This window comes from Narcine bancroftii, chromosome 1 (assembly GCF_036971445.1).
Source record: "Narcine bancroftii isolate sNarBan1 chromosome 1, sNarBan1.hap1, whole genome shotgun sequence".
Taxonomy (NCBI): Eukaryota; Metazoa; Chordata; class Chondrichthyes; order Torpediniformes; family Narcinidae; genus Narcine; species Narcine bancroftii.
Window position 1 is genome coordinate 316,582,441 of NC_091469.1, and position 144,179 is coordinate 316,726,619.

At 42.5% G+C, this 144,179-nt stretch overlaps 3 protein-coding genes across 6 annotated transcripts in view; 1 reads left to right on the forward strand and 2 right to left on the reverse strand.

Annotated features, from left to right (window-relative positions):
- Positions 1–5,342: 5,342 nt before the first annotated feature.
- pigm (phosphatidylinositol glycan anchor biosynthesis, class M) lies at positions 5,343–21,576 on the forward strand. The gene is made up of 4 exons (XM_069906440.1): positions 5,343–5,948; positions 13,329–13,587; positions 15,894–15,995; positions 19,216–21,576. The coding sequence occupies exons 1-4, from the start codon at positions 5,416–5,418 to the stop codon at positions 19,381–19,383; spliced, it is 1,062 nt and encodes a 353-aa protein (XP_069762541.1). The 5' UTR covers positions 5,343–5,415; the 3' UTR covers positions 19,384–21,576.
- On the reverse strand, positions 20,506–65,651 carry exoc3 (exocyst complex component 3). Of its 4 annotated transcripts, none has more exons than XM_069906410.1 (14): positions 65,543–65,651; positions 62,496–62,541; positions 52,656–52,813; positions 47,536–47,755; positions 43,842–44,523; positions 41,756–41,873; positions 39,366–39,491; positions 37,372–37,472; positions 35,586–35,696; positions 34,990–35,146; positions 32,403–32,525; positions 31,762–31,923; positions 28,293–28,420; positions 20,506–23,056 (listed from the first exon to the last, which is right to left on the reverse strand). In XM_069906410.1, the coding sequence occupies exons 3-14, from the start codon at positions 52,797–52,799 to the stop codon at positions 22,921–22,923; spliced, it is 2,208 nt and encodes a 735-aa protein (XP_069762511.1). In that variant the 5' UTR covers positions 52,800–52,813; positions 62,496–62,541; positions 65,543–65,651; the 3' UTR covers positions 20,506–22,920. The 4 variants fall into 4 exon arrangements, with proteins under 4 accessions (XP_069762511.1, XP_069762516.1, XP_069762524.1 ...); XM_069906415.1 differs by having other exon boundaries at positions 52,656–52,833; XM_069906423.1 differs by lacking the exon at positions 62,496–62,541.
- Positions 65,652–112,894: 47,243 nt separating this feature from the next.
- The window catches only part of LOC138747333 (aryl hydrocarbon receptor repressor-like), a 314,193-nt gene continuing 282,908 nt past the window's right edge, over positions 112,895–144,179 (reverse strand). The window contains exons 8-11 of the mRNA XM_069906446.1: positions 136,635–136,837; positions 131,178–131,284; positions 130,286–130,427; positions 112,895–114,569 (exon numbers count right to left, since the gene is read on the reverse strand). Coding sequence (XP_069762547.1) covers positions 113,360–114,569; positions 130,286–130,427; positions 131,178–131,284; positions 136,635–136,837 — 1,662 coding nt within the window. The 3' untranslated portion in view covers positions 112,895–113,359. The remainder of the gene's footprint in view (positions 114,570–130,285; positions 130,428–131,177; positions 131,285–136,634; positions 136,838–144,179) is intronic.

Below are 144,179 nucleotides of genomic sequence, written 5' to 3' on the forward strand. Positions count from 1 at the left end.
CTTGTCTTACTCCGATCAAAGCTGGGTCCCCGAGCCTTCCAGGCACTCCTAGACTGCACCGAGTAATTGGAAGCGATGAACACCCTCGAGACAATGTATAAACCTCCCATGAATGTGGTCTTTGCAAGGTACCTCCTGAGTATCCATGTCCAATTACCCAGCTAGATGGCCGAGTCTTACATCCGAGCCCTGCGTGAGTTGGCCCGATCTCATCTTGCTGAACCCAGGGTAAATGAAAGGGAGGTCAAGAGGCTAATCAGAGATGCCTACGTCCAAGGGCCATCAGGCAGAAGCTGCTGGAGTACAATATCTACTCCCTGGCCAAAACAGTGGAGGTAGTCCGAACCCTTGAGGCAGCAGCCCTGCACATCGAAGCCTTCGATTCTAGGCTTCCTCAGGCCTCCGCATGGTCAGCACATTCGGCTGGTGTGGCCCTAGATCAAGCTGGGGAAGAAAACATCGCTGCTGCGGTGCCCAGCTCTCAGGTAAGTATTGTGGGTCCTGGTGTGGGTCTGATCGTCAATCGCGCCAAACTGCCCGGCCAAAAACCAGTATTGTTCGAGATGTGGTAAGAAAGGCCACTTTGCCAAAGTATGCCTCTCAAACCCAGCCGGCAGCTCAGCTGCCCTCTACGATCTCGTCCTCTATGATCTCGCCCCCTCCCTCACAGTCCCCGTCATGTGCAATTGCCAGGCAATGCCATTGCCTCTGCAGCCAATTCCAGCCTCCCCAACCCCAGCGGCCCAACTTTCGGCCTCACCGGCAATGATTGCCACGTGCGTGCCATGTGCCTGGACCAGCCCTCACCAGCGCTGCCTCTTGAAGACTACGACGACATCACTTCTGCCGGCTGTGATGACGCCACCCTCACCAACTGCCAGCGGCATAACGTCACTTCCCCCGGTGCAATGAGCGCAGCCGGGGAAAAAGGCCAGCCAAGCCTCACCCTCCCACTCAGTGCCGCCATCTTGGGCCAGACAGGCGTGGACACCGCCGTCACCGAGGCCTGCCCAGGCTCCAATGATGACAATGTGGTCAACACAGGCACTGACCAGGCCGCCCTACCAATGCATTCCACGCCTCCAGATGCCGCTAACTGCCGCATACCTCACCCCACGACTTTGGAGAGCACCACTAGTCAACACTCACCTCTCTCAATGCCTGCAGAGGATACTGACAACCATAACTCACCTCCACCATTGGGGAATGACGACTTGGACCCTGAGATGATCCTAGCAATCACCACCCTGACCAGGAACCTTTCCCACTACCTCAGGCACTCCATGATGGACATAAAAATCAACAGGCAGGAGATTGGCGACGGAAACTTCTCTCCCAGCATGGATCACGTCCCCGGCACCGATGCTCCTGCGTAGATACGAGCGGGCACACCAGGCCTAACCCCTGGTTGAGCAGGTGTTCCTCCTCCATGCAGCGGCAGGGAGGACACCATCTCAACCAGGGACTTGGCACCAGCAGGAGCGCCCAGCACAAGTCAGCATCTTCCAGCCCAGGACCACGCCAGCCTGTCACACACCCCCGCCCATCCGATGCGATGGCGGGCCCCCCTGGCCACTCTTCCATGCTGTACTATGCCAGCTGCTCTGGCTCCCGCCCCCAGTTCCCGCACACCCTCACCAACCAGTGACCAGGAGCCAGACCTGTGACGGTCGCAGAGACTTCGACGGTCGCAGGATTGTCTCAATCTGTAAATACTGTGTCTGTATATTTTGGGGCTCTTTACTGCAACTTCCCCCTGCCGGGACAATTTTAAAGAATAGGTGAATGTGGTGGTACACCACTGGTCTACTGCAGGGGGAAACCTCTGTACCTGCAGAAGAGCATGGGGACAAGACAACACCTGGCCGGCTGTCAATCAGCCGACCTGAATAGACCAAGCACCACCCGGTCGGGTGTCAATTACCCTCTGGGATATAAGCCTGAGCTGGCCTTTTGAAGACACTCTGAAGAGTTTACAGCAGCTCTCCTCACAGCTGACTCTGTGGAAGTTTATGTCGAATAAAGCCTGTTGTACAGTCTTATGGTTTTGTGTGTTTGCTTCTGACTGACAGCGCACCACACCAGGCCAGGTCATTCCTGAGATAGGAGTTGATTTGCTCCATAATCAACCTGTAACAGATCTGTGTTAATATGATTCCTTAGTTTAATGTTAAAGCTATATTTTTTTCTAGATATGGCTTAATAAGTTAGTTTGGGTGGTTACAGGCGCACAAAGACAACACATTAGCATTTTAAACACACATGGTTCTTTGAGCTAGAAGACAGAAGCCAGTTTGAGGTGAAAGTGGATGCTGATTGAAGTTAGAGTCAAGAAGGTGAAAAGGCTTTATGATGGTTCTTGAGCTATTGGAAACAATAGGTGTTCGTTTAGAAGCACCTGTGTAAACGCACAGCCATTTTAGTTCTGAGGAAAGCAGACTTCTTGGAGACATAAGTGGGCTTAAATGCTTTTAGCGCAAATGTGCCAAAAAGCTTGTGAGCTTCACAGACAGAAATGATGTCACATACCACGTGGTGTGAGAAATGGGCTTGAAATATATAATCGAAATGAGAGACAAAGTGTTCAGTTTGGAGAGTACAGAAGTCGAAACCCTGTGACATGCAAGGCTCAGAACCTTGTGAAATATAGGGTTGAATTACAGTAACCAGAATAGGTGCTGTTGTGTGTAACATCTGGGAAAAGGGGAACACAGAAGAATCACTGGCTATTGAAATAAGGAAGACCATTATTTGGGCCTTGATGGAACTTTGGAGTACGATGTACAATTTTGGTTCCAAATACAGTATTTATATGCCAGACAGAGACTGTCGCAAAGATTCTGTATTGATTTTCTGTTCAAAGAAATGAATGTTTATTCAAAATCAATAGAGCGATTGATGGTAAATGTTGAAAGGAATTTCCGCTTAGCTGGGAAATGTGAGGCATGGAATGTGGTCTAAAGAAAGTTGTTAGTTTATCAGGAATGAAATTGAGAGCAATTCCATTATTCTGTTATAAATCTTTGGAATATTCTTTCCTACAGTAGGGTAGATATTTTTGGACCCAGGTTAAAACAAAATATGGCAACATGGTTGGAAAGTAGATGTAATTGAAGTAGATTTCCAGCAATGTTGTTTTAACCACAGAACCGACTTGAGACTGAATGCCCTGTTCCTCCAACAAAGTTGTGATTTTTAATAGAAAAGTTTGAAATAATTAAAAATCACATCTAATAAGAATTAATTTCATGTCCAGATATATTTGCTGGATGACAACATGGTTCATTGACCATGTCTAAATAGTATAAGTCAGAAACATGAGTCACATTTACTGAATGCAGCCACACCCTGAAATGGTGCTTGATTCCTGTTATGATTTCTTCCTTTAAAGATCTGGAAATTTACTAGAAATGGATTAAACAAGTTTTTCTGCCTGAGTTTCCAGAGGTGACAAATTTGTATTTAGAGGTCAGAGGGCGCTTATGTAAGATGAGACAGCAGCTGTAATTCCAGAACAATCTGGGAGACAGTGAAGCAGTGGGATCAGTGTGGGGAGAGCGGGGGGCTGTGGGGAGAGCGGGGGGCTGTGGGGAGAGCGGGGGGCTGTGGGGAGAGCGGGGGGCTGTGGGGAGAGCGGGGGGCTGTGGGGAGAGCGGGGGGCTGTGGGGAGAGCGGGGGGCTGTGGGGAGAGCGGGGGGCTGTGGGGAGAGCGGGGGGCTGTGGGGAGAGCGGGGGGCTGTGGGGAGAGCGGGGGGCTGTGGGGAGAGCGGGGGGCTGTGGGGAGAGCGGGGGGCTGTGGGGAGAGCGGGGGGCTGTGGGGAGAGCGGGGGGCTGTGGGGAGAGCGGGGGGCTGTGGGGAGAGCGGGGGGCTGTGGGGAGAGCGGGGGGCTGTGGGGAGAGCGGGGGGCTGTGGGGAGAGCGGGGGGCTGTGGGGAGAGCGGGGGGCTGTGGGGAGAGCGGGGGGCTGTGGGGAGAGCGGGGGGCTGTGGGGAGAGCGGGGGGCTGTGGGGAGAGCGGGGGGCTGTGGGGAGAGCGGGGGGCTGTGGGAGAGCGGGGGGCTGTGGGGAGAGCGGGGGGCTGTGGGGAGAGCGGGGGGCTGTGGGGAGAGCGGGGGGCTGTGGGATTAGTTGCGACTGATACAGGGCTGTGGGGAGATCGTGGGGCAGTGGGATCAGTTTTGGACCATGGTTGACCCCAGATAACTGAAACCGCTGAATGCGAAACAGCCTCAGGACACACGACTGGAAATGGAGCCAACCATCATACCACAGGCGGAACTGCACTGGTCACGGAGGCAAAGGAGACTATCCGAATGGCTGAGCCTCTAGGACTTTTAAGAATATGTGACTGCCGATGGATAGCTGGCCCGTCCTCCACTGATGATTCGCTCTTTGGTAACACCTCCCCTTATAACCCTGGAATAAAGGTCGACCTCCCTCTCCTTGTCCTCAGTTGAGAACTTGGAATCTACAAGTCTAAAGTATAATAAAGCTTATCGTTCCTCACTCTATGGCTTTGGAGTCATTGATAGAGCCTATCAGTGAGTCAAGAGGGAGCATGGGAATTAGGACCCCAGTGTGTTTTAAGTGAGAATGGAAATTGGGTCCCATTCTGTTTAAAGGAACGTGAGCTGCTGAACCAGGGTTAGCAGATTATTGGAGTGTTACTGTTTCCTAATTAAAGAACATGGGTGCTTTTTAAATATTGTGTATGAAGGAGGAAAAACTCAACATCCAACCCCAACCAACTAATTTTCCCTTGCAACCGTGCCTGCCTGTCCCGCATCGGACTTGTCAGTCACCAACGAGCCTGCAGCAGACGTGGACATACCCCTCCATAAATCTTCGTCCGCGAAGCCAAGTCAAAGAAAGAAGAAGTATGAAGAAAACTTGTGCACCTTGCTTGGTCTGAATTATTTTTAACTACCAGTCATCTTGTGACTAAAGTTGATGTTGTAATAATCTTGATGGAAAAATGTGCAAGCAGTGGAGCTTTAGTTTGATTTGAATATTTTGGTGAACACAAACATAAGGGCCTGTTCCTGTGTTGTTCAATTCTATGTTCAATACTATGAATGTCATTGCTGGCTTCTCAACAAAACATTTAGTAAAGAAATATAAATTGGCTTAACTTTTGCCATTAGGAAGGTCATTTTAAGTTGCATTTATAAATGTGAAATATTATTGGCCATGAACCTTTTGCTGGTTGCGGGTGAAATAGAAAGTTTTATTCGAGCAAAGTATAAGATAATGATGGTACGTTTATATAAAAAAAAAAAAAAAAAAATTATACAATTAGGCTAAATACACCTGACAACAGTGAACTTAAGTAATTGGTTTTCCTATTGTGATTTGCATTTAGGGGGCATCTCCGTACAGAAGAACGACCTATCGTTACACACCATTGATTGCATGGATGCTGATACCCAACATTTATCTTACAGAACTGTTTGGGAAATTTATTTTCGTTGTTTGTGATGTCCTTGCAGCTCATCTCATACACAAGATTCTATGCCTCCAAGGACTGGATAGTCAGCGTGCATGCTGGTACTGTAGCTTTTGGCTCTTCAACCCCCTGCCAATGGCTGTTTCAAGTAGAGGGAACGCAGAAGCTGTTCTTGCGATGTTGGTCCTGAGTACTTTGCTCCACCTAAAGCGCAAGCAGATTGTGAAGGCTGCACTGTTTTATGGGCTTTCTGTACATTTGAAGATTTACCCAGTGACCTATGCATTGCCCATGATCCTATCACTTCAGACTGATCAGCAAGCAACAGGGAATGATACCCAAACTAGAACCAACAAAGACCATCGTAAAAAAGGCATCGGTCTTCTCAGTCATATGAAGCACTGGGTGGTTTTTATTGTTAGACTGCTTAATAAGGAGGTGCAAATGTTCATCTTTGTTGCTGGCCTCGAATTTCTTACCCTTGGAGTACTCTTCTATTACAGGTGAAGTAATTGAAGCCACGTCTCCTGATAGCTTAGTGAGCAAAGGAAGATCCCAGATTTGACTACCTCCGGTTGAATTAATTAATTTCTGTGAAGAAGCAAGAAAGGTATTAAAATTATTAGGAAATTGGTGGGCTTTCTAATCTTGTTCAATAATGACAGCTGCAAGAATACCTCTGATGGACTGACAAAGGGAAGTTTGGGCTATTGTGCAGACATGCCTGATCATGGAACCTCCCAAGTGCCACTGAAAATGTCCATGAAGAACTGCCTTTTCAGTTGGCTCATGATTTAAAAAAAAAAATTAAATGTAGACAGACAGCAGAGTAATACGCCATTTTGGCCCACAAGCCTGTGTGGCCAAATTACACCCAATTGGCGTACAGCCCTGGTACGTTTCGAACAGTGGGAGGAAGCCAGAGCCCCTGGGGAAAACCCACTCAGACACGGGGAGAACGTACAAACTCTTTACCTCTCGAATCTTGCTCCCGATCTCTGGTGGCGTAACAGCGTTGCGCTAACAGCTGTAAAAGATTTTGCACTAGTGCTGTTATCTTGAGATTGCGCCACAGGCAAATGTCATTCCCAGTTCAAATGAGGTCCATGAATGCAAGAATTTAGGTGAATTCTCCAGAACTGTAGGAGGTTCTGTGTGTTGTACTAAGTTGAGGCCCTTTCTGCACTCACGCAAGGATAATCATAGAACAATACAGCATAGTACAGCCCCTTTAACCGTCAATGTTGTGCCGACCCATATGTTCATTCATTAAAAAAAACCTCTATTTTCCTTTCATCCATGTGTCTGTCCAAGAGCCTCTTTAATGATCCCAATGTTTCAGCCTCCACCACCATCCCTAGCAAGGCATTCCAGGCACCCACAACTCAATCTGTATTTAAAAAAACGTACCCCTGATGTCTCTCCTAAACATCCCTCCTTTCACTTTGCACATATGTCCTCTGGTGTTTGCTAATCCTGCCCTGGGAAACAGGTGCTGGCTGTCCACACTATCTATACCTCTCAATATCTTGTAGACCTCTATCAAGTCTCCTCTCATCCAAAGCAAAAAGTCCCAGCTCTACTAACCTTGCCTCATAAGACGTTTCCCAATCCAGGCAACATCCTGATAAATCTCTGCACCCTCTCCATAGCTTCCACATCCTTCCTATAATGAGGTGACCAGAACTAAACAGAACACTCTAAGTGTGGTCTTACCAGAGATTTGTAGAGTTGCAACATGACCTCTCTACTCATGAATTCAATCCCCCTATTAATGAAGCCCAACATCAAATAGGCCTTCTTAACTGTCCTATCAACTTGTGCAGCGACCATGAGACATCTGGATTGAAATCCATCTGCCACTTTTCTGTCCAACTCTGTATCCTGTCTATAACCTCATGTAACCAACGACAACCTTCAGCTCCATCCACAACTCCTCCAACCTTCGTGCCACTGACCCATCCTTCTGCCTCTTCATCCAGGTCATTTATAAAATCACAAAGAGCAGGGTCCCAGATCGTATCCCTTTAGCACTTCAGTAGTCACTGACCTTCATGTAGAATACTTTCCTTCCACGACTACTCTGCTTTCTTCCTACAAGCCAATTTTTTAATCCAGATAGCCAAAGTTCCAGTGATCCTATGCATCATGACTTACTGGATGAGTCCCTTATGGGGGACCTTGTCAAATGCCTTTCTAAAATCCATGTGGACCACATCTATCACCCTACTCATCAATTTCTTTTTGTTAAAAGATCTCAATTAGACTCGTGAGGCATGACCTTCCCTTCACAAAGCCATGCTGACTATCCTTGAGTAGACTGTATTTCTCCAAATGCTCATAGATCCTATCGTTAAGAATCCTCTCCATTAGTTTACACACCACTGATGCAAGACTCACCGGTTTATAATTCTCAGGATTGTCCCTATTACCTTTTTTAAACAAGAGGACTACATTTGCCATTCTCCAATCCTCCGGCACCTCCCCTGCGGTCAAAGAGGACTCATAGATCATAGTTACTGCCCCACTCTTCTCTCACTTCCCACAACAGCTTGGGGTATATTGCGTCCATCGCCGTGGACATCAATCTTTGTTTTTAAGAAGATCCAACACTTCCACTTCCTTAATCTCCACATAGTCACATTCAGTTTCAACCTCACTATGATCAAGGTCCTTTTGTGAAAACTGATGCAAAGTATTCATTTAGGACCTCCCCAACCTCCTCTGCTTCCAAGCACATGTTGCCTCCTTTATCCTTTAGTGGCCCCATCTTCATTCTCATCATCCTTCTGTTCTTCATAAAGGCATAGAATGCCTTGGGGTTCTCCTTAATCCTACAAGCCAAGGCCTTCTCATACCCCCTTCGAGTTCTCCTGTCCTTTTTTAACCTCCTTCCTGGCTACCATCTACTTCTCATGAGCTCTTGCTGTTTCCTGTATCCTCTTGACTAGTTGCCTGACCGGTTTCATTAGCCCCAGTATCTTTTCCTACCAACTTTTCTTTGTCCCAGTGGGACAAACCTATCCTGAACCCTGCTCAAATGGTCCCTAAACTTCTTCCACATTACTTCTGTGCTTTCTCCCTTAAACATGTTTCCAATTTATTCTCACTAGTTCTTGCCTCATCCCTTCATAGTTAACTTTTCCTCAGTTAAACACTTTCCAGTTTGACTATTTTTATCCTTATCCATAGCTATGTTGAAGCTCAGGGAGTTGTGGTCACTCTCACCAAAATGCTCCCCCACCGAGAGGTCCGCCACCTGACCAGGTTCATTCACCAGAACCAGATCCAGTGTTGCATCTCCCCTAGTCTGCAGGTCCACATTCTGTGCCAGGAATCCTTCTTGTACACCTGACAAATTCAGCCCCTCTATCCCTCTTGCCTGTCAGTATTAGGGAAGTTGAAATCACCCAGAACCACAACCCTGTATTTCCTGCACCATTCCAAAATCTGCCTGCTCATCTGCTCCTTGGTATCCCGAGGGCTATTTGGGGGCCAAAAGACTACTCCCAGCACAGTGACAGCTCCCTTCCTTTTTCTGACTTCCACCCACACCAACTTAGTGGATACTCCTCAACAGCATCCTCCATTTCTACAGCCATGATACTATCCCTGATCAATAATGATACTCCCCACCCACTTTTCTACTTCCCATCCTATTTTTAAAACACCTAAACCCCGTTGCCGTGTTGGAGAAAGAGGATGTCTTGAAATGATAAGGACAAGCTCCAACTTAGAATTTAAAAAAACTGTAGATATGCTATTACTCTGTTATTTGACACCATGAGATTCCATGGAGTTTGGAGTCAGTGTTGAAATTCCCAGTGCTCTCCCTCCACTGATATGCCACTGTACCACCTACTTCTTGTGGGTCTATTGTGCAAATAGCACAGAGTGTAACCAGGGACTATGATAGAAAAATCTGTCACAATGTCTAGAAGAAATGATTCTGTGAATACAATTGCATCAACTTATTGCTTGACTAGTTTGTGGGGCAATTTTACCAAGTTAGACACCAAAGGAGTCGAAGGCACGTAGAGACAGATAAGAATATAAATACGTATCCTTTTTGGCTACAAACTCACACATACTGTGCAAGCAGTTTCTAGATTCGTGGATACAATGAGAGAGTATCTGACAGGACAGGTTGATGAAGCTTTCAGGAAAGCAGATGATATCTGTAATTTCATAGGCTATAAAAGCCTAACTGGAAGCTGTGGGACCTGTTTCTCCAGCACTTTTGTGTATTGTATATACTTGTATAATAGTCGATCCTGGGTAAAAGTCAATCCCCATCCCCTTTTATGGCCCAAAAATTATGCATTTTCCGAAGATCCGTGTGTTTCCTTATTTTTGGCCCCTCCCGTCCATCCGAGGTCTCGATGCCCTGACCACCCGCCCATCTAAGCTACCAACATCTTGACCGCCCACCCATACCAATGCCCTGACAGCAAACTCTTTCCTCAGCCACCCATCTATCTAAGCTCATGATGCCCAGACCATTTGCCTAGCTGAGCTCCTGATACCCCGAATGCAGATCCTTGCCCCAGCTGCCTGCCCATATGAGCTTCGACCTCCCATCCATCCTTGCTCCCGAAGCCCTGAATGTGGACATCGCCTGGTCCTGGACATCTGAGCTCCAGATGCTCCAAACGTAGACTTACTACTCAATCCTATTCATTGGAGCTCCTGACACTCCAATCGTGGACTTAAAACCCACCCTAACAACCATCCGAGCTTCCAACTCCTTGAACAACGCAGTACTTACTGTGGTCAAAATAGCATCTAAGAGTTTATTCTCCAGAATTTAACCTGAAAAATCGGTCCCCAAAACTCGACTATTACTCAAGTATATCCAGTACTTACTACAATCACAGGGTCTGCAGGCTTTCTTGTTTCACAAAATCATGTTAACTGTTTGTTAAATCATAGATCAGGTTTCAGTTGTAGCCAATTTGGGACATCTTACTTTTGAAAAGATATAGTCTTTGGATGATGCAGGTAAAAAAAATCACTGGAATGGCATCAGTGTTACAGAACGAGTAGAGAAGCTGATATTGTTCTCCTTAGTGCAAAGAAATTTAAAGGGCAATTTAGAAGGTTTAAGATTATATGGTTTTGATAGACTGAAAGGGAAACTGTTTCTACTGGCAGGAGGGCCATGAACTTGGGACATAGATCCAGGATAACTGGTAAAAGGAACAGTCGATTTATAAAAATCACTTTAAATTATAAAAATCAGGAATGGGTAATGGAAACAGACCCGGTTATAAATTTCAAAAGGCCACTGAATATATACAGTGCCCTCCATTATGTTGAAGACAAAGACACTTTTTTTCCTTCATTTGCCCTCCTATTCCACAGTTTTAAATTTGTAATCAAACAATTTGCATGTGATTAAAGTGCACATTCCAGATTTTATTCAAGGTTTGACCCTGTATTGAATGTGCCCAGAAGTATTGAACTACACGTTTCACAAACATTTCTACGACTGATTCCACCTGCATTGAATTCGCCCATCGTTATTGAATGAAGATCTACCGGGACCAATGCCTGAAGAGGGCGCACAAAATCAGTGCGGACTCGAAAGGCCAACATCGCTCCGTAAATGGTTATATGGTTATTTGTACACATTTTGGTTTGACCATGTAAAAATTGCAGCACTTTTTACCCACAGCCCCTTCATTTCAGGGCACATAGCAATGACATGCATTTTAAAGAGACATAGCACTGTTAAAGTAGTCATGTTTAGTACTTTGTTGCATATCCCTTGCATGCAATGACTACTTGAAATTTAATTCATAGGCATTGCCAGGTGCTGAGTATCATCATCTTTGGTGATGCTCTGCCAGGCCTCTACTGCAGCTATCTTCAGCTCCTGCTGGTTTTGGGGACTTGTCCCCTTACGTTTCCACTTCAGCAGATGGGTGACTGACTTGGCCATTCAGTTTTTATCTTTCAATAACACCTTTGTTGCTTTAGCAGTATGCTTTGCAGTAGGATGAAGCACCGTCCAATGAGTTTGGAGGCATTTGCTCGAACTTGAGCAGATGCTTCTATACATTTGGTACTGCCATCAGCAGTTACATTATCATTGAGGATAAGTGCACCAGTACCTGTGGCAGCCATACATGCCCAGGCCATAACACCCCTACCGCCATGTTTCTCAGATGAGATGGTATGTTTTGGATCTACGCCTCCATACTTGTCATCACTCTAATACAAGTTAATCTTGGTCTCATCTATCCACAAAACCTTTTTCTATAATTCTGCAGGCTCTTTTAAATACTTATTGGCAAATTATAATTTGGCCACCCTGTTTTTCTGGCTAACTAATGGTTTGCATCTTGCAGTGTAGCCTCTGTATTTCTGTCCATGACGTCTTATGCAGACAGTGGTCATTGACATCTTCCTCCTGAGGAGTGTTTCTGATCTGTCATCAGTCGTTTGGGGATTTTTCTTCGTTATGATGAGAAATATTCGGTCATCATCAGTAGAGGTCTTCCTTGGAATACCAGTCCCTTCGTGATTATTGAGCTCACCAATACGCTCTTTCTTCTTAATAAAGTTCCAAACTGTTGGTTTTCCTAATCCTAAGGGTTGGGTGGTGTCTCTTCCTGGTTTATTCTTATTTTTCAGCCTCATAACGACTTCTTTGACTTTCATTGGCACAACTCTGGTCCTCATGTTGAAAAAAGGTAACTACAGGCTCCGAAGGTAATCAAAAGCTTAGAAGCAAGCCTAGCTCTCTTATACCTGCACCAATGAAGCAATTTAACCTACCTGAGTACTCACCTGTGAAACCAAATGTCCCAAACATTATGGTGCTCTGAAATGGGGGAACTATGTACAGTATATAAAAAGTGCTGTAATTTCTACATGGTCAAACCAAAATGTGTGGCAATAACCTTGAATAAAATCTGGAATGTGCACTTCAATCACATTGTTTGATTATAAAGTTAAAACTGTGGAGCACAGGGACAAATAAAGGAAAAAAAGTGTCTTTGTCCCAAACACAATGGAGGGCTTGAAGGAAAAATCAATAGCTGCATGGAAAAAGCAGGGGAACTAATAAAAATGGTTTTACAAAGATGGCATAGACCCCATAGACTAATTGACCATTCTCTGTAGGATTGTACCAAGAAATTGCACCTGTATTACTTGCATGGAGTCAGCTGTTTTGTATAGAATTGCAAGTTTGCATGGACTTTTCTGACAAGACATACTGTTGGTTCTGAGGGAGGAAATTGTGAATTCACTTTTTAATGGCATAGATTCAGGAGGTGAAGAAAAACAATGGAATGGAAAGTAGTTTGGTGGTTAAGAATGAGGAATAAAAGTATAGAATAATATTGGAAATAATTCTGTGAAAATTGGAAAAACAGACTAAGTGGAATAGGAAAGAAAATGTTCGTTAAAGTGGTTGGGGGCATCATAGCATTTTGCACTATTCATAAGCATTGCATGTGCTGTAGAAAATATACAAAACCACAGTTTGCAACAAGAGTTCTATTGTGAAAAAAATTATAAAAGAGGGAAATGTTTCTTTCTCACCCTATGTGCTGCTCGACCTTTCTCAATCAATGTGAAGCTGGCGCTGTGATTTCAGTGATCAGTTAGAGCTTCAATATTTTTATCTCCATTTGAACATGTACTGTGTAGCCATTTCTTGACTATTAAGCTAATTGCCTATCATAGTTGTGAATCAAAAATGTTACAGTCCTCAGCAAACAATTTCACATACCAAATCACATCAGTCCAATACTTGCTTTTGTTTTAAAATATTTATTGGTATCTAAATTACTATCCATGAAAGATGTTATTTTCTTACAAATTATGATGTTTACAGACTTTGTTTAGACGTACTTATTTTTGTTTTCCAGCTATGGTTGGGAATTTCTGGAGCGGACGTATCTCTACCATCTAACAAGAAGAGATATTCGTCACAATTTCTCCCCATACTTTTACATGTTGTATTTGACTGCAGAGAGCAAGTGGAGCTCAGTTCTGGGACTGGTTGCTTTCCTCCCACAACTCCTGCTGCTCGTCATCACATCCCTTTCTTATTACAAGGACCTTGCATTTTGCTGCTTCCTTCACACTGCCATTTTCGTCACTTTCAATAAAGTGTGCACTTCACAGGTGAGTCTCATGAAATTCTCCTTTATGATCCCACTGACAGAAAGGTCATATATAGTATTACAGTACTGGAACACTTATACAGTACAGGACTAGCTAAGATCACCCATCATCCTCCTGTGCTCCAAAGAATAAACTCTAGCTTGCTTAATCACAGATCCATGAATCGTGGCAGCATCCTTGTAAATCTCTGCATCTAGTCTCGCTAGGCAACATCTTTCCAGTGATCAAAGCTGAATGCAATACTCCAAATAGAGTCTCACCGTCATGCACACATTTTCAGAAAATCATTAATATAGTGCCATAAAACTTTAATGCATTGTAAGTCTCCAACAATAGAAAGTCTCATTACCTTGTCATGACTTTCAATAGGATTACACAGCTGAGTCCTCCACTATCAATATCTTTAGGATCACCAGACTAGAAACTCCACATAAATGCAGTGGCTTCAATAGCAGGCCAGAAATGTGGTAGCCAATAGCAAATGACACACCTCCTGGCACCCTAAGTTATTGCAGTGCCTTCACAGTGCCAGTGATCGGGAGTGGGATTCAAAACCCCTGCTGTCTGTAAGGAGTTTATATGTTCTCCCTGTGTCTGCATGGTGTTTCCCCAGGGGCTCTGGCTTTCTTTGGTACAGGGTTAATGGTTGGTTACTTGTGTGGATGAACAGAGGGATCTTGGGGTGCAAATCCATACATCCCTCGAGGTCGCTGCACAGGTTGATTAAGGAGGCCTATGGGTTGCTGGGATTCCTTAATGGGGAAATTGAATTCAGGAGTTGAGGGGGCATGTCACAACTGTACAAATCTTTGGTAAATCTTTGTTCAGTTCTAGTCATCTCATTATAGGAAGAATGTGGACGCTATGGAGAGGATGCAGAGGAAATTTACTCGGATGTTGCCTGGATTGAGAAACCAGTCTTATGAGGCAAGGTTAGCAGAGCTGGGACTTTTCTCTATGGAGAGTAGAAGGATGAGAGGAGATTTCAGAGGTCTGCAAGATTATGAGAGGCATAGATAGGGTGGACAGCCAGCACCTGCTTCCCAGGGCAGGATCAGCAAACACCAGTGGATGTGTACAAAGTTAAGGGAGGAATGTTTAAGGGAAACATTGGGGGATAGGGTTTTTTTTTAAACACAGAGAGTAGTTGTAGGTGCCTGGAATGCATTGCCGAGGATGGTGATGGAGGCTGAAACATTTGGGCCATTAAGAGACACTTAGACACATGGATGAAGGAAAGATAGAGGGTTACAGGGTAGGAAGGGTTTAGTACTTTTTTTTAAGAAGGAATATATGTGTCAGCACAACATCAAGGGCCTGTACAGTTCTATGTTCCTCCCACCATTCGAAATGTACCGGGGATGTAGGTTAATGGGGTGTAAATTGGGTGACATGGACTTGTGGGCAGAGATGTCCTGTTTCCGTGCTGTATATTTAAATTTTTAAAAATTGATGTCGCCTCCACTGACAAGAAGGTCAAATGTAGTGGATGCCTGGCAATACCATCACATCCAGGTTTTCCCTCCAAGTTGTGGAAATACATTGTTGAATTAGATCCTGTTAGAGATTCTTCCTCACTGTCCACTGCGCCACCAATTTTGGTGTCATCTGCAAATTTACTAATCATGTTAACTACATTGCCATCCAAATCGTTTATATAAGTAACAAAAAGTCACTGGTCACAGTTTTCTAATCAGAATCTACCCTTTACTTTCAAAAAGTCTTTACTTTCAAAAAGTCACTGGTCACAGTTTTCTAATCAGAATCTACCCTTTACTTTCAACAAGCTAGTTCTGAATCAAATTGGCCAGCTCATCTTGGCTCTTATGTGATCTAACCTTGCTTAGGTCTATATATACAATATCTACTGTCCTGTCCTCATCAGTCATCTTGAGTCACCTCTTGAAAATCTCTAACATATTTGTGAGACACAATCTCCCATGCACAACACCATTTTGCATACCTCTACTCAGTCCCTGCTTATCCGAATGCTGGTACATCTTTTCGAATGCCCAAAATTGAATTCCAGTGCAATAAAATAATCTGCTACAGTTTTAAGGAAGGGTTCTGACCTGACATGTTGACAGGCAAGGATATTTGAATTTAACAACAATAGAATCAAATCAAGGAAAGATGTGGGAAGGTCATAATCATAGGGCATAACTTTCATGCCCACACATCCCACCAACTTCAATGGTATGCAAATTCCACATTTAACTGAATTGTGTAAACTTATTTGAATGTGAGGGAAAAGAATCAATTCCAATATTGTGAATGTTAACTTGTGTACACCTTTATAATTTTAGTACTTCCTGTGGTACTTGTGCCTTTTACCCATGGTTCTTCCACATCTGACACTTTCCTGGAGAAGAGGCATTATGCTCATGGCTTTGTGGTTCACTGGACAGGTTGGTACTTTTGCTGGACTGTAAAATTCCATTAATGTTCCAGTTCTTTGCTGCTCCTAGTGAACCTCTTGTTGGTTGTCCATGGTGGAACTGGAAGAGGTTTCAGTGTGAATCCACTGTTATTTGCATTACACCAAATAGTTCATCTCCCCTTCCGTCGCCAAAATTATACTTGGAAATCTTTTCATTTTCCTTAATGCACATGTAATTGTTTAATCCACTCATCCACTCCAGCACTGAAAACCACCTCAATAATATATACATTTTCCAGGTCAGTTCCCTGGATTATGGCATCTCTCTTCCTGCTGCTTTCACAATCTTACTCTTTGATTGTATCGTTAAACATTAAAACATTACAGCACTGTACAGGGCCTGCGGCCCTCCACGTTGTGCCAAACTGTATAAAAGTGCTAAACCCTCCCTACCCTATAACCCTCTAATTTCCTTTCGTCCATGTGCCGATCATTTATTTGTCTTTGTTCAGACGTTTGCTGAAGCCTAATAGCCGGAATATGCCTGAGATTGTCTGAGAGGGGAGACTACCTCGGGACACCAGGGGCTGTAGGTTTCTGGCGACTCTCTGTCTTACAATATACAAAGTTAAGGAATTTCATGTATGTTACATTCTAAATGTAGTGTCACTGGCAATAATGGAGCCTTTACCTTTATTACTCAGGATCTAAGGCAGGGGTGGCCAAACTTGCTTAATGTAAGAGCCACAAACGATAAAGCTCAGATGCTTAAGAGCCGCAGGACAAGAACAAAATTTACACATTCGTTTTTATTGTTACATACACATTTTGTAACAAAAAATTTATATAACTTTTAAGAAATGCATATTAAATGCAATATTTATTCATGCATGCAGTTTTTAAAACTGTTAATTTGTATTAGTTTCAGTAATCACAAAGTCACAAATATGTAAAAAAAGTAAACCAAAAAATTAGATATTTTAATTAGATTTCCACCTTACAAAATTAGTCTTATAATCATTTTTTATGACTAAAATACAATGCTACAAATATCAGGCTATTAAAGATGCGAGTCGGGCAGGCGAGGGGGAGAGACCGGCAGCGCGAGTCGGGAGAGGGGGAGAGACCGGCAGTGCGAGTCGGGCGGGCGAGGAACTGGCAATGCAAGTCGGGTGGGCAAGGGGGAGAGTCTGGCAGCGCGAGTCGGACGGGCAAGAGACCGGCAGCGTGAGTCGGGTGGGCGAGGGGGGAGACTGGCAACGCATCAGATGGGCGAGTGGGGGTGAGACCGGCAGTGAGCCGCATATTAAAGGTCAAAGAGTCGCATGTGGCTCGCAAGCCGTGGGGTTTGGCCACCCCTGATATATGGTCTATCTTTGCACCTAATCTACGTAAGTTAGGCCATAAAACATAGGAGCGGGATAAGGCCATACAGCACATCAAGTTTGCCTGCCATTTCATCATGGCCAGTTTACAATCCTTTTCAACCCCATTTTCTTGCCTTCTCTCAGTAACCTTTGATTCCCTTCCTGATCAAGGAGATTTCTACCTCCACCTAAAATATCTCCAATATTTTGGCCTGCGACAACAAATTCCTCAAATTCACCTCCCTCTGGGTAAAGAAATACCCATTCATCTCTGTTCTAAATAATTTTTTTTGTATTCTGATGCTATGCCCTCTAGTCCCAGACTCCCCTGCCATAAGAAACATTCTCTCCACATCCACTTTCAGTATTTGATAGGTTTCAATGGAACCCTCCTCCCCCATTCTTCTAAACTCCAGCAAGTACAATCCTAGAGCCTTCAAATGATCCTCATTTGAAAATCTTTTCATTTTCAGGTGGATCATCCTTGTACATCTCCTCTGTTCCCTCTCCAGTGCCACAATGTCCTTCCTTAAATATGGAGAGCAAAACTGCTTACCATATTCCCAGCATGGTCTGATCCATGCTTTTATAAAGGCTCACTATAATTGTCTGCATAAACTGCTTTATGGATAAGTGAAGGAACATGTAAGAGTGAATCAATGATTAATCCTCATAAGGATGATGTGAAAGGACTGAAAAGTAGTTATTTTGAGACTGATTGGCAGTGTTTTGATTTCACAGTTTATTCTTTTTAGAAAAGTGTTACTGTAAGGAAGGACTCACTAAAGGCCAACCACTTCCTGCATAATAAATAGTGTCTGGTAGAAGATTAAATCTTTGGACTGTTTGTATTCAGAATAGACAAGGCTTTGAGTAATTAGAGTGCTGGACCTCTTGAACGTTAGCAATGTATGAAGACAATTTAGGATGGAGATGGTAGGGGTTTAGTGAAAACAGTCCTTAAAAGGTAGTAACTTTATTCGATGCTAAATGTTCATTGTTTGTATTGTTATTAGTCCAAAGGACCCCAAAACCCACCAGCAATAGATATGCACCGTGACAAAGGGTTACTTAATCAAAGATTGCTTTTAATTATCTTTGAACATGAAAATGGAATCAAACTTTAATTTACCTCTATTGACTCACTTAACCTTCTTAACCCCCTTCTAATTCTAAGCACATGTGTGTGTAAGTTCAGCAGTTCTTTGGTTCACTGTCCAATCTCACTGGTTGCAGGCAATTCTTATACTGTGCACAGAGGTTAATATTAATAAAGTTCACCAGGCTTTGGTGCTTAACAGGTAAATGGTTACCACTTAGAAAGGTTCTTGTTGGTTTTCAGAGAGAGAGTTTTTCTTGTTCCAGGTCACCCACAACTTGTCCCCCTTCAGGGTTCTCCAGATAACAACCTCTTTCTTTCAGGTCACCAGAGTTCCTTTCTGTTTCTCTATTCCAAGGGAAACACCAGGCAGCCAGTCCTCTCTGCTGTCTTCCAAAACTTGCCAGCTTGTCCCTCTGGAACCGATGTCTGTGTCTCTCCTCTCTCACACCCCCTCCTCTCTGAGAGCAAAGCCTTTTTTCTGCTCTCTGCCTGCGAAGATGACATGACCTTCCAGACAGTAAATGCTCATTTCCAGATAAAGCTGCCACTGCCTGTTGTTCCATTTGTTGCCTTTTGCAAATGACTGTCCATGAGTCTGAGCACTCTCACAAAAGCTCCTGCAAAAATTTGGTGTTTTAAAGTGTTCGTATGTGACCTGCTCTAACAAACCTTTCCCAATCTATCTCCCAAACACCTCTACATACTCTGTCACAGTGTAAAGTTATATTTATTTGAATCAGAAGACTGGTTACCCTACATATTGTTTTGCTTCATTCTAGGGATTATGGCTCGCTCCTGCATACTACCTGGAATTTGAAGGACAGAACACATTTCTACTTATCTGGGTTGCTGGGATACTATTCCTTTCCATAAACTGCTTCATTCTCTGGGTACTAATCTCAAACTATAAGAAAAGGGAATTGCCATCCAAGACCAGAGTAGATTAACACAAGGAAGCAGTCTGTGCTCAGGATGTTGCTGTTCATTTCATGAATTCTACATAAAATATGTTCTGAGCCTAAATAGCATGAATTGCCATTAAAAAAAAATTCTGTGAAGACGGTTTCAAAATAGGTCAGTTGTAATGTGCAAAGTGTATTGGTGCTACTTCTGCTCACTGGATAACTATCCTTGGCTACAAAGGTTATCTTTGCCCAAGATAGGCTTGTCACTAAAACCCACAATCTTGCTTGGCTCCCTGCACCAGAGTGGGAATTGCCTCTTGCTGATGAGACCCAGCCTCCAATGCATTTCCTGGATTTCAGTGGCAAAGGTGACATTTATTGTTCTACCCCTTTGCCCTCAAGACTGCTGAAAGTTGACTACGTTGGTAGGTCTGGCAATACACGCAAGCCAGTCTGGTGAAGAAGGGTACCTTTTCAATAACTTACCATTATTTGAGCTTAATGTCTTGATTTTAAAGACCCCATTTGTCATTGTAGAATTCTCTGACCTGCTGGTCCAAGTCTGGAAAATGGCAGCTCAGTTAGTGCAATGCTGTTAGCGTCAGAAACCAGGGTTCGAATCCACCTTCGTTTGTATGTTCCTCCAGTGTATGGGTTTCCTCCTGCTGTTCAAAACATACTGGGGTTGTAGGTTAATTGGGAGGCACAGACTCATGGGTGAAAGAGCCTGTTACCGTGCTGTTCATCTACTTGCCTGACTATATTTTAAATTTATTGTGAAAGTTGAATTATTTAAGAGGCAATATTTTCATTTTAGTGCATACTTGAAGTCCAGGAAACATCTGTAAGCTCACTTCCACTGTCTGTGGTACTGAATAATCAGTATGGCAAGCCAATAAAGTCATCAATTTTTGAGGGACCGTTGACTGATTTTTGGATAGAGAAATATGGTTGTAATTCAATCTCTGTTTAATAAAGTGCATTTGAATTGCTCTTGGGACTGGATTGCCTAGGCTGATAATGCTGCAACTTCCTTTCAGACCCCAAAGATAATAGAAAGGTGATCTATCATTCCAAGCTCGTGTGTGGTCTTGTAACGGTTAGGAAATTCAAGATTGTTAGCAGATAGTTTTTTTCTGGAACAAATAAATCTTACCTTCAAAGTGTTATATTTCAATCTTATATTGTAAATTTGAGACAGACCATATATGATTATTATCCTGTTAAAATTTGCTTTGCTTTTACCCCACCACCCCCAAGGATTGCCACAGTGAAATATAATTTAGTCCTTCCATGGATTTTTTAAGGATTAAAGTTAACCCTAATTTAAACTCCATAGATCTTCGTCCGCGAAGCCAAGCTAAAGAAAGAAAAATAAATTTAAACTGTGGAAATATCTCAAAGCATTACTAAATTTTGTTACAGTAATTTACATATTTTAAACAGGAAAAAAAAACACAAATGTTGAATGCAGAGCTGAGAATTATATGATTGGCTTCAAACAGTGAAGCAAACATTAGCAAATGGCAACTTTTTTTGTATAGGAGGATGAAAATATTACAGGGCCTCAACTCAAATCTGAAATGTCTTCATTGCCTGGTATTACACACACAAAAAAAACGATTCCCCACAATATTAGTATTTTGGTTGAAACTCCTGCTGTCTTAGACATAGCCAGACCTGAAATATTCTCCCTTCTGTTCCTACAATTGTGGAATTCCTATCATGCCATTGATTGCTGCACTGTAGTATCAAGATTGTTTAAACATTGCAATAGCTTCAGTACACGTGGAATTTTCTGAATATACTGGCTTCATGAAAATCAAACATTTTATTTATAAATTATTTGAATTACGGTGGTTTAGGCATTTCTGTTCATCTTGAATTGAAATCCAGATTTCCATAATTTGTATTTGGGGCAGCATGGTTAGCTCAGCACTATTACAGCGCTGGTGAGCCTGCTTCAAATCCCACACTGTCTGTCAAGCGCTTGTACATGGTCACCTGTTGCTCTGGTTTCCCCCTCATCTTTCAAAACGTTCGAGGGTTGGAGATTAATTGGGGTATTTGGGCAGCTCAGGCTGAAAGGGACTGTACATCTAATTTTTTAAAAATCACGTATTTATAAAACATGCAAATTACTTACAGGAGTTGCTAATGCTTGCAAAGGCAACACTTGGTCATGATTAATCATATTTGATTGAAAATAAAGGATATGGTTCTGCTTCATTGTGACACATGGCAAGAAGGTGAAAGATTTATTGTATGGATTACCAGTAAACACAGGATTGAGCTTCGTAATCTGTTCTCATGGTTATATACTCACAACAAAGTGGAAAAAGCATTCATAACCTACTTGGAGAGATGATTTGTCGGTTGAGAACCAAGCACAAGGTATATTAATTTTATCACTTGGCGAATAAGCTGAATCGTTCTGTCACATTAGACAGGAAGAGAAATGGCTGGCTGAGAGGTGTTAAAGGGCAGGACATTTTCAGAGTGTCCTGCATTAGAAGGACACACGCAAATAAGGATCTTTAAATATCTCATGATTTTTCTGTCAAAAACTGTTTTAGGCAAAGAACTAATGATTTCCCCCATTGAGAGGCAAGCACAAACCTAACATTTAATTCTAGATTTCGTACTGGAATAATACAAATACTGAAATTTTTAAAAACAAATTTTGCTTTTCAACTAGTTCCAAATAGGAAATGATACAATCCACTTTTGACAGTTCAGAACAAAAAAAAAAGCCTTATCCTCCCAAATCTATAAAGGGTCACCACTTGATATTTTTTTTAAACAGAATAAGACACGTCCAGTATCTACCCATATATTTTAACATCCATCGCTGAAACACACTTGTTAAAAATGTTAACTGTCTAAAATTTGAGATGCACCAAGACAAAAAAAAAGCTTATTGCACATTAAGGCAAGAGTAGCAGTATCCTTGACTCGTGCTCTTTTTTCGGACATTGAATCTGATTTTGCAAAGAGCTGGCATCTTCGAAATGTCCACCAAACTAGTGCTGAGTTTTGCTATGAAATGTAGATTTGCAAAGTCATTTTACAGAAGACCATTTCAATCAGAATAAAAACCCGCTGCAAAATTATCCAATGGATGTGCACTTTAAACCTTGTACAAACATGCACACAGTAAAAATACAATCCTTATTCTGTCTTTCAAAATGTGGCATTAATTATGTTCTCAAAATGCTGACAAAAGGCAAAAATACAAAGTTGTTAGTTTTTAGGAGCTTTTTTTGACTGCGTCATTAACACTCTCACTTAAAGTAGTGTCGCCTGCTTGTGGACCTCAATGTCCAGGTACCTCCAGTTGCTAAAATAGTGAAGTCATACAATCCAGGGGTCTACATTTCAGGGTCAAGAGACGCTTAGCTTTCATAATACAGTCAAAAAAAACTTGCAATAATTGTTTTAAATAAAAACTTTTCCAAGTATGCCTCAAGCTTACAACTTTCCATAATACTTTCTAGATGCTCCGCAAATACTGCTATAGTAAGGTCAACATCCAAAATGAGCTTTTCTCTTTAGCAATTTTGACATTAAATTCTGTACTCAAATATCTTTGAAGATTGGCTTAAAATTAGGACCAGGAAGAGCTTGGTTTTGGCACAAAGTTTCGATGACTGTTTGTTTCATTTCCTTGCTGGCATCTCCCCTCATTGCCAGGAGGGCCGTAATGTGTTCCTCGCTGTAGAATAACAGTAAAGATTCTAAATTACAAATGGTTCCATAGGAAATATGGTTATTTTCTTTACATTATTAAAGCGTATACTGCTTAAAATGAGCAAGAAGAGAACTTCCAGTCAGCCAAGAGCCTAAGCAGGAGATAGTTGTACTTCACCTGAGTATGAGAGGCTGGGAACAAACAAACCAGGGTTCACAGCCATGGTCCAGACTCCCATTTTATACGTCACATCCTCATTAGCCAATCAGCAATCTGATAAAGATTTAAAACTCCTAGAATTCTTATAACATGACCTCTAAATTAAGTTGGGAATTCAAACCCCTCGAGTCAGAAATCTGATACTCTAAGCAGTTCTGCACTGATAGCTTTTCCAGTGATTTAAGTGAAAGCCAAACATTAAATAGTCCTTCACGCTTAGATTTTAAGAAAAAAAATGGATAGAAATGGCTAAGAGTGAGCCCACATTTACCACATCGTTCCACACTCCCACCACTCTCTGAGTGAAGAAGTTCCCCCTAAAGCCACGTCCTCTCTTATTTATCGTTCCTAATCTAAGTGAAAAGAGCCTACTCACATTTACTCTGTCTATACCCTCCATAATCTTATAAACCTCTATCAAACCCCTCATTCTATGCTCCAAGGAATAAAGTTCTAACCTGTTTAATCTTTCCCTGTAACTCAACCCATGAAGACCCAGCAACATCCTAGTAAATCTCACCTGTACTCTTTCAATCTTGATATTTAAATTTAATCTTTTATTTTTGATTACAATCAGACTGGAAATTTATCCAAGTTGCTAACTCAGTTTAGAAGATGAAACATGATATCAAGAATTTCTTGAGCATCAGTATTAAGCAGATATCTGTAGCAGCACAGGTAGACAGGGCATGCTTGCCTTCATCGATCAGGGCATTGAGAACAGGAATAGCGACATCAAGCTAAAACTGTATTAACATATTTGCAAGATCAAACTTGGAGTATTGCTCTGGTTACCCATTTATAGGAGCATTGCTCTGGTCACCTATTTACAGGAAATGTATCATTAAGCTTGAAGACTGCAGGGCAAAAAAAAAAAAATCACAAAAATGTTACCTTGACTGGTAGCCTTGAATGATAAGGAGATTGGACAGGCTCCGACTTTTCTCCCGGGTGCATAGTAGGCCAAGGTTGGGGGTGAGGCAGGTTTATAATTTCATGAACACGATAGAGTCAAGAAGCAGTCTTGATCAAGGGTCCAGACTTAAAACACTGACTGGCCACCCTATCCATGTCTATAATGCTGAGTTCCTCCAGCAATTCCTTGTCTACTCAAGATTATCATTCCGTCGTTTCCCCAGGGTAGGGGAATCTAAAAATAAAGGGCATACATCATTGAGAGAGGAACAATTTAAAAAGGGGCCCCAAGAGGCACCTTCTTCCACACAGAGGACAGTGGGTATCAGGAAGCCGCTTGAGGCGGGCGCAATTGTAAAATATGAAAAAACATTTAGACAGTGACGTGGATAAAAAAGGTTTTGGGGGATATGACCGAATGTAGGCAAATGAGAGCAGCCTGGGCAGACATCTGGGTTAGGATGTGCACACTGGCCTTAAAGGACCTGTTTCCATTCTGTAAACCTGCGACTGACAATTCTCACTACCAACGTGAATGGGAATGGAAGAGTACAGATTGCTTGAACACAATTCTTTGAATATATTTTCCCTTTACATTTAAAGTATTCTCAGATTTTACTGAATGCAGTGGTCCAGTTCTTGGGAGTCACTATTTCGGAGGATCTTTCCTGGATCCAACACACTAATGGCATAGTGAAGAAAGCACGTCAGCACCTCTACTTCCTCAGGAGTTTGAGGAGGTTTAGTACGACACCAGAAATCCTGGCAAATTTCTACAGAGGTGTGGGGGAAAGTGTGCTGACCGGCTGCATCAAAGTTTGGTGTGGGGGACAGTAATACCCTGTGTGTAAAGCCCTCCAAAAGGTAGTGGACACAGCCAGGACATCACAGGCAAAACTCCACACCATTAAGAACATCTGGAGGGAACGTTGCCAGTGGAGAGCAATACATTCATACCACCCAGTACGTGCTCTGTTTTCGCTGCTACTATCATCAGGAAAGAGGTAGAGATGCCACAAGACTCGCACTCACCAGGTTCAGGAACAGCTGCTCCCCCTCCACCACCAGGTTCCGAAGCAGTTGCTCCCGCTCCACCACCAGGTTCAGGAACAGCTGCTTCCCCCTCCACCATCAGACTCCTCAATGACAAACTCAATCAGACACTTACTTTATTGATCTCCTCCCCAGTGTTGCAGTTTGTTTACAGTTCTTCATTTGTTCACATGTACATTGTGTACAGTTTATTTTTGCACTATCAATAAGTGGTAATTCTGCCTCACCCGCATGAAAAAGGAATGTCGGGATTGTACGAGATGACAAGTATGGATTCTGAATCTGCATAACTACAGCGCAAAAGCAAAATTTTTGACCCTGGGATGGATATTTTTCCCCCCATGTTGCTTTTCCAAGATTCTGCTGGAGTACAAAAGAGGCCACCCTCAGCCTCGATAGACTCCATCAATGGAAAATGATCACGATTGATATGTATGTGGGTAAAGACAAAAATAGACTGAGGGATGAAGACGGGTAATGAGAGTAAAAATGATCACGATTGATATGTATGCGGGTAAAGAGGTATAAGAGTGAATAGAGACAATGAGCATACATGAATGTATCTGTACTTAGAGGAAAATATAGATAGTATAGACAAGAATTAATAAGGGAAGGTAATGGAATAGAGAGAATAAGGAGGGAATTAAAAGAGTGACCTTTGTGACATATGAAAAGTGAAATCTTTTCTGGGGGAGGCGGGGTGGGGGGAAATAGCGGTCACTGCAAAATCAGTTGACGCTTGCGAGTGGATTCGCAAATCCAAATGGAGAGGGGAGATGTGGTTGTCCGACAAGGGATAAAGGACAACTCAGGAGGTGAAGGGGAGATTGGGGATAAATAAGATAGAAATAGGAGAATAAGGAAAATGTTGGTTGTTGTAGGAATGTTGTCTTATAAAGAGTTCAAAATAAGAAAACAGAAATGGAAAAGGAGGAAAGGCAATGATGGAAAAACGGAAAGAGAAGATAAACAAAATATAAAAGGGCTACGCTGAACTATATGTCTTTAAATATTAATGGAATACATAACCAAATTAAAAGGAAGAAACTACCAAATTTAAATGAATAAATGTATTCCATTAGAAAAAATAACATATAGGTTAAGAAATAATATTGAAATATTCGAACAAGTATAGGAGCCTTACATTAAATACAATAGCGAAAACCTACCGGGGACAAACATTACCTAAGTTGATGGAAGGAGAAGGAAAGAAAAGAATGGACTCAGTAGAATTTCTGGTGTAATTTTGTTGAATGACAACATTGTCTGACTGGCTTAATGCAACCTAGATGGTATACCTAAAATGGATGAGAAGGGGGGGTGGGGGGTGGTTTGGGAGGAAAGGGGGGGGGGGGGGAGAAAAAGTCACTGTATATGTGTGAAAAAGAAATAGTGTATATCATGGCTAATGTGATTTATGGTGTGAAAAATAAAAAATTAAAAAAAAACAAAACAATGTATTTGGAAGAGAGAATTTCCGCCTTTCTACAAAAGGAAAGACCACATTTCTTTTTAGGTAATCATGCTAATGTTTTTGTATTCTCACTCACGTTTGGAATATTATGTAGTTCTGGAAGTCAAATCGTGGCTCCAACAGTAAACATTTTTTGAGCCAAATTCATCAACAGATGAGCTCCGCTACCCCCCCCCCACCCCCATTGTAATTCCAAAGCAGCTGTTCCCCAAAATATTACATTGCATTCCTTTATCCTAACAACAGTGGCATATTTCATTGGGAGAAAAGTTAGCAGGAGAGGTCATATATAAATGGAACATTAAATTGATATTAGGGAAAACAGATAACCCCATATTAAAAAAGGTAATTCAGACGTGGAAAAAAATAAATCAATGTATTGGAATAAAGGTGGGGCCTAAAGTGCCATCGACCCAGAATAAATTAATACCCATGGCTCTGGATGATAAGATCCTGTACACCTGGTGCCAGAAGGGGATCAGGTGTATTGAGTATTGTTATGAGCAAGGGCAGCTTATGTAATTCGAATAGCTAAGAAAGAAATAAGATCTGTCTAATAAAACTTTCATCTATCTCCAGCTAAGATCTTAAGGGATAATTTGGAACCGACTACGGCCCTACGTGGTGTAGTGACATGGAGATTCTAATTGGGAATACACGCAAGTTCATCTCTCCGATGTATCTCCTATTCCAAAGTGAGGGCCCAAAGCCGGGCTTACACCAGTCAAGGGGAAGATGGAAGTCAGACTTGGGCACAGCAATCCACGAGCGGTGCTGGTCAGACCTGTGTCTGGACATCATGGCAGCAGTTATTAATGGCAGGTACAGGTTGGTGCAATACAATTTCCTACATCAACTGTACATAAATCCAAACCAGAAATCTCAGAAATGTGCTTTAGGTGTGATGTGGAGATCGGAACCTTTATCCATTTAACCTGGCTATGTACAAAGATGAGATCCTTCTGGGAAGAACCTGGGGGACATTCAGAAAATAATTACTAAAGTAAATTTTCCACAGAATTCGGAACTGTACCTTCATTATGAACCTAGGTTTTAGACTGTCCAAACATCAAATTCGGTCTGTCGGTAGCCAGGAAATGTATATGTTATGTGGAAGTCCGACTCCCAACTCAATATACAGGATGGAATACAGAAATGTAGAGTTGTGTTCCCCTGGAGAAAATCATGTACAATTTAAGGAGGAAATCTGACACATTTGTTAAGAGTGTGGCAGCCTTGTCTGCAACATATAGGTTGGCAGATATAGTTTCACCCCTTCCAAATAGAAGGTAAAAATCCATACTAATAGTGGAATGACTGAGAAAAATGAAGGGGTTGGGGCGCAGATGATGAGCTCTTGTGTCTTTTTCATTTTACTTTATATTACTCTGTGTTTATATTTGGTTCCTTTAAGAGTCAGTGACTCAAGATTTTTAGTTCTTTCTTTAATTTACATCAGGGTATTAGGATGTGGGAGGGAGGAGAAAAATGGACTCATTGTCATTGTTGAGAAAGATTGTTTTGGATTTGCGAGAGTTTTGGAAAATCAAAAATAAAATATTAAAAAAAAACAGTGGCATACTTAACTAAATTACTCACCGGAAGTCAGGAAATTTATTAACTAACGTAGAGACCTCGAGGCATAATAAAGACGGATCAGTGAGCTTTAGGACTTCGGCTAGAGCTGGGACAGCATCGCACAACCGATCTGTTTCTTCTCCAAAACTCTGTATGTAAAGATAAAGGAACTTGAATATTATCAATACAAACTTATCGAACATTACGGCGCAGGACAGGCCCTTCAGCCCACAGCATGGCACAAACTCATGTAAACCCACTCCACAACAATCTAGCCCTTCCTTACTTCCACCCCCTCTATTTTTCTTACAACCATGTGGTCTGCAGAAGAGTGTTTTTGAACGTCCCTATTATGCCAGCCTCCACCACCATACGAGGTAATACATTCCAGGCACCCTCACTCCCCAGAAAAAGTTCCCTCTGACACCCCCCAAAACGTTCCAACATTCACCTTAAACAGATGTCGTCAGATATTTGCTCGTGCCACACTGGGAAAAGGAGCTGCTCCCCACCCTATCTCAGCCCCTTAATCTTAAATACCTCTCACCTTTTGTCACTCCAAAGAGAAAAGCCACAAATTAAAATACCTATGCAATTAAATGTGTGCTCTTATTTTACAGGAATTTTTATTCAAATCTCCACAACAGAGGTGGCGTTGTTCAGACCTGGTGCTGTCTCTAAGGAATTTTTATGTTCCCTGCGTGGGTTTCCTCCCACCATTCAAAAGCTACCGGGGGTTGAAGCTCAATTGGGCCAAAAGGGCGTGTTGCTGTGCTGCATGCCCACATTTAAAATAACGAAGTAACGGACAAGATTCCCCCCCCCCCCCCCCCCATCTGCTACCAGCTTTCGATTTGGGCTGTTGAATGTATTTTCTTTGTGAACTACCTTTCCACATAAGAGGTAGACAGTACTACTTCACTGACTGCGGCATCAAGGCATTGCACAGCAGAAACAATGAGATGGCAGAAGAAAGCTGCCCAAGACTCGAAATCACTGCAGCCACCGCCTCTCTTTTTCCAGTGCTGCCTTGATCTCAGGCATCATTTTAAAAAAACATCTGGCACCCAGCTGCTGCAATGTTATTTCAGGCAGCCAGAGAACGAGCAGAGAGCAAATTAAAGAAAAAACAAAAGCACAATTTATCATCGAACATTTATCATCAACTTTTCTTACATATCATGCTAATTTAACATTTAATATTCCTCAGATTTTGTGAAACATCTGAGGAAATTCCAAACTAAATAACAGAATAGATTAATAGACCAGGCATGGATCATTAATATCTGTAAAGACTAGTTGGTATAAGCGGCCAGCTTGTGCGGTGCTTTGGCTGACTGTAAGAAAATTGGCCCTGAGGATTTTGCCATCTCTGCAATTTGGAATTTACATTTCCTGATTGCAGTTCAAGGAATCTTCGCTATTCAGCAAAGTGGCTGTACAGCCAATTGTTTTGAGAAATTCTCACAAGAGAAAAAATACCCATGGAATAAAATTGGCAAGTTATAACAAAGCACATAACAAAATAAAAAGATGGGACTACAGGTACACAATCCTTTATCCACAAACCGTGGGGGCCAGCATGTTCCGAATTTTGGATTTTTCTGGATTTCAGAACAAAAGCCAGCTGCCCCAGATTTAAGCCCACCCGAATTGTGCTGCCATATCCACCCCATTCCAGTTACGCTGGCGTCTCTCCCCCCGTCCGCCTGAGTTGTGCTGCCGTCTCTCCCCCCCCGCCTGCCCGAGTTGCGCTGCTGTCTCTCACCCCCCCCATCCACCCGAGTCACGCTGCCATCTCTCTCCCCCCTCGCCCGCCCGAGTCACGCTGCCGTCTCTCTCCCCCCTTGCCTGCCCGAGTTGCGCTGTTATCTCTCTCCCCACCCCCGCCCGACCTAGTCGCGCTGCCGTCTCTCTCTTCCCCTCTGCTGTACCAGTAGCAGGATAAACTGCAAGCTTTTGGAGCTTTCCGGATTTTAGATGTCCAGATAAAAGGATTGTGGACATGTATTTTATTTAATTTTGAACTAATTACCTGAATGAGTAAAAATCCAAAATTAATTTCTTTGGGGTTAAGAGGTTGCTAATCAGCAATTTTGCCTTGCCATGGAGGGATCAGTTGCTTCATCCCCAACTTTTCACTCTCTATTTCAATGATTTGGATGAAGGGACATTCCCACATTTGCTGATGGTACTGAATTAAGGAAGATTTAAAGATACACCAAGAAGGATATGCTAAATGAGTGGCCAAGAACAGAGTTTGGGGAATGTGACAGAAAAGGCTTAGTAATTATTAAATAGCGAACTGATGTCCAAAAAGGGACCTGGGTGTGCTCGTGCAGATGTCACAGAAGGCCAACATGCAGGCAAATGGTATCATGGTAGCTTTCATCATGAAAGGGTTGGATTACCAGAGTTAGCCAGTCTCACTGCATTTGTCTTGGGCCTTGGTGAAATCACACCTGGAGTACTGCATACAGCTTCTTACTCAAGGAAGGAGAAGCTTACTAGGGAGGTAGAGTAACAGAAATTCACCAAACTCCTTTCAGGGGTTGAGGTTCAAATAAAAATTAAGCAGATTGGAACCTTATTCTCAAGTTTATACTTATATCAAAATATAAAAATTCTTAAATGACTTGACGGGGTTAATGCACGGAGGACATTTCCCGTGAGGATTCAAGGCGCAGGGGCACAGTTTGAGATACCCTGATGAGGCGAGGCAAACACTTCATGCAGGAAGTGGTGAACATGTTCTCAACCCCAGAGCATTGTGGAGCTTTGTGCCAAACAGGTAGATGGATTTCGAGATACCCAGAGATAATAAGGGATACTGTGATGGCACTGGAACATGGCATCAAAGCGGAAGACCAGTAGTGGTCGTCACAAATGGTGGTACAGGCTCATATTCTTGTTCCCATTGTTATGTTCAGTAAAACTCCTACCGACTTCTCATCTAACCAGATTTATTTATTTTTCAACACACTCCCCCCCCTCCCACTCCATCCAAGAACAAGAGCACAGAATAGTTTTTAAATATTTAAAATTTTCATTGGTTTACTGATTTCTGAATATTATTGGTGGAGAAATGAAACTTCCTTTGTGAAATTGGGAATCACTTCTGAATTTTCATACTCCATGGGGTGTGCATATCCTCGAATTTGTTACCAGGTTTCCTTCATGGTGACGATGACGACTGCTCATAACTGGACTCAACGTTTTCAACAGCTATAGGGCAACCCACTCCACGTGATGTACTGCAGATAGAGTCAATGGAAAGGATTTATGTCAGCATAATCTGAATTCTCAGTATTCAGACTTGTGAAATGGCCTTTTTCACAGTTCATTCTCTGAATCCTACATGTAATTGGAGTTTAAAAAAAAAATTAAATGGGAGAAATTTTAAAATATCTTAAATTCCAGTGACCTGAATGATTATCCCATGGATAATTCGGAACAATCAGTGAGGTTTTGGGGGAAGCAAATCACTTACAGATGAAAGTTTCTTAAACAAGAATTGAAACTGCTCTGCATCTTTCATCACTCTCTCAGCCCCTTCTCTGCGTTCATCCAAACTTTTGAACGTGATCCTTCTTTGCATCATAGTTCTAATGTACTCCACCACAACCTGTCGATGAGCTTCTATTGTTATGTCCTGTACAATAAAACAACGTTTTTGGTTATAAGCACTTCAAAAAGAAATTGTTGCTAAAAATTAAACAAACGTGATTCAATCTATAAATCGAGGTGAAAGCAAACTTTTTTTCCTGAATTTTATCTGAAGCTAAAACCTTTTCAACTCTATCACATTTGATCCACTATTTCCTGTTCTCTCAAGATCCATTCTTGGCAAACTGGGAAGTTGGGAATGCTAGCGAAAAAACTCCAACTGGCTTTGCTAAAGACAATTTTGTTTTAAAAAGGATTACTGTAGAATTCCACTGCCGAAAATGCAACTTTACTAAGTATTCTATCTTGTGCTTTCGCATACTACAATATATTTTTTGTTTCACGCGAACTCACGTTCTAAAGAGATGAAAGTTGATAATATAGATCAATAGTGAGAACTTAATTTATCAAACACAGCACAGGTAACAAAACAAGCAAGTATTCGGTTATAAAGTAAAGCTTTACCTTGCTGAATGGTCTTTTAATTTTAGCAAAGTCATTGAAATAATCCTCAATGGTAACACAAATTATATCCACAGCATTAGATCCAACCAGCCATTTTCTGGTCATTAACTCTTGAAGATGAGGCTGTAATAGAAAACGGGTACATGAGCAAAGCATTATGACCATGGGGATGCAATCAACCCATTCTATACAAGTCGAGGAAACAACTATAAATGTTTTTGAAGTAAAGATTCAAAATCTAACCCAGTGGTTCTCAACCTTTTTCTTTCCACTCACATCCCTATTTAAGTAATCCTTCTGCCATCGGTGCTCTATGATCAGTAAGGGATTGCTTAAGGTGGGATGTGAGTGGGAAGGGAAGGTTGAGAATCACTGTTTTAGACCTGATTGTTACTGAAATATTTTGCTTGAGGAAAATTGTTTCCTTTGGAGTTATGAAATAGTGCACATAACGAGTCAATGAGGGATGATTAAAACAGTGGGTTTCAAACTTTTTCTTCCCACCCACATCCCACCTTAAGCAATCCCTTACTCATCACAGAGCACTGATGGCATAGGGCAGGGGTGGCCAAACTTGCTTAATGTAAGAGCTGCATACCATAAACTTCAGATGTTTGAGAGCCGTAGCAATCACATGATCACAAGCCATACTCACTAACACTATTGTTAGCCCCTTTCAGGTGGCCATAATACTCAAATGTAAAGCCGCCTACAATATCCGAATGCGGCTGTTGGGAGGCCACCTGAAAGCGGAGAAACCGCCCCCAGGTGCCTAGTAGGGGGCGGGCTGATGACAAGCAGCTGGCAACCAAACTCCCCACGCCTGACAGACCCCTGGCATGGGACATCAGAGCTGGGATGGCCGGCGTGGGACTACGGGGCTGGGGCGGCCGGCGCAGCAGGTTGCTTCTGATACACTGCAGATAGTGAAGAAGTACTGTTTCAAAGGGAACAATTTTGCAAAAGATTTATTTCTAATGAAGTCTACACACAAAACGTTCCCTAAGCACCTGAAAGCAGCACCTAGGCAAAGCACCTGGCAGCTTTCAGGTGCCAGTCAGCTGGTGACCTGCGAGACACCCATCCTCCTCGCTGCGGGACACCCACCCTCCCCGCTGCGGGACACCCACCCTCCCTGCGAGCTGCACATTACATGTCAAAGAGCCGCATGTGGCTCGCGAGCCGCGGTTTGGCCACCCCGGCATAGGGATTACTTAAAGTGGGATGTGAGTGGAAAGAAAAAGGTTGAGAATCACTGGTTTTATGGCTGTCAGCACCAAGCAGCATTTCCTCCATTTTATATATTTCCATAAAGAAATCTCAAGGCCATAAGACATAGGAGCGGAGTTAGGCCATTTGGCCCATCTTTGACCTGGACAAAGAAATTAAGGAATGGTTCAGTAGGTTTGCAGACAATACAAAGGTTTGAGGGGGTCGAGGATTGAGCTGAAGGCTGTCATAGGCAACAACAGAACACAGAGAGGATGCAGAGTTGGGCGGAGAAGTGGCAGATGAAATTCCATCCAGGTAAGTGTGAGGTGATGCATTTTGGAAGGACAAACCAGAAGGCTTAGTACAGGGTTAAGGGTTGGTTACTTTAACTGTGTGGATGAACAGAGGGAACTTGGGGTCCAAATTCATATGTCCCTCAAAGTCACCACACAGATTAATAGAATAGTTAAGAAGGCCAATGGGATGTTGGACTTCATTAATTGGGGGATTGAGTTCAGGAGTAGAGGTCATGTTGCAACTCTACAAACCTCTGGCATAGGGATTACTTAGAGTGTTGTGTTCAGTTCTGGTCACCTCATTATAGGAAGGATGTGGAAGGTATGGAGAGGGAGCAGTGGAGATTTACCAGGATGTTGCCTGGATTGGGAAACCAGTTTTATGAGGCAAGGTTAGTAGAGCTGGGACTTTTCACTTTGAAGCATAGAAGGATGAGAGAAGACTTGATAGAGGTCTACAAGATTATGAAAGGCATAGATAGGGTGGACAGCTAGCACCTGTTTCCCAGAGCAGGAATAGCAAACACCAGAGGACATGTGTACAAAGTTAAGGGAGGGAAGTTTAGGGGAGACATCAGGGGTAAGGGTTTTTAAACATAGATTGAGTTGGGGGTGTCTGGAATGCCCTGCTTGTGATGGTGATGGAGGCTGAAACATTGGGGGCGTTTAAGTGACTCTTAGACAGACAAATGGATGGAAGTAAAATAGAGGGTCACGGGTTAGGGAGGGTTTAGTTTTTTTGGTAGGTTTTTATGGGTTGGCACAACATCGAGGCTGAAGAGGCTGTAGTGTTCTCTCAGTCCACCCCACCGTTCCATGATGGCTGATTTACTACCATTTTCAACCCCATACTTCTGCCTTCTCCCCATACCCTTCGTTCCCTTTCCTAATAAATAAACCATCTATCTCCATCTGAATATACCCAAAGACTTGGCCTCCACAGCTGTCTTACACCCTCCAGGTAACATTCCCCTCCTGTTTTTGTATTCACTGAAAAATGCAATTACAAAAAACCTTTAAAGCTTTTCTACATACTACATTTTGTTTCCACCTGAAGGGATATTTTTGTGTGCACCAACCTTCAAATCAAGGAATACTTCATCGAGCAAAAAGGCACATCCTTCTTTGGCAATAACATCCAAAGTCCCCTGGATTGTTGGCTGATCAGAATAATGATCTTCTTCCATCTCCAACTCAAACTTCGTATATTTTCTCTTCAAACTGTTGAGAGATTCTCTGTAATATTCAAAATGAATTTAAGTTATTGCGTTAACCAAAGCATATTTCAAAAAAATGTTTAGGTTCTTTGACAACAGAGTTATTGACATGCTGCTACACAAATACATAATGTTAGTTAGTTAGACTCCTCTCCACCAATAGCCTCCCTAAATCCAACTACTATTGGCCACAACTAATGCTACATTTCAAAAGTGTGTCTTCTTCATCTCATTCTGGTTATTAGATCTCGATAATTGTTAAAACTGAAATAAGCTCTTTAAAGATCGACAAAGCTATCTTTTCTGCTGCAGAGAGAGAGAAGTATACCTAGTCGTTCTTTAGTACAGTTTCAATATACAAATCAGAGCGCAATATCAAGCAAAATTAAGTAAATAAACTGTTGGACGACAGCAATCCCAGAAAATACCCCTATACAAAGAAGTAAACCTGCATTTACTTGAAAGTTTGGCAGTTGTTAACAACGGCGATCATATATTGAATGTAGAACTGAGGATGTTGACGATCTTTCAGATGTTCATCTTTGTATGCTGCCACTTCCTCCTTATACCTGGCAAGAAAGGTGGTCCCATTAGTTCAATATTTAGGCTTATTTTAGGATTTATGCACTTCAAACACAGCCTAACTCTTTCTACAAGAGATAATAAGTCTTCAGTCTTCTCTTATTTTAAGAGCGCTACCGTTGTAAAAGCGACCACAGGGAAAATTGTTTTTTTTTCCAAAAGTTGATCTCTTTATAGATAATCGTGATAAAATCAAAATGTTACCCATTCTCCATTTTGAAAGGTTCTGTTTCTCCAGGCAACAGATATACAAACTAGAGCCATCCATCCCAAAAACGTTACTCCAAATGGCAGCTATAACAGTCGTCATGTCTTAATTTAAAAAGCACACAATTTTCTACATGACGTCTTTTCTACACTAGCCATAAAGCATAACCCTAAATAAATAGCAACACATTCACTACTAAATTCCAACATCAGAAACAACAGTAAAATCTGTGCAGTGATCATTCATTGGTTCTTGGGAGCAGGTTTCTCATTTACTGAGGGTATGAAATATTTGGATGAAGGAAGTGTGCAGTAGATCCAGCTGGAAGATCTCTCCACTGCTCCTGGAAGTATTTGGAATCATCAGACCTCCAATTCTGTCCACAGCAAACAGTTACTTTTATAGAGAGGTGCACTACTCTATTCACACATGTATTCTCACACCAGTGATTATTACCCCAACCGCTAACCTTTTCAACAATGAGCTAGGGAAAAAAAAACCGAGCTAAGTGCACAGACTTGCACACTCACAGGGCGGCAAGGTTAGCGCTACGCCTTTCAGCGCTAGCGATTGGGACCAGGGTTCGAATCCCGCGCACTCTGTAAGAGGTTTGTATGTTCTCCCCGACGCTCCAGTTTCCTCCCATTGTTTGAAACGTATCGGGGGGAGGGTGCAGGTTAATTGGGTGTCCACTGGGCGGTATGGATTCGTGGGCCGAAATGGCCTGACACCATGTCTAAATTTTAAATTTAAAAAAAGTAAAACGAAATGCAGGAAGAGGCAGAAATAAAGCCATTTATCACAGGCACTGATCTCCCATTGATTGAAATCATTGAGATGAGCTGCTACCCTAAAAGGACAGGCAACATCAAAAGAAACCCCCATCATCCTAGACTGGCACTCTTCGAAAATACAGAAGGTATAGAACCTTATTTTTGGCATCATCAAGTTCAAAAACAGTTTCTCAACACCTTTCCCCCAGCTATCTTGAACCTCCCCTTAAGTGCAAGGCCACTTCAGGACCACCAAAGATCCATCTGCAATACTGACGCTGCATCTTTTTTTGCACTACCAGTCAACTGTGACTATTTATTTATTTTCCTTTCATACTCATCTTTTTTCTCTTCTTGCATGTTAACTATACCCAATTATACTCAAATTTGTGTACCTAGGGGTCTGTAGAGTGTACATGACAAACAAATCAGCATTGTACCAAAGCAAAAGTATTACTTGACTTGATACCAACAGAAATTTTGTAGATACACTGGGATCAATTCTTCAGGAGACACTGAATAAAATTGCTTGACGTTATATTCACAGAAGTGGCAGAGCTAATGTTGGCAAACTGTAGGAAACTGGGGATTGCTTTTGCTAGTATCAGCTGAATACCTGAACCAAAACTCGATCATTCTTGGTCTCCTTCGTGCACCTCTACGCTGCAATAATGCACTCACCTGCTCAGGAAAGAGTTCATTTGCTGAAGGCACAACTTCAGCACCTTCAGTTTCAGATCATCACTGATCTGTGCTGCCACTTGTAGGTTTTGTTCAAACATCTGCAACAGAACACATCAAACACATTCCAAACTTGGACTCCAAATATCAGAAGAAAACAAAGCAGAGAAACTGCTGGCCTGACCAGCAAGACGATGTACAGCTCTGTGAGCACTTTTATTCTTTCAAAACTGGGAAAGCTTGAGGACAAGCACTGCACAGGGACAAAGAAGATTCCCCAGCATGTGGATCAGTGATAAGGAAAGACCAGATAGGCTAGGGTTGTTTCCCTTGGTGGAAAGAAAGCAGAGGGGTGGCACGGTTAGCTGTTACAGCATCAGGGATCAGGACTAGGGTTCAAATTCCACACTGTAAGGAGTCTGTACGTTCTCCCCATCTCGTGCAAGTTTTCCCGGGGGCTCCTGTTTCCTCCCACCATCAAAAAGTTACTGGGGGTGTCGCTTAATTGGGTGTAATTGGGTGGCATGGACTTGTGGGCCGAAATGGCCCGTTACCATGTTGTATGTCTATTTTAAAATTTCGGTACAAAAGGTTTTGAGAACCATGGGTAAGGAAGATAAGGAAACATTTCCCATGCCAGCAAGCATCTAAAGCTAGGGGACATGCGCATATGGCAAAGGACATGTTGACATGGCATCCTCTGAAGAACTTTGCACCGGAGAATGCTTGGAATCTGGAACACTGACTGGGTGGCAAAGATAGGTTGTCTCACAATATTGAAGTAGGCTCACGCAGAGTGGTAACATGGAAGTCAGACTCCCATCTACTCATGGATGGTGATCTACGGAGATGAAAAGTTGCCTCTCACTTGAAAAGGTCACAAAGAATATCAGGAAGGGATATAACGCCTTCCAGAAAATCTGACAGCATTATAGGGCTACGATTGCTACTGGCTAGGCAGTAGACCTCTGTAAAGATGTTAACACTGTGGGATCATTGTGTCTCCATATGTTTTACTGAACACACTGACAATGGGATGATTTCTTCATTCTTTCTCTGTTTAATAGGACTTATATAGAGGGGAGGGGTTCACAATGTTTTGTATTTGGTATGATTGTTAATTGTTAAATGATAAATAAAATATTACAAAAATATTTGAAGTAGTATCTTGAATAGTTTACGTACTAAATGTTGGTACATGGGATTTGTATAGATTGGTGTGGACACAGAGGGTCAGAGTCCATTTCTGTGCTGTATGGCGAACATACCGAATATATGCAAAGATACCTGATAGACAAAAAACTAATTCCTTAGTATTACCAAAAACACAAATGACCAAAATATTACTTACGCCAAAGTAAAGGCAGAAATTCAGAATACCAAAAGAAGTCTGGAGCATTTGTGAATTGCACAGCAATGACATGGGTTACATGCGTTGTAACATTAATTATAAATGTTTAAAAGAGCCACCTTGGTTTGAAACAACCTGAAATTAGGACCAGTACAACTTGAGTAACGAATCCTGCCAGTAAAGAAAATTGCAGTTGGGTGCAAGATCTCAAGAAACAGTATGGGAGTGGATGACAAGTGCTTTGGTGACCCCTTCACCTTTCAACAAGGTCCAAGCGAGTCTCCGTAACCCCTCCTACTGACCAACCTCCACATTCCCAAGAATTTGAAAATCCATTGATTCGAGCCTTGAATGTACTCAAAGAATGAAGATCCAAAAACTTCTGGGACAGACATACAAGCCTCCAAGTAAAGAAATTCTTTCCATCCTCAGTTCCAAATCGCCCAATGCCTTATCCTCAAGTTCTCCCTCTAAACTGTGGCAATCGGAAAGTGGCTCTTCAACTGCATCAAGGTTTCAATGCAGTCACCTCTCATTCTTACAAATTCTGGTGCCTGCCTGATTATTGGGTGCAGGTTAAAAAACTTTAATAAAAGGTGTCCCATGTATTTGCAAGAAGTATCATGGAGAAATTTTAAACTACCTGAAACACAATAGCTGGCAGTGTGGTTTGGTAGTATCCATCCTGATCAGTTTCTGGTTCTTGGGCCTTTTTCCAATCCTTCTTGTCAGTTTCAAGTGCTTTCCGTAGCCATCCAATAATATTGGACTATAAAATGCAAATCAAAAATGCTCAAATTACTAAAAGAAAAACACTCTGCTGGAGAAACTTAGCAGGTCAAACAGCTCACTTTATACAGTTTACAAAAGATACATAACTAACATTTCGTGCGAGACCTCTTCATCAAGGTTATGGAGAAAATTTAAGCCTGAACAAAAATGTGGCACAGGCAGGAGGTAATAGGTGGATGAGAGAGGGAAACCACACCAGCAAACAGGGGGAGGAAGGATGGCGAGAGAAGGGGTGGAGAGCTAGAGGAACGAAGACCAGGTCAGAGAGGGGGGGGATGGGTTGGAGTAGAGGACAGTGCCTTTTCACAAGCAAAGAATTAAACCTAGTTAATAATAATTTTTTAAGTGTTTGTCACTGTAGAAATTTCCGTTGTGAATAAACCTTGCACCCCTCGAAAGTGCACAGGTGACGCCAGTCCTTATGCAGTCCTTTGAAGAACCAACTAAATTGTCCCAGGAACAATCAGTGATGGTTCTCCTGACACCACTAGATCCTCGCACTAACATCCCTGTCATGTTGCTGGTACAGCCATTCGACTTCATGGACACCGTCTATGCCCCTCCTGATTTCTACCCCACCTGTAACCCAGCCTCCAACCTGATTGAAAACCTGAACACCCCTCTCCTATGCTCAGCCATATCCTGGACCCTTCTCTCCTCCCATCCCTCTCTGACCAACCTCCCTTATTTATTTAGCATAACTTCTTTTCTTTAACTTTTAAATGTTTAAAAATTTAGACATACAGCATTGTAACAGGCCAATTTGGCCCCACAAGTCCATGTCACCCAATTTACACCCTATTAACCTACATCCCGGAACATTTCAGACAGTGGGAGGAAACTGGAGTCCCCGGGTAAATTCAATGCAGACATGGGGAGAATGTTCAAATTCCTTACAAACAGTGGGGGATTTGAACCCTGGTCATGATTACTGGTGCTGTTAAGGTGTTGCACTAACTGCTACGCCAACTGTGCTATCCTGTTTAATAACCATAAGGAAAAATGTATTTTTCAATGTAAAAGATGAAAATCTCTTTTAAAAGTCGAAGTGCTACATCATTAGACTTGATCTGACAGTGGACTGGTAGAGTAATCATTTTATGATCCTTTCATATCAGATTTGTACCCTTGTTAGATTTATAAAAAGGTTAAATTGTCAATTTGTTCCATTATCCTATTGCGTAGTCAGTTATCTGGATGATGAAAAATACATGATAAAATCTTTCATCCTTTTAGTATGAACAAAAGTAGATTTCACTCTGTTACTCTACTTCAAAAGCTTTTCCTAAGAGGACTGATAATAATTTAATTGATGTAATTTTTAATTTACAATGGTTTAATATCTAACATTTATGATATGTTGTTGAGAATAAGAGAGACTCCCAAAGATAAAATTTAAAAAGCCTGGGAACAGGACCTTCGGCTTTTCATTCCTGAAGAAACTTGGAATGTAATTTTCAAATGGGTTAATAGCTCTTGTTTATGTGCCCGCCACTCTCTCCTACAATGTAATTTAGTCCATAGGACTCCCATGTCCAAAGTCAAACTATCTCGTTTTTATGTGGATGTATCTCCTTGTTGTGATAAATGCAACAATGGAGAGGCTTCATTAATTCATTTGTTTTGGACTGGTCAGAGTCTTGAGAAATACTGGATCGAAGTATTTCACAATTTCTCTGGGCTTTTTAATTTTAAACCAAATTCCCTAACTGCTTTATTTAGTATTGCTGGAGAGAGTGACATAACATTAACGCTACATGTATTAGCTTTTATTTCTCTTATGGTGAGGTGGGTGGTGTTGCTCAGACAGAGGGATGATACCCTGTCTAATTATGTTCAACGGCTACGTGACGTCATGTTTAAATGTAGAGAAGATTAGATGCTCAATTTGCGATTTGAATGTGAATTTTCAAACACTGTGGGGCCCCTTTTTGAATTCCTTTTATCAGCTTTGATTTATTATGAAGTTAGAAATGTTGACTAATGAGGTCATTTATCACTGTGATAAGAATTTGGTCTTTTCTTTGGCCAAACCACTTATTTCTTGGTTGTGGGCTTAAATTTTCCTTTATTTTAAATAATAAAATAATATAATATCAATACAATATAATCTGTTTGATTAAATGTGGGGGATTTTGAATGAATTGAGATGATTTTAGTGAATTTTAATATATGCACTCTATAATTTTGGATGTGAAATTTCAATGTTAATAAAAAATATTGGAAAAGCTGTGTACTTACAGTGAGGGTCGTCATGTATTTGCTGAGAAGCATATTGGCCACATCGCTTGAAAGCAAGGGCTCCAGGGCCTTCACATCTACCTCTGGAGCAAGATCTGGGTGCCCCATCATATCCTCACTATATAGAAAATACATCAAAATACAATGCAGAATTCAAATCAGCATCCAAAATCATGGGACGAAAGAAAAAAAAATTCAGCAGCTTTCTACGACAATTTGACATATTTAGATTGAATATGGAGAACTCAAATCAGTTTTGACCATTCCAGGCCAGCAAAGATTGGTTTGCCAGACTGCTACCAACGATGGCAGGGTAAATGTGAAGTCAGTTGCTTGGACAAGGCTTTTAATTGTGATCTAATTGCAATATCCAGATAAATGAAGGATTTGATGGCCTTTCTGGGGTAGAATCCAGCAGGAAAGGATGTCTAGTATTCGTGCTTGGCTGGTCAGGATGCTCTTCCTCAAAATTAAAGGATACTGGGAACTTCTTCCCCAAACAGCTTTAAGGTTTAAGACTAGGTCAGATGAAAAAGATTAGCACTGACATTGTTAGCTGTTTTATTAAATACAGAAGTACCAGGGAACATCGAACCAAGGCAAGAGAAGTACACATCATCCACAAACTAATTGAAAGGCTCATACCTCCTGGTACCCATAAACACCAAGGGGCAGATGAGCTTTAACCCATTTTTCTCACAGAAAACCATATATTTCAGTGAATAAGGCAACCTTCAGATAAGACACCCAATTTCAGCCTGAATCTCATAATTTTAGCTCTTATCAGTGGTGTAAGACGACCCACAAACATACCAGTGCCATGCATGTGTTGACTGAGCTGGTGGACGTGGTCGGTCAGTGGATGAAGCACCGACCAGTCGGTGGGTGAAGACAATGTGTGGAACAGACGACCAGGTGGTATACGCAAAGATTGGAGTTTGTTGGTCTGGGATATGTTTCACAGTCATTTAACTGATAACATTAAATAACACTGAGATTGCAGTATTACCAGGTGGTTTGATCTCTCGATTGCAACCACTAGATGTCTGGTTGAACAAGCCATTTAAAGACCATTTAATTGGATGACGAGCCTTCACAAAAGGCGGGGCAATGGGTGCTGCATCACTTGATGTGCTGAGTGACATTGTGCTCAAAGCATGGGACAAAGTAAAAGTAGAGACTGTAATAATATCTTTCAAAACATGCAGTTATTCTAATGCAATGGATGGACGGGCGGTTGATTTATTGTGGGACACTGACAACAAAGCTGACTCACCAGATTCAGATTGGGACCCGTATAATGACAGTGTAAACAGTGGGTCTCTGGATGTGTTTGCCGCGATCTTTGTCTCAGATGATGAAGCCAGTGATTTTCAAGGATTTTAAATGTGTGTGATGTGTCTTTTTTTTAATTTTAGAATTCTTTTACTGGTTTAACACCAGATTGTTAATGGATTTTAGTACAAAATTAAAAAATTGTGTATACAGTTTTTTTTAATATAGGTAGATTAAACAGTTGTTTATAGGGTGGGCTATGGAACCAAACAGGTGGCATTCTGAGTAGAATTTTAAGGTCACTGATTTTGTGTCTGGCCTATTGGGCGACCTCTCCCCCCCCCCTCTCTCTTCCCCGCCCCCCCTCTCTTCCCCATCCCCCCCTCCCTCGTCCCTCCCTCTCTCTTCCCCGTCCCCCCCTCTCTTCCCCGTCCCCCTCTCTCTTCCCCGTCCCCCCCTCTCTCCTCTTCCCCGTCCCCCCCTCTCTCTTCCCCATCCCCCCCTCTCTCTTCCCCGTCCCCCCCTCTCTCTCTCCCCGTCCCCCCTCTCTCTCTCCCCCATTCCCCCCTCTCTCTCTCTCTCTTCCCCGTCCCCCTCTCTTCCCCGTCCCCCCTCTCTTCCCCGCCCCTCCCCCCTCTCTCTCTCTTCCCTGTCCCCCCTCTCTCTCTCTTCCCCATCCCCTCTCTCTCTCTCTTCCCCATCCCCTCTCTCTCTCTCCTCCCCGTCCCCCCCTCTACTCCCCGTCCCCCCCTCCTTCTGCATTGTAAACATCTACGATTTGATGTCACATAGAGATAGATCAAGTTCTCACCTCCGATAGGTATTTAGAACCCAAGTCAGAAGTGAAACTATTTCATTGGCCTCCAGGTCCTCAGCAGCAAGTTCTTCCACACGTGCCATTAGTGCCTGGTGATACAAATTCTGAAGCATTCTGAAGATGTTGTAGTGAGGGGGAAAGCACTGTGCCATCAAGTTCTTCATGACCAGCAAGTCCTCAAGAACATATTTGCGTGTGAGCTCCAAGTGACGCACAAGCCACATTTTATCAAGTTCCCGGGTATCAGATTGACTGGCTTCAATTCGGTTGGCCACAGTCTGTTCTAAAACTGCAAACAACTTGTTTTTCCACTTCTTTGGTCTGCCAGGAGGAATGAACCCAGTCTGCTTCTTCCGGTCCAGCATTCGTTTGTCAATTTTTTCTTCTCTCTCAATAATTCGAATCATTGAGACAAGCTGGGCTGGGTCACTGCGGACTGTTACCGAGGATCTTTGCACCAGCATCCAAATCTGCTTGCCCATTTGTTCAGAGAGATTCTGCACCTCCGTGAAATAAGCCTGAATTAGTTTCATATCATGCGTATTCTTGCTGTCCATTCGATATTGCTCATACATCAGATCATCGCGGGAACACTCTAGATCCATCAGCTTTCGGTGAGCTAAAAGCAGTTCTCCTCGCTCAATTAGTTCATAGGCCTCCTGCACAATCTCTGGAACTGTAAACCAGATAAGTAACATTATGTTGTCATTGCATTTCCAACAATATTGAAAAGAGATTTCAATTAAAGATCATAATTTCAAAACAGTTTGTAAAATGTGGACAACAGTTAAAAGAGCTCAATATATTTTATCCCGCAGAAGACTGAAGTAGAGACATTTTAATGCAGACCTCTGATGCTAGCAAGTAAACAACGGACCAAACAGACTGCTTCTGTAGTGAGTTTGTCTGCTACATTCTTTTTATGTAGTTTGAGATATAGAGTCTGGAATTTCCTATTCTAAAGGTGTGACAGAGTACATAGGTATGTTTGTGGGAGATAAATTGGGACAAGGTTTGTTAGTGTAGGTCACATACAAACACTTTAAAACAGATCTTATTTAAAATACAGAGAGAGAGAGAGAGAGAGAGAGAATGAATTCAGATCTACAGTTCAGCAGCAGCTGGGACTGGAACATGACAAGCTGGCAAGCTTGTGGAAAGCCCCATTTGGAAGATGGGTCATGAGTGCTTAGTTCAGCCTGGTCAAAGCCCTTGTGGGTCATGCAAGAGGAGAGGACTGGCTGTCTAATGTTTCACTTGAAATAAGCGAAACAAAAAGGAACTCTGTGGTGGAGAACCCTGAAGGGGGCAAGTTTCATTAGCAAGGCCCTGAAGTGGCTGATTAAAAAAGAATCAGTTGTGTATGTCCTGGAATAACAAATATCTCTCTCTGAAAACCTTCCTGAGAGGTAACCATTTACCTTTCAAGCACCTGGTGAACTTTATAAATGTTAAATTCTTGCACAGTATAAGAATTGCCAGTGAACTTGGAGGAATGAGAACTGAGATTGGACTGTGAACAAAAGAACTTTTCTGAACTTACACACACATTACACACACTTGCGCTTAGGATTAGAAGGGGGTTAAGTTAGGTTAAGTAAGTCAATAGTGATAAGTTAAAGTCTGATTCTGTTTTCATGTTTAAAGATAAATAAAAGCAACTTTTGTTTAAGTAGCCGTTAGTCTTGGTGAATATCTATTGCTGCTGGGTTTATGAGTCCTCTGGGCTCGTAACAAAGGAACATGTGACAGTGACTGCGCTCAATGTTTTTCCCCGTAATGATCAGTGATACCCTTCAGATGTGGAGGGGGTTTTTGCATATATACTAAAACACCTCACTGACAAAAGGCAAAAGGCAAAGGAGGAAAAACCCAACACCCAACCCCAACCAACCAATTTTCCCCTGCAACCGCTGCAACCGTGTCTGCCTGTCCCGCATCGGACTTGTCAGCCACAAACGAGCCTTCAGCTGACGTGGACTTTTTACCCCCTCCATAAATCTTCGTCCGCGAAGCCAAGCCAAAGAAGAAGGAAAACAGTAACCACACAGCATGGAGACAATATTGAAACAAATTTATCTTGATGACCTTTTTCACATTCTTTGTTTGACAAAATTAACATTTCACATGTCCATACCTTAAAAATATTCATAAATTCTTATAATTAAAAATGGCAAATAAATAAATGCCCTTTATAAATTACAATTTAATATTAGGTGGAATAGTGTTTCTAATGTCGGCCATGAAGAAGAGCTAAACGAGTATGTGCATTATTTCCTTTTCACTTAGACTGGTCGGATTTTTTATTTTTATCCAGTACAGAGTTTCTACATTGCATTTCAAAATAAATACACTTAAAATCAATACAAAAATAAAATTGTTGGAAAATAATTGTTGCATTTTCAGTAGCGAGGGTGCCAAATGCTTTTCTTTGACTGTCTCACTCATTCTTGGCCAGTCTTCCCCAGTTAACAGTGGAAAATGCACCTCATGCTTCTTTCCATAATTATCTGCTCCTTATTTGGATTTATGAATCACATTCATTCATTGGTGATGGCCAGAGCAATGGTGAGACATTGTTCGGATTTTGTAATTAGCTATTACTAATTAATTCTCGGAGGTTGTATGCTCATTTCAAGTGAGAGGTGTGGTTTAACTATTGGGACTCACTAACTTCCACTTTAACATTGCAATCTCCAAATACATGAAGTCATAACTATTCCTGCATCCACGTCTGTGAGAATCAACTGAGATTACCTCCTCAAAACACAAAGTATTCAAGCCCCTCTCTAAAGTTGTGCACAAAGGTCTTAGCTGCCAATTGCGTTTAATTTTGTTTGAGGCTAATTGACCTATGTCTTGACCAACATTGATCCCTCAGGCAATGCCACTAAAATTAATTATATTGGTGTTTACATTGGTTTTCAAATTGGCTGCTTAACATTACCCTCAGCACCTTTTTCGCTGAGCTCCTCGCTCTGCCTGCAACAGTGACAGAGATTTCCCAGTAGCCAACCATTTCACTTCTGCGTCCCACTCCAATCCTCATGTCTTTCTATGGCCTTGTGTACTATCCAACCAAAACCACCCACAAATTGGAGGAACAACCACCGATTTTCCGACTGGGCACTCTCCAGTCAAATGGCATTAAAATCAACTTTTTTGGCTTCTGCTAGCTTCCTCTCCTCTTCCTCCTCCCCTCCCCAGGACTATGGGGTACCTATCACCTCCTGGCTTTGCGACCACACCTCCTAATCTTTTGTTTGGCATTTTTCCATACCCTGATGAAGGGCTCAGGCCCAAAATGTTGGTTATGTATTTTTACCGTTGCTACATAAAGGACCCTGTTTGACCAGCTGAGTTTCTCCAGCATTGTGTGTTTTTACTTCACGGTGGCTGCAGACTTTCGGTTTTACTTCATCCCCTTGACATCACGAATTGCCATTACAAATATTTTGTAAATGTTCCTCTGCAAGTACACCTTTCAGCCACTGGCCTGCTGCAATATTATTCTAAACATTTTAACTTAACAGTTCATCCCAGAAATCCAGTCCACGTCAAAACCTGGTACTTTCTCCCCAAAACCACTCCTCTGCTCAGCACCACCTCACCCCTTCCATCTGTTATTTCACCGTGAACTATCATCAAGGACCCATCATTTCACAAAAATTCAAAAGATTGAAGATACCTGAAAATATGTTTTTCAGGTTTTCTACAGCAGCTGCCAACTGGCTATGTTGAACCACAGCATCTTTGACATCCTTCAGGTTCTCTATTGTGTTAATGCTCTGTCTCCAGTCTTTACTGACATCTGCCAAGGAATGCTGGATGTCCTTAACATCATTCAAAGCATTGTGAAGCTGACTGAGCCCAGTCCTTACTCCATCCAACTGGGACTGAATAGCTGCCTGAAACATAATTACAAAGCATGTAAGGATATATATTTTAGAAAGAAAATTAATTTCAGAAGTTCCACTAATTACACCAGTTTCTGACTACTGATAAGGTAGACACTATTTTGGAAACCACTGATAAACATACATATATACACATACATACACATATACATATATATATCTTAGTTTCTGTGCAGGTTTCTTCTTAAAATCTTGAAAATATGCACTTTGTGACTTAAAACTAGCCAATTCAATTGTGAAGCAATTTTCTCTGCTCTTCTGTGAATTCAACATGATACATACACATGAGCAGAATCTGAGAAACACAATAGTTGGAACCGTGTGCCAACAAAGAATTACTGGAGGAACTTAGAGCAGGTCAGACAGTATCTGTGGGTAGAAATAGTCAGTCAGCATTCTGGGTTGGAACTTGATCTTCATGAAGTGTTCAGACAGGAAACAGTGACCGACCATTTCTACCACTGGGTGCTCTCTGACCTGCTGTATCCCTCCAGTAATTCTTTTTTTTGCTACTAGCAAAAGCATCCTGTTGACGCGTTATAACTTGTACATTTGATGAGCGCATTAAGTGTCAATGTCAGTAATAATGAAAGACACGAACTTCAAAATGAAAGTTACTCTGTTGCATTTAAAGTTTAATTATGTTAAAGATAGTTAGTTTGCATTGGTAATTACATGAATTAAAATGGCAAATGTCACTATGCAATTGTAAAGGTTTTTGCGTAATTAAGAGTGAGCACCTGGGAAGGGAATCAAGAATGAATGGGACCAAGACTTGAATACCTGCCTGATGTTTGAGCAAGCCTTCCTTGAACAAATGCCAGAAGACATCCAGCTCCTACTAGCAGACAAGGACTTCTCGGACCCCAGGAAGGTCGTAGCCTGCGCCAATGTGTTGTGGCGAACTAAACAAGAGAACAAGGCCGCCATTAACCAAGTTGCCCACCCCCAGACAGAAGACAGGAGCACCAATCCATCTGGTGTTTCTACCACCAATGCTGGGGAGCTCAAGCCCGCAAGTGCTGCCAACCCTGCTCGTACCATGGAAATCACCAGGCCAGCACCGCTGATGGCTGCGACGGCTGGCCACACGAACAGCCTCTTACACGTGGTGGATAAGACCAACAGATGGCGTTTCCTGGTGGACACTGGAGCAGAGTTGAGCGTGCTGCCCCTGACCGCCCTTGAATCCCGCACAAGAGTACGAGGCCCCACCCTGCGGGCAGTGAACGGCACCGACATAAAGACCTTCGGCACATGGACCAATCAGGTACACCTCGGGCTACTGGCCACTGTGAGAACTGCGCTGTTAGGAGCCGACTTCATCCGAGCGCACAGCCTGCTGATCCACCTGAAGGGCAAGAGGCTCTGCACGCCCGTACTTTCCAGACCCTCCGACTCGAGCCGTCCAATGCGCACATCCCGGGGATAGCAACCATCTGCACACCCAGGAACGAGTACTCCTGCATCCGAGATGGGTTCCCCGCCACCATGCCTCAGCACGGCATCTGCCACTCCACTCAGGGCCCTCCACTCCATGCCAAGGCCAGACGACTGCCACCGGAGAAGCTGCAGTTAGCAAAAGAGGAGTTCTCCTGCTTCCAGGAGCTCGGCATAGTCCACAGATTGGATAGCTCCTGGGCATCTTCCCTGCACATGGTCCCAAAGACCTCTGGGGGTTGGCGTCCGTGTGGGGACTACACCGGCTCAATGATGCAACCACGCCTGACGGATACCCCATCCTCCACATTCAGGACTTCAAGGCCAACTTGCTCAGTGCCAAGGTATTCTCCAAGGTCGATTTGGTGAGGGGCTACCACCAGATCCCCGCACACCCAGAGGACATTGGCGAAACCGCCATCATCACCCCGTTCAGCCTTTTCAAATTCCTTTGGATGCTGTTTGGCCTGTAGAACGTAGCCCAAACCTTCCAGCGGCTCATGGACGCAGTGGGTAGCGATTTGGACTACGTGCTTATCTATCTCGACAACATTCTCATCGCCAGTTGAGATCACGAGCACAAGACCCATCTCTGCACACTGTTCGCCTGCCTGGCTGAATTCAGCCTCACTGTCAATTGCCAGTTTGGGAAAGAGTCGCTACAGTTTTTGGGCCATACCATCACCGCGGATGGGGCAGCACTGTCGCAGGACAAATCAGGGCCATACAACAGTTCTCCAGGCCGGACACCCTCAAAGGCCTGCAGGAGTTCACCAGGATGGTCAACTTCTACCACCGCTTCATTCTGGGGGCCGCACGTATAATGCGCCCACTGTTTACCCTAATCTCCACCAAACAAAAGACACCAAGACAGAGGCCAAGACAGCCTTCACGCAGACCAAGGCTGCCCTTGCGAGCACCACCCTACTGGCCCACTCAGCACTCTTGGTGGACGCATCCGCCATGGCCATCGGGAGCGTCCTTGAACAAGAGGTCAACGGGCAGTGGCACCCGCTGGCGTCCTTCAGCCGGCACCTCTGACCACCCGAGCTGAAGTACAGTGCATTCGATAGGGAGCTCCTGGCCTTGTACCTCTCGATCAGGCACTTCCACTACTTCCTGGAGGGAAGACTCTTCACCGCCTTCAGACCACAAACCACTCGCTCAGGCCCTCGCCATGACTAAGGATCCCTGGTCAGCATGCCAGCATGTTTGCTAATTGGGTTGCACATTTTGGTGTCCAAGCCAACATTACTAGCGACAGGTGCGCCCAGTTCACCTCTGCCCTTTGGGCGCAGCTGGCAAACCGCTTGGGAATCAAGCTCCACCACACCATGGCCTATCATCCCCAAGCGAATGGACTCGTAGAATGTTTCCACAGACACCTCAAGATGTCTCTCATGGTGCAGCTAAAAGGACCCAACTGGACAGATGAGCTGCCATTCGAATGGCTCCGAAAGAAGATCTCCAGGCTTCGCCTGTGGAACTCATCTATAGTGCATCGCTGTCGCTACCAGGGAAGTTCTTCAAAGCAGGCGCCGAATCCGGAGGTGAGACCCCGACCCTTCTGGTGGACCTCCTCAACAGGCTCATCTCACTGACCCCCCCACCACCGACTCACCACGGCAAGCATCCGGCAACGTCCCCAAAAAGCTGGCCTCAGCGGAGTTCGTGTTTGTCCAGCGTGGCCCGCTCCCAAACCCCCCTGCAGCGCCTGTACGAGGGCCCATACAAGGTCCTCCATCGATCGGGAAAGACTTGCACCCTGAACATTGGGAGCAGGGAGGAACTTTTCACAGTCGACCGACTAAAGCCGGTGCAAGTGGACTTAGACCAACCCGTGCAGACGGCCCAACCTAAATGGAGGGGCTGGCTATCCAAACGGCGGGACGTGTAAGCCAGTTCTGGGGGGATTGTGTGGCGGCACACATCTCGGTGAGTGAACCGGCCCCGTTTGTACCACCACGCTGGCAGGGCAGCTGCAAAAGATGGCTCCGTCAGGGCTTGCTCATTGCCTCGTGGCTTAGGCCACAGGTCATGCCCCAGGCCACATGATGAAGTCACCGCTGCATGGGGCAGAACTCCCATTGGCCTTAAAGGGGCATGCGCAAAATTCAAATAAACAGTTCTACTGGAAACCCCACCGAGCTCAGTGGTGTGTTTTCTGTGTGTAGCAGCCACTAGAGTATATAGAATCTGTATGTCCAAAGTTAAACCATCTAATTTTTGTCCTGAGGTTGATCCACTATGTGATAAATATAACATATTTGAGGCCTCTTATTCGTAAGTTTTGGGAATGCCCAAAACAAAGAATTTTGGGAACAATTTTTCCAAACTTTATCAGAGATTCTCATATTAAATTGGAACCGTGCCCTTTTATTGCTTTGTTTGGTAATTCTCAAGAGGAAAAATATTTCCTTTAATTCAACTCAAAAAATAGTAACTTTTACTTAAATGATACCCTACGTGTAATTTTGATGAAATGGGAAGAGCAGAACACCAACTCATATGCGATGGGTACAGATCATTATGCCTTCCTGGAGTTTAGAGAAGATTAGGTATAACATTAAAGCGATCTAGATTGAATTTGACAAGATATGGGGCGCATTCAGGGACTATTATCATAATTTGAATAGATAGGTAGGGATGCTCTGGGAGTTTCCTGTCCGGGAGCTGGGATTCAATTAAAGGGTAGAATTAGAATTGGTGGTGGGCAGGGAGGAGGGGGGGGGGGGGGGAGGAGAGAGCGGGGTGTCTTCTTTTTCTTTATAACCAGAAGATATTAATCCAATTAGATAACCAACAATGAATATGCCGCAATATTAGAATACAAGGTGAACTTTCCATAACAGGATTTCTACTTTCTTTGACCATTGTGTACAAGGCAATGTATCAATCACTAATGATTCATTTTCTGTACAGCATTACAGAAAAGTGATGTAGACAATATATAACATGTAATATTCCTCTCTACCAAATCAATAAAAATATTTTAAAAAGAGTGAGCACCTAAAAAACACCTAAATCCAACTGCATAACATGTTAATGACTCAGAAGTTGCTTTGAAATGCATGAGCTACATTTTCTCCACTTAAGGTAGCCTTACAATAGTAAAGAAGTTAGCATCTATTAGAATTTTATTAATATTGAGAGGGAGCATGACAGAGATTGCTTAAACAAAATTTATAAAAACAAAGAAACCCAGTTATAAATACTGGAATAACTTCAAGAAATAACTTTACTTAAGTGCTGGCATTAAAGTGCTTCCTGTTATTCTCCTACTGGGTGAAATCTTCAGACAGCCATCCGTGACAAGGGAAACTGACTGGCCATCAATAAAATTGCTGCTTACGAGGCAGCACGACAGTAGACATGTTATGGGATTTTTTTTTGTTGGTGCTGTTGTGCAAAGATGTAAAAGGAATGCTTCTTCCTGACGTGGGGTACAAACCTTCAACCTGGCCTCCACGGAGGCCTTCTTTCGAGCTTCTCGTCTGCGATACTGCTCCACTTTGTCCAGCTGATCCGGTCGCTGAAGCATCCCAGCCACTCTTTGTGCGGCTGTCGACACAGCTTCTCGATCAGTTTCTTCCATGTTCACAATGTCCACTGCAAGACAGATGAAATACCTTGAAATAAATGTGGGATATTTATATTATATTTTGTCCATTCTAATATTTTCAGTTATTTTATGTCATTTCATTTAAACTTTGGATTCTGGCATGTCTGACATTGAATAGGAAACATTTGATGATTGTCAGGCATCAACAGATAGACCTCTCATTTGCCCCGATATCTAACCAGACAAGCCTGAAGCTTTTGGGAATGCCCAAAACAAAGAATTTTGGGAACAATTTTTCCAAACTTTATCAGAGATTCTCATATTAAATTGGAACCGTGCCCAGTAATGTCAGTACTACATGAGGTTAAGAGTCCACATGAGGAAGTATACAAGCACAAATTAGGAATCATGGTGGTTTTTGCAAGCATCCAAAAGTGCAACAGACAACTTGTTCCAACTCAATGTCAACAACTCTCTATTCAGCCAGGCAAAGCATTGATGGGAAACAACACTCTTGAAAAACTATACAGTAAAACTCCCAGTATCCAGCACCTATGGGGATTGGTAGATGCCAGAGAAGTGAATTTTCTGGTTGCTTGAAATTGCACATTGTGGGATTGGTGAATAGACCCCTATGGTGCACCAATTATAAACGTTCGTAATTTTTACCTATTTATTTTACTCTTTTTTTTGACCGGTTGCTTGAATTCCAGATAACAGGGTTTTTTTAAATTGTACTTGCCTATAAAGCAAATTTATGAACATAGGACATTTTCACTTTCATACCAACACCTTCTGCAATAATGCCATCCTTCAAGAAGAAATCAGAGAGATTTAAAGAATTTCAAGAGGATTTATCCACAAGCTGAAGTGTCTGCGTGAATTCTCTTCCTCCAAGGTCTGCGCATGCTCAATTTATACAAATTTGTCTTTACTAGATTTCTGGACACTAGGAGCTGGAACGTGGCTGCTGGCAAGCCTGAAATGTAGAGTATTGAACAATACACCACAGGAAGGGGCCCTTTTCCCCGATGGTAGCAGAGTGAAGAGGGCACAGCCTGGGTGGTGGGGGGTCTTTGAGGACAGAGGCTGCTTCTTTAAGACACTGCCTCATGTATATGTCCTCGATGGAGTGGAGTCTGGTGCCTGTGTGATGTCGCAGGGAGAGTTTACAACCCTCTGGAGTTTATTCTTGTCCTGTGAGTCAGCACCTTCACACCAGGCACTGATGCAACCAGCCAGAATGCTCTCTATGGTACACCTGTAGAAGTTTACGAGTCTTTGGTGATGTACTGAATCTCCTCAGGTACCTCACAAAGTATAGCTGCTGGCGAGCCTTCTTTGTGTTTGAATGCATACGATCCACACCCTTCCACTACATATATACACCCATGACCCTGTCACCCATTACCCCCGAGAGCAGACTACCTGAGAAAACTTGCCTCACCCATCCCCTTTAAATTTTACTCCTCTTATTTTAAAGCAATGCCCTCTAGTATTTTATGTGGTTCCAAAAACATTCCGTCCTCTGGACAACCTTGGTCTCCACCCCATCATTATGTTCTGCCTTTTCCCCCAACTCTTGATCCCCATTCGTCAGTTAACCTCGGTGATTCCAAAAACATGGTCTCCTCTGGGCAATCTTGTTGAAAAGTAAACATGTTTCAAGTTGTGGAAACCCAGAGAGGTGGAGACCATGTTTTTGGAATCACCAAGGTTAATTGACGAATGGGGATCGAGAGTAGGGTGGGGGAGGGGGCAAAGGCAGAACGCAATAGAACCACGAGAGACAGAGCACAGCTCTTGTGGGAGACATGAAACAAAAGAAAATGCTAGAAATACCTCATGTTCTTGTCATCTCTGGATTCCAATTCTTGGTGTTTAATGCATTACCATCCAGGGATCATTTGCACTATAACATTCCCGCTCCACTTAAAGTCTAACTTTCTTTTCATTTTTCCTTCCAAACCCCAGCAAATAAATAACCTCAAATTTTCCCTCACATCGCATCACAATTTATCATCATGAACACATCGCAAAATTCATTTTTTTTGAGACAGCATCATAGTTCGACCATATTTCTTTCAACCACATTTCAAAATATATAGTGCGGCTCATTGTTTATTCAGGAAGCTGATGGCAGAGGGAAGGAGCCGTCCTTGTGCCACTGAGTGCTCATCTTCAGGCTACTCTGCCTTTTTCCCAACGGTAGTAGTGTGAAAAGAACATGGCCTGGGTGGGGGGGGTGGGTCCTTGACAATAGAGGCTGGATTCTTGTAGACATCATCGACGGGGTGAAGTCTGGTGCCTGTGATAATCGCAGGCCGAGTTGGCAACCCTTGGGAGTTTCTTCCTGTCCTGAATGCTGGCACCTCCGTACCAGACAGTGATGCTACCAGCCAGAATGCTCTCCACGGCCCACCCGTAGAAGTTTCCGAGAGTCTTCAGTGACACATCAAATCTCCTCAATCACCTCACAAAGTATAGCTGATGGCAAGCCTTCTTCGTGATTGTAGAGACATGGAGGCTGCAGGACAGGCTCCCTCCTTCCTAATTTTAAAAAAAAATCCTTTGTAAATTCTGTATTCTTCTCACAACTTTTCAACCAAATGTCTTCTCTTTCATCAGCAAATTTGGTGAGAGCACACTTAATCACTGTGAGCATCTTTCACTTGGACAATATCTCTAAGTTCTCTGGTTGGCCAAGGCACTGGCTAAAATAAGACCAGATAAAAATAAAAGTCTTTCTGATTTCAAATCCAGTAGTTTGCATTATACACTTACAAAAGTACCGTAGAAATTTAGGGCAGCACAGTTAGGATAAAATCGTATTGAGAGTGTAGGTTGATTGATATATTTGGGTGGGGGGGGGGGGGGGTGGGGGCATGGGCTTGTAGGCCTGTTATTGAGCTCTATGTATACTAAACCATCCATGACAGCCATGATTGCATTCAACCCTCCACTATTCCATGCCTTATGGATAAATTGTTTTTATTTTCTTGTTACCCAGTTTAAAAATGGAAGCTTAATTCTGTGATTCATCAGCAAGATTATTGTAACCCTTCAATTAAGTTCATCTTTCCACTGCACTTCCCCACTTTGAACCTTAAATCTTACACATCGTTACAATAGTTAGTAATGCCATACAGGCATCGTAAAGCTCTGAGTGCTTTCTCCAAACAACTTCTTTGTTTGCACTCTGTCTTCCGGCAACCACTAACAAGAGTTGTCACTTATTTTTAAGATACTATCGTAAGATGCTGTTGGCTGGTTTAGATCAAACAAGATACAGTGCAAGGTTGGCAATCAGTCACGCTCACCAGATTTCTGGTGATTTTGATGCTAGAGAGTTGATCAGCATGAGAAAACAAAAATCGGGGAGGAGTCACGTGATGGAGTAGTGGCCGGTCAGGGAACTCCAGCCCTCTCTGGAAAAGTTTAAAAAAAACACACAAAACACAAAGGCACAAACATAAAAATTAAAACAAAGTGAAAGTAAAGGTGGGAAGAAAATGGCAGCGAAGAAAGAAAAGTCGAAAGCAACGGGAAGAAGGGAAGAAGAAAGAACGTCGGAAGAAGAAGGTGAAGGCCTTACCTGTCCGAGGAGGCTACCGCGGAGAGAGAAGCCCGCTCACTATGGTCAGTTGAAGTCCCGAGCTCGGGACTACAAAAATGGCTCGCGGAGCCAAGTAAAAGTGCGCAACCGCGCATGAAAAAAAAAACACTGACGGGAGGGGGGACCAGTTGAGGAGTCGATCTCCACAGCTGAGAATGACAGCTGCAACACAACAACAGGAAGAGAACATAGAAAACAACGAAAACAAGAGAGAAGAGAGTAAAAAGAAAACAAGGAAACAACAGATGACCAACCCAGAGGAAGAAGAAGAAGAACATAGAGAAATGGAAGAAGAAGGGAAAGGCAAGACAATGGATATATTTTTTTTAAAGAATATATGTAATCAGTAAAAGAATGGCAATTACAAGAATTTAGTGAAATAAAAAGAAGAATTAAAAGTGCTGAAGAAAAAATGAATAGATTAGAGATGGTCATGTCAGATATAGCAAAAAGAGTGGACAAGGTGGAAGAACGAGAAACAGCCGTAGAAATGGAAGTAGAGGACTTAAAAAAGAAATTAGAAGAATCTAATAAAAAAGTTAAAGAGACACAAGAGCTGTTAGCTCAGAAGACAGATATAATGGAAAATTATAATAGAAGAAATAATATAAAGATAGTGGGCCTTAAGGAAGATGAAGAAGGCAAGAATATGAGAGAATTTATAAAAGAATGGATCCCCAGGGTCCTAGGAAGACCAGAATTACAGGAGGAAATGGAAACAAAAAGGGCACATAGAACATTAGACCCGAAACCACAGCCACAACAAAAACCAAGATCCATTTTAGTAAAATTCTTAAGATATACAACAAGAGAAAATATATTGGAGAAAGCAATGAAGAAAATAAGAGAAGACAAAAAGCCACTGGAATACAAAGGCCAAAAAAATTTTTTCTATCCAGACATAAGTTTTGAACTCTTGAAGAAGAGAAAGGAGTTTAACACAGCAAAAACGATCCTATGGAAAAAAGGATATAAATTTATGCTAAAGTACCCAGCGGTACTTAAAATAGTTATTCCAGGGCAGCAAAACAGACTATTCTCGGATCTGGAGGAAGCACAAAAATTTGCAGAACAACTACAAAACAGGCAGAGAGATGAAGACATGTAACGAGAGTAAAAATGACCACGAACTATATGTGTGTGTGTGTGTGTGTGTGCGTGTGTATGTATATATGTGTGTACATGAATGTATCCGTATTTAAAGGAAAATATATAGAGTATAGATAAGAATTAATAAAGGAAAGAAAGGGAAGAGAGGAAGTAAGGAGGGAATTAAGAGAGTGACCTTTGTTATATATGAAGATTAAAATCTTTTCTGGGGGTGGCTGGGTGGAGAAGAATTACGGTCACTGTGAAATCAGTTGACGTTTGCGAATGATTTCGCAAATCCAAATGGAGAGGGGAGATGTGGTTGCCCGACAAGGGACAAAGGGCAACCCAGGAAGGGGAGGGGATAATGGGGTTAAAGGATTTTTAGATAGGAGAGTAATGGAAATATTTTAAGTTTTAGAAATGTTGTCTTATAATATGCTTAAAAAAAAACTGAAATGGATAAGAAGGAAAGGTGATGATGAGGAAACGGAAAGGAAAGATAAACAAAGTATAAGATGGCTATGTTGAATTATATAACTTTAAATATTAATGGAATACATAACCAAATCAAAAGGAAGAAACTGTTAAATTTATTGAAAAAAGAAAAAATTGATATAGCATTCATACAAGAGACACACTTAACTGAAATGGAACACAAGAAATTAAAGAGAGATTGGATAGTACATGTAACAGCAGCATCATATAATTCAAAAGCTAGAGGAGTAGCTATATTAATCAGTAAAAATGTACCAATTAAAATAGAAGAGGAAATAATAGATCCAACAGGGAGATATGTAATGATAAAATGTCAGATATATTCGGAGTTTTGGAATTTACTCAATGTATATTCACCTAACGAAGAAGATCAAAAATTTATGCAAGATATTTTTTTGAAGATAGCAGACACACAAGGGAACATACTAATAGGAGGGGATTTCAACCTTAATTTGGATTCAAACATGGATAAAACTGGGAAAAAAATTAACAGAAAGAACAAAGTAACCAAATTTATAATTAAATCGATGCAAGAAATGCAACTTTTGGATATATGGAGGGAACAACACCCAAAGGAAAAGGAATATTCATATTATTCGGGTAGACATAAAACATACTCAAGAATAGACCTATTCCTGTTAACAGCTCGTATGCAAGACAGAGTAAGAAAAACAGAATATAAAGCTAGAATATTATCGGACCACTCACCCCTGATATTGACAATAGAGTTAGAGGACATCCCTCCAAGAATGTATAGATGGAGATTAAACTCCATGCTACTTAAAAAGCAGGATTTTAGAGAATTTATTGAAAGACAAATTAAAATGTACTTTGAAATAAATACGGAATCAGTGAAAAATAAGTTTATACTATGGGACGCAATGAAAGCGTTGATCAGAGGGCAAATAATAAGTTATGTAACCAAGATGAAGTATTACAACCAGGAAACAGAACAGTTGGAAAGGGAAATAGCAAATATAGAAAAAGAATTAGCAATGAAGGAAGACACAACTAAAAGAAGAGAATTGGCAGATAAAAAAATAAAATATGAAACACTACAAACATATAAGGTGGAGAAGAAAATAATGAAGACAAAGCAGAAATATTATGAACTAGGAGAAAAAATGCACAAAATTCTAGCATGGCAGCTTAAGACAGAACAAACTAAGAGAATGGTATTGGCGTCAAGGAAAAAAGACAAACAAATCACATATAATCCAACGGAGATTACTTAAAACTTCAGAGAATTCTACGAACAATTATACCAAACTGAAAACGAAGGGAAAGAAGACAAAATAGATGAATTTTTAACTAAAATTGAACTACCAAAATTACAAATAGAGGAACAAAATAAATTAACAGAACCATTTGAAATAGTAGAAATACAAGAGATAATAAAAAAACTACCAAATAATAAAACACCAGGAGAGGATGGATTCCCAATAGAATTCTATAAAACATTTAAAGATTTATTAATTCCTCCCCTCCTGGAAGTAATCAACCAGAATGATAAAACACAAAGCTTACCAGATAAAACAGCAATAATTACAGTAATACCAAAGACAGGGAAAGATCCACTCGCACCAGCGTCATATAGACCAATATCTTTACTTAACACAGATTATAAGATAATAGCTAAACTATTAGCAAACAGATTAGCCGACTATGTACCAAAAATAGTAAATCTAGACCAAACTGGATTTATTAAAAAAAGATGAACAACAGACAATATTTGTAAATTTATTAACTTAATTCATGCAGTAGAAGGGAATAAAGCTCCAACAATAGCAGTTGCTTTAGACGCAGAGAAGGCCTTTGACAGAGTAGAATGGAATTATTTATTCAAAGTATTACAAAAATTCAGTTTACCAGAGAAGTATATTAATTGGATTAAAGCATTATATAAGGGACCATTGGTGAAAGTGACAGTAAATGGATATATATCAAAGCAATTTAACTTAAGCAGATCAACAAGGCAGGGATGCCCACTATCACCCTTATTGTTCACGTTAGCTATAGAACCACTAGCAGAATTGATAAGAACAGAAAATAAAATAAAAGGGATAAAAATAAAAGACAGGGAATATAAAATCAGTTTATTTGCAGATGACGTTATAGTATACTTAACAGAACCAGAAATATCAATAAAAGAATTACATAAGAAATTGAAGGAATATGGAGAAGTGTCGGGTTACAAGATTAACGCAAATAAAAGTGAAGCAATGCCAATGAATAATGCGGATTTCTCAAAATTTAAGAAAGAATCACCATTTAGATGGCAAATGCAAGCAATACGATTCCTAGGTATACAAATAAATAAAACCTCGGCCATCTATATAAACTCAATTATTATCCACTAATGAAAAAATTACAGGACGACTTAGAGTATTGGAAAGATTTACCACTAACACTAATAGGAAGGATATACTGTATTAAAATGAACATTTTCCCAAGGATACAATAGCTATTTCAGGCATTGCCAATACACTAGACAGAGAAATTCTTCAAGGAGTTAAAGAAAATAATAAGGAAACTTTTATGGAAAGGGGGAAACCGAGGATAGCACTAGATAAATTAACAGAATGGTATAAACAAGGAGGCCTACAACTACCAAACTTTAAAAATTATTATAGAGCCGCACAATTATGATACCTAACAGATTTTTATCAAACAAGGGAAAAGCCAAATTGGACTAGATTAGAACTAGTTAAAATAGGGGAGAAGATGCCTGAACATATATTATATAAATGGGATGAAAAATTGGCACCACGTAGGAATTCTCCAGTATTACATCATCTGCTCAATATTTGGAAGAAGATTCATGTAGAAAGGAATAAAACAAATTACCAATTACCAAAACAAATAATGACGCAAAATCAGCTAATCCCTTTTACAATAGATAACCTTTCCTTTAGAGAATGGGAGAAAAAAGGGATCAAAAGAATAGAAAATTGCTTTTCAGGAAATAAATTACTATCCTTTGAACAAATGAAGGATAAATATAATATAACTCAAGATACAGTGTTGGCATACTACCAACTGAAATCCTACTTGAAGGACAAATTGGGAAGCAGTCTGAGGTTACCAGAGGGAAGTAATTTTGAATATGTGATTACAGACACAATGATAATCAAAAAATTTATAACAAATATGTATATTAAACTGCAAGAAAAGGAGAATGAGGAAACAAATGGTAAAACTAAACAAAAATGGGAACAAGATTTAAACATAAAGATAAAGAAGGAAGCATGGGAGAAGTTATGCTCTAGAACTATAAGAAATACAATAAACACGAGGTTACGTATGATACAATATAACTGGATACACAGGCTATACATTACACCTCAAAAGTTAAATAAATGGGACCCAACAGTATCTGACAGATGTTTTCGCTGTAAAAAGGAAATGGGAACAACAATTCATGCAATTTGGACATGTGAGAAAGTGAAAAAATTTTGGGAAGATCTAAACCAGATATTAAATAAAATCACAAAAAGCAATATACCAAAAAACCCAGAGATCTTCCTCCTAAGTAACATAAAAAACAAAGAATTTGAACTTGATTTGGATGGTGCACAAAAAAGATTTGTTAGGATAGCCCTAGCTGTAGCAAAAAAATGTATTATGTCAGCCTGGAAATTAGAAGATAACTTGAGAATACAATGGTATATAGAAATGAATAAATGTATTCCACTAGAAAAAAATAACACATAATTTAAGAAATAATATTACAATATTTGAACAAATATGGGAGCCATACATGAAACACAATAGAGAAAACCTACCGGGGACATCTACCACCTAAAATGACAGAAGGAGAAAGAAATGAAAAGAATTGACTCAGTGGAACTTTTTGTTTATTTTTATTGAGTGACAACATTGTTTGACGGGTTTAATGTAACTTAGATTCTGAACTTTAAATGAATGGGAGGGGAGGTAGGGAAGGTGGGACGGGAAGGGGGGGGAAACAAAACTATATATTTGAAAAGAAAAATGTATGTATCTTGATCAATGTGGTTTATAGTGTGAACGATAAAAAATTAAAAAAAAACAAAAATCAATTATTTGATGCAAAATTGCAGTTTGAAATGAATGTATCCCTCACTTCCAAATCTTAAGCTGTACATAATTCTTTACAACATCCCAAGAAGCCCCATTCTATCTCTTCATATTCATTACTCCCCGACTTGTGACCTATACGACTTACATCCATTGCACATACAATTGAAAATTTTAAAAATAGGAAAAAAAAATTTACATGGATTATGTTGTATTTGACAAAGTATAACAGGGATACAGGGCATGTAAGAGGCAAAATGTGCATACTTCGCTTGTTGCATGTGGAATCAAGATGGCCACACCCAGCTTAAGGACCCCAGGATGCCTACGAACAAGGTAAGTATGGAACAGACTCGCCAGTCTTTTCAGAGTCCATAAGAAGCAAAGAAAGATTGCCGACATTTTGGGCTCAAGGAATAAGCAGAACAACTACTTCCACTCGTCCCTCTTATATCCACAAGAATTACCTGCTCCTCTTCTTTTCTTTAACGTCTGATCATTGAAAACACGATCCTGTAAATGGAATTTTGCAACAAATTTTAAAGACAGCATCATTTAGGGCATTATTACCAAGGCACAGCTTGGCTCAGAGATAACATTCTCTCTCTTATAAAGCTCAATCCCCAACCTAGATAAACTTGCTTGACTTTTGAATTTGTCAAGGGGAGATATTAAGCCAAGGCCACCTGTTGACATGGCATTAAACCTTCCAGTCTCCTTCAAGAATCTACTCTGTGATACTGTATTCTTCATGAAGTACAATAAGTCCTTGTTATTTGTTGATCTATTATCCACGGATCCTCATGCAAAAGGTTGAATGCGGGCTCAATTTTAACATTTTAGAGGAATTTGGATAGGTACCTTGATGCGAGGGGTAGGGAAGGTGATGAGCTAGGGGCAAGCCAGGGGGACTGGGCAAAGAAAAATGATTTGGCACAGAGTAGAAGGGCTGTGTTGGGAGCATTAGTAAATATTGCAAAACCATCCACAGTCCTCTCCTGTGGCATCCACGTGAGGCTTTCCATGAAAAGGGCTTCTGCATCCAACCTCTCCTTAATTAGAACTGAAAAAAATGATGTGGAGCAGGAGCAGGGCTGGGCTCCAAGTGAAAGGTACAACATCTGAAAATCCTTCAAGTCATGCCAGCTACAAGCACCCCAATACCCAGGAGTTGAGCACCAACTTGTCAACACAGGATTCTGTCGACACCATGGTTACGTGAAAAAATACACAAATGCTGGAGAAACTCAGCAGGTCAAACAGTGCCTTTATGTAACAAAGGTTAAGTTACAGAGCCAAAGTTTCGGGCCTGAGCCCTTCATCAAGGTGTGGGGGAATGTGAGAAATGTCTGAACAAAAGGGGAAGGGTGGTGAGGGTGGGAGATGATAGGTGGAGGGAGGGGGGTGGGAAAGGTGAGGACTGCAGGAAGTGGGGAGGAATCTAGGCTAGATGGAGAGAGAAAGGAAGTAGGAACTGGAATGAATAGTTGGGGGGGGGGAAGGGGGGAAAAGGCAAGCTGATTAATGGAATGCAGTGAACTCAATGTTCATGCCCCTGGGTTGGAGGGGTCCAGATGAAAAATGAGGTGTTGTTCCTCCAATCTGCGGGTGGTCAGGGTTGGGTAGTGTGAAAGGCCATGCATGGACAGACATGTGAGCTTGAGAGTGTGATTCAGAATTGAGATTGTTGGCTATGGAGAGGAGGTGCTGGGCGAAGTGATCTCCTAATCTGCGACCAGTCTCTCCAATGTAGAGAAGGCCACAGAGGATGACCGGATGCAGTAAATGAGTACTTTGGAGGTACAGGTGAAGTGTTGCTTCACCTGAAAGGTCTGTTTGGGACCTCGGACCGTGGTGATGGAGGAGGTGTGGGTGCAAGTATTATACCTCCTGTGACCATAGTGGAAGGTGCCGGGGATGGGGGGAGTTGATGGGTGGGGAGGAAAGAGCGCACAAGGGAGTCACGGGGGGAGCGGTCACTACAGAAGGCTGAGAGGGGAGAAGGAAAAATGTCAACAAAAGTTGGGCCTGTGAATTTGGAGACATCTCCAATCTGACAATATCGTTAGCATGAAACTTGTGGAGACCTGGGAAAAGTTCAGCAAAGTCCCTCTCTCCTATCAGCCCTGATAAAAAAAAACATGCAAACTAATTTCAGAAAATGAGGAGATCATGTTAATGAGGTCCCTAGTGAGATTCATGTTTTCTTTTGGTATCCCCAGAAGGTCTGGCAAACAAATAACAGACTGAGTGTAGCACAGCACAGAACAATGAATTGGGGAGCAAAATATTCCAAAGCAGTATGCAAAAACCTGACTGATATTCAAATGCAACCTTGGGCTCTAGCAAAGTACACCAGTAGTTTGGGACAGTAATCACTAACGAGATATGTAAAATCCTGAGGGACAGGCACAGCATGAAAAAACAGTGACAGGCACCAATCTTGCTGGTGTAGTAATTGAAATTGTAATAAACCCCAGGCTGCCAGAGCCTCAAACTGCGGCAACAGATATAATCAATTATCAAAAACCAGTGGTCAAACCAGGTGGGCTGTCTTTACACAAACAGCCAGAACCCGTGGTTGTTAGACCTTCCCGAACCCCCACCCCCGACCAGCCCGGATTCCCCGCCCACGCACCAAACCAGCCTGGACCCGTCACAACCCTCACCAGCCTGGACACCTCCACACCCCAACGGGCCTGGACACCTCCACACCCCAACGGGCCTGGACACCTCCACACCCCAACGGGCCTGGACACCTCCACACCCCAACGGGCCTGGACACCTCCACACCCCAACGGGCCTGGACACCTGCACACCCCAACGGGCCTGGACACCTCCACACCCCAACGGGCCTGGACACCTCCACACCCCAACGGGCCTGGACACCTCCACACCCCAACGGGCCTGGACACCTCCACACCCCAACGGGCCTGGACACCTCCACACCCCAACGGGCCTGGACACCTCCACACCCCAACGGGCCTGGACACCTCCACACCCCAACGGGCCTGGACACCTCCACACCCCAACGGGCCTGGACACCTCCACACCCCAACGGGCCTGGACACTTCCACACCCCAACCGGCCTGGACACCCTCCCCCCACACCCCAACCAGCATGGAACCCCCCACACTCCAACCGGCCTGGACACACCCCCACACCCCAACGGGCCTGGACCCCTCCACACTCCCGACTAGCCAGGATCCCCTCACCCCCAACACCCCGTAACAGGCCCAGAGAGCCCCCGGCCCGGACCCCCACATCCCCTGGCCGGATTAGAAAACCACCTCTTCCCCCCCCCCCCCCAACAGCCAGCCAGGAGTCCCGATCCCACCCGCACTTCCACACCAGCCCAGACCCCAACACCCCCACCCCCCGCACAGGCTCAGACAATCCTCTAACGGGCCCAGCCCTGATGCCCGGCCGGATTGCAACCCCTCCTTCCGTCCTTCCCAACCACCGACCGACCGACCCGGAGCCCCATCCCCGTCCGGACGCGGTCTGGCCTCACCCTCGGCCGCAGCGGCAACCCAGGGCGCAACGTGCAGCACCCGTAGCCGTACCCGCTCTCACAGGCGGGGAGGGAAGCCGGAGTGCGCGGACCTCCGCGACGACAACTTTCTCCCCTTCCGGAATGCGCTCTGACTGACGGGAAGCATAGTAGATGGAACTCCATATCCCACAATGCCCGGCGACAGGGCAGGGTAAGCAGAGCACCACATAGATGGACACACCTGGAACGCCACAGAGGAGATAGAGCAGATCACAGTTCACCACATAGATGGACACACCTGGAACACCACTGAGGAGGCAGAGCAGATCACAGTTCACCACATAGATGGACACACCTAGAACACCACAGAGGAGATAGAGCAGATCACAGTTCACTACATAGATGGACACACCTGGAACACCACAGAGGAGATATAGCAGATCACAGTTCACCACATAGATGGACACACCTGGAACACCACAGAGGAGATAGAGCAGATCACAGTTCACCACATAGATGGACACACCTGGAACACCACAGAGGAGGCAGAGCAGATCACAGTTCACCACATAGATGGACACACCTGGAACACCACAGAGGAGGCAGAGCAGATCACAGTTCACCACATAGATGGACACACCTGGAACACAACAGAGGAGATAGAGCAGATCACAGTTCACCACATAGATGGACACACCTAGAACACCACAGAGGAGATAGAGCAGATCACAGTTCACCACATAGATGGACACATCTGGAACACCACAGAGGAGGCAGAGCAGATCACAGTTCACCACATAGATGGACACACCTGGAACACCACAGAGGAGATAGAGCAGATCACAGTTCACCACATAGATGGACACACCTGGAACACCACAGAGGAGATAGAGCAGATCACAGTTCACCACATAGATGGACACACCTGGAACACCACAGAGGAGGCAGAGCAGATCACAGTTCACCACATAGATGGACACACCTGGAACACCACAGAGGAGGCTGAGCAGATCACAGTTCACCACATAGATGGACACACCTGGAACACAACAGAGGAGATAGAGAAGATCACAGTTCACCACATAGATGGACACACCTAGAACACCACAGAGGAGATAGAGCAGATCACAGTTCACCACATAGATGGACACATCTGGAACACCACAGAGGAGGCAGAGCAGATCACAGTTCACCACATAGATGGACACACCTGGAACACCACAGAGGAGGCAGAGCAGATCACAGTTCACCACATAGATGGACACACCTGGAACACAACAGAGGAGATAGAGCAGATCACAGTTCACCACATAGATGGACACACCTAGAACACCACAGAGGAGATAGAGCAGATCACAGTTCACCACATAGATGGACACATCTGGAACACCACAGAGGAGGCAGAGCAGATCACAGTTCACCACATAGATGGACACACCTGGAACACCACTGAGGAGGCAGTGCACATCGTGGCTGTGGACCTGATCTGGGATATCACAGTTCACCACATAGATGGACACACCTGGAACACCACAGAGGAGGCAGTGCACAACGCGGCTGTGCACCTAATCTGGGAGATCACAGTTCACCACATAGATGGACACACCTGGAACACCACAGAGGAGGCAGTGCACAACGTGGCTGTGGACCAAACCATCCAAAGATGCACTGCTTCCACCTCCCCACCAGGTACTGACAATGGGGCACTGGCTGCATGGGCACACCACAGAAGTGGCCACCTAGGGGCTGACTGCACATGATGATGGACAGAGCATTTCGGGGTCCGAAACAAATGGCGTTGAAATGTAGCATTCGGTGTCACTACATAGTGTGCATTTAATGCATCTACCGCTTTCCGGTACTCATCCTTTCTTCCAGTATTCAAAAGTGTCTTAAATGTTTCCCGAACTGCGGGTCCAGCCGTGAAAAGAAGTAACGCCCTCCTCTGCGCTTTTTGTTCAACCGTACCGGTATCTAGAAATAGGCCACAACTGTCGGCGTAGGATTCAAATTCTTCCAGCCATGCCTTCCACTTCACACTTACAGTGCTTGCATCACCCGTTGGGTCAAAATGAGCAATTCCACTATGTGTTAGAAAGTCACCGTGTGCCCCAGCCATGAGGAAATATTCCAGCCCCAAAAGTACTGAGTCAAAGAGAAAATTCTTATCACCTTGAAGTTCTCTGTAATCCTCTGCAATCTTCTTTAGTCTTTAATTTTCTTCAAGCTTCTTTCATCCTCGTCGCCAATGTCACATTTGTGGCCCGAAATGTGAAGTTAATAAAACATCAAACACAAGTTTTATCAGGTAAACTTCTCAGTGTCTTTATTTTCCAGTTTCCTTTGTTCTCCTGCTTGTGCTCTTATCTCTCTCTCATACCACGTGACTTCCGGTACATCTCATACATATTCATTATCATGACAACCCTCACCCTGGATCAGTGCAAAACTGCCATGCTTGACTTCCCAGTGAAACCAAAGTGTTGATCAATGGGCATTAGCCGCGGCATGGCAGCAGGTCGCGTATGACAGATTGACTATATCGGACCGCTCCACACGAAAATAAAAAGCAATATAACCTGACAATGGTGGACACCTCCTCTGGTGTACTGGTGGAAGTACCCTGTGAGAAAGCAGACCAGAATAACACCATTAAAGAATTACAGCACCTCTCCATCTACGGAGTCCCATGGGAGGTGCAATCTGATCAGGGCACACACTTCACGGGGGTTGAAGCCCAGGACTGGGCTGCTGAGGTGGGGATCTCATGGCTGTTTCACATACCCACAGACATTGAGGTTGGTTGAAAGAATGAATGGCCTGCTCAAGGAGAGCATCTGCACTCTGACCCCCTCCCACACACTGCAGGGGTGGCTGAGCATGCTGCAGCAGGCTGTGGATTATTTAAACACATGACCCACTGGTCAAGGGGAGACCCCACTGTCTCGTCACCTGGCACACTCCCCTCCTCCTGAATCCAAACCTCTCAAGACCAAGGACTTGGGGAGAGTGTGGATACCACAGCCACAAGGTCCCCACCAGAAGGGAGAAATTGTTGTGTGTGGTGATGGGGATACCCTCACTCTTTCTCTCCCTTTTTCTTCCACCTGTTACGGGCCCAGAGGACCCCAAAACTTAGCAGCAATAGAAAATCACCAAGACAAATGATTACTTAAACAAAAGTTGCTTTTAATTATCTTTAAACATGAAAACAGAATCAAACTTTAACTTATCACTATTAACTTAACCCCCCTCTAATTCTAAGTGCATGTGTATGTAATGTGTATGTAAGTTCAGAAAAGTTCTTCGGTTCACAGACCAATCTCACTTCTCATTCCTCCAAGTTCATTGGTTGCAGGCAATTCTTATACTGTGCACAGAATTTAACATTTATGAAGTTCACCAGGCTTCGGTGCTTGAAAGGTAAATGGTTACCATTCAGGAAGGTTCTTGTTGATTTTCAGACAGAGATTTGTTGCTTGTTGGACACCCAAAACTAATTCCTTCTGATCGGCCACTCCAGTGGCTTGCCGAAGAAACTTGCGCCATCAGGGTTTTCCAGATGATAATCTCTTTCTTTTAGGTCACCACAGAGTTCCTTTCTTTTTCCCTTATTTCAAGTTAAACATTATACAGCCAGTCCTCTCCTCTTGTATGGACCACAAAGGCTTTGATCAGGCTGAACTAAGAACTCATAATCCATCTTCCAAATGGGGTTTTTCCACAAGCTTGCCAGCTTGTCCTGTTCCAGTCCCAGCTGCTGCTGCTGAACTGTAGAACTGAATTCTCTTTCTCTCAGAGAAAACCACATGACTCTCTTAGAACAGCGAACTGCACTCAGACAGACTGACACTCTGGACCTAATCTTCTGAGTTCGTTCATCTGTTACATTCCAAAACAATAATCCATCACTCCAAAGGATGTCCAATTAACACCTACCTGTGAAGTCCTCATAGGCATTCTTCAAAGTTCTTTCAAAGGCACTCAGAGCCTGGAGCAGAGATCTGGCATTTTAAATGGGATCTGTTTTGAAGTGTTTGTATGTGACCTGCACTAAAAAAACCTGCCACAATTTAAACTCCTTTAAAACATATCTATATACAATATAAAATATAACATAATCTGTCACACACCCCACAGGACCATGCAAGTCTCGCACCTGTCCCTGCTGCTCGCTGCGATCATCGGTAATGTTACACCAGTGAACACCTTCCTCCCTGTTGCCTACAACTTTGCCACAACAACTAACAGATTGGACTGCTGGACCTGTGACTAAACCCCAGGATACACTGATCAAGCACTACCACTGACCCCCATCCTGCTGGATGACGCCCAGATGAACTGCTTACATAGACTCTTTGCTCCAGCGGGTTTCAAGTTATCCATATGTGGTGGACCTTAAGGCAGCCCACCACCCCTGATCCACCCCACCCACTGAACATTGTCCCCTCCACTGACCCCTGGTGGGGTGCATGCTTCAGGAACTGGTATTTCCCTTCCTACAATTTGGCCTCCACTCGAATCCCAACCCTCCACATCATCCCACAGCTCCTCCATAGACTAAATGAGTGTTGGTGCAGACTCCCCAACAGACACACCTCCAACCTCCCCATCAGTGACAGTGACTGCCTGGACAGAGGGTACCCGGGCTCCACACTCACCACTTTCAACGGTGCCACCAAGCCGGGGGCCCCCTTGACCTTGAATAACACCGACTGGGTATGCGGGCACCGTGCCTATGCCGGCTCCCTGCCTGGTATGGCTGCTGTTTCCCCACATTCGTGGTGCCCTACATCCACTCTCTCAGTGACCCGGGGAAGCACCCAGCATTTTCCAACCACTGAATTAAGAAGGCCTTTACTGCAGCTGAACGGTTCTGGATGATTGCCTTCCCGAGGTACAGCACCGCACGGCTCTCCAACGAAGTGACCCAGATTACCACCCTCCTGGAGATGTTGACCATTGAGATGGCAGTGTCCCTCCACCATACACAGGATGCTCTGATCTGGACAGCTGTGGAATTGACGGCGGTACGTATGGTAGCACTGCAAAATTGAATGGCCCTGGACTACCTTCTGGTGGCGAACAGTGGTACCTATGCAATCATTGGTCAAGAGTGCTGCACCTACATTCCCGTGGAATTCTCCAACATCACCCACCTGACTGACCACATTAGGGCCAAAATTCAAAAATCCAGGGACCAGTTCCTCCAGCATCACCACCTCATGGGGACACTGGGGGCCATTTGACTCCATTAGGGGTGTCTGGGCAATGATTATACACTGGGAAATTACTTTCATCCTTGTTATTATTTTTATAATCATTCTGTGCTGTGCCGGCCAAATCGTACGTACCACGGCATTGCCCCGTTAGATTTAGTGATTGCCGGGCAGTGTGTCTTCTGACGGGGTGGATTGCAATGGAGAGGCTGTGGCCATCACAGGGTGGCGCTGCTGCACTCTTATTTGGAGGACACGTTGCATGCCAACCAAGGTCAAAGACTCATCCCAAGCCATCAAAGTGACCCTTGCGATTGGCACACCTAAATCACCAGGTGCTGCAGTCCAGGTGGCCTGGCCAGACTCAGCTCTGACCCTCACCCAATTGGCCCAGGAGAATCACCTCGGCTGACCCCTGCACTTCGATTGGGGGCCGGGATCCGGTCGCCAGGCAGGGGGTCCGGGGTCCGGCCGCCGGGCAGGGGGGCCGGGCAGGGGGCCGGGGTCCGGCTCAGAGGCTGGGACCCAGTGCAGAGCAGAGGCTAGGGCCCAGAGCAGAGTGTTGCATGATCTGCTGATCTTCTCCAGCCCTTCTGTGTTCTCAACCCTCCTCTTTCAGTTGTTCCTGGCCTGATAAGATGAACTAATATGTCAACCTCTGACACTTTATACGATGCCTGTGGGTTGCTCATCTTTACTGGAGAAGAATCACTCATACAGCCTCTAGAATAAATATTACACCTTAACATGCCTGCTACCTGTCCCAGCTCCATGTGCCATTATTAAGTCTGTTGAGGGGGGTTCCTGGACAGGCCATAGTATTTGCATGCTCGATAATTCCTGAAAGACTGAGGTGGGCATGGCTACTGGCCACCATCAATGTCAACATTCGACAGGAGCTCTATTGAGAGCGTCCTGGCCGTCTGCATCACAGTGTGGTATGGTTGCTGCAGAGAAATGGATCAGAGGCCAATCCACAGGACCATAGGAGTGGCAAAGAGGAACACTGGGGACTCCCTTCCCCACCCATGATGCTTCGGAACAATAAGCAGCTAAGAAAAGGTAGAGAAGTGTATTTGTCAATTAATTATGACCTTAATACAAGTTTAGGAGACACAAGAGAAAGCAGATGCTGGAAGTTGGGGAAAAAATGAAACCGTGAGAGAAATCAGCAGGTCAAGCAACATTTGTGGGAAAGAGGTATTGTTGATATATTAGGGCTGAGAATAGATATGCAAAATATCCAGTGGCACGAGGAGATGGGGAAATATTGGACGGGGGACTATGAAGAGATAGGAGACCAACCTTCCCTCTTTCTCCCCTCCCCCCACCCCACCTTAGTGCCTTCGGTGCTCTGTGATTATAAGGGATTGCTTAAGGTGGGATGTGGGAGGGAAGGAAAGGTTGAGAATCACTGCTCTAGACCCAATTGTGACTGAAATATTTTGCTTGAGAAAAAGGCCATTTCCTTCGGAGTTCTGAAACCGTGCACATAACGGGTCAACGAGGGACAATTAAAACAGTGATTCTCAATCTTCCCTTCCCACCCTCATCCCACCTTAAGCAGTCCCTCACTAATCACAGAGCACCGATGGCCGAGGGATTACTTAAAGTGGAAAGAAAACGTTTGAAAACTGCTGTTTTAATCTTTCAGGTTTCCTTCCCTTCCACTCCTTGTCACCAAACATATTTTGATTCACCTATTGAAGCCCATGCAAATTCATTGCAATTAAGCTGACTTAAAATTGGTGTTAAACTAAAATTGGAATTTTAGTTGAAGGAAGAAACATTCATTTTCTGGAATTTTAGACATTTGCTTTGGACTTCAATTTTTTTTAAAAAAGATGCATTTTGTAACAAAAATTGAAAAGTTTTGCCATTCTTATTTCTTGAGTGTTTTATGACCACTTGGGGTGTAGGGAACTGTGAGGAAAGGGAGTACCTTTGGTGCTGATAACAGCGCCTCACTAAGGTGGGGATGGTGAGCATCACTGAACCTCACTCATCTCACTTGTTGGCTCCACGTGCCACACCCTGGAAACCGCTTCAGCTCGTGGGCGAAAACAAGTGAGGGGGTGGGGTCATTACTACACCACTAGGTGATTATCCCAACGGCGGAGCAGACAAAAGAGAAGACATCTCCCAATGGTTGCAAAGGCAAATGAGGATGCCCAACATTGGGTGGGGAGGCTTGCGAGAACTGCCACAACACTCAGAGCTTGTCTACCTCATGGGTGAAGTCTGGATTCAGCGGACTGTGCAGAAGAAACCATCACTGGTTCGACGGACAGGAAGGCAATTCTCAGCAATGCGTCGTGAAGCGCTAAAAGGGCACAGTGAAACATACACAGAACACTGCCAGCCATCCACTGCATCCTGACCTGTCTCCAGCCATCTTGACTATGTCTTGCCACTGGGTCCAGATAGGCCGGGTCGAGAGAGTGAAGCTGACGACCTGCGCAACTCTCCCTCACTCTCCCAATGTGATTTTGAAGTCACGGCTATCTTCGACTATGAAGGATGAGCAACAACAACAATGACCACTTGCGGTAACTTGTGTCTCAGTTTCATGAGCTCAGCCTGTGTGTTACTCTGGCTCTATCATCCACCCTCCTCGTATTAAAACAAAACAGGCCACTGCCATTCATTTCCTCCTATCATCACTGCAACACCTTCTGCCCCCTTTTCTGGTGTTTGAATTGCGGGGCATGGGGTTGTTTAACCAAAAAAATATCCAGGTAGTAACTGCGATCTCTACTGCCTTGACCCTGCTCCACCACTCGATAAGATCACAACTGATCTGATCTTCGGTTTTCATATTTTTCTACCCAACATTATGTTGTGGTGATATGTAATTACACAACTAGGTCACCATGGGTCATCCAGAGCTACTGTCTAGCCTTCCAGGTTCATCTTGCAGAGAGACAAGACCTCTTAGTGTACATATTAGTTTATTAAAGCTGTCTTATACTCGCACTGCTGGTGTGGTTAGTGTCAGTACAATGCTTACTCAAACACACACACACAATGCTGGAGAAGCTCAGCAGGTCAATCAGTGTCCTTTATAAAGATACATAACCATTATTGTGCATTTTTACCTTTGCTACATGAAGGACCTGTTTGAGCGGTTGGGTTTCTCCAGCGTTGTGTATTTTTACTTCAACCACCACGTCTACAGATTTTCGTGATCTACATTTTGCTTCCTTCATTGCAGACCAAGAAATTTTGAATCTTCTCACTAATGTGCCATTGACAAATCTCTTTGGGCAGAATTCCATAGACAGGGGATCCTCTTAACAAGGAATTCTCCTTTATCCAAAGACTCCTTACTTCCATGAAAACACACAGAAATGCTGGAGGAACTCAGCTGGTCTCGCAGCGTCCATAAGGGGGCAACGCTCGATTACCGACATTTCAGGCCTGAGCCCTTCTTCACAGGGGTGCAGTGGTAGATTATTAGGTGCCGGAGCTCATCAAAATGCCAACAAGGCGGTCTCGCAAGACCTGGCCTTGGTGGCTGCCATTTTGTATTTGGTGCTGTATAATTCATAGCAACCCGTAGAAGGACTAGTCATGAAACCATCAGGGATGTTGAGACTTCAGAATGGTTGGGGCTTGCCGAAAACAGGTAGGGTGTGCTGCTGCATTCCAGAGCTCTTCCATAGCAGCCCCGAAGTGGCCCAGTGAGATGCCAGAATGGCGGAGTGAGGTGTGGGAGCAGCACTCTGGTGGGTGCCTGCAGCACTGCACCCCTTCCTCTTCAACATTTTTGTGAAAAAAAGGCAGGTGTCTGAATTAAAAGGTGGATTAAAAGAGGGCAGGGAGGGGGAGGAGTCCAGACCAACAGACAAAAGTTGTCAATTGGTTTTTGGACAAACCAGAGGCTTGAGAAATACTAGATCAAGTATTTCAAACTTTCTCTGGACTTTTTAAATTTTAAACTAAATTCCCTAACTGCATTATTTGGTATTGTTGGAAAGAGTGACATAACATTAATGAAATCTTAGCTACATGTATCAGCTTTTATTTCACTTGTGGCGAGGTGGTGGTTTTGCTCAGATGGAGGAATGTTACCCCGTCTAATTATGTTCAATGGCTACGTGACGTCATGTTTAAATGTAGAGAAGATTAGATGCTCAATTTGCGATTTGAATGTGAATTTTCAAACACTGTGGGGCCCCTTTTTTAATTAATTTTATCAGCTTTGATTTATTATGAAGGTAGAAATGTTGACGAATGAGGTCATTTATCACTGTGATAAGAATTTGGTCTTTTCTTTGGCCAAACTGCTTATTTCTTGGTCATGGGTTTAGATTTTCCCTTTTTACAATAAAATATCAGTACAATATAATCTGTTTGATTAAATGTGGGGAACCTTACATGACATTTAAATTATTTCATTTCATCCATCTTTTTGAATTTTAACATACTCTGTATTTTTGGATGTGAAATTTCAAAGTTTATAAAAGTATTGAAAAAGAAAAGAAGGTGTTAATTAGATGTGATAAGGGGAAAGGTGAGAATTGATTTTGGCTGTGAAAGGAGAGAAAGGGAAAAGGGAAGCGAGAGAGAGTGAAACCAGAGGAAAGGAGACATGGGGAAAGAAGGGTGGTGGGAGTTCTAATGGAAACCGGAGAAGTCAATGTTAATGCCATCTGGTTGGAGGGTGCCCAGAATCTTATTTCCGGACTCCCGATAGCAGCTGCACTGCTTCCCTGAGATCACCTCTCCTTGAGGTAGCCAGAGATCACTGGTCATTCAGTTAAGTCACCAGGTAATCCTTTACCAAAGGGATTAATCAATTAAATCTTCAGATTGCAAAAGTAGAGTGGGGATGTGCAGGTCTTACCATAAGACATCCTGACCCTAATTCTTTCAATAACAAAAGCACATTTCATTTGGCTTTCTCACGGCACCCACGTTCCAACTTCTGGTCTTTCCTTTATGAGGCATTCAGGTCTTTTTGGGCAAAAACAGTTGAACTCACACCATTTAAATAACATTTGACTTTTTGACTTTTCCCCTCACACAAAATTCCTCAGATTTTAAGCAACATTTTGGCTGACCATTGGAGCAGGTGGGAGAGAGTGAATCTTTACCTTGACTGATGGAAGGTAACAATTTTTCATTCTCTCCCTGACTGGGCAGAGATGAGGTAGGAAACTTGGGGAAGCATCAGGCATGCCAGTCCCCTCCTGATCCTCAGCCATCTGCTAACTACCTGCTGGAACGACCTCGTAAGCCATTCATTTGCAGCATCACCTTCTGAACTTGAGCCAGTTCGAGGAGCGAAGAGCCCAGCGAACAAACAATTCAACGATGCCCTACGCTTGCAGCACCCGTGGCAGAGCCTGCTGTTCCAGGATCAGCCTCCAGAGCCACAGTCCACACTGCTCAACCAACCAGGGACGACCAGAGGTGCAGCCCCCATGGTCAGTCGCGACTGATGGAGGCCGGGAGGGAGAAGAAGAGAGGCAATAGGCAATATAGACCGAGAATGATGCTAGGAATGTACATCTAAGTTTGCAGTTTATTCTGAGCATTGCATATATGGCGATGTTCTGATCTGAGTCACATTGTTGCATTCTTGTGCTTGACAGAACCCAGGCCTCCTCCTCATCGCTTTGGAGAAGGGGCAACACCTATCCCGTTTCCGACACACGTCAGCAATAAGATCAAGAACAACATTCCCTAAAGCCTGTTGACAGCTCAGCAACACTATCATGGCTTTGCAACAGCAAGGGATGCATGAAGAGGAAGGTGAAATATGAATCAAGTGGGGAAACAAAGAGAGCAGAGCTGGATATGGCTAATGTGGTCATCTGAGTCTTATTAGCAGACAGTGCACTGATCCAGCAGCCATCTGAGCATTTGGTTGGACTGCTGCCTGGCCAAACATTCCACTGTAAGTAAGTTAGAACTGAATGGAAGGAAAGAGAACAAGCCATCCTGCAACTCCTCACACCCTTTGGGTCACGTAAATCCCAAGCAAATCCTGCCAAGTGTTTTTTATGGAAAGTTTGACAGTGATAACATGAAGTAATGAAAGTTAATATCTACATCAAATTCTTTAACAATTTTAGCATCAAGCATAGCTTGCCCTTCCTTTGGCCCATTGGGCTCTCTCATAATTTTGTCTCATGAGTGTGTGACACCCTTCCAAAGGTGGCAATTGCTCATGCCTGCACTCTGACATGTAAATATCTGATGATTATTAAGGCTAATCTTATTGTAAGTTTCAACTGTCATGCTTATTATCAAGTACAACCCAATGAAATAACGTTCTCCAGTCACTGGAGCAAAAATGTGCAGACATAAAACACATACCAGCCAAAAGATACATCTGATGCACGTAAACATATAAAAATAAATCCATGTTGTTAAATAAATACTAGAAACTCAGAGGGTTAGTGTGAGCAGTCATCAGTTGCTCAACAGTCTCACTGCCTCGGGGACCAAGCTATTCCTCATCCTGGTGACGCTGGCTCTGTGACTTGCACTCGGAAAAACTTCACTCTATCCGCCACTGAACTATTATGAGCCCCTTTTCACACTGACCTCTTGTCCCTGGTAATTGACGGTCAATCTGCCAGTTAAGGGTCTAGTACGAAAGCTCCTTAGTTGGAATGTAGGCGTCAAATCAAGGCGGGGATGGACCACCCAGGTAGGTAGTATCATCCCCGGCGGCTGATGAAGCCTGCGTGCTGATTATCCCAGTGTGAAAGGGATGTGGGGTATCCTGGCATAAAATTGATGACGTTTCTGCATGAGTGCAGGAACGTGAAGGAGGCAAAAGATTAAAAAGAAGGTATAAACTTTCCCAACGTATATAAACCTTTATAAATTTCTAAAGGACCGTGGAAAAGTTGCAGCGGGAAAGAGAGAGAGAGATGGTGGATCTGCCCTCCCAGAATTCCATGTGGCAGAGAAACCCCTCCATGAGTGCACCATGCATACAGCCCTTTTCCGACTGCACAGAATTCTGGGAGGACAGGTCCACCATCGTTCTTTATAAATTGTGCACTATTGCCACTACGACTTTCCCACAATCTTTTAAGGTTTTATAGGTCGGCACAACAACAGGGCTCATACTGTGCTGTGCATAATGCTTAATTATGTCATAATTAGGCATGATTAATTTTGTTTGAATATAAGATCATAATACACTGATCAGGATTTAGGGCAGGTCCACCATCACTCAATGCATCACTCAGACATCACCAGTGGAGGATAGAATCCCCCATCCTCGGGGATACCAGGTGATGAGTGGGAAAGGACACAGAGAACCGGTTCACAGTGGTCCAGTGTGAAAGGCAAAAATGGTTTCCTTAACCGGTTCACTGAATGGCCAATCTACCAGTTAGCCAGTGTGAAAAGGGCTAATGTGTAGTGGAGGATGGTTGTCCCTAGTCCTCCTGAAGTCCTCAATCATCCCCCTCGTCTTGTCCACATTCAGACTCAGATTGTTATTCTCACAACATTTCACGAGATTTTCCACCTTTCTGTAGTGCGACTCATCATTGTTGCCTGATGACTCATCGTTGTCATCTGCAAACTTGATGACTCTGTTGGAGCTGGATCTGGTGATACAGTCATGTGTCAGTAGCGTGAACAGGGACAGGTTGAGTACATAGCCCTGTGGTGCACCAGAACGCTTGTCGTTCTGCTGCCAACCCGGACAGACTGTGATATTTCTGTCAGGAAGTCCAGGATCCAGTTACAGAGAGGGGTGTTGCGTCCCTGCGAGGAGAGCTTCTCCACCAGCCTCTGGGGAATGATCATATTAAATGCCGAGCTGAAGTTGATGAACAGCAGCCTGGCATATGAGGTGTTCTCCAAGTGGATCAGGATGGAGTGGAGGGACAAGGCACTGTCTGTGGGTCCAGTGTTTCTGGGAGGAGTGTTTTGATATGTTCCATCAACAGGCACTTGAAGCATTTCAGAATGGTGGAGGTCAGCGCCACACTTGTTAAGTTTAAAATGTTTCAATTACCTCACAAAAATTGGTTTCCCTTGAGGAAGTTCTGTTTTTTTCACCTGTAAATTAAATTAAAAGATTCCAATTTTGTCACCAAAATGACTGAAAAACATCAGAAATGGGAGTGGCTGTGGACCATCTGGTCTGTTCCACCTTTCACCATGATCATGGCTGATCTGGCTGTTGTTACGAGTCCAGAGGACCTCAAAACCTAACAGCAATAGATATTCACCAAGACAAATGGTTACTTAAACAAAAGTTGCTTTTAACTTTCGTTAAACATGAAAATAGAAACAAACTTTAACTTAACTAACCTAACTTAACCTCCTTCTAATTCTAAGTGAGCGTGTATGTAATGTGTGTCTAAGTTCAGAAAAATTCTTTGGTTTCCAGTCCAATCTCACTTCTCATTCCTCCAAGTTCACTGGTTGCAGGCAATTCTTATACTGTGCACAGAATTTAACATTTATGAAGTTCACCAGGCTTTGGTACTTGAAAGGTAAATGGTTATCACTCAGGAAGGTTCTTGTCACTTTTCAGAGAGAGATTTGTTGTTCCATGACATCCACAACCGATTCCTTTTTAATCGGCCACTTCAGTGTCTTGCTGATGAAACTTGCCCCCTTCAGGGTTCTCCAGATGATAACCTCTTTCTTTTTGTTTCTCTTATTCCAAGTGAAACATTAGACAGCCAGCCCTCTCCTCTTGCATAACCCAGAAGGACTTTGACCAGGCTGTCTTCCAAACTGGGGATTGCCACAAGCTTTCCAGCTTGTCCTATTCCAGTCCCAGCTGCTGTTGCTGGCTGTAACACTGTAGAAGTGATCTCTCTCTCTCTCTCTCTCTCTCTGAGAGAAAGCCTGCTTGACCCTCTCTGCTTGCAAAACCTCATGACCCTCTTAGAACAGCAAGTTCTCTCCCAGACAATCTGTGGGTTCAGCAACAATTCATCAATGAAGTCTCTTAAGCACTCTTCAAAGCTCTTGCAAAAGCTGTGGAGCTGATATGTCTAGCATGGGGCAGAGCTCCAGTATTTTAAATAAGATCTGTTTTAGAGTGTTTGTATGTGATCTACTCTAACAAACCTTCCCCAATTTATCTCCCAAAAACATATCTATATACTCTGTCACACTGAGGACAGCCTCTTTACGTGCCAGTTCCCCATAGCCCATAGTTTCCCTACTATTTAAACATCTATCTTGCCTGAGTCTTAAATAACATTTAATGAGACAACCTTCACAGCTTCATGAATTCCACAGGTTTACTGCTATCTGGGAGAAGCAATTCCTCCTCATCTCTGACTTAAATTACATTCCCCAAACCTCGAGTCTATGTTCCTTAGTTTTAGTCTTTCCTGCTTGTGGAAATAAACCCCTTATCTAGTCTTTTCACAATTTTATACATTTCTATAAACCCCCCACCCCCACTCTTCAAGTAAACAAAAATATCCAGTACTATTAACTAGAAAGTAAAATAAATGAGATTAACCTTTTTTTGTATGTTTTTTTAAAAGAGGTAAACAGGAACACGTACAGGTGCTATGAGACTTCTTCAATGGCAAAGATGTTTCTTGGACATTGGGATCTCATGTTATACTTGGGAATTTTAAAAAAATTAGATGTACAGCACGGTTAGTGGCCATTTCGGCCCACGAGTCCGTGCCACCCAAATTACATCTCATTAACCTACAACTCCCGATTCGTTTTAAACAGTGGGAAGGAACTGGAGACCCCGGGGAAAGCCCATGCAGACAAGGGGAAAACATACAAACTCCTTGCAGACAGCATGGGATTCGAACCCCAGCCTCGATTGCTGTAAGGGCATCGTGCTCACCGCTGCGCCATCCAATTAAATGTTTCATTTAATTTGAACTGACTGTAGCAGTCTGAACTGTGACATGGGGAAGCAGGCGTATTGAGTAGATGGAAACAGAACAGGCCTAGTTAATTATACAAGCTAGATTTGTGTTGAATCACAAGAAATCATTTTACCAACTGTGGTGACACAGCTGCTACACTGGCCACCCTCCTACTGCAGGGGAAACCACTGTACCTGCAGGAAGGCAACCCTGGAAGCTGGCCCCACCTGGCCAGCTGTCACTCACCGGCCCATATAAAGACTCGAGCCGGCTCCCTCTGGGACAGTCAGACACGTGGAGCCAGGAGTGCACTGAGGCCTGGAGTACAAGATTAAAGCCTGCTTGTGCAGTCTGTGGACTTTGTGTCTGAATCCTTTGCATAGCAGTACTCACACCAACATAGAATGAACGTAATAGGTTTTTCCCTGTAATGAATGAACCTACAGTCACAAAGAATTCAACACAATTAAAATACTTGAGTTCGCCATGTCATAAAGCAATAATTTAAATAGCTTCTCCACCTGCGAGAAGTGATTAAGTGATAACACGTGAATCATGCATGGGCTTCACTCTGTCTCTCCCCACTCCCTGGAGGATGGGCAAAGTGCAGCAGCAGCTGCCAAATAAAAATCAGCCCCGCAGATGTGCTCAGAACACTGTGACCACATGTTTGTATCAGAGAAATAGGATTCTTCCTGTCGTGAGTGGCGAGCTGGGGGCCTCATGTCAACATCTCCTATGAAAATCATACTTTCAACATCACAACACGTCCTCACATCAAAGGCCAGCCTGGATCTTATGTTCAAATTTCCAGAACAAGATCTTATAGAGTTGCCTCTCGACGGAACCACAATTCAGGCTGCTGGTCAGCAGGGGAAATCTGTCCTTCAAGTAAATCGCGGCAGCTCTGCACTCCTCTCCGAATACTCAGATTCTTAGTTATCTTTACCCCAACACCGTTCATTAAATTTGTCTTAAATTTTGGGAGAAGAAAATTGTGCATTGCTGTTAGAGGTGTCCCATTTTCAAAACCAGAGCCATATTCCATTCTTCCCAAGCACATCTTTTGCTACGAATAATATGCTCAATACAATGAAGAGTGATATTAGTACAGTCGAGCTACTAAAGAAATACAAACACATGCCAGAGTAGTCAACTCAAGACTGATTTATTCAGGGTCTCCAGGTTTCTTTTATAGACTGCATGTCCTGTGCTCCACGGGACAAGGTGGGACGTCACTATGAGATTGCTGCCTATTCATGGATCAACAGGTTTGTGAGAAGTGCCTTCACGTTCACAAAATATGCTTGAGATAAAAGTTGAGAACAAAGAACATGTATTTACATTTACAACATTGCAAGGTTGGGTACTCTCCCCCTACCTCGGGAAAGTACATCGAGGGTGGGAAGCTTCTTTGTTTTTATACATTTTTCAATTCACCTCCCCTTACATTTTTCTTACATTTATCCTTCTTGGATTGGTTTGGCACTTTTCCCTATTCGCCTGACTCTTGACTGACTCCGACTTTCTCCTATCCTGTACTCACACCTCCTTTCCCCACCCCCTTTTAAACAAGCCCTTTGTGTGTACGTGCATATTTCTATATCTGCTTAAATTCCTCTGTTATCTTGTCTCTACTTTTTCATGCGCCATTTTACAAAGAACATTTTAGCTATCTCCTTGCTTTTTCTACCTTCTATAATTGTTTCTAAGTTCCATTAAAACTGTTTCTAAACTCCTACAATAATCAAAAAGTAACTGTTTCTAAACTCCTACAATAATCAAAAAGTAACTGTTTCTAAACTCCTACAATAATCAAAAAGTAACTGTTTCTAAACTCCTACAATCCACCCCTTAAAAAGAGCTACGCTTTCAAACCTGTCTAAATAATAGAGGTATCTATCTCCCATAGTTTCAGAAGGTTCTCTGTCGCCTCAGCATAATCCTGTTGTTGCAGAACCATAATGGGACTGATTTGTCGAATGGCTCGTCTCACCAAACACTGGAGGCAAGGAAGGATGCAAGGGATCAGTATTAAGGCAAGAAGTATAAAGGCAGAAAAGATACGTGCTGAATGTATCCATGACCAGGAACCACTAAACCATTTAGAAAACCATGAGTCAATGGCGGGGTGCCATGTCTGCACCGGAACATGAGAGAGTTTCCGTATACCTGAAGAGATGTCTTTAACAGCTTGTCCATTATCATCAATTTTAAGGCAACAATTAGAAAGATTCAGCTTGCCACACACACCACCTTCTGCAGCCAATAAATAGTCCAGCGCCAGGCTGATAAACTGTTGCTCGTATCTGTTGCTGTTCCTCTGCCAGTAAATCTAAAGCAGTAGCTGTCTGGTTAGTAATTATTTCTAGGACAGCCTGCAAATGGATTAAACGATTGAGCATGTAGATTGGAGTTCGGTACCCCCATGAACCATCCTGTGCCCACGTAGCTGGTCCATAGTATAAAATTATGGGTTCAGGGGGCCAGTCATCGCCCCATTTGCTGATCTCAGCCGAACGGCGTTGTATGGGGGGAATGTAGTCGAGTGGAAATATGTTTATCAGAATCTGGAGGAAGAAGATGAAAGTGTGGTTGTATCATTCCAATACAACAAGTTCCACTCCAGTCAGGTTCAAGGTATGTATAAGCCATATTACCACAAATCCAATATAACCCATTGGGTGTATAGCCGGAAGGACTAGAATTTTCCCAGAAGGATCTCAGCGCAGGAATTGCCTGATAAGGGTTGAAACCAGTGCAATTCCAAAACCCAACGTCGGCAAGGTCAGATGTGTCATTAATAGAAACCAGGGGTACATAGGGAACATCTGATCGATTAGAAAGGGACAGGAATCCAGTAGGCGGGGCAGGAACCCAATTTCCACTAGTGATATTTTTCCAGCGCCGGCAAGCCAAATCACCCTTTGGGTACCTGGCATGTTCTTTTACCAAGCACTCAAAGCCTTGTGGATGATTTTCCAACTTCAAAGACTCACGGGATCGACCAGAAGTGCTAGTGGAAAGATTGGAGGCAAGAAGTGTACGATCATCTAATGGCTCACCTCTCCATGGCCAAGTTCCATCCCGGGTTGGGCTGCTACAAATCCAACAGTTACGAACACCAAGCTCCTGGACGGTAAGTTGATGTAAATTGACCCATAGGTTATCTCCAAGTCTATGCCTATTGGCTTGTATTCTTGCCCTCTCACATAAGTTCTTTTGAGACTCATGTGGCGAAATGGTAATCATGTTGGTACCACTATACTTAGAACCTGCCCGCAGTGAAATCACTTCCTTCACTAGAGGGTCTCCTGGTTTGCCTAATTTGGGGGCACAGAAGGATCCTGGGAGGTGGGGGGGGGGGACAGGAAGAATCTATTTCTTGAGCTACCTAGGGGACAACCCTCTCCTAGACTTAGAAAAATGGTATATGTCTCAGAGGCAAAAGAACAATTGTTGTTCTTTCTTGGGACTACACAACCCTCCTTCGTCCCCATCCACTTCTCAAAATACTTAATCTCCCTAAGCTCAACATCATTACCCGAAGTGCTGCCCCTCTTCCAAAAGGACTTAACACATTGGGAGCAAGACGGAGTGGAGGTGAAAGCAATGAGGAAAATAAAGAAAAATACAAACAAGGACATTATTATTAAACACAAATCAAATTTTTCGTCGCAGGGTGAGCTTGAGGTCGCTAGGATGTCACTCCGACTGCCAATACGAGCCTTCTAGGTCAGTGGAGATATTCTCGAGGGGCTGGTGATAACATTTCACCCTCTGGACATGAGTCCACCCTTTTTCATGCGTTCGTACAGCAGTATCTGTAACTAGAAGGACACAAAAAGGACCATCCCAGGTTGGCGACAACTTAACATCTTTCCTTCTTTGGCTTGGCTTCGCGGATGAAGATTTATGGAGGGGGTAAAAATCTTTCCAACTCTTTATCAATACCCAGCCACCGAGTTGAATAGTATGTATGGGGAATTCCAAAGGCGGCGACTGCGCTAGAATCCCCCTTCTTCTCAGATCAGCCAACGTGGTGGAAAGTTCCTGCAGATACTTAGATATAAATTGATTATTTGCCTCCAGTATTGGGAGGTCTGTATGGGAGCCCAGATAAGGAAGGCCGAACATCATTTCATATGGGGAGACGGCAATATCACGACGGGGAGCGGAACGAATATGAATCAAAGCCAGGGGTAACATTTAAACCAGGAGAGACCTGTCTCAGCACACAGGCGGGTGAGCTGAAGTTTACTCCCATGGATGCCTCCTTTGCGACCTTATCTGGCTGCCTGTTACCTTGGTCTTCGGGGCTTTTCCCTACCTGATGTCCCCGGACATGGACCACGACCAACTCCTTAGGCAGCATTAAAGCATCCAAACATTTGATTATTAAATTTTCATGGACTAATTTTTGGACCTTTCCTGTAATTAACCCCCGTTCCTTCCAAATTTTTCCAAAGGTATGTACAACTCCAAAAGCATATTTAGAATCTGTGTAAATTGTTCCTACTTTCCCCTGTAGTCCCTGGAATGCTCAACACAGCGCATATAATTCGCATGTCTGAGCCGACCAGAGACCGGAGAGGCGTCCAGCTTCGATAACAGAACCATCTTTTCCATCCACTATGCCATATCCACTTTAACAAGTTCCTTCTATACAACAAGAAACCATAAACCATCTCTCTCCCTCACATAGAGGCTCATCCCCTAGATCACTCCGGATCTTAGTCTGCAAATCTATTATTTCCAAGCACTCATGTTCCAGCTGATCATAGGCCGTCTCACTTGACGGAGATACTAAGAATGCAGCTGGGTTCTGGTCCCGATTAGTAACCAGCGTCAGGTCATCTCGGTCCATCAAAATTGCCTCATATTTTAGAATTCTCGAGTCAGTCAACCACCTCCCTGCACGCTGTAACAGAATAGTTTGAATTGTGTGCGGGGTGTGGACAGTCATTGGTGCACCAAAAGTAATCATGCGACCCTCTTCCACCAGGACAGCCATGGCAGCAATGGCCTGGATACACTCTGGCCATCCGTGGCAAACTGGGTCCAATACCTTGGACAAAAACGCCACTGGTTGCCGGAGCCCCATTCGTTCCTGGGTCAATACCCCCGTAGCTACCCCATCCTTAGTATTAGTAAATAAATCAAATGGTTTATTCAAATCAGGTAATTCCAACACTGGAGCCTTGGCGAGACAACTCTTTATCCTCTTAAATTCCTCCATTTCTTCCTCTGTCCAGACAACAAAAGAATTATCTAGGCCAGCTAACTTATCATACAAAAATTTTACCAAACTAGAATAATTTTCTATCCAAATTCGGCAATATCCTACCAGGATAAGCCCATTGGGGAGGGAGCAAAAAGGTCTGAGAATAGGACCAATTGATAGAATTCCCCCGGGAAGCCCATTGGGGAGGCAACTTTATCCACCATGGGTAGGGGAGGGAGCAAAAAGAAAGGTCTGAGAATAGGACCGATTGATAGAATTCCCCCGGGAAGCCCATTGGGGAGGCAATTGATGAATTGGGGTGTGGGAAAGACCCGCGGGAAAGATAAACAGAAAATGATCCAGTACTGTTGCCACGAGTTGCCTGAGAATCCAATTAAGGGGTCTTCAGTATTTTGGCCAAAATACGATTCGGATAAGGATTAGGTATGCCAGGCATTGAATACCTGGCTTTATGAGCATAGACCCAAGGACTCCGAAAGTAGAGATTATGCTGCCTGAGCTCTCGGGCAACCTTGGGAGGTGGGATCTGCAAAATACCATGTATTCTTTCCGGGCTTATTCGCCTACTTCCCTGACTAATTAGATGGCCCAGGTATTTTACCTCTGGCTGCACAAATTACAATTTCGCCTCACTTACTCTCAACCCCTTTTCTCCCAGAAAGTTTAACATATCCACCATATATTGTGTAACAGACTCTTGTCCTTCCCCCATAATCAATAAGTCATCCACATTTTGTATAAGCTGACAATCCGATCTTTTTGGGGCTTCTTCCAACACTTGTTCTAATACCTGGCCTAACAGATTAAGGGACTCTGTGAAGCCTTGCAGAAGAACTGTCCAGCGATACTGGTTCTTTCGTCCAGTATACGAGTTCTCCCATTCAAAGGCAAACACGTCCCTACTGCCCTCATCCAGAGGGCAAGCCCAAAAGGCGTCTTTCAGGTCTATCACACTAAACCATTTACTAATTGGATCTATTTTTCCCATAATAGTATATGGATTAGGTACACTGGGGTATCGGGCCAAAATTTCCTTGTTTAACTCTCGTAGGTCTTGTACCAGCCGATAAGTACCGTCTGGTTTTCGGACTGGCAGTATTGGGGTGTTAAAGGGGGACATACAGGGTTCAAGCAAACCATCCAGTAGTAGTTGATCGATTACGGGTTGCAATCCCTTCCTTCCATCCATAGAAATTGGGTACTGTTTACGCCTAACTGTCTGATTGGGATCCTTTAACGTGACCCGAAGTGGGGGAACATCCAACCCCCCCCCCTCTATTTCCCTTCTTCGCCCACACTTTGGGGTCAATCAACTCACAATCTTCTTGTGCCAATGTATAGAACTGGACTCCGATCCTCTTCCCTTGGGGCCGAGTCCCAATGCCTAATGAATCCTGCAAATCTCGACCCAATAGGCAAACTCCCGCCTGAGGGACTAGTAGAATGTCTCCCCTTATCACCTTTCTCCCCATTTGTATCCTAAGGCCCCTTAATTCAGGAACCTCAAAGTTAGATCCCCCGACCCCTGAAATAATCACCCTCCCATTAAAAACTGTTCCCTTTGGTTTGGTTAAAATACTATAACGAGCAGCTCCCGAGTCTACCATAAAAATCATATCTTCTTCGTGGGGTCCTATGCTTAAATTTACCAATGGTTCTCCATGCTGCCCCACAGCACTCTTTACGAGAGAACCCTGACTCCCCTAATTTTCCTCCTCCATCAGGACATAGGATCGTGTGTCCCTGGCCCTCTGGGGGCATTCCCTCTTGAAGTGTCCCTCTCTTTTACAATAGTAACAAACCTTGGGCCCTGTCTGCCATCCTTTGTTGGGACCACCTCTTGGAGCCCCCACTCGTGGTCGGGGACCCTGGGGTTCATCCCATCCTTCAAATCCTGGCCCTTCTCTTTTTTTCATTCCCAACCATCCACCCGGACCGTCTTTGACTTTCCTGCTGTCCATTTACGACTTCCTTTACCGCCTGCATTAATATCTTCGCCTTTCCTTTCTGCTTATCCTCACTCCTTTGGACATATGCCCTTTGGGCTATTTGTAGGAGCTGGGATAATCCCTGTTCATGCCAATTTTCAGTCTTTTGAAGTTTCTTTCGTATATCTGAGGCTGAGTTTGTAACAAATCCTGTCAAAATTAATTGTTCCCCAACTGGTGACTCTATATCCAATCCTCCATATTGTTGTATTGCTGCCCGCAGTCTAGTCAAAAAGGCCAAGGGGGTTTCCTCTGGACCCTGGGAAACCTCGAATGCTTTCTTAAAATTCTGTCCTTTTGGTACTGACTCCCTCACTCCCTTTATCAGGTTCACCCTGTATTCTTCCATCCGGGTGCGACCATCTACCGTCCCCTTATCCCAGTGTGGATTAACCAGAGGGAATTTGTCCTCTCCAGCAACTGCTCCTGGACCTCCCTGGTGTTCCCATTCCCACACCCTAATTCCAGCTTGTCTAATCATTCCTCTCTCATCTAAAGAAAATAAAGCTTTGAATATAGACATTAACTCGTCCCAGGTGTAAATGTTAGGTCCCAGAAACTGATCTAATTGCTCCGCACAGGCTTGAGGATCTTCAATTAAAGACTTCACTTCCCGTTTAAAATTTCTCACTTCTGTGCTAATCAAGTGGACATTTACAAAGCCTATTCCACCCCCTGGACCTCCCAAGGGTACCTCGTGAAGGGGAAACATTTGCGCCTGAGAAGGGTCCGGTCCCCAGGCTCCTGATGGAACTGGATCTTCCTTATGATGTCTGAGACCCAAAGCAAATTCCCCAGTCTTCTCTTCGTGAAGTTTTTCACACTGCTCTTCTAATAATCCCGTAGAGTCTGGGTTATATACCTGGGGGGTAAGAGGCGGCGGATGACTCTTAGCTTGTAACCTAGTCCTTATCGTGTTTTCTCATTAATTTTCATTGATGAGTCTCAGAGGTGGTTGGATTGGCAGACATAGGAAGGGGAGGATAAAGCGGGCGGGGAGGAGAGGGCAAGGGAGGAGCCAGTCAGGATGTGGTGGAGGTAATGCCTGCAAGGAGTCTCAATTTTCAGGAAGAGGAGCTAAAGGCTCCTGTTCCTTAGATTTTGCCGGATCCCTTGTATTCATCACCATCTGGTCAAATTCTACAAACAACCAGCAGGCAGCATAATCTCTACTTTCGGAGTCCTTGTGTCTATACTTATAAAGCCAGGTATTCAATGCCTGGCATACCTAATCCTTATCCGAATCGTATTTTGGCCAAAATACTGAAGACCCCTTAATTGGATTCTCAGGCAACTCGTGGCAACAGTACTGGATCATTTTCTGTTTATCTTTCCCGCGGGTCTTTCCCACACCCCAATTCATCAATTGCCTCCCCAATGGGCTTCCCGGGAGAATTCTATCAATCGGTCCTATTCTCAGACCTTTCTTTTTGCTCCCTCCCCCACCCATGGTGGATAAATCAGTCTTACCCGGCTGTCGAGCCTTCCCAGCACTTCACTCGCACGGCTGTCCCGTCCTTTGTTCTCAACGTCTCTTCTCGGATATCACTCACTACGTCCACTGGCCGGACACTCGATGACCAGGAGTCCGGCTAAATCAGCCGGGGTGCACCAACCCCCATTCAGGCAAGCACCAGTCAGTGGAGGGAGTGTGATCCCGGACGAGCTCCCAAATTGTGAGAAGTGCCTTCACGTTCACAAAATATGCTCGAGACAAAAGTTGAGAACAAAGAACATTTATTTACATTTACAACATTGCAAGATTGGGTACTCTCCCCCTACCTCGAGAATGTACACCGAGAGCGGGAAGCTTCTTTGTTTTTATACATTTTTCAATTCACCTCCCCTTACATTTTTCTTACATTTACCCTTCTTGGATTGGTTTGGCACTTTTCCCTATTCGCCTGACTCTTGACTGACTCCTACTTTCTCCTATCCTGTACTCACACCTCCTTTCCCCACCCACTTTTAAACAAGCCCTTTGTGTGTACGTGCATATTTCTATATCTGCTTAAATTCCTCTGTTATCTTGTCTCTACTTTTACATGCGCCATTTTACACAAAGAACATTTTAGCTATTTCCTTGCTTTTTCTACCTTCTATAATTGTTTCTAAGTTCCATTAAAATAGTAACTGTTTCTAAACTCCTACAATAATCAAAAAGTAACTGTTTCTAAACTCCTACAATAATCTATCTGGTGTAGGCTTCATGGTCAAGAACTCCATTGCCTCCAAACTCGAAAACCTCCCGACAGGCCACTCGGACCGGATCATGTCCATGCGACTCCCCCTTCAAAACAAGCGTCGCATCACCCTCATCAGTGTCTATGCTCCAACCCTCCAGGCGGAACAAGCAGAAAAGGACAAGTTCTACACTGATCTGCACAACCTCATTCAACGCACCCCTACAGCCGACAAGGTTGTCATCCTTGGCGACTTTAACGCTCGCGTCGGCAAAGACTCAGACACCTGGCCAGGAATCCTGGGCAAGCATGGTGTCAGCAAGTGCAATGACAACGGGCGCCTCCTGTTGGAGCTCTGTGCAGAACAGCGGCTTGTCATTACAAACACCCTTTTTCAGCAGAAGGACAGCCTGAAGACTACCTGGATGCATCCCCGATCCAAACACTGGCACCTCCTGGACCACGTCCTAGTGCGAGAAAGAGACAAACGAGATGTGCTCCACACCAGGGTCATGCCCAGCGCGGAATGCCACACTGACCACCGGCTGGTTCGCTGCAAGCTCAACCTTCACTTTTTAAATTTTTTTTTTATTTTTCACACTATAAACCATATTGATCAAGATACATACATTTTCCTTTTCAAATATATACAGTGTCATTTTCTCCCCCCTTCCCTCCTCCCCTCCCTTCCTCCCTCACCTCCCCTCCCACTTATTTAAAGTTCAGAATCTAAGATACATTAAACCCGTTAAACAATGTTGTCACTCAATAAAAATAAACAAGAAATTCCACTGAGTCAGTTCTTTTCATTATCTTCTCCTTCTGTCATTTTAGGTGGTAGATCTTCACGGTAGGTTTTCTCTATTGTGTTTCATGTATGGCTCCCATATTTGTTAAAATATTGTAATGTTATTTCTTAAATTGTATGTTATTTTTTCTAATGGAATACATTTATTCATTTCTATATACCATTGTTGTATTCTCAAATTATCTTCTAATTTCCAGGTTGACATAATACATTTTTTTGCTACAGCTAGGGCTATCATAACAAATATTTTTTGTGCTCCATCCAAATCAAGTCCAAATTCTTTGTTTTTTATATTACTTAGGAGGAAGATCTCTGGGTTTTTTGGTATATTGCTTTTTGTGATTTTATTTAATATCTGGTTTAGATCTTCCCAAATATTTTTTTCACTTTCTCACATGCCCAGATTGCATGAACTGATGTTCCCGTTTCCTTTTTACAGCGAAAACATCTGTCTGACACTGTTGGGTCCCATTTATTTAACTTTTGAGGTGTAATGTATAGCCTGTGTATCCAGTTATATTATATCATACGTAACCTTGTGTTTATTGTATTTCTCATGGTTCCAGAGCATAGTTTCTCCCATGTTTCATTCTTTATCTTTATGCTTAGATCTTGTTCCCATTTTTGTTTGGTTTTACCATTTATTTCCTCATTCTCCTTTTCTTGTAGTTTAATATACATGTTTGTTATAAATTTTTTGATTATCATTGTATCTGTAATCACATATTCAAAATTACTTCCTTCTGGTAACCTCAGACTGTGTCCCAATTTGTCCATCAAGTAGGATTCCAGTTGGTAGTATGCCAACCTTGCATCGTCAGTTGTATTATATTTATCCTTCAATTGTTCAAAGGATAATAGTTTATTTCCCGAAAAACAATTTTCTATTCTTTTGATCCCTTTTTTCTCCCATTCTCTAAAGGAAAGGTTATCTGTTGTAAAAGGGATTAGCTGATTTTGCATCAGTATTAGTTTTGGTAGTAGGTAATTTGTTTTATTCCTTTCTAGATGAATCTTCTTCCAAATGTTGAGCAGATGATGCAATACCGGAGAATTTCTACGTAGTACCAATTTTTCATCCCATTTATATAATATATGTTCAGGCATCTTCTCCCCTATTTTATCTAGTTCTAATCTAGTCCAATTTGGCTTTTCCCTTGTTTGATAAAAATCTGTTAGGTATCATAATTGTGCGGCTCTATAATAATTTTTAAAGTTTGGTAGTTGTAGGCCTCCTTGTTTATACCATTCTGTTAATTTATCTAGTGCTATCCTCGGTTTCCCCCTTTCCATAAAAGTTTCCTTATTATTTTCTTTAAATCCTTGAAAAATTAATCGTATTGGTAATGTCTGAAATAAATATTGTATCCTTGGGAAAATGTTCATGTTAATACAGTTTATCCTTCCAATCAGTGTTAGTGGTAAATCTTTCCAATGCTCTAAGTCGTCTTGTAATTTTTTCATTAGTGGATAATAATTGAGTTTATATAGATGGCTGAGGTTTTTATTTATTTGTATACCTACATATCGCATTGCTTGCGTTTGCCATCTGAGTGGTGATTCTTTCTCAAATTTTGAGAAATCCACATTATTCATTGGCATTGCTTCGCTTTTATTTGCATTAATCTTGTACCCCGACACTTCTCCAAATTCCTTCAATTTCCTATGTAATTCTTTTATTGATATTTCTGGTTCTTCTAAGTATATTATAATGTCATCTGCAAATAGACTGATTTTATATTCCTTGTCTTTTATTTTTATCCCTTTTATTTTATTTTCTGTTCTTATCAGTTCTGCTAGTGGTTCTATGGCTAATGCGAACAATAAAGGAGATAGTGGGCATCCCTGCCTTGTTGATCTGCTCAAGTTAAATTGTTTTGATATATATCCGTTTACTGTCATTTTCGTCAATGGCCCCTTATATAATGCTTTAATCCAATTAATATATTTCTCTGGTAAGCTGAATTTTTGTAGTTCATTGAATAAATAATTCCATTCTACTCTGTCAAAGGCCTTCTCTGCGTCTAAAGCAACTGCTACTGTTGGAGTTTTATTTTCTTCTACTGCATGAATTAAGTTAATAAATTTACAGATATTGTCTGTTGTTCGTCTTTTTTTAATAAATCCAGTTTGGTCTAGATTTACTATTTTTGGTACATAGTTGGCTAATCTGTTTGCTAATAGTTTAGCTATTATCTTGTAATCTGTGTTAAGTAAAGATATTGGTCTATATGACGCTGGTATAAGTGGATCTTTCCCTTGCTTTGGTATTACTGTAATTATTGCTGTTTTACATGACTCTGGTAAGCTTTGTGTTTTATCAATCTGGTTGATTACTTCCAGAAGGGGAGGAATTAATAAATCTTTAAATGTTTTATAGAATTCTATTGGGAATCCATCCTCTCCTGGTGTTTTATTGTTCGGTAGTTTTTTTTTTATTATCTCCTGTATTTCTTCTATTTCAAAAGGTCTTGTTAATTTATTTTGTTCCTCTGTTTGTAATTTTGGTAGTTCAATTTTAGTTAAAAATTCATCTATTTTATCTTCCTTCCCTTCGTTTTCAGTTTGATATAGTTGTTCATAGAATTCTGTAAAGTTTTCATGAATCTCCATTGGATTATATGTGATTTGCTTGTCTTTTTTCCTTAATGCCAATACCATTCTCTTAGTTTGTTCTGTCTTAAGCTGCCACGCTAGTATTTTGTGCGTTTTTTTCTCCTAGTTCATAATATTTCTGCTTTGTCTTCATTATTTTCTTCTCCACCTTATATGTTTGTAGTGTTTCATATTTTATTTTTTTATCTGCCAATTCTCTTCTTTTAGTTGTGTCATCCTTCATTGCTAATTCTTTTACTATATTTGCCATTTCCCTTTCCAACTGTTCTGTTTCGTGGTTGTAATCCTTCTTCATCTTGGTTACATAACTTATTATTTGCCCTCTGATGAACGCTTTCATTGCGTCCCATAGTATAAACTTATCTTTCACTGATTCCGAATTTATTTCAAAGTACATTTTAATTTGTCGTTCAATGAATTCTCTAAAATCCTGTCTTTTAAGTAGCATGGAGTTTAATCTCCATCTATACATTCTTGGTGGGATGTCCTCTAACTCTATTGTCAATAACAAGGGTGAGTGGTCTGATAATAGACTAGCTTTATATTCCATTTTCCTAACTCTCTCTTGCATGTGAGCTGATAATAGGAAAAGGTCTATCCTTGAATATGTTTTATGTCTGCCCGAATAATATGAATATTCCTTTTCCTTTGGGTGTTGTTTCCTCCATATATACAAAATTCTCTCATATTCTTGCATCGATTTAATTATAAATTTGGTTACTTTGTTCTTTCTATTTTTTTTTCAGTTTTATCCATGTTTGAATCCAAATTAAGATTGAAATCCCCTCCTATTAGTATGTTCCCTTGCGTATCTGATATCTTCAAAAAGATATCTTGCATAAATTTTTGATCTTCTTCATTAGGTGAATATACATTAAGTAAATTCCAAAACTCCGAATATATCTGACATTTTATCATTACATATCTCCCTGCTGGATCTGTTATTTCCTCTTCTATTTTGATTGGTTCATTTTTACTGATTAATATAGCTACTCCTCTAGCTTTTGAATTATATGTATGCTGCTGTTACATGTCCTATCCAATCTCTCTTTAATTTCTTGTGTTCCATTTCAGTTAAGTGTGTCTCTTGTATGAATGCTATATCAATTTTTTCTTTTTTCAATAAATTTAACAGTTTCTTCCTTTTGATTTGGTTATGTATTCCATTAATATTTAAAGTCATATAATTCAACATAGCCATCTTATACTTTGTTTATCTTTCCTTTCCATTTCCTCATCACCACCTTTCCTTCTTATCCATTTCAGTTTTTTTTAAGCATATTATAAGACAACATTTCTAAAACATAAAATATTTCCATTACTCTCCTATCTAAAAATCCTTTAACCCCATTATCCCCTCCCCTTCCTGGCTTGCCCTTTGTCCCTTGTCAGGCAACCACATCTCCCCTCTCCATTTGGATTTGCGAAATCACTCGCAAATGTCAACTGATTTCACAGTGACCGTAATTCTTCCCCACCCAGCCACCCCCAGAAAAGATTTTAATCTTCATATATAACAAAGGTTACTCTCTTAATTCCCTCCTTACTTCCTCTCTTCCCTTTCTTTCCTTTATTAATTCTTATCTATACTCTGTATATTTTCCTTTAAATACGGATACACTCATGTACACACATATATACATACACACACACACACACACACATATATATATATATATATATATATATACCCATATACACACATACATATAGTTCGTGGTCATTTTTGCTCTCGTTACATGTCTTCATCTCTCTGTCTGTTTTGTAGTTGTTCTGCAAATTTTCGTGCTTCCTCCAGATCTGAGAATAGTCTGTTTTGCTGCCCTGGAATAACTATTTTAAGTGCCACTGGGTACTTTAGCATAAATTTATATCCTTTTTTCCATAGGATCGCTTTTGCTGTATTAAACTCCTTCCTCTTCTTCAGGATTTCAAAACTTATATCTGGATAGAAAAAAAATTTTTGACCTTTGTATTCCAGTGGCTTTTTGTCTTCTCTTATTTTCTTCATTGCTTTCACCAATATATTTTCTCTTGTTGTATATCTTAAGAATTTTACTAAAATGGATCTTGGTTTTTGTTGTGGTTGTGGTTTAGGGGCTAATGTTCTATGTGCCCTTTCTATTTCCATTTCTTCCTGTAATTCTGGTCTTCCTAGGATCCTGGGGATCCAATCTTTTATAAATTCTCTCATATTCTTGCCTTCTTCATCTTCCTTAAGGCCCACTATCTTTATATTATTTCTTCTATTATAATTTTCCATTATATCTATCTTCTGAGCTAACAGCTCTTGTGTCTCTTTAACTTTTTTATTAGATTCTTCTAATTTCTTTTTTAAGTCATCTACTTCCATTTCTATGGCTGTTTCTTGTTCTTCCACCTTGTCCACTCTTTTTCCTATATCTGACATGACCATCTCTAATCTATTCATTTTTTCTTCTGTACTTTTTATTCTTCTTTTTATTTCACTAAATTCTAGTGATTGCCATTCTTTTATTGATTCCATGTATTCTTTAAAAAAAAAATATCCATGTACTTGCCCTTCCATTCTTCTTCCATTTCTCTGTGTTCTTCCTCTTCTTCTTCCTCTGGGTTGGTCATCTGTTGTTTCTTGGATTTCCTTTTACTCTCTTCTTTCTTGCTCTCATTATTTTCTGTGTTTTCCTCTTGTTGTTGTGCTGTGGCTGTCATTCTCAGCTGTGGAGATCGACTCCTCAGCTGGTCCCCCCTCCCGTCAGTGTTTTTTTTGTCTTGCGCATCGCAATTTTGCTTGGCTCCGCGAGCTATTTTTGTAGTCCCGAGCTTGGGACTTCAACTGACCTGAGGGAGCGTGCTTCTCTCTCCACAGTGGGCCTCCTCGGACAGATAAGGCCTTCACCTTCTTCTTCCGATGTCTTTTCTTCTTCTCTTCTTCCCGTTGCTTTAGACTTTTCTTTCTTCATTGCCATTTTCTTCCCACCTTTACTTTCACTTTATTTTAATTTTTGTGTTTGTGCTTTTGCATTTTCTCTGTTTTTTTTTAACTTTTCCAGAGAGGGCTGGAGTTCCCCGACCAGCCACTACTCCATCACGTGACCCCCCAGCTCAACCTTCACTTCAAGCCAAAGTCCAGGAACAGTTAAGCCCCCAGAAAGAGGTTCAATGTTGGAAACCTGCAGTCAGACGAAGTGAGAGGAAACTTCCAGGCAAACCTCAAAGCAAAGTTCGAGGATGCAATCCACCTCACAGACTCGTCCCCTGAAACCCTCTGGGATCAGCTGAAGACTACCATACTGCAATCCACTGAAGAGGTACTGGGCTTCTCCTCCAGGAAAAACAAGGATTGGTTCGATGAAAACAACCAGGAAATCCAGGAGCTGCTGGCAAAGAAGCAAGCTGCCCACCAGGCTCACCGTGCAAAGCCGTGCTGGCCAGAGAAGAAACAAGCCTTCCGTTGCGCATGCAGCCATCTTCAGCGCAAACTCTGGGAGATCCAAAATGAGTGGTGGACTAGCCTCGCCAAACGAATCCAGCTCAGCACGGACATTGGCAACTTCAGGGGTTTTTACGGGGCTCTAAAGGCTGTGTACAGCCCCTCACCACAAGTCCAAAGCCCGCTGCGCAGCTCAGATGGCAAAGTCCTTCTCAGTGACAAGATCTCCATCCTCAACCGATGGTCAGAACACTTCCAATCTCTTTTCAGTGCCAACCGCTCAATCCAAGAATTCGTCCTGCTCCAGCTCCCTCAACAGCCCCTAAGGCTAGAGCTAGATGAGGTCCTCACCCGGGAAGAGACATATAAGGCAATTGAACAACTGAAAAGTGGCAAAGCAGCAGGTATGGATGGAATCCCCCCCAGAGGTCTGGAAGCTGGCGGCAAAACTTTGCATGCCAAACTGCATGAGTTTTTCAAGCTCTGCTAGGACCAAGGAAAGCTGCCTCAGGTCCTTCGTGATGCCATCATCATCACCCTGTACAAAAACAAAGGCGAGAAATCAGACTGCTCAAACTACAGGGGAATCACGCTGCTCTCCATTGCAGGCAAAATCTTCGCTAGGATTCTCCTAAATAGAATAATACCTAGTGCCGCCGAGAATGTTCTCCCAGAATCACAGTGCGGCTTTCGCGCAAACAGAGGAACTACTGACATGGTCTTTGCCCTCAGACAGCTCCAAGAAAAGTGCAGAGAACAAAAAAAAGGACTCCACATCACCTTTGTTGACCTCACCAAAGCCTTTGACACCATGAGCAGGAAAGGGCTTTGGCAAATACTAGAGTACCTCGGATGCCCCCCAAAGTTCCTCAACATGGTTATCCAACTGCATGAAAACCAACAAGGTCAGGTCAGATACAGCAATGAGCTCTCTGAACCCTTCTCCATTAACAATGGCGTGAAGCAAGGCTGCGTTCTCGCACCAACCCTCTTTTCAATCTTCAGCATGATGCTGAAACAAGCCATGAAAGACCTCAACAATGAAGACGCTGTTTACATCCGGTACCACACGGATGGCAGTCTCTTCAATCTGAGGCACCTGCAAGCTCACACCAAGACACAAGAGCAACTTGTCCGTGAACTACTCTTTGCAGACGATGCCGCTTTAGTTGCCCATTCAGAGCCAGCTCTTCAGCGCTTGACGTCCTGTTTGCGGGAACTGCCAAAATGTTTGGCCTGGAAGTCAGCCTGAAGAAAACTGAGGTCCTCCATCAGCCAGCTCCCCACCATGACTACCAGCCCCGCCACATCTCCATCGGGCACACAAAACTCAAAACGGTCAACCAGTTTACCTATCTCAGCTGCACTATTTCATCGGATGCAAGGATCGACAATGAGACAGACAACAGACTCGCCAAGGCAAATAGCGCCTTTGGAACACTACACAAAAGAGTCTGGAAAAACAACCAACTGAAAAACCTCACAAAGATTAACGTATACAGAGCCGTTGTCATACCCACACTCCTGTTCAGCTCCGAATCATGGGTCCTCTACCGGCATCACCTACGGCTCCTAGAACGCTTCCACCAGCGTTGTCTCCGCTCCATCCTCAACATTCATTGGAGCGACTTCATCCCTAACATCGAAGTACTCGAGATGGCAGAGGCCGACAGCATCGAATCCACGCTGCTGAAGATCCAACTGCGCTGGGTAGGTCATGTCTCCAGAATGGAGGACCGTCGCCTTCCCAAGATCGTGTTATATGGCGAGCTCTCCACTGGCCACCGTGACAGAGGTGCACCAAAAAAAGAGGTACAAAGACTGCCTAAAGAAATCTCTTGGTGCCTGTCAGAAATAAAACTTCTCACACATGAGTCTCTTTAAAACTGATGACACGACAAGCTTTATTTACAAGTCTGCCGAGTTGGACTCAACTGGTTTCTCACCAGTTAAGCCCCGATACATACAGTGCATTGATTTTTATACCCTTATTATTTGCCCTTCCCCTTCTTATTAATACTGTTTTAATTGGTTAGTATTACAAAAACATTCTAAGTATAACTGCATTATTAATTATCACGTTCGTTACGTACGCTGTGAACTCTACATTCACTAAATTCTGTTTCTCACACTTCTTATCAATCCTTTGTCTCCTGCATGTCTCTCACTATGACCATGAAAAGATAGGTTTAAAAAAAACATATTCAGCAGATCCTTCTGTCCTTGACTGCTAGTAAACTCTCTGTCCGTTCTGGCTTCCCTGTTTATGATTAATCATCACATTTTAACTTAAGTCTTTTTAACCTAAATTCTCTATATCACAATCCACCCCTTTCTCTCTTTAAAATGTGTTGAATATATGTATAGATATGAATGGGGATTCTAAGCTAGGGAAGAGAAATGTTTTATGATACATTAATCTCACGCTGAAATAAAAGTCTTACAGGGTCTCCCATCCCCCCTGGTTGCATAGCTTGTTCGACCATGGAAATCACCAGGCTGCGTAGACAGGGAATAATACAGGGCAAAATAAGTAGGAGGAATAAAATACCTCCGATGACCCACAAGAAGGTACGCCACCAGGTTCCTCCAAACCATTTGTCCATCCAATTAAATTGTGGGAAAGGATGCCAGGTTTGAACCGGTACATGGGACAATGTATGAATATTATCAGCGATTTTACGAACGGCTTTTCCATTATCATCAATCTGTAAGCAGCAGTTAGTCAAATTAAGCTTGCCACATACACCCCCTTCCGTGGCTAGGAGATAGTCTAGGGCTAGACGGTTCTGATATATAGCAGAGCGCATTTGACCTTGCTGGGATGCAAGTAATTGCAGGGCTATAGCTGTTTGATTTGTAACAATTTCAAGCACTGCTTGTAAGCGAATTATACGATTTAACATATATATAGGAGTACGATAACCCCAGGATCCATCTTGAGCCCATGTAGCGGGACCATAATATTGAATTATGCGCTCTGGAGGCCAATCATCTCTCCATTCTCCCAAATGTACCGTGGTAGAGCGGGGTTGACGATGTAATGTATCAAAGACCTTTACGCCTAATTTATGACCGTGATCGTGGGGTAGAAGGAAAAATTCTGGGCGGATTATTCCTAGGAAACAAGTTCCACTCCACTGTGAGGGAAGACGAGTATAAGCTTTATTACCACATACCCAGAATAATCCATTTGGGGATACTCCATACCCCCTTTCCCAAACTCTTTTAAGAACAGGATTTGATTGGTATGGTCCTGTGATGGTGGAAGTGGTACAATTCCAAAACTGAATACTGCTATTAGACAGGGGTAGGCAATTAGTTTTAAAAACAGTGGATAAGAACCAAGTCTGAGGTTTAGGAAACCAAGTGAAAACACCAGGTGAAATGCGAATCCATACAGCCTTGCAGGGACTTTCTCCTACTGGGTATTTGCCGGCTCGTGAGAGACAATAAAAACCAGAGGGGACGTTAGAGAGAGACCAGGTTTCTCTTGATCTCGTTCGGTTAGTTGTCCAAATCCGGGAAATCATGGTCAATGAATTGAGGGGTTCTCCCCACCAAGGCCATTGCTCTGACATCCGTGGACCCCCGCAGACCCAACAATTGGTTACATTAAAAGTTCCTGCAATTTTAGTTGCAAGATCTACAAAAAGGTTATCTCCCCCAACTGCATTACCGAAACTTACATGGTTATTTGGATGGACTCGAACTAAGTCCGGCTGTCTTAAAGGGACAGGCAATTTCGAGTGTGGAGTGTAACTTTTCATTGGAACAGTACGTTGGTGTATGCAAAACCAGAGTCCATCAGGGCATGGTGGGCTTGAGTCACCTTTCCAACCGTTAAGAGGGAAAGGAGTGGTATTAGGAATCTGTATATAATGACCCATATTATTTCCTTCTTTTTCCACACAAGGGGTATATGGATGTTGGGTGGTATTTTCTGCCCAGCATTTCTCAGGAACTGAGGTATGGGAAATGCCATTACCTTCCTTTCTTCCCCAAATGTGGTCCTGAAACAGGACCACTGTATCTCTGCATTTCTTACATTTCACACCTGATAAAGACATAGGCAAACTAAGAAAAATCAAAGAACATAACAATAACATTGTGAATTAAGTCTTTTTGCGAAATCGTAAGGTAAGAGGTTTTTCTCCAGGAATACAAGTCCAATCTGAGTTCGTATCAGGATCCTGTGGCGCCTCTACAGGTCCCTTAAATCTGGATGCGTGTGTCCACCCCTTCTCTCTTGTTCGTGCTGCAGCTTCTGTAGTTAAGAGAACTTGGTATGGACCTTCCCACTGGGGCTGGAGTTTTTCAGTCTTCCAGGTCTTGATGAGAATCCAGTCTCCTGGTTCTACTTTGTGTAAAGAAAAGTCTAGAGGCGGTGTTTGTGCCAATAGTCCTCTCTTTCGTAAATCTGTAAGAGAGCGTGACAGTGCCTGTAAATAGTTCCTAACAAATATATCCCCTTCCCCCAAGGTGGGACACCCCTCAACTGTACTCCAGAAGGGAAGCCCAAACATCATTTCATAAGGGGACAGCCCTACATCTTTTCGTGGGGCAGTACGAATTCTCAATAAGGCCAGGGGCAGACACTTTATCCAAGGCATTTTAGTTTCCACCATTAACTTTGTCAATTGGATTTTTAGTGTTTCATTCATACGTTCGACCTTCCCTGAGCTTTGTGGATGCCAAGGGGTATGTAATTTCCAAGAGACCTGTAATGCATCACAAATCAATTGCTGGATTTTTGAAGAAAAATGTGGACCCCTGTCTGAGTCTATAGAATCCATTATACCATATCTGGGGATTATCTGCTCTAGGAGGAGGCGAGCTACTGTAGAGGCTGTAGTATTTATTGTTGGGAAGGCTTCTACCCATCGGGTAAAGTGATCTATTATCACCAACAGATATTTCCATCTTTGAACTTGAGGTAACTCTGTGAAGTCGATCTGGATACGTTGAAAAGGGCGTATGGCTAATGGTTGACCTCCCATGGTCCCTGTCCTCATTATCTTCTTATTAATTTTTGTGCATAGGTAACAATTTTGCACCTCTTGTTGGGCCAAGGTGTAGATTCCCTTACACACATATTCTCGAAGCACTGTGTCACATAAGGCTTGGGTGCCCCAGTGGCTCTGATGATGCAGGTGTTTTAAAATATTGCGAGTTATTTCTTTATTTAGAACCATTCTTCCATCTGGTGTCTTCCATGTTCCATCAGGCAACTGGCTTGCGCCCAGCTGAGCCATGTCCTTTTCTTCCTTAGTAGTGAAAATGGGAGCCTTTTTTATGCCTTGCCTTATTGGGATTAAGGTCAGCAAACGGACTTCTTGTTGCATGGCTGCCCTTTTGGCTTCTTCATCAGCCAGTCTGTTTCCAATTGCTGTCGGGGTATCTCCCCTCTGATGGCTTGGTATGTAGACCACTGCTATTTCCTGGGGTAATGTCAAGGCTTCTAAAGTCAGAGTAATCATCTGTTCGTGTGCCAATTCCTTTCCTCTTGATGTAATTAGACCACGCTCCTTCCAGATCTTACCAAAGGTATGCACTACCCCGTATGCGTATTTGGAATCTGTGTAAATCGTTCCAATTTTCTTTGCCAGTATTCTGAGGGCTCTCTGCAAGGCATATAGTTCACAGGATTGTGCTGACCAGCTTCCGGGTAGTCTCGTGGATTCTACTACTTTCCAAGTATTTCCTTCTATTATAGCATATCCACTTCTTCTCATTCCGTCAACACATCTGGCGGAGCCGTCAATGTAGAATTCATATCCTTCTCCCAGCGGAGTATCGCAAAGGTCTTCTCGGGTCTTGGTCTGAAGATCTGTCAACTCGACACAGTCATGCTCCACCTCTTTCTCTGTTTTACTGCCGTATAAAAACTGAGCTGGGTTGCAGCTATTAATCTTTGCAAACTGTAGATCTTCTCCGACCATTAAAATGGTTTCATACTTTAATATGCGAGAATCAGTCAGCCATCGATGGGCAGTTTGTGTTAATAAAACACTCACAGAATGGGAGGTGTACACAGTCATCTTTCCTCCAAAAGTAAGTTTACATGCTTCCTCTACCAACAGAGCAGCAGCCGCTACTCCCTGGATACACGTCGGCCATCCGCGAGACACTGGGTCCATCATTTTGGAAAGGAAAGCCACTGGGTGTCGCTGACCGCCTTTTTCCTGTGTTAAAACTCCCACAGCTGTTCCTTGGTTATGAGTGACAAATAGCTGGAAGGGCTGTTTTAAAGAGGGCAGAGTGAGTACTGGGGCTCGTGTCAGGCGATGCTTCAAGTCCTCGAACCATCCCTCCTCCTCCTGGGTCCATTTCAATGGATATTCATTTTCATTTGTCAGTTTTTCATACATAAACTTCACCAAAGCTGAGTAGTCCTCTATCCATAACCTACAGTAACCTAAGAGTCCCAGGAATTGTCTTATTTCCTTCTTATTACGGGGTAACGGCATTCTAGTGATTCCCGCAATCCGTTCAGGGGTAATCCGTTTCTGTCCTTTACTTATCTGGTGTCCCAGATATATCACAGTTCTCTCAACAAACTGTAACTTGTTCCTGGACACCCGTAGACCCTTTTTCCCCAGATAATTCAAGAGTCTAATTGTATCTCCCCTCATTTCTTGTTCCTTGGGTCCTGATAATAGTAAATCGTCCACATACTGCATTAGTTGGGAATCATCAGATTGTGGATAGTCCACCAGGATTTGTTCTAGCATTTGTCCAAACAGGTTTGGAGATTCAGTGAACCCTTGGGGCAATACAGTCCACCAAAACTGTCTCCGTCTACCTGTCCATGGATTTTCCCATTCAAACGCAAACATATCTCTACTTTCCTCTTCTAATGGACACGTCCAGAAGGCATCCTTCAAGTCGATAACACTAAACCACTCATGGTCTGGGGGAATCCGACTCATAATAGTATAGGGATTAGGCACCACTGGGTGGCGGGTCTGAACAATAGCATTCAAACTTCTTAGATCCTGAACTAGGCGATAGGATCCATCTGACTTTTTCACTGGGAGTATAGGGGTGTTATAAGGTGACATGCATTCTTCTAATAGTCCGTCTCGTATTAAAGTCTCAATTACCGGCTGTAGCCCTTTTCTTCCTTCCAAAGAAATAGGATACTGACGTTTCCTTACCGGCTGATGACCTGGTATTAATGTGACATGTAAAGGTGGGATGTCCAGACCTCCTCGATTTCCCTCCTTATACCAGACTCTCTCGTCAATCTGCCGTTCATCCTCTTCCTTTAAAGCGCAGAGGTGGACTCGCACTTCTCCGTCCACAGGGAGAGCACCCAAACCTAGGAGAGCCTGTAAGTCCCTTCCTAGGAGGTTAAATCCAGCCGAAGGTAATAACAAGAGGTCTTGTACCCCTTCTCTTTCTTCCAGTTTCACTGTTACTTGGGGAATTATTGATTCCATTCTGGGAGCCCCTTCTATCCCAGAAATTGTCAAATTACTTTTTATAGGCTCAGTTCCGATTGGCACAGTTATTACACTACTTCGTTCCGCTCCTGTGTCCACCATAAACACCACTTCTTCTCCCTTGGGACCAATTTTTAGTTTTACCAGGGGTTCCCTCTTATATTTGGTCCCTAACATTTGGAACCCCTGACACCCCTAATCTTCTTCCATAAGTTCGAGGGCACGCAATTCCCTCTTGTATCGGGGGCATTCCCTCTTAAAGTGTCCTTCCTCATTGCAGTAATAGCACTTAACGAACCTCCGGGGTCTTCCCTCTCTTGGATATTTTGGATTGTTTAGAGGAAGGTTTTGTTTTCTTTCCCCTCTGGATTCAGCATTCATCTGTCAGATAGTCTGTACCATAACCTTTGTCGCCTTCTTTTGATCTTCTTCTTCTCTCTGCACATATACTTTTTGTGCCTTTTTTAACAGTTCACTTAGGGGTTTTTCACTCCAGTCCTCCTCCTTTTCTAGTTTCTTTCTAATGTCTTGCCATGATTTGGAAACAAATTCAATTCGAATAAGCTGTTCACCCATTGGTGTACTAGGGTCCACACCAGCATACTGTTGGACATTCTTTCTCACCCTCTCCAAAAAATCAGTAGGGGACTCGTCTTTCCCCTGGTGGTTCCCAAATGCCTTGGTAAAATTGTGACCCTTTGGCACAGCCTCCCGTATCCCTTTAATTGTCCATTCTCTATATTGTCTCATACTTGCCAATCCCTCGGGTGTTCGTTTGTCCCACCTGGGTTCATTTAAGGGATATTTTTGTTCATGGGGTCTAGGGTCCCCAGGTTGTTCATATTCCCACATGAGGAGGGCAGCCCGTCGAATCATCTGCCTCTCCTGAGGTGAAAATAATGTTCCCATTATTGCCTGCATCTCTTCCCATGTATATGTGTTTGGTCCCAAGAATTGGTCAAGCTGTTCAGCCAGTCCTATAGGATCTTCCAATAACTTTTTCATTTCTTTCTTAAATCCCCGCACCTCTGTACTAGTTAGGGGAACATTCACATATCCCGTTCCCCCTCCCGGTCCTCCCATAGGAACTTCTCTCAGGGGATTTAGGTTTATTGAAAACTTTGATGGTCCTGGACCAGTCTGGGATCTTGTCCAGGGTCGGTTTACCGGTGGAAATTTAGGGTCCGACTCCCTTAATTCATCCTTTTTATCCCGGCCCCCTTCGGGGCAATCAGATTCATCACCTTTCCCCTCCGGTAATAAGCTTTCCTCGGGCGCAGTAGGCACCGGGGGAATATAAGGAGGGGGAAGGTTGTCCAGAGGTTCCCATTTCTTTTCTCCTGCTACCCTCAATTTAAAACATTCTGTTAAGGATCCTGGCCAGGGAACCCAACAAAATGCATATGCTGACTTTTCTTGATTCACCTTTGGTCTCGAATTTACATATATGTTTAATGCTTGTCTAACCCAATCCTCATCAGATCCAAATTTCGGCCACCAGACCGAGGAACCTTTAATAGGTTGTTTTGACCAAAGGAGACAATATTGGACCATCTTTTTCTTGTTTTTGTCCCGATATCTTTTACTATCCCAATTTTCAAACATTCTCCCCAAAGGGCTGTCAAGGGGTACTCCCAGGAATTGTCCTGAATTTTCAGACGAGCCCTTAGATTTTGATCCTCCCATTTTCCCACCTAGATCTGTTTATCGTTGCTGAGGACCCTCTCGTTCTGGACCCTACTCCCTTCCTCTCAGACGCCTCGTCGGAGGTGCTGTCCCTCCTTCGGTTACCGCTGAGGTTTTCCTGGGGTTGACCCCTCTCTTCTCGGCACTTCGTCGGAGGTGCTGTCCCTCCTTCGGTTACCGCCGAGGTTTCCCTGGGGTCTATCCTAGAGTCCCGCGACAGGGTCCTCACACCACGACAAAAGATCTATACTTAATCTATTCCGTTAGGTTTTTATCCAAACAGGTGTATCCCGTTACACCTGTTACCCAATCCCCACACCACAATCGTAAGTCGTCACTTACCGGTGTCTTCCCGGGGATTGAACCGTCACCCTTCTCCTCTCCGTCTTGTCGTGTCACCCTGTCCGGATACCACTCGCTCAAGCCGCCCGAAGCGACGAGCAAGGGACTAGGAGCCGCTGAACTCAGCGGGGTGCACCGCCTCCGATGTCCCTCTTCTCGCCTCCCCTCACGGCCGGAGTGTAGATCCCGGACGAGCCCCCATTTGTCAGAAATAAAACTTCTCACACATGAGTCTCTTTAAAACTGATGACACGACAAGCTTTATTTACAAGTCTGCAGAGTTGGACTCAACTGGTTTCTCACCAGTTAAGCCCCGATACATACAGTGCATTGATTTTTATACCCTTATTATTTGCCCTTCCCCTTCTTATTAATACTGTTTTAATTGGTTAGTATTACAAAAACATTCTAAGTATAACTGCATTATTAATTATCACGTTCGTTACGTACGCTGTGAACTCTACATTCACTAAATTCTGTTTCTCACACTTCTTATCAATCCTTTGTCTCCTGCATGTCTCTCACTATGACCATGAAAAGATAGGTTTAAAAAAAACATATTCAGCAGATCCTTCTGTCCTTGACTGCTAGTAAACTCTCTGTCCGTTCTGGCTTCCCTGTTTATGATTAATCATCACATTTTAACTTAAGTCTTTTTAACCTAAATTCTCTATATCACAGTGCCTGCCACATTGACCACCGCCAGTGGGCTGATATCGCCTCAAACCGTGCATCTTGGCGCCTCACAGTTCGGCGGGCAGCAACCTCCTTTGAAGAAGACTGCAGAGCCCACCTCACTGACAAAAGACAAAGGAGGAAAAACCCAACACCCAACCCCAACCAACCAATTTTCCCTTGCAACCTCTGCAACCGTGTCTGCCTGTCCCGCATCTGACTTGTCAGTCACAAACGAGCCTGCAGCTGACGTGGACATTACCCCTCCATAAATCTTCATCCGCGAAGCCAAGCCAAAGAAGAAGAACTGTTTCTAAACTCCTACAATAATCAAAAAGTAACTGTTTCTAAACTCCTTCAATAATCAAAAAGTAACTGTTTCTAAACTCCTATAGGTTTAAATTTAGCCTTTTAAGTGTCCCGCGCCTTCCAGAATGAGACTCAACACGTCGTTCCTTGGCACTCGATATCCGTTGCATGTGGTCCATTAGGTGAGTGGGCAGACGTCCGCATTCGGGTTCCACACGCTTGCAGAACTGCGCCGACAGCAGTTCGCGTTGACACGTTGTGCGCCGGCTCAGCCCGCCCCATGGCCGCTACACCCTCATCGCTTTCTGGGTACTTTAACTGTGATGTTGCTGCATGCAGGCATGTGTTAGTTGCATTGAAAGTCAGAAACGAAGACAAAAGTTTTGATAAAATATGTACACATTTTTTTATTGCAGGTAGTCTTTTAAACTACAATTTAAAAATTTTTGTAGTTATAAAATAACAATTAATACACTCCAAATTCCAAAACATAAAGAATCCTTCATTGGTAGATTTGAAAGGATATTTGTTGATTGAAAAACTTGAATGTTCTGTGTTTTTTTTTCTTGTTAAACCCACCTTTACATGAACAAAAATTAAGGCAAGCTTTTTTTTCTTACATATTGAAACTATTATGGTAGACTATTTAGCATTGATCAGAAATATTATTTTCAGTGGAAACCTATCAGGCTTGTGAGAAACGAAGATTGCATATATCTTTAAAATTAAACATTTAAATGTGCTCCAAGTGCTCTGTCGACTTTATAAATTCTTTAAATCAATATTTATAATGGGAACAAGAGACTCTCAAGGGATTGGAGGGTAAAGTACATGGTGACGTGACATTGGGAAAGGAAGAAAGATGTGAACACTTACCGTCTTGGGGAGTTCCAAAGTGACGAACAGCAGAGAGCACATTTTGATCTGTCACCATATGCTAATCTCCACAAAGTAAAGCTCCCATTATTGCCACGTGATACTACATTTGGAGTGTAACATCCATGAAATTCATTAACTTTGGTCTGCCGTGAGGCAGGCAGAGAGTCGCCACTTGTCTAGCGCCCCTCGCAGAAACCCACAGCCCCTGGTGTTCTGAGGCGGCCTCCCCTCCAAGCCCTGCGCTTGTGTTGCCCCCGAGATCAAACAACCCCAGGCGTCTTCAGGCTCTCACAACCTACAACGTGTGGAACTGTGTAGATCACCCAATGATGCCTGAGGAATAATATTGACCAGGGTTGAACTTCCCTGATATTCTTTGAAATAATTTCACTGGCCTTTTTTATTTGATCTGAGCGTGCAGAGCAGGCTCGATGTAGCACTAATGTGGCCAGAATAGAAATGTCATGACAGCAAAATGGTCTGGCATTTCTCTCTTGTGTTGTCCCTGACACAACTGCACTTCTAGAATGCAGAACTATTACAAACTGACTGGAGCTGAACATAAAATAGGGTTTTATTAAAAACACTTTCAAAGGCTTGATAATCGACTGAAATAATCTCTAAAGTAATGAAAGAATACTGGACTTCGTAAAAAGCAAGTGGGAAGGTGACATGGAACACAAGTCCAAATGTCCTAATTGACAACCTTTTTTACTGAAGCAGTTCGCATATCAGTGTTGTGTTCTATAAGGCACTGTTTGTTTCAATGAATTCTCCCAAAACCTGGTTTTTTTTTTGACAGGAAGCAAATAAAAGCATAGTTTTAAGGATACTAGATATGTGTTGTACTTAAATAATGCTTTTTCATAAATATGTGCTTTCTATACATTATGGCTGTTTACATTCAGTTACAAGAAATGTTCAGGAATATTGACAGCATGCTGCAGCAATCCGTAAACATTCACGATCAGAGGTTATTCTCAGCATTTTATTGTTTACAACTTGATGTTATAGACAGGATGAAAGTGAATCCCTCTTGCATTGCGATGTAACGTGACAAAGAAGGCACTGTACTGAGAAAATAAATGAGGAAAATTATGGCCAAAATTCTGAATTGAACCTAATGATATATGTCACTGACCCAAACTTCTAATAATCTCTTCTAAGGCATGGAAATACCCTTTACAAACATTATTTGCTGTCAGACACAAAAGTACAGCAAAACCCTGATTTTACGCGCTCCGATTTAACACAGATTCGGATATGCAATGAGTCATTTGATTTGGACTTCGGGCTCCCGGCAGGAGGGGGGACCTCGGGCTCCCGGCAGGAGGGGGGACCTCGGGCTCCCGGCAGGAGGGGGGACCTCGGGCTCCCGGCAGGAGGGGGGACCTCGGGCTCCCGGGCAGGACATCAGGCAAAATGTAATTACATTGAAGCCCCCAATTTAGAGTGATCCTGCTTTTTTATGGACGCCAAAGATCGCGTAATAACGAAGGGTTTCCCTGTAGTAAGCCATGATGTAATCAAAATTGGGTGGCACCGTTAGTGTCGCAGTTAGCACAATGTTATTACTGGGCCAGTGACGCGGGTTCGAATCTCACGCTGTCTGTAAGGAGTTTGTAAGCTCCCCCCATGTCTGCGTGGGTTTTTCCCGGGGGCTCTGGTTTCCTCCCACTCTAAAAGTTAACTTGGGTGTAATTGAGCGGCGCAGGTTTAAATGCCTGGAATCGGCTTCTACGGTGCTGTAGATAAAAATTAAATTTAAAAAATATGGCATTTTCTGAATTCTCGGAAACACCAGGGCAGGAAGAAAACATTTGTAGCTAATCTTTAGCAGAGTGCAAAATAAAGATTGGAATGTATACATATGTTAAAGTAAATGCTAAAATATAATAAATAAAATATTCAAACTTACTTGAAAACTTCACCATGTTTTGATATTGTTTCCCTGAGGAAATTACAATTCGCATGCATTAAAAAGTGTTTTTTTTTCATTTGGCTAAAGAACATGCCAAGTAGTAATATCCTTTAGATTGCCAATAAACACACGTTTGGGCTTCGTACTAAAAGGTATAATATTTAAGAATATAACAATGTTAAGAGATAAAAGCTGGAATGGACCACGGCTGATCCTCTGCCTCATCCCTGATCACACCAACATTAGTATTCAAAGGGAAACTAGATTATGAGGATCTGAAGTTCTTGCCAATTCAATTGATTTCCTTTGATTCCAGTGGAAAAAGTTGTTTAAATCTCCGACTTGCGGAGAAAGGCTGAATTATGGACATTAACCAGATTTCCATGTCAGGTTGCCCTTATTATACACGTCAAGGTGTAATTGCCTCAAACCCCAACAGACTTCCATCTGCAAAATCTGAGTGTAGGAAAACTGGATTGAAATCCCACGGCGGGGTCACCGTAATTAATTACAAATATGCACCATTTTACAATGTATGAAATCCACTTAAACTTGCTGTCATTCAATATTACTTTCAAACATCAACTTCAATGTTTCTGCAACATTTATCATTAAAAAAATTAATACTGACATTTTTACGCGTGTGTTATTTATATTATATACAGTAAATCCTCTAGATTCCGGATAAGTGAATTTTCCTGTTGCTTGAGATTGCCTGTTGCAGAGGTAGTGAACTAACAGCAAGGTGCGCCAATTTGAACCTTCTGCATTTCTTGCCTATTTTTTTTCCGTGATTTGTTTGCCGGTTGCTTGAGGCTGCTGGTTGCTTGAATTCTGGGTAAATAAAGAGGTTTTTTTTTACTGTATTTGGAAAATGGCACTAAGAGAGCACTTTGGTGGAATATTGTCTTATTTTATGCTGGTGTCCAAACATTTGAAGGAATTATTTGCTCATGATGTTTTAATTTTCTTAATATTATGATGCTTTTGAAAAAAAAACACACTCATATATTTTTGCTGGGGAAAGTAAAGGGTCATTTAAATTCACCCTGTTCCTGCAGATGTTACATAGAAAAAGGGTTCTGCTGCAGGTACAGAAGACTCTTGGATGTTACTGAGAACCACGACATTTAAGGAACATCCGAGATGTTTGGGGAGTTGACTAATAACTTAAGGGTCTGCATTCTCAGTCTCAGAGTGGAATTAAGGGGAGCACATAGTGCGAGGCCAGAACCACATATGGTCAGTATATTTTTCCCTTAAAATTCATTAGAAAACATCTGGTTTTATGACAATTAAACCAATTTATGATCACCCTGAACTACTACTCCACCAGTATAAGTATTGTATCTTTGAGCTGTGTCTATTAGAGTTACTCAGAGTGATAGCACAGATTCTATCACCAATGTGTATATGTACATATGTACAGATGGTAGTGTAGGATGACTGTGTAGCCACACCTACTGGCAGGTCTTAAAGGATTGCTCCTAGCCAGACCAGGTCATTCTGGACTGGTTGACCTACTTGTGATATGCTCCAGTCTTTTAGTTAATAAAAGCCTTGGTTTGGATCAACAAGTCTTTGGTTCTTTCGACGCGCACTACACTCAGATAGCACACACAAGTCCAAAGCCAAGGTAAATGTCACACGTGTCCGCAGCTCACCCCTAAGCTCTTGTGTTGCACATGGTAGATTTACTAAGAACTTGCCTTTGGTTCGTATTTTTCAATTATCCCAAAGCAAGGTAATTGGGTTCTTTAATTCCATCTGAAAAAAACAGAAAGCTTTCTCTAAGGCCTGAGCCACTTGTAAAAGGTATCAATTAAATGTTAAATAGAGGATTAAACCAGTGGTTCTCAACCTTTTTCTTTCCGTTCACATCCCACTTTAAGTAATTCCCATGCCATCGGTGCTCTGTGATGAGTAAGGGATTGCTTAAGGTGGGATGTGGGTGGGAAGAAAATGTTTGAAAACCACTGTTTTAATCGTACCTCACTGACTTGCTATGTGCACGGTTTCAGATCTCCAAAGGAAATAGGCCAATGACAATTTTTCTCAAGCAAAGTATTTCAGTAACAATTGGGTCTAGAGCAGTGATCCTCAACCTTCCCTTCCCACTCACATCCCACCTTAAGCAATCCCTTACTCATCACAGAGCACCGATGGCATAGGGATTACTTAAAGTGGGATGTGAGTGGAAAGAAAAAGGTTGAGAACCCTTGGATTAAACCAAACACCATGTACTGACTATATTTGGCTGTAGGTATATGAATTGCGCTGAGTTTCTTGAACAGTACAGAGTTACAGTTTTATCACACTCAAAGGAAGTCTAGATATTCTTTTCTGACTGCAATCCTAGAAATCTATGTTCATGGTTAGACTACATTGGACAGTGGCTCAGCATGTTAACAGCATAGACCTAAACCATTAAGTACAGGTTTTGGGACTAGATATTTGCAGAAGAGCACCAAGCTTCTGTTTTAAAGAGCAGAAACTCATTGGAAGAGAACAAAAAAAATCTTGTGCTGGTCTGCTAGAATGTTATACATATATTTTAAAAATGGCTCTATGGTGATACGACCACGGCACTGGGCCGCGTGGCCACCAGCCAACTGCAGGGGGCGACCTCTATACCTGCAGAAAGACCACCTGGGAGGCTGACTCCACCCGGCCAGCTGTCAATCACTGACCTGTATATAGAATTTAGCCGGCCCCTCCAGGGCCAGTCACATGCGGAGCCATCCAGACAACTATTAGTGTACAGCAGAGTTTAAGTGGATTAAAGCCTGCAGTACAGTCTTTTCTGTCTGCTTGTTGCACCACAGGGTTCTAGTTTATTTTCACTGGTAGCTATACCTTCAGAAGTTCCAGAATTTCGCCCCCGACTTTTTTTTTCCCCCTGCCCAGTTCTCTGTCTTCTTTAAGATTATTTACACAATTTATGCATTTGACCAAGGATCTGCTTTAGAATGTAGCTGGGTGTCAAATTTTGTCTGAAAATGGTTTTGCGATTTCTTTCAATTTAAGGCAAGTTCATGTTCTGACAGCATCTTCCTCAAACACAACTGACTTCAGAAAGCTGACCCTTTCCACCATGCCCCAAGAACAATTTTTTTTTCATGTAATATTAACTGAAACAGTTTGAAATAAAATTCTCTGATAAACTTGCAAAATGAAGAATAGAGGGTCATATCAGACTTCTGGTCAAAAATATTTGAGACAAGAACTTTAAAAAAAATGTACAATGTTTTCTTCTGTTGTGGAAACTTTACAAATAGGCATTTTGTGTAATCTTGTGAGTCAATGAATTGATCAGGCAGCTGGGCATGTTTTTCTCCAGGCCTTCCTGTACGTCGTGCAGACTGTCACAGGACCAAGGAGGAGAGGGTGTGGGCTCTCGCTTGATGACTGTGCGGATTAGATCGTGACCTTTGAATGGCATTGGCGCTTTATATTCTGCCCGACCTGGGCCCTTATCCTGGATAACATGGTGCGGAAAGGCAAGGGCTTGCAAACTGTCTGCGGGCTGAGAGCAACTGGAATGGGTGTCTTTCTGCGGACTGAAGTGAACCATGTCCATTCCTTGCCTTGAAGGCCTGTTGTGGTTGCAAGCACTACTCACCATCCAGCGGCCACTGCTTTTGACTGCGCTGGCTCCACAGAAGGGAGCTGGTGGAAGAGGCTTCAGCTTCTCGCAGGGTGACAGCTGTTCCAGTGCGTTGGGATCACACTTTAATTGTGATTGTCCTGTCATGTTTGCAGCCATCCTTTTCCCCACTTCACTGTGAACCCAGGGTTGACCTGGAGATTCCAAGGACCCACCTGGTCTGTTTTGCAGCTCCACATTGTACTCGCTTTTGATTTGCACCCCATGGAACATTTCCATACTGCTACAGTATTCCAAGGGAAGGTCCTTCGACCTGTAACTAATGGGATTGCCCATCGCTGAAGCACCTTCTGACTTGTAGCTGTGAGCTGGGTAGCCCTCCAGGACAGTTGAGTGTAGGTCGAAGAGCTGGCTCTGTTGCATCTTGTCTCCAATAGCCCGGAAGTTCTGGACTGTGTTTTGAAAACTGGAGGCTTGTGCATTATCCCTGAGTTCAGGCTCTAATCCCAGTCTTCTGCCACAGAAGCCTTTAGCCACTCGAGCAAGGTCATTATTTGTTCTCCCCACCGGCTGCAGATTTGAGGGTCCTCTGCTGTATTCTGACACCCATAAATTATCTGCAATGGAAACCTTTGAAGGTCTGGAAAATGAGGTGCAAAAATTCAGTGGCTCATTCTGTCTGATATCACCATGATTTCCAACAGATTCATATTTCTCCTCTCTTCCTTCTTTTGTGGAGGACTGCTCATACAGTTGTTTTGAGGGCAAAGATATGTCACTGCAGTTGTTGTACACAAACTCATTGGCATTGCCTGACTGATCGGTGCCTGGTGGGTTCCTCAAATGTTCTTCCTTGGTCCTCTCTGTATCCCTGTGGGAAATCAGATCATCAATACAACATACAGTGTAACTCCGATTATCCGAAATTGGACTCTCCAAAATCCTCATTTATCCAAAATGTTTTTAAGAATTTGGATTAATGAGGATATCTGAAGCAAATCAGAAATCCTTATCATCTGAAATTTTTTTGGAGCCAGACTGACCAGGGACCTCAGGCTCCCGGCAGGAGTGGGGTCGTAAGGGTCCCAGTGGTGGAGGGGTGGGGGAGAGAACCTGGGAGGGGAGGCATCAGTGACTGATGGCTGCCAGCATTTTATATTTGGTGAGATTTAAACATTATTTTAATGCTTAAAAAGCCTTCCCTTGTTGTTGTTCAAACAACGCTACAAGTGACTTGCTGTTGCTACTGGGGTGTTTTTAATAAATGACCGGTTCTCTGAAAATAAAAATGTTTATCAGAAATGGGCCCGGTCCCGACCGTTTCAGATAATCGGAGTTGTTCTGTACATATTCTGTCCAATTCAGTTAGCGGACCTTGAAATAAAGCCAACGCACAAAAGTGCTGGAGAAAAGTCAACAGATCTCACTGGAGGCAAAGGTACATAATTAATGTTTCAGGCCTGCGCCTTTAGTCATGGCAGGCAGGCACGAATAAAAAGCTGGGGGGGGGTGGGGGAGGAGGGGAGAAAGGGCAGGGGGAGGAGCAGGCACAGGCCAACAGTTGGACATGGATAGGAGGGCCAGAGAGGAAGGGTGCAGATTGATCGGGAAATACAGCCACCCAACCCCTTCAAATATTTGTTTTTTAAACAAGCATTTGATAACTTTGACCAAAACAGCTATAGCTATTAAACAGTTTCATTAAAAACACAGCACTGGAGAAACTCAGCAGGTCAAACAGTGTATTTTATATAGCAAAGTTAAAGATACAGAAGCAACATTTTGGGCTAGAGTGTGAGCAAAAGTAGACAGGTGTCTGAACAAAATGGTGGAGGGGAGGTGCAGGGGGAGGAAGACATTCCCAAAGACAGGAGGTCATAAGGGAGGGCGGGCACACCAGCAAGTGGGTGGGGGGGGGGTGAGTCTGTGAATGGAGAAGGAAGGGGAGGTGAGCTGGAGGAAAGGAGGGGAAGGGAAGGGAGGGAGAATGGAGAGCAGGTTTAGCTGAAAGAGGAGAAGTTGATGTTGATGCCATCCAGCTGGAGAGAGCCCGGATGGAAGATCAGGTGTTCCTCCAATTGACAGGTGGTCTTGGTGGTGTTTCAGAGTATATAGTGGTGTTTGGGAAATAAATTGGGAAAGGTTTGGTAGAGCAGGTCACACACAAACACTTTAAAGCACAGAATTTTTTCAGGAGCTTTTGCAAGAGACTCATGATGGACTGTTGTTTGCAAAAGGGCAACAAATGTAACAACAGGCAGTAGCAGCTTTGTCTGGAAAACAGAACTTTTTGTCTGGAAGGTCATGTGATCTTTGCAGGCAGAGAGCAGAAAAAACACAGGCTTTACTCTCAGAGTGGGAGGGAGTGAGAGAGAGACATCCAGAGGGACAAGCTGGGAAGCTTTGGAAGACGGCCTGGTCAAAGGAGAGGACTGGATGTCCGGTGTGTCCCTTGGAATAGGAAAAACAGAAAGGAATTCTGTGGTGACCTGAAAGAAAGAGGTTATCATCTGGAGAACCTGAAGGGGGCAAGTTTCGTCAGCAAGATACTGGAGTGGCTGATTAAAAAAGAATTAGTTGTGGATGCCCTGGAACAAGAAAAACCCTCTCTCTGAAAATCAAAAAGAACTCTCCTGAGTGGTAACCATTTACCAAAGCCTGGTGAACTTTATTAATGTTTTTCTGTGCACAGTATAAGCATTGCCTGCAACCAGTGAGATTGGACTGTGAACCAAAGGACTTTGCTGAACTTTACACACACGTGTGCTTAGATTTAGAAGGGGGTTAAGTAGGTTAAGTGAATCAATAGAGACAAATTTAAGTTTCTATTTTCATGTTCAAAGATGATTAAAAGCAACTTTTGTTTAAGTTACCCTTTGTCGTGCTGCATATTTATTGCTTCTGGGTTTTGGGGTCCTCTGGACTCATAACAGGAACAGTACATAAGGCCATGGGCAGACATGTGGAGTGGGGCGCAGAATTGAAGTGGTTGGCCACTGTGACTGATGAGGAAACTTATGCAGACACTATTTAGGATTGAAAATTGTTGGGCTTTATATTTCACACTTTGTCAATGCAAGGACACACAAGAAAATAAATAAGTAAGAAGTGCCTCATTAATGTTGAATTAGATGAATACCTAAACGCAGCCTAAGGATAGTGTTAAGCTACCCCTTTAATAGAACCAATACGTGGTAGGATGTTCACAGAGTACTATGGTGGGGTGGGGGGGAGGGGAAGGGGGAACATGTTGCTGAACCACACAAGGAACATGGCTAGAAGCTTGAGCAGACAATGAGATGCAGGAGGAACTCAGCAAGTCACACAGCACTCATGGACATTCATGGTCAGCCAACAGCCCGTGGTTCTGGTAATTGCCAGCCAATCTGGTGGTTAAGGGTCCAGTGTGAAAGCTTGTTAATTGGCACGCAGGCATCAAATCAGGCCAGGGATGGACCGCCCAGGTAGGTAGTATCATCCCTGGGGTCTGATGAAGCCTGCGTGCTGATTAGTCCAGTGTGAAAGGGACATGGGGCATCCTGGGATAAAGTACTGACACATTTTTTTAAATTTTTTTATTTTTCACACTATAAACCATATTGACCAAGATACATACAAACATTTTTTTTCTTGAATATATACAGTGTCATTTTCTCTCCCTTTTCCCCCTCCCTTCCCTCCCTCCCTCACCCCCTTCCCCATTTATTCAAAGTTCAATCTATAAGATACATTAAACCCATTAAACAATGTTGTCACTTAATAAAAATAAACAAGAAATTTTACTGAGTCAGTTCTTTTCGTTGTCTTCTCCTTCTGTCATTTTTGGTGGTGGAAGTCCATGGTAGGATTTCTCTATTGTATTTCATGTATGGCTCCCATATTTGTTCGAATATTGTGATGTTATTTCTTAAATTATATGTTATTTTTTCTAATGGAATATATTTATTCATTTCTATGTACCATTGTTGTATTCTCAAGTTGTCTTCTAATTTCCAGGTTGACATAATACATTTTTTTGCTACAGCTAGGGCTATCATAACAAATCTTTTTTGTGCTCCATCCAAATCGAGTCCAAGTTCTTTATTTCTTATATTACTTAGGAGGAAAATCTCTGGGTTTTTTGGTATATTGCTTTTTGTGATTTTATTTAATATCTGGTTTAGATCTTACCAAAATTTTTTCACTTTCTCACATGTCCAAATTGCATGAATTGTTGTTCCTGTTTCCTTTTTACAGCGAAAACATCTGTCTGATACTGTTGGGTCCCATTTATTTAATTTTTGAGGTGTGATGTAGAACCTGTGCATCCAGTTATATTGTATCATGCGTAACCTTGTGTTTATTGTATTTCTCATAGTTCCGGAGCATAGCTTTTCCCATGTTTCATTCTTTATCTTTATGTTTAGATCTTGTTCCCATTTTTGTTTAGGTTTACCGTTTGTTTCCTCGTTCTCCTTTTCTTGCAGTTTGATGTACATGTTCATTATAAATTTTTTAATTATCATTGTGTCTCTAATCACATATTCAAAATTGCTTCCTTCTGGTAACCTCAGACTGTTTCCCAATTTGTCCTTCAAATAGGTTTTCAGTTGGTGGTATGCAAACATTGTATCGTGAGTTATATTATATTTATCCTTCATTTGTTCAAAGGATAATAATTTATTTCCCGAAAAACAATTTTCTATTCTTTTGATCCCTTTTCTCTCCCATTCTCTGAAGGAAAGGTTATCTATTGTGAAAGGGATTAGTTGATTTTGCATCAATATTAGTTTTGGTAGTTGGTAATTTGTTTTATTCCTTTCTACGTGAATCTTCTTCCAAATGTTGAGCAGATGATGCAATACTGGTGAATTCCTATGTTGCACTAATTTTTCATCCCATTTATATAGTATATGTTCAGGTATCTTCTCCCTTATTTTATCAAGTTCTAATCTGGTCCAATCTGGTTTTTCCCTTGTTTGATAAAAAACTGATAGGTATCTTAATTGTGCGGCTCTATAATAATTCTTAAAGTTTGGTAGTTGTAAGCCTCCTTGTTTGTACCATTCTGTTAATTTATCTAGTGCTATCCTCGGTTTCCCCCCTTTCCATAAGAATTTCCTTATTATTTTCTTTAACTCCTTGAAGAATTTCTCTGTTAGGTGAATTGGTAATGACTGAAATAGGTATTGTATCTTTGGGAAAATGTTCATTTTAATACACTTTATCCTTCCTATTAGTGTTAGTGGTAAGTCTTTCCAATGCTTTAAGTCGTCTTTTAATTTTTCCATTAATGGATGGTAATTGAGTTTATATAGATGGCCGAGGTTTTTATTTAGTTGTATACCTAGGTATCGCATTGCTTGTGTTTCCCATCTAAATTGTGATTCTTTCTTAAACTTTGTGAAATCCGCATTATTAATTGGCATTGCTTCACTTTTATTTGCGTTGATCTTGTACCCTGATACTTCTCCATATTCCTTCAATTTCATATGTAATTCTTTTATTGATATTTCTGGTTCTGTTAAGTATACTATAACGTCATCTGCAAATAGACTGATTTTATATTCCTTCTCTTTTATTTTTATCCCTCTTATTTTATTTTCTGTTCTTATCAGTTCTGCTAGTGGTTCTATAGCTAACGCGAAGAGTGAGGGAGATAGTGGACATCCCTGCCTAGTTGATCTGCTTAAGTTAAATTGTTTTGATATATATCCATTTACTGTCAATTTCACCAATGGCCCCTTATATAATGCTTTAATCCAATTAATATATTTCTCTGGTAGGCTGAATTTTTGTAGTACTTTGAATAAATAATTCTATTCTACTCTGTCAAAAGCCTTCTCTGCGTCTAAAGCAACCGCTACTGTTGGAGTTTTATTTCCTTCTACTGCATGAATTAAGTTAATAAATTTACAGATATTGTCTGTTGTTCGTCTTTTTTTAATAAATCCAGTTTGGTCTAGATTTACTATTTTTGGTACATAGTCGGCCAATCTGTTTGCTAATAGTTTACCTATTATCTTATAATCTGTGTTAAGTAAAGATATTGGTCTATATGATGCTGGTGCTAGTGGATCTTTCCCTGTCTTTGGTATTACTATAATTATTGCTGTTTTGCATGAATCTGGTATGTTTTGTGTTTTATCAATCTGGTTGATTACTTCCAGGAGGGGAGGAATTAATAAGTCTTTAAATGTTTTATAGAATTCTATTGGGAATCCATCCTCTCCTGGTGTTTTATTGTTCGGTAGTTTTTTTAATATATCCTGTAATTCTTCTATTTCAAATGGTTTTATTAATTTATTTTGTTCCTCTGTTTGTAATTTTGGTAGTTCAATTTTAGTTAGAAATTCATCTATTTTGTCTTCTTTCCCTTTGTTTTCAGTTTGATATTGTTGTTCGTAGAATTCTCTGAAGTTTTCATTGATCTCCGTTGGATTATATGTAATTTGTTTGTCCTTTTTCATTAGTGCCATTACCATTCTTTTAGTTTTTTCTGTCTTAAGCTGCCACGCTAGAATTTTGAGCGTTTTTTCTCCTAGCTCATAATATTTCTGTTTTGTCTTCATTATGTTGTTCTCCACCTTATATGTTTGTAGTGTTTCATATTTTATTTTTTTTGTCTGCCAATTCTCTTCTTTTAGTTATATCTTCCTTTATTGCTCATTCTTTTTTATATTTGTTATTTCCCTTTCCAACTGTTCTGTTTCCCGATTGTAGTCCTTCTTCATCTTAGTTACATAACTTATTATTTGCCCTCTGATGAACGCTTTCATTGCGTCCCATAGTATAAACTTATCTTTCACTGATTCCGTATTTATTTCAAAGTACATTTTAATATGTCGTTCAATGAATTCTCTAAAATCCTGTCTTTTAAGTAGCATGGAGTTTAATCTCCATCTATACATTCTTGGTGGGATGTCCTCTAGCTCTATTGCCAATAACACGGGTGAGTGGTCCGATATTGCCAATAACAGGGGTGAGTGGTTCTTATATTCCGTTTTCCTAACTCTCCCTTGAATGTGGGCTGATAACAGGAATAGGTCTATCCTTGAGTATGTTTTGTGTCTACCCGAATAATATGAATATTCCTTTTCCTTTGGGTGTTGTTTCCTCCATATATCCAAAAGTTGCATTTCTTGCATCGATTTAATTATAAATTTGGTTACTTTGTTCTTTCTGTTAGTTTTTTTTCCAGTTTTATCCATGTTTGAGTCCAAATTAAGATTAACATCCCCTCCTATTAATATGTTCCCTTGCGTATCTGCTATCTTCAAAAAGATATCTTGCATAAATTTTTGATCTTCTTCATTAGGTGAGTATACATTGAGTAAATTCCAAAATTCTGAATATATCTGACATTTTATCATTACATATCTCCCTACTGGATCTACTATTTCCTCTTCTATTTTGATTGGTACATTTTTATTGATTAATATAGCTACTCCTCTGGCTTTTGAATTATATGATGCTGCTGTTACATATCCTATCCAATCTCTCTTTAATTTCTTGTGTTTCATTTCAGTTAGATGTGTTTCTTGTACGAATGCTATATCAATTTTTTCTTTTTTCAGTAAATTTAACAGTTTCTTCCTTTTGATTTGGTTATGTATTCCATTAATATTTAAAGTCATATAGTTCAACATAGTCATTTCATACTTTGTTTATCTTTCCTTTCCATTTCCTCATCACCACCTTCCCTTCTTATCCATTTCTGCTTTCTTTTTTTGAACACATTATAAGACAACATTTCTAAAACATAAAATATTTCCACTATTCTCATATCTAAAATTCCTTTAACCCCAATAGTCCCTCCCTTTTCTGAGTTGCCCTTTGTCCGTTGTCGGGCAACCACATCTCCCCTCTCCATTTGGATTTGCGAATCCGCTCGCAAGCGTCAACTGATTTTGCAGTGACTGCTATTCTTCCCCACCCAGCCCCCCCAGAAAAGATTTTAATCTTCATATATAACAAAGGTCACTCTCTTAATTCCCTCCTTACTTCCTTTCTTCCCTTTCTTTCCCTTCTTAGTTCTTACTTATACTATATATATATATATATGTTTATACATGTATATATAGTTTGATGTCATTTTTGTTCTTGTTACATCTCTTCATCTCTCTGTCTGTTTTGTAGTTGTTTTGCAAATTTTCATGCTTCTTCCAGATCTGAGAATAGTTTGCTTTGCTGCCCCGGGATAACTATTTTAAGTACCGCTGGGTATTTTAACATAAATTTATAACCTTTTTTCCATAGGGTCATTTTTGCTGCATTGAACTCCTTCCTCTTCTTCAGGAGTTCAAAACTTATATCTGGATAGAAAAAAAAATTTTGACCCTTGTATTCCAGTGTTTTTTTTGTCTTCTCTTATTTTATCATTGCCTTCTCCAATATATTTTCTCTTGTTGTATATCTTAGGAATTTTACTAGAATGGATCTTGGTTTTTGTTGTGGTTGTGGTTTAGGGGCTAATGTTCTATGTGCCCTTTCTATTTCCATTTCTTCCTGTAATTCTGGTCTTCCTAGGACCCTGGGGATCCATTCTTTTATAAATTCTTTCATATTTTTGCCTTCTTCATCTTCCTTAAGGCCCACTATCTTTATATTGTTTCTTCTATTATAATTTTCCATTATATCTATCTTCTGAGCTAATAGCTCTTGTGTTTCTTTAACTTTTTTTTATAGATTCTTCTAATTTCTTTTTTAAGTCATCCATTTCTATGGCTGTTTCTCATTCTTCCACCTTGTCTACTCTTTTTCCTATATCTCTCATGATCATCTCTAATCGATTCACTTTTTCTTCTGTACTTTTTATTCTTCTTTTTATTTCACTGAATTCTTGATGATTGCCATTCTTTTACTGTTTCCATATATTCTTAAAAAAAATATATCCATGTACTTGCCCTTCCCTTCATCTTCCATTTCTCTGTGTTCTTCCTCCTCTTCTTCTGAGTCCACTCCAGGATCTGTGTCCTTTACCTCTGTCTCTTCTGGTTTTCTTGTTGGTTTGTTTGTTTTATTTTGTTGGGTATTCTTGTTCTTCTTATTTTTATTAAAAGTGTCTTGGTGTTGGTCTTCTTCCTCTGAGTTGGTCATCTGTTGTTTCTTTGATTTCCTATTTTTATTCTCTTCCTTCTTGTTCTCGTTATTTTTTATGTTTTCCTGTTGAGAGTCTTGCTGTTGTGTTGTACTTGTCTGTTTCAGCTGTGGAGATTTACTCCTCAGCTGGTCCCCCCTCCCGTCGGTGTTATTCTTGTCTTGTGCATGCACGGTTGCACACTTTTGTTTGGCTCCGTGAGCCATTTTTGTAGTTCTGAGTTTGGGGTTTCCACTGACCTCAGGGAGCGGGCTTCTCTCTCCACGGTGGGCCTCCTCGTACTGGTAAGGCCTTCACCTTCCTCCTCTGACGTCCTTCCTTCTTCTTTTCTTCCCGTTGTTTTTGGTTTTTCTTTCTTTGCCGCCATTTTCTCCACACTTTCACTTTCAATTTGTTATGGTTTCTGCGTTAGTGCCTTTGTTTTTTCTCTATCTTTTTTTTACTTTTCTGGAGAGGGCTGGAGTTCCTCTACCAGCCACTACTCCATCACGTGACTCCCCCAGTACTGACACATTGATGACGTTTTTGTGTGAGTTCAGGAACGTGAAGGAAACAAAAGTTTAAAAAGAAGATATACATTTTCCCGATGTATATAAGCCTTTATACATGTCTAAAGGACCGTGGGAAAGTTGCAGTTTGTTGAGAGAGAGAGAGAGAGATGGCGGATCTGCCCTCCCAGAATTCTGTGTGGCAGAGTAACCCCTCCATGAGTGAATACAGTCCTTTCCCTGCCACAAGGAATTCTGGGAGAGCAGGCCTGCCATCGCTTTTTCCCACTGTTATTATAAATTTTGTGGTTATGAGTTTTATATGACTTTCCCACGGTCCTTTGTACATTTATAAAGGTTTATATAGGTCGACACAACAACAGGGGATGAAGGGCTCATGCTGTGCTGTCATAATTAGGCTTAATTAATTTTGTTTAAACACAAGATCATAATGCATTGATCAGGACTTAGGGCAGGTCCACCATTGCTCGATGTGTCACTCAGACGTCACCAGTGGAGGATAGAATCCCCTATCCCCGGGGATACCAGGTAGTGAGTGTGAAAGGACACAGAGAACGAGTTAACAGTGGTCTGCTGTGAATGGCAAAAATGGCTTCCTTAACCAGTTCAATGAATAGCCAATCAACTGGTTAGCTAGTGTGAAAAGGGCCACTAGTGTTTCAGGTTTGGATCCTATAGTTTTGATTCGAATCACACGTTTTAAGGAGCGTCAAGACTTCAGCCCCTACAGCATGGGAATAGGGCTTTTGACCCATCGAGTCTATTCAAGTCATCGTATACCCTTAATCCTATGATAATCTCATTTTATTCTATGTTCCCATCAAACACACAAGAGGCAATTTACAATTCACATCTTTGAGATGTATTGAAAACTGAAGCACCTGGAGCAGACCCATGTGGTCAAAAAATAATGTGCAAACTTCACATTTAAACACCAGGGGACATCTGTACAAGGTGAGTGGAGGGAGGTCTAGGGCTGATGTCGGGGTAGGTTTTTTAAAACAGAGAGTAGTGGGTGCCTGGATGTATTGCTAGGAGTGGCTGTGTTAGATAGTGCAGTAGGGACATTCAAAAACTCTTGGACTGGCACATGGATGCAAGAAAAATAGAAGGTTATTGGTGTGAGAGAGGGAAGGTTTAGATTGTTGAGTGGATTTATATAGGTTGGCACAACATGGTGGACCAGCAGGCATGAACTGTGCAGGAATGTTCTATGTTTTATGGTCTATGCACATAGGAACCATGGAACCATAGAACATTATAGCACAAAAACAGGCCTCCGATTCTTTTAATCTGTGCCAAACCATTTTATTTGCTTAGTCCCCCTGACCTGGACCCAGTCCATAGCCACCCCATTCATGCACCTGTTGAAATTGTTTTTCAGTGTTAAAATTGAGCCTGTGTCCACCATTTCAGTTGGAAGCTCACTCCACACCCATCACACTCTGTGTGAAGAAATTCCCTCTCACATTCCCCCTTTCACCCTTCACACACATCCTACCCTCAGTGGAAAAAGCCGATCTACATCGACTCTGTCTATCCCCCTCATAATTTTAAATACTTCCATCAAATCTCCCCTCATTCTGCTGCACTCCAGAGAATAAAGTCCTAACCTGTTTAACCTTTCCTTGTAACCCAGTTCCTGAAGTCCGGGCAATATTCTAGTAAATCTTCTCTGCACTCATTCTATCTTATTGATATCTTTCCTGTAGTTAGGTGACCAAAACTGCTCACAATATTTCAAATTTGGCCCAACATCCCATATCCTGTACTCAATACTTTGATTTATGGAGGCAATATGCCAAAAGCTCCCTTTACAACCGTATCCACCTTTGACACCACTTTCAGAGAATTATCTATCTTTATTCCCAGAACCCTCTGTTCTACTGCACTCCTCACTCCCAGCAATGCACTCCGACCATTCACCATGTACATCCTTTCCTGGTTTGTCCTTCCAAAATGCAACACCTCACACTTGTCTGCATTAAATTCCATCTGCCATTTTTCCAGCTGGTCCAGATCCCTCTGCAAGCTTTGAAAACCTTTTTCACTGTCCACAACACCTCCAATCTTAGTGTCATCTGCAAATTTGCTGATCCAATTTACCACATTATCATTGATATATATGACAAACAACAATGGTCCCAGCACCGATCCCTGAGACACACCACTAGTTACAGGCCTCCAGTCTGAGAAGCAATCACCCACCACTACTCTCTGGCTTCTCCCATCTAGCCATCGTTGGATCCCGTTCACTACTTCACCATGAATACCTAGTGTCTGAACCTTCCTGACTAACTTCCCATGCAGGACCATGTCAAAGGCCTAACTAATGTCCATGTGGACAACATCCACAGCCTTCACCAACTTTCCTGGTAACCGCCTCGAAAAACTCTATAAAAGTGGTTAAACATGATCTACCACGCACAAAGCCATGTTGACTATCCCTAATCAGTTCCTGGATATCCAAATACTTGTATATCCAATCTCTGAGAACACCTTCCAATAATTTACCAACTACTGATGTCAGGCTCACCGGCCTATAATTTCCAGGGTTCCTTCTGGAGCCTTTTCTAAAACAACGGAACAATGTGAGAACCGCTTCAATCCTCCGGCACCACACCTGTGGTTAAGGACATTTTAAATATTTCCACCAGAGCTCCTGCAATTTCTACACCAGCCTCCCTCAAGGTCCAAGGGAATACTTGTCAGGCCCTGGGGTTTATCCATCCTTATTTGTTTGAAAACAGCAAGCACTTTCTCCTCTTTAATCTGTAAGGGTTCCATGACCTCACTGCTTGTTTTTCTTACTTCCCATAACTCTGTGCCCATTTCCTGAGTGAATATTGATGGAAAATAAAATATTTAAGATCTTCCCCCATCTCTTTTGGCTTCAGACAAAGCTGACCACTCTGATCTTCAAGGGGACCAATTTTGTCCTTTACTATCCTTTTGCTCTTGATAAACCTGTACAAACACTTAGGATTTTCCTTCACATTGTCTCCCAAAGCAACCACGTGTTTTCTTTTAACCTTCTTGATTTCTTTTTTGAGCTTTTTTGTGCATTTTTTAATTCTTCTCAAGAACCTCATTTTGTCCATATTGCCTGTACCTGTTATACACCTCTCTCTTCTTCTGAACCAGGTCTCCAATATCCCTCAAAAACCAAAGTTCCCTATGCTTATTAAACTTGCCTTTAATCCTGACAGGAACATACAAACTCTATACTCTCAAAATTTCACCTTTGAAGGTACCTCACACATAATTGCCTGAAAACAACTTATCCTAATCCATGCATTTTACATCCTTTCTCATTTCCTCAAAATTGGCCTTTCTCCCAGATCTATCCTTCTCCATAATTAACTTTAAACTAATGACATTATGATTACTGGGCCCAAAATGTCACCTGTCCTGTTTCATTCCCTGATAGGGGATCCAGTATTGCATTCTCTCTCGTTGGTACCTCTATATATTGAGTTAGAAAACTTTTCTGAACATATTTGACAAACTCCAAGCCCTTTTACAGTATGGGAGCACCAGTCAATATGTGTAAAATTAAAATCTCCTACGATAACAACCTTGTGTTTCCTGCACCTGTCTGCTATCTCTCTACAGATTTGCTCCTCCAATTCTCGCTGACTATTGGGTGGTCTATAATACAACCCCATTGGTCATATATTTTCAGTCTTCAGCTCCACCCATATAACCTCAGTAGATGAGCCCTCTGGTCTGTCCTGCCTGAGCACAGCTATGATATTTTCCCTGACGAGCAATGCCACTTCTCCCCCTTTCATCTTCCCATTTCATCACCACCTCCCCTCCCCCAACGTTCAAAGGAATGGAAGCCTGGAACATCGAGCTGCCAGTCCTGCCCTTTCTGCAACCAAGTTTCACGCTCTAAGCTCATCTGCCTTTCCTACAGTACTCCTTGCATTGAAATAGATGCACCTGAGAACATTTCCACCATATTCAGCCCGTTGACCTCTAACGATGCATGCAATTTTCACATAATCTTTTCCCTTCTCCACTCCTCTCTCTGCTCTGTCCCTCTGGTTCCCATGACCCCTGCATATCTAGTTGAAACCCACTGGAGCAGGACAAGCAAACCTGCCCACAAGGATATTAGTCTCCCTCCAGTTCAGATGCAAACTGTCCTGTTGTAACAGGTCCCACCTTCCCTGGAAGAGAGCCCAATGATCCAGGTTGGCCACACAGTTGACGTAGCTGTTAGCGCAATGCCTTTACAGTGACTGGGACAGGGGTTCCAATCCCACGCTGTCTGTAAGGACTTGGTATGTTCTACCCATGTCTGCATGGGTTTTCCCCAGGGGCTCTGATTTCTTCCCCCCATTCACCCATTCAAAACGTACCGAGGTGTAGGTAAATGGGGCAGCCTGGACTTGTGGGCTGAAATGGCCTGTTACCATGCTGTATGTCTCAATTTAAAATTTAAATTTAAACCTGAAGTTCTCCCTCCTGCACTGTGTCTTTAGCCACGTGTTAAGCTGCACTATTTATTAATTTATTTATCTATCTGTTTATTTATTAGACAAGCAGCACAGTAACAGGCCATTTTGGTCCACAGTCCATGCCACCTAGTTACACCTAATTGACCTCCGACCCTCAGTACCTTTTGAATGGTGGAGCAAACTGGAGGTCCCGGGGAAAAGCCACGTAGACATGAGCAGACAGCGTGGGATCTGAACCCTGGTCCCAATCGCTGGCGCTGTAAATGCGTTGCACTAACTTCCAACTGTGCTGCCCTCACTAGCATGTAGCAAGGGGAGTAATCTTGAGATCACTACCCTGCAGGTCCTGTCCTCCAACATAGCACCTAACTCCCTAAACTCTCCTCACAGGACCCCCTCACCCTTCCTACCCACGTTATTTTCTCCTATACGGACTATGACATCTGGCTGCATTCTCTCCCTCCTGAGAATGCCATGAACTCAATCTGAGATATCTTGGAGGCAACATCCCATCCAGGATACTCAATCTCTTCCACAGAACCTCTTATCTGTTCCCCTAACTATGGAATCCCCTATCACTACAGTTCACCTCTTCTCCTCCCTTCTTATCCACAGGACCAGACTCTGTGCCAGGGACCTGATTACTGAGGCTTGTTCCTGATGGGTCGTTTCCCACTCCCCCCCCCCACCCAACAGTATCCAAACTGGTATACTTGTTATTGAAGGAGCGATCACAAGGCTGTCCTGCCCTGCATGTCTGTTCTCTTTCCCTCTTCTGACTGTCACCCATCTATCCTCCTCCTTCCTCCCAGGTATGATAATGTCCCTGTAACTCCTATCACCCCCCTGCCTCTCGAATGATCCGGAGTTCATCCAACGCTAGCTCCAATTCCTTAACTCGGTTTGTCAGGAGCTGCAACTGGATGCACCTTGCTGATGAAGTCGTCAGGGATCCTGCTGGCTTCCCTGGCAAAAAACATTCTGCAAGAGGAGCATCCCCCTGCCTGGGCTGCCATTCCCACCATGCCCAGATGAACAAAATACATGATGTCTAAAACCTCCCCTTATCTCATCCTACCTGCTGAATCCTTGTTGTACCTCGAATAGCATGGCCCTTTCTGACTTCAACTCCTATGATCCCTCGCTTCTTAGCCTGTGGACTCAGCCCACTCCAACGATGACTGTTCCCTTGGTCATCATTGGAGTGGCCTGTACCTGAGGGCATGACTGAATCTGGGTCACTGGACTAGTTCTGCTGGCTGTACTATTACAGAAGAAGTCCAAATATCTGGGCTGCTCGGGGATTGGGTTGGTTTAGACTTCTGAGTTTTCCGGATTTTCAGGCAGTACTTCCAAAATTCAAATTTAAGGAGGAACGAAGAAGAGATGAGCAGGTAGATTTTGATGGTTTGCTCATTAGTAAATGCAGCATCCTTCATTTATCAAAATGAGCAGTTTTAAAGAAAAATAAAGGATTTGCTTGTTGCAGCCAGGCATCTGTGACATTTACACACGCACACACACAAAAAGCCCACTAAATTTTAAAGGTTTGAGAGTTTTCATAAGGTCCAGATTCTTGGGAGTCTGGATTTCTGGCATCCGGATTTTGGGATTTCTACTGCATGTCGGTGCAGGAAAGCCGACTGATTACAAAGGACTACTCTGCCCCTTTAGATTTCACTGTATGTGGGGAGACGCACTGTTCCTTGGATGCTATCGCTGAATGCCAGCGTAACAACGAGAAATGGAAGGGAGCCAAGGGTAGATCCTTGGGAGTCCCTGAGTAACATTGCAGTGTGGGAAGAGCCACGGGGTTGACTGGATGCATGAGAATAATGTCTTATCATGTAAAATGTGCGAAGGGGCTGGAAGGAGGGTGGAGTAGCCAACCAGTTCAGAAGCTGTGTACTGGTGGAGAAGGCCACCCTCATCACAATCACGTCCCTTTGATTAGATCCATTTCAATAGTGTGACAATGGTGGATATTTGATTGAAAGGATTGAAAAATGGAGATCTCGGGGGAGATACAGGCAGGTGTCTTACTACCATCTTCTGTTTCCCCATCCCACAGGATGACAATAGTTCCTTTCTGTCAGTTTGCGGGGTTTGTGCCCCCTTCAGAAAGGAGCAGCATGTGCGTGAATGGATTTTAGGTGAGTAGGGGGTTGCACCCTCTCGACACCCCCTCCCGGATCCAGTGGCCCGGTGAGGTCCAAGACAGCTGGGGGAGGTTCTGTAGCATTGAATGGCCAGGCCCTCACTGCGCTTCATGGCGCGTGGTTACTACAACCAACCTTGGATTAGAGGGCATCTGGAAACAATTGGGCACAAGCAGTGGATTATCCTAGGATGAAAGATAAAACCTTTGAACATTGCTGCAAGCTACCAAAGAAGAAATGAACTGCTATGAAGAAAATCTGTGGCATATTTTACATCCTTTTAACTGGTTAAACCTGTTCAAACACAGTGTGGAGTCAGAGAAGTGTTATAACTTAAATAGAAAAACAACAATAAAACCAACCCAACTTACTTGAGTTCCCCTTGAGGCACTGTGGCATATTCTGCCAACTTGTTCCTGTAGGGCAGATGCCTATTAGCTTGGATCCAAACCCACTGGCCTCCTTTTGTGAGCACTCTGAAGACGGTCAGGCCATTTTCTCCAGTGTTCATCACTGTGGGAACACGCACAACTTTGAAACAAGCACGATCTGCTTCACTCTGTACATAACCACACAGAAACCTGCTGCCTCTGGGGAGGGGGGGTGGGGTGCAGAGCAGACACCAGTGACAGCCAAAACCCTCACCGCACGTTTAAGTTGGTGCAATATCCATGATGCTTCACTGGAGTGATCATCACAAAAAATATTCTAACCAAATGCCCAAAGCAATATTGGTCTGGATGTAGCTTGATGCGAGAGAGGCTAGAAACGGCAGAGTTGTAAATACTCAATCACACTATTGACCTCGCACTGACTCAGGAAAGGTGCCGGCCATACTAAAGGAGCCATCCCACCTCAGCCACACACTCCTCTCCCCTCTTCCGGCAGATGTAAAATACATCAACTTGAAAATATGCACCTTTCGATTCTGGGACTGTTTCTTTCTTGCTCTAACCAGATTCTCAAATTGATCTCTCTGCGATCACTTTAAGAATCTGATAATAGCATAGTTCGAATTTTACTTTTCTCTCCACCCTTTGTCATTGTTACATTATATCCCGCCCTCTTGACTCACTGAAACCCTGCTCCATGCACTTTTATTTTGTTAATACACTGCCAGCTGTTAAGAATGAGCTGACTTTTGCCTAGACAGTAGGTTTTCAGAGTATCTCCGTAAATGTGACAATAAACAGATATTAACTGAAAACTCAATCAAGGAGGTAGGTTGTGAGGGCAATCAAGAAGGTTTAGAGATGAACTTACTTCTGATTTGGTTCTCTGCATGACACAGCATGTCCGTAAAGTGGAGGTAATGACAACCTGACCTCGATCGGTGCTCTGAATCTGACCATTCTGCAATTGCTTTAGCCCTGGATTCACCACAAAGGATACAACTGGCTTTAGAGTTATGCAATAATCTGTGTAGACTGCATAGAACTTATAACGTAACAGCACAGAACAGGCCCTTCAGCTTGTGATGACCTACACAAACCTACTCAACAATAACACCTCCCTACCCATAACCCTCTACTTTCTTTTGCATCCACGTACCTGGCCTTCAAAAGTCCCTCTTGTACCAAGTCATGTTCAGGCCTGAGCTTGCAATGCAGAAACTGAAGTGGGGCAAGAATTTTCTTTTCAGGGTTTTGACGGAGAAAAGCCGAAAGCCTCTCTGACACCATGTCTTGAAATTCAGCTTTACTTTCATGGATTAAACTCTGCGCCAAGAACAACCATCAAACACCTGGAAGTCACGTTGTCATTCACTTTTGCTTGAAGAATCCGTGCATGTTTTAAGTCTACTGACCAATCCCATTTGTCTGTAAGGTGCAACGACTGGAGGAAGGATGGTGAGGAATAAGGAAAGAATGAAAGTCTGAGTGAAAATGGAGCTAATTCAGAAAGGTGTGTGCAGATCTAAGGGTTCTCAACCTTTTCCTTTCCACTCACATCCCACCAGTGAGAGATAATAGATTATAGGAAGTAAAGTTAGTATCAATAAAAGAATAAGAGACTAGACTAGAGGAAGTTAAGTAAGTGCTGAATAGGGATGAATTCCGATAAGAGTGTGAGGAAGGGTTACGCAAGTTCTAGACCCAATTGTGACTGAAATATTTTGCTTGAGAAAAATGGTCATTGGGCCCATTTCCTTTGGAGTTCTGAAACCGTGCACATGAGTCAATGAGGGATGATTAAAACAGTGGGTTTCAAACTTTTTCTTCCTGCCTACATCCCACCTGAAGCAATCGGTTACTAATCACAGAGCACCGATGGTATAGGGATTATTAAAAGTGGGATCTGGGTGGAAAGAAAAGGTTGAGAACCACTGATTATATGGAAGAAAATGAAGATTTGTTCATTGTGAGTTACATTTCTGACTGACCTGTAATTACTACCATGACTTTACGATGAAGAACCTTAACATCTGACCTTCATTTAATGATTGAAAATACCTGATTTTACTATTGAAAAAAACCCCCAGACATAACCAAAAAAAAGCCAAAATTAAAAGAAAAAGGTTATAAAGGGTGAAGAAAATTGAGATGATTTTGAGTCAGCAGAAATTATTAACATTTTGTGGAATTTTAGTAAAAGCAGGTGGAAAATTGTTGGGCCAAGTTAATAAAAAATTGGGAGCTAAGATTAATAGCCCTTAGTGAGGGAAGACCCATTCAATACCACAGTACACAGCTGTAATGTAATTGAATGGTGGAGAATACTAGAAACTATCTGGGTCCTAAATTCTGGAATCCTTGCTCTTTTACAGAAATACAGGGGGAATTTGGGGACCTGATCATTTAAGGTCATGGATTTAGACCTTCCAAGGTGAGAACTATAAGCCTATTTCAGGCAAAGGGTTGTTACCCTGGCAGAGAAAAAGAGTGACTGGGTACTGAAGACCCGCTGAACATTAAAATCTTTAGAAATAGGAGCAGGCCATCTGCCCCATCGATCCTGCTCTGCCCTTCAACCAGATTGATTCAACATCTTGTGCCTTAGTGTCTATATCTTCTTTCACTTTTGCCCTGATCTCACCCTTAATTAAAAGTGCAAGCCTAACTCCTTTACCTTCCAGCCCATTCTTCCAAGTGACTTGATATGCCTGGACTTTTAATTCCCAGTCATCTCCACCCTGCAAGCACATTTCTGTAATTTCAATAAGCCATACCCCTTTGTGCTGCTTTTTGCTATACCATCATTATTCAAGTTCCAGTTAAGTGTCTTGTCATCTGATTGTACAAGTACAACCCATTGAAACAGCATTCTCCGGTCCTCGATGCAAAACAAGCAGACACACAACCAAACATATCACACATACAGACAAACAATACATATGTGTGACAAGTATTTCATTTATACAAATAAATAAATTAATATTGTTTTGAAAATGTGTGAGTCTTGGATGGTTAGTGTCATAGTTTGGTACAGACTAGAAGAACTGAAAGGGCCTTTTTCTGAGCTGTAATGTTCAATGGTACAGCACAGATACAGGACCATCAGCCCAAGCCAACCCAGCTAGTCCCATTTGCCTGCATTTGGTCCATGTTCCTCTAACCCAGTGGTTTTCAAACTGCTCCCCTAAACTCACATTCCACCTTAAGCAATCCCTTACTAATCTCAGAGCCATTATGGCAGGGGTTCTCAACCTTTTTCTTGCCACTCACATCCTGCTTTAAGTAATCTCTGTGCCATCAGTGCTCTGTGATTAGTAAGGGATTACTTAAAGTGGGATGTGAGTGGGAAGGGAAGGTTGAGAATCACTGCTCTAGACCCAATTGTTACTGAAATATTTTGCTTGGAAAAATTGTCATTGGCCCATTTCCTTTAGCGTTCTGAAACCGTGCACATGACGAGTCAATGAGGTACAATTAAAACAGAGGTGTTCAAACTTTTGCATTCCACCCTCATCCCACCTTAAGCAATCCCTCACTAATCACAGAGCACTGACGGCATAGAGATTACTTAACGTGGGATGTGAGTGGGAAGAAAAAGGTTGAGAACCACTGATTTGTGGCATAGGGCATATGGTGGAATGTGAGGTTAAGGGGCGGGTGTGGTCTCAGCATTTTCAATCCATGGCCCTGTCTGAATGCTTTGTAAATATTACAATTGTTTCTGTTTTTACCACTTCCTCTGGCAGCTTGTTTCATGTAACCCACCACCCTCTGTGAAGAAGATGATGATCTTTCAAATTTTACCCTTCGTGCCTTAAATCTGGACCCTCTAGTTGTAGATTCACCCTCTCTGGCTCAAAGGCTATAATCAACCTCTCTGTAATGTGAGACGTTGCACAACATTAAATGGATTTGCATTGCATACTTAACTCACTACAAAATGAAATGGCCCACAGCCCAGAGGAGCCATCAGTCCAATGTGCTCAGCCATGCTGATATAAAATTAAAATGGTCGCCTTATAGCCAGACGACAGGAGGAGAAACAAGAAATGAAATAGGATACCAAGCAAAGGAAGGGCAGATAACAGAAATGTCTGTGAGAAGAGGTTTCAGAGATCATCGAAGCCAAGAAGTGAGTTGGAGGAAGGACCTCTGGTGCTCAGGGACTTCGCAACCGGAAGGCTCTGAAGCTAAAGACAGTGATGCATCAGAATCCAAGGCCTTACATTATTCTCTCTCCAGCACTCAGTGTTTCCTCTATTACTTCACATTCAGGGAAATAAGGCTGGCACTTTTCTCTTTGGAACATAGAAGGATGAGAGGAGACTCGATAGAGGTCTACAAGATTCTGAGAGGCATAGACAGGGTGGACGGCCAGCACTGGTTTCCCAGCAAATACCAGAGGGCATGTGTACAAAGTGAAGGGAGGGAAATTTAGGGGAGACATCAGGTGTAAGCATTTTACATGGAGAGTTGTGGGTGCCTGGAATGCCATGCCTGGGGATGGTAGTGGAGGCTGGAACATTGGGGGCATTTAAGAGACACTTAGACAGACACATGGATGAAAGAAAAGCAGAGGGTTGTGGCGTAGGGAAGGTTTAATACTTTTTTTATGAAGGAAAACTTTTTATATGGGTTGGTATGACATCGAGGGCTGTAATGTTCAATATTTTCCCAGGTAGTTTATTTTGGTATAAACACTGAATCAAATAAGGTGAGTCGAAGAAAGGACAACATCATGCTGGTTCCATTTTACTTAAGGATAAGTAATCTGCAAAAAAAAAAGGTGTAAAAACATCTTCCAACAGAATAATTGCTTGGTTGGTCATTGGCCATTTTTGGTGTAGTGATAGTGTAATATCTGTGGAGTTCCAGTTGTCAACACCAGATGGTGATGTTGATCTTTGAACATTTGCTTGGTGAAAATATTCCTTTGAAATATTTTGCTAAGGGGGAAGGGAAAATTAGGACATAGAGGCAAGGCACTGAAGTAAAACAGAGAAGGCTTGAAACGCTGACTTCAACATCAAATGTGAATGAGAGATGGTGGTTTCGATGGGGACACAAGATTAGTGCTTTTGATCTACTGCATCCAGTGATCCCTTTGTGGCATTCTCTAAATCCGAGAGGCCGGTCGAAGACTGGGAGATCGCTTCGCCCAGCACCTTTACTCCGGTCCGCTTTTACAGAAACAACCATTCACACTCCTGGACTCGCATGTCTGTCCATGTAATGTCCCACCTTGACCCCCCGCAGATTGGAGGAGCAACACCTTATTTTCCATCTGGGACCCTCCAGCCAGATGGCATTAACACCGACTTCTCTGCTTTCTGCTAAACCTGTTCACCTTTTCTTTCCCCTCCCCCTTTTCAGTCTTTCCAGTTTTCCCCTCCGTTCCCCCTCCACCCACTCAGCCATCCCTCCTCCTTCCCCTATCACTATTGTCCTCTCCCTCCCCTAATCCACCTATCACCTGCCTTTGCTCCCTCCCTTCCACCCCATGCTTTTTGTTCGTACGCCTGCCAGCATTCTCTCACACCTTGATGAAGGGTTCAAGCCCGAAACGTCGGTCATGTATTTTTACTTGTGCTACATAAAGGACATGGTTTGACCTGCTGAGTTCTCCAGCATTTTGTGTTTTTACTTCAACCAGCATGTCTGAGGATTTCCCTGATTTACTTTGTGTGAAATTAAGCCATTTTGTGGATCGTTTTGTAAAACTAAGGTTAAAGGATTAATATTGTTGCTTTATTTCTTTGTTAAAACAATAGTAGCAGATCCTTACACATGCAACAGGTTCTTTATTTCAAATTTAGACCTATAGCATGGTAACAGGCCCTTTTGGCCCACGAGCCCGTGCCGTCCAATCAATTGACCTACAACCCCCAGTACATTTTGAATTGTGGGAGGAAACTGGAGCTCGCGGGGATCGGCCGTACAGACACGGGGAGAACGCACAAATTCCTCACAGACAGTGCGAGATTCGAACCCTGGTGCTGATCATTGGCGGTGTAAGGGGGTTGCGCGAACCACACTCGCTGTTCCTGTACTGTATGCTTGTCTTCAAACCAACAGTTTCTATTAGACTGGCCGGACCTTCTGTTTTGAGATACTTTCCTCGATAATTAAGCCCCATATGATTGGTAACGTACAGAACACGCTATTCACCTTATTTCGAAGAGCATTTAGACCCACTTCTGTGGATCTCCTGAAAAAAAAACTTTAAACCTTTTACTTTTCTGGGATATGTCAAATCCCTTCTTTGGAATTGTTTGTGAATCTAGTTGAGCATTTGTTTACAGGCAATGGGGACCTTGTCACTTACTTTGCATCGATTGTCACGGGGCTGAGGTCCAGCCTGTGTTTAGTCTTGAGCAGCAAGCTCTTCAACTTTATTTCGCTGATGGAAGGGAGCAGTAGAGGAACAGCAATGCAAAACAAGCCCAACTGGGGTGGAAGGGCGACACCGGACCTATCTTTCTTCCTTTGTCCCTGGAGGTATTTCAATCTGCCCTGGAACTGCATTGTCTGTAATGAGGAAGTGGGTGTAAAATGGGGGCAGGGAGGGAAGGAGGAAGAGAATCATTGAAAAAGTTAGTCCACATGAAACCTGATAGCAGGAAATCTGAAGAGGAAACTCGGCACATGGTCCCTTGAGTGAGGAACATCAAGGGTGATTGAAGAGAGATATTAAGAGGTATGATTAAAGAGAAGCCTCTATCATTATGAAAATAATTAAACATGAAATATTGGACCACGCAATTTCTTTTTCTTTTCATTTTTTTTCTTCTATTGTTTATTTATTTCTTCATTTTTTTTCTTTCATTTCTTGCTTTAAGTTATAGGGGAGGGGGAAAGGAAAATGTCACTGTGTACATTTTAATGCTGAATATTTGTACATATTGTTACTAACATGGTTCGCAGTGAAGTATTAACGAAATAATTATTAAAAAAACATCCCCCACCACCCAGGCCACGCTCTCTTCACTCTGCTACCATCAAGGAAAAGGTCCAGGAGCCTGAAGACGAGCACTCACCGGCACAAGGGCAGCTTCTTCCCCACTGCCCTCAGATTCCTGAATGATCAATGAACCACAGACACGGCCTGACTTTTCATGCTCTATTATTTTATAGTAATGTTGTAAGATGTTTATAATATGAATGTTTGCACTCTGACGCTGTTGCAAAACATCAGGTTTCATTACTTGTTCATGATAACAGATTCTGATTTTTGAAGAATATAAAAAGGAACAACTCCTGGTAACAGAGATCAGAGCATGAGGGCGAAATCTTAAATTAGCTTTGGGCTGGTGAGTCATGACATGCAAAAGTTAGTGAAATTTTAGAATTCTCCTTTCCACAAAAGTACAGTACATTTCAAAACTGAGATAAACAGATTTTTGTTTTGTGAAAACATTGAGGATTGTGGTGTGACAGAATATATAGAAATGTTTCTGGGAGATAAATTGGGAAAAGTTTGTTAGAGTAGATCACATACAAACACTTTAAAACAGATCTTATTTAAAATACTGGAGCTCTGCCCCATGCTAGACATATCAGGGCCTCAGAGCATTTGAAAGAACTTTGAAGAGTGCTCAAGAGACTTCACTAATGGGTTGTAGTTTACAAAAGGCAACAGATGAAAGATCTTGCTGGAGCTGCAGATTGTCTGGAAGAGAGCTTGTTGTTCTAGGAGGATCATGTGGTTCTGCAAGCAGAGAGTGTCAAACAAGCTTTTCTCTCTGTGAGAGAGAGAGAAAGAGGGAGCGAGAGAGAGATCAATTGTACAGTGTTATAGCCAGCAGAAGCAGCTAGGACTGGAACAGGTCGAGCTGGCAAACTTATGGAAAGCCCCATTTGGAAAATGGTCTGGTTAAAGCCCTTGTGGTTCATGCAAGAGGAGAGGACTGGCTGTCTAATGTTTCACTTGGAATAAGAGAAACAAAAATACACTTGTGGTGACCTGAAAGAAAGAGGTTATCATCTGGAGAACCCTGAAGTGGCAAGTTGCATCAGCAAGTCACTGAAATGGCTGATTAAAAAGGAATAAATTGTGGACATCCTGGAACAACAAATCTCTCTCTGAAAACCAACAAGAACCTTCCTGAGTGATAACCATTTACTTTTCAAGCACCAAAGCCTGGTGAACTTTATACATGTTAAATTCTGTGCACAGTATAAGAATTTCCTGCCACCAGTGAACTTGGAGGAATGAGAAGTGAGAATGGACTGTGAACCAAATAACTTTTCTAAATTTACACACACACATGCGCTTAGAATTAGAAGGGAGTTAAGTTAGGTTAGTTAAGTTAATAGTGATAAGTTAAAGTGTAATCCTGTTTTCATGTTTAAAGATAATTAAAAACAACTTTTGTTTAAGTAATCATTTGTCTTGGTGAATATCTATTGTTGCTGGGTTTTGGGGTCCTCTGGGCTCATAACAGTGGAATTATAATCTGGCAGAAAGAAATAAGGCACAGATCATCCATAATTGATTGAACAATTGATGAACGACAAGAGCTGCGCAGGAGGGAGAGGGGATTGATGAGTGAAGTTGAGGTCAGAGGAAAGTTCAAAGGTTCCTTTTATTGTCGCTCAGTAACGGGTGAAAAATGCAGAATGCACGACATACTTCAACTTTCAGCTACTACGAGGCCATGTGCCACCATATGCATTGCCCAGAGCCCCTAACAACAGGAGAAGGAGAGGCAACTTTGGAGTGACCGAGTGTCTGTGGACTCGCCTCCAGCGTTCCCGCAGCCTCTGCAGCCATGCAGACTCCAGAACCCGTCAACCACCTGGGGAACCAGAGATTGTGAGGAGGGCAAGATCCAAGGGGGTAAAGGGAAGAATAATTTTGGAGAAAAAGTGGTTAAAATTTTGAGATCAATATCAGAAGTCCCAAGAGGCCCAGTTAGGAAAATTGCCAGTTCTGTTAAACTAAAGTGTACTGAGGAAGTGTTACATGCTGCCACCTTATCCCCACAAGAGTACCGCTCTGCCAGGTTACAATGTAGATCCTCAGGCCACATTGACTACCTGAGGCAACCAGCTTCAGTAGAGTAAAATTTCTGGTATCTGGCACCGATGGGGATCGTGGATGTTGCCTGAGACACCCTCTTACCATCCCTAACTAATCCACCTGCATTAAGAATAAGCAGTTTAAAAGGCAAAAAGCAGAACAAAATGTAAAGTAATTTGAAAAAAAAAATCAGTATTGTAGCCCTTGATAATGTAAATTTCACTTTAATCAGGTCATTCGCATGACTTTCAAAATTTAAATTTAAATTCGAACCATGGTTGATGGCACTGTAATAGCGTTGCGTTAAATGGTACACTAACCATGCCACCATCATAATTAACTCTCCTTCCCCCACCAAGTTTGCAGGTTAATCCTTACTAATATACCTAAGACGAATAAAGATAAAGACTTGTACCAGGTGGGGATAGGGAGACACTTTGGGAGAGTGGCCCCAGTGTTGAGCGGCATCAGCTGGCTCTTCATCCCGGGCGCCGCCATTTTTATTCAAATGCAACTTCATTCAAACAGCTGCTGCGGGCGGGGTAGGATTGGGGCGCTCTGCTGGCTGAACTTTTGGTCCCAAGGGGTTGTTGGGTGTTGCTTTGGAGAATCTTTACTTTTACAAATTTAAGCTCTTATTTATTAAAATAAAAATGATTTCCTCGATTTTTGTTTAGCCGGTTGCTTGAATTTCGGATATAGGGGATTTTACTGTATGTTTAAGGGGAAGTTAATTGGGGAAAGGAATGCTGTCATGTTGGGAAGATGAACAAGGCTTTTGTATATTGAATGATCGGTATCTATGTGGGACAGATACAATGCCCTTCAACATTACATTGCCACTAATGGTATTGGAGTCAGCAGTTGTTCCTTGTTTAAATAAAAGTCTGGTGACTTTAAGTTGGAATACACCACAGAAACTATTGAGAAGGATGCACTTTTAATCAAGCCAATTTCCCCCCCCCCCCCCCAATCAACCACAAACCATAAATCAGTGTATCTTAAGAGACATGAATATCACGTTGGACAGGTGAAAAAACTGCCCTCTGAGTACAGGGTATGCGCAGCTTAACGTCCATAATATGTTCTGTGAAAATGGCTATTATGCGACGTGGACGTTGTATGAACACCATTTTACTGTACATACTTAGCAGAGCTCTCTGGGATATTGAACTGTTTAATTTTTTTCACTTTTTAAACTTTTATGTAAAATACTTTATTAGCCTTTATCACACACAATTTAACAAAGAGGATTAGGACCATCCAAGTCACTGTTCTCAACATCCTCACAGTTTTCCACTGGAAGAGGTTCAGGTCGAGTAGCCTCCATCGATGAACGCTCAGTCCATAATGCCTGAAGGATCTGGCTGCGGCTCTTACTGGGGAGGTGATGGGTTCTTCTGGAATGTGTCCAGGGTTGTTGGCCTACTTTGCTTTTTCTTTTCTTCATTAATATCTCTATATGTAGCAAACACTGCCTGAGCCTTCCTCTCTGTCAGTGAGAAGCAGTCAGTGTTTGGCTCCACCTCTTCAGTAAGCTGTTAAGGTCTGCAGAGAATGTGACAAACCCCATAACAGTGAACCTCTTCTTCTCCTTCTGCAGTTTCCTTTTCCCTGGCCTCTTCTTCAGTGATTCACTCTTACTCTAGTTCCAGCAACTCTTCATTTGTTAGTTTCTCAGGAACCACCTCTAGCAGCTCTTCAATATCCTCATCATCTACATCTCAGTTCAGGTTGTTGTTTACCATGTCAACAGCAGCTCTGTTAATCCTTCCAATCTCATCATCATTTTCAAATCCTTTAAAGTCATGCGCATACCACTTCAGGATTTTTCTCCCCCATGTCATTCATGCACTCTTTGATCACACCATCCCAGGCCTAAGCACGGTTCTTTATGCAGTGGGAAATGTTGTCATTCTTCCAGAACGGCATCAGTGTCTTGTTAGTGTTACCAGTTGCAGCAACTGCCTGAGCAGAGGTCCTCCTCAGGTAGAAGGAAACGGGAACAACAGTACGTGCAATTTGGGCATGTGAGAAAGTGGACAAGTTTTGGGAAGATCTAAACCAGGTATTAAATAAAATCACAAAAAGCAACAAACCAAAAAATCCAGAGATCTTTCTTCTAAGTGATGTAAGAAGTAAAGAACTTGGACTCGATTTGGATGGAGCACAAAAAAGATTTATTATGATAGCCTTAGCTGTAGCAAAAAAATGTATTATGTCAACCTGGAATTAGAAGACAACCTGAGAATACAGCAATGGTACATAGAAATGAATAAATGTATTCCATTGGAAAAAATAACATAAAATTTAAGAAATAACATCACAGTATTCGAACAAATTTGGGAACCGTACATGGAACACCACAGAGAAGTCCTACCGCGGACCTCCACTGCCTAAAATGACAGAAGGAGAAGAAGACGAAATGAACTGACCCAGTGTGTAAAAGTAGATGACATAATTTTCTTGTTTATTTTCATTGTGTGATGGCATTGTTTAATGGGTTTAATCTATTATATATGTTGAACGTTGAGTGAGTGGGGAGGGGGGAAAAAGGGGAGAAAATGACACTGTGTATACTCAAGAGGGAAATATTTGTGTGTATTTTGGTCAGTATGGTTCATAGTGTGAAAAATAAAAAAAAAATAAAAAAAAAGGTAGTCAGCCTTGAATGCTGCAATAATCCCATGGTCCATTGGCTGGATTAAAGAGGTGGTGTTTGGTGGGAGGAGCACCATTTTTATGTTGGGGTGGAGGCCACCAAAGAAAGGGGGATGTCCTGGAGCATTGTCTGCAAACTGTGAAAGGTGCGATTTCTTCCAAGCAGCACCTCTCCACTTCACTGGCACAGCAATCGAGAAAGGCACCCTGAAACAGTCATCCAGTACTTTATTGCTCCTGTCATAAGCCGGGAAGGTCTGCTTGTAAATGTTCTTGCAAACCTTGGAGTTTTTTCTATGCCAAATAAGAAACAGCTTTAACTTGTAGCCAGCAATTGCCTCCTAACATCACTGTAACCCTGTCTTTAAAAGACTTAAAGACTGGCATTGATTTCGCCTCCTTATGGATGAAGAAATAAATATTCATAAATATCCATGCTGCCTCATATATTTTACAGTGTGCCATTACACACCTTGATCAATCGAGCTATCTTCTATTAACACTGGTGTATTTTTATTAATTAGAATCACCAGTGAATCACCACCCCTCTTGCTTTTGAACCAAAGGAAGACAATATTATTTGTCCCACCCATCCTCTTTTTAATTTATCATGTTCCAATTTGGTAAGATGTGTTTCCTGCAAAAAGATTATATCCACTTTTAATTTCTTTAAGTGTGCCAAGACCACACAAATATTATATAATAGTATCTTCCCAATTTTCTAAATACTGTTGTAAAATTTCCCTATTAAAAGGCATTTCAAACACATGCATTTCCCCTTTAAGAAACACACATCCCTAGCTCTGACAGTGACGTTGACAATAGTACTCGGAAGCCCGTGAAAAAAGCCCACGAAAAAAGCCCTCGGATTCTTCCAAAGAAGAAAAACCCTCCCTTTGGCACCATCTTTTAAAATCGCTCCTCTCCCAGTGCCATCTCTTCACCCCCCCCATCCCCTAGTTGGAGTTCCCACCTTGCTATTTTCCTTACCACCTTTGTCTTTTCAGAGCTTTCCATATAAACCAATGTTTTTTTCCTTTTAATAGTGAAAACAAGACAGCTCAGTACTATTAGTGTAAATAAAAAGATACGCCCTGTTTTGAAATGGTCTTTTCAGTCCTTTCAGCTGATGACTTTAATCTTTTCATAACTTTCTTAAAAATTCTTCCACTTCTTGTTAATTCTTCGAAATTCATTGATTACCTTCTGAGACATCCACCCTCAGCGTTGCTGGGTAAATCATTGAATATTTAAAGTTTTTAGATCACAGTTATCTCTACCTCATCAAATTCCTTTCTTTATTTGGCCAAGGCAAGGCTGAACACCTGGAAAAAGATTACTTTTGCATCGTCCACCATTATTATTTTTTGAATATTCATATGCAGCTCCCAAGATCACATCTCTCATCCAGTAAATTAAAAGTCTTATCAGGACTGATCGTGGTGACTGTTTGCCAATTTTTCTGGGTCTGAAGGTCTGGTGAGGTCTTTCAATTTGCAGCTTTGCATTTAACTTGCTTTGTCCCAGCATTTGTGGGATCTGTGTTTCAAAGAAACTCACTGCGTCTTTTCCCTTGGTCCAATGATTCTTATGTTGTTAAATTTGCTGAAATTTTCCATATGATCCATTTTGTCCATCAGCCCTTTTATTCTGCGTCCCATAGTTTTGCTTTTCTTCCAGTGCCTTTATCCTGTCTTTTGCTTTGACCAGTTCAGCCTCTGAATAAGTCATTCATTCATTTAAGTCTTTCACAATTTCTTTGATTTCTGTGACCTTCTCTGATATTTCTCATCGCTGATTCCACACTCGTAAAACAACTGCATAAAGTTTCCATCGTGTTCAGGATGGTGGGTAGATCTTGGGCCGACTCCCCAGCTCTGCTGGGTTCAGCTGGACCCAAGGCCATGACTGAATCCCTCCACATCAGGCTTTTACTCGATGTTCTTGGCTGAGCTGTCACTTCTTCAGTTTTTGTTCTCAGTTGCCTCAGTCATTTAGCTCTTGCTTTATCAATTTTTGACGATACAATTCAGGTGTTTGAGCTTTTAAACCATCTTTTTTAATACTTTTTGTGGAGAGATCCTTCAAAATACTTCTGCTCATCTCATTAGCATGGCCAAGGTCTCCCCCCCCCCACCCCAGCCACCCCCATGGGTCCTGCTTTATCTTTAAGTATATGGAACAAGC

Bases quoted from the DNA above. Each gene is read 5' to 3' on its own strand.
- pigm (XM_069906440.1), top strand. From the start codon at position 5,416: ATGCTGATACCCAACATTTATCTTACAGAACTGTTTGGGAAATTTATT. The intron at 5,949-13,328 runs GTGAAGTAATTG...TTTGTTTTCCAG, and splicing joins GGAGTACTCTTCTATTACAG to CTATGGTTGGGAATTTCTGG. The intron at 15,996-19,215 runs GTTGGTACTTTT...GCTTCATTCTAG, and splicing joins CTTTGTGGTTCACTGGACAG to GGATTATGGCTCGCTCCTGC.
- exoc3 (XM_069906423.1), bottom strand. From the start codon at position 52,799: ATGGAAGAAACTGATCGAGAAGCTGTGTCGACAGCCGCACAAAGAGTG. The intron at 28,421-31,761 runs GTAAGTGATTTG...CTTTACATACAG, and splicing joins TGTTTAAGAAACTTTCATCT to AGTTTTGGAGAAGAAACAGA. The intron at 23,057-28,292 runs GTGAGTAATTTA...GTTATTCTACAG, and splicing joins AATAAATTTCCTGACTTCCG to CGAGGAACACATTACGGCCC.